The sequence below is a fragment of the Phascolarctos cinereus genome, unplaced genomic scaffold, assembly GCF_003287225.1.
Source record: "Phascolarctos cinereus isolate Bilbo 61053 unplaced genomic scaffold, phaCin_HiC Scaffold_2;HRSCAF=192, whole genome shotgun sequence".
Classification (NCBI taxonomy): domain Eukaryota; kingdom Metazoa; phylum Chordata; class Mammalia; order Diprotodontia; family Phascolarctidae; genus Phascolarctos; species Phascolarctos cinereus.
The window spans coordinates 81,978,802-82,122,980 of record NW_027555625.1 but is presented as its reverse complement, the minus strand read 5'-3'; the positions used below and the strand labels follow the sequence as shown (position 1 = coordinate 82,122,980).

At 39.9% G+C, this 144,179-nt stretch overlaps 2 long non-coding RNA genes across 3 annotated transcripts; both read right to left on the bottom strand.

Annotated features, from left to right (window-relative positions):
• Positions 1–44,472: 44,472 nt before the first annotated feature.
• Positions 44,473–51,206, bottom strand: LOC144455785 (uncharacterized). The gene is made up of 2 exons (XR_013484550.1): positions 50,955–51,206; positions 44,473–47,879 (listed from the first exon to the last, which is right to left on the bottom strand). It is a non-coding gene; the product is annotated as an uncharacterized LOC144455785 (long non-coding RNA).
• A 22,623-nt stretch (positions 51,207–73,829) lies between these two features.
• LOC144455784 (uncharacterized) lies at positions 73,830–134,041 on the bottom strand. Of its 2 annotated transcripts, XR_013484548.1 has the most exons (4): positions 133,585–134,041; positions 122,089–122,191; positions 78,251–78,366; positions 73,830–74,065 (listed from the first exon to the last, which is right to left on the bottom strand). It is a non-coding gene; the product is annotated as an uncharacterized LOC144455784 (long non-coding RNA). The 2 variants fall into 2 exon arrangements; XR_013484549.1 differs by lacking the exon at positions 122,089–122,191 and having other exon boundaries at positions 73,832–74,065.
• Between the last annotated feature and the right edge of the window lie 10,138 nt (positions 134,042–144,179).

The following is a 144,179-nucleotide window of genomic DNA, read 5'->3' as shown; positions in this document are numbered from 1 at the left end:
AATGCATAGTGTGTGCGACATAAAGTTAATTATTATTACCGTTACTCCTAGTACAACACTTGACACATAGTGCATGCTATATAATAAACATTAGCTATTATTTTTGTTTGTTCGCTTTTTTGGTTAGGCAATGGGGTTAAGTGATTTGCCCAGGGTCACACAGCTAGTTAAGTGTCAAGTGTCTGGTCTGAAACATTAGCTATTATTAAAAGGAAAGAAACACAAAAGAGGCAGGATAGCCACAGACCCTGTGTGTTGGCTAGTCTGGTTAAGATCCTCTGGGAACTCACTGGCTAGTTCCTAGGAACAACCCTATCCTTTTGTGATCCCTCACCGGTGTCCCATCTTGCTGTCTGGAGAGTCATAGCCAGGAAGAGGTCAGTTGGAAACCACCTTTTCTTTTAAAAGATCCCCTGAGTCCTCAGTTTTCCCATCTGCAGCCAATCAGAAGACTCTCAGAGATGGGACTTACATGGCCAGAAACCTGTCCCCAGATTTCCGTGGTTGTTGAACAAAAAGTAGAGATTATCTGTGCATGTTCTAATCTAAGGAATGGTGACTAACCATGCAAAGATTAGGGGAAAGGTTCCCATTCACTTAGGACAGCTCTGCTGGGTAGAGCATGCAAGGATTATTATCCCTATTTTACTAAGGAGAAAACTGAGGATCAGATACTCCAAGTGTCTAGGATGGAACTTGAACCTATGTCTTTTCTCCCCGCTCCCACCCCCCATACTACTTTTCTACCATACCATAAAATGCTATGTAAATGTCAGTTATTGTTGAACTTTCTGTGAGTAGATGAATATTTTTCCTAATTTGACTGCAAGCTGATGTAAGGCAGGAACCCTTTCTTTTACCTTTCTGCATCTTCCATGGTACCTAGCACAGTAATATCTGCTTTCTATATCCAAAGTGGGCTAGGGATAGACATTAGATTTGTGATTTCATCCATATTGGGAACTCCCAATGAGGAAATTCCCTCTATCCATGTAGACCGGAAAGTTCTAGAACATTGCCTAGAGTACTCAGCGGTTAAGAGATTTGCCCAGAATCACAAAGCCACTCTGTCAGAGACAGAACTTGAACCCAGGTCTTTCTGGTCTTAAGGCCAGCTCTCTATCTGCTCTGGAGGTGTCCAACACTCCACAACACTTCACAACACTCCGCAACACTCCTGAGTGTGGCCAGAACCAGATTAAAATATAATTGGGAAATATTTAAGAAAATAAAAAATACAAGAAAATGTAGATAATATTACATTTTAAAACTAAGTTACCGTGCAGTCTATAGGGATCCTTATGTATGGATTAGTTGCCCCCATTTTTGGGGATTTGACTCTGTACAACATCATGTTGCCTCTCCTATGCTGTGGACCCTTAATAAACATATTCTAAATGACTTAATGTCCTCAATACAAAACAAACCTGATTAAAATACACCAAGTCAATTTCATTGTCATTTGTGTGACAATTAAAAAAAAACCATATCCCTGTATTTCTCAGCATTGGAGTATAGTAATGTTTTTTGCCCTTTTCTTCAGAAAATGGGATACTTTCCAAAGTTAACTGGTTCTACAGGAGTCTAGGCTTTTAGCTTATGAATTTGTACTACAAAATATGACACTGAATCCCAAAATTTCTGTATATCCAAAGCAATACAAATGGACTTTTAAATGAGATATTGATAAATGCACATGTGATCAGAAAGGATTCCTTACAGATTCAAAAAAATAAAGTATCCATACAGCCCATTGGGAGGTTTTCAGTGCAGCCTCCTGAGGTCTGGGGTGTGTGTGGAAGAGAACAGAGTCTGAAGGCATAGTTGAAAATATTTGTAATTGGACCATATTTCTAGTTTTGAATTTCAGTGAAAGGGCAATGAAGTCTGTTGTTTTCTTCCTATTCCACTGGGGCAGCTAAAGCACTATAACCCCCCCCAAAAAAAAACCCCCCAAAAAACCAACCCAGGGTTGTATCTAGTTACAAGAAATGAGGAAAACAGAAGAGATTGTATTTCAGAAAGAAATGAAGGGAAAAGTTGAAGGGGACCTGAGAGTGAGATGCAAGGAAGGGCCCCTGTCTATATTACTCTGTTCAGTTAGCTCTCCCTTCCTCTCCCCCAGAAAAAACAAGCCATTTTTTTAAGTCAGGCAAATGAGACTTGCTAGGGTGAGTAGTGGGGGCTGACCCTTCTCTGCAAGACAGCACAAGAACTGTTGAGTTTAGTTCTGTATGGAATTTTCTTCTAAATTAGATAAAATTTGCATTTGTATCTTATGTTTTTATATCACTTTTACCTCCATTGTAACCTTTCTTCTCTCCTTTACTTCACAAACCATGTTTCTGTCACAAAGAATTTTTTTGAAAGAGGGAAAAAAAATCAACTCAGCTAAATCAATCAACATATCAGCAGAGTCTAACAGTGTATGCTATGTGGTATTACATACCTATTGTCCTCCACCTCCTCAAAGAAGGGAGGGGGAGCAGAGGGTGTTTTCTCAACTCTTATCTAGGACCAGGTTTCTTGGTCATTATATTTACACAGTGCTCTGAAGGTAACTTTGTTTTAAAACTTTTTTTTTTCACATTTCTCCTTTATTATAGTCAATACAACACAACACAACAAATTAAATATAATTATATATAAGTATAGTTATGCTAAAACTGATAACGGGATCCAGGTAGCTAGGATATAATGAGAAAAGGAAATGGCACACAGTGAGACACATTTTGATATGATCTAGTGGCATTTATTTCCCTGCTACAAAACAGAATAGGGACTCTAAAATGCACAGTAGGATATATTCCCCAGCCCCTTTGAAATCAAGGAACTCTCTGTCCCCTCTCTGGTTGGCTTAGGATCTCTGAGGATTACTGTCTTGTTGTTATTCTGTTGTTTCAGACCTATTTGACTCTTCATGATTCCATGTGGGGTTTTCTTGGCAAAGGTACTGGAGTGGTTTGCCATTTCCTTTTTTTTCCTTCTTTTTTTTCCCCCCTTTTTGCTAGGCAGTGGAGTTAAGTGACTTGCCCAGGGTCACACAGCTAGTAAGTGTCAAGTGTCTGAGGCCGAATTTCAACTCAGGTTCTCCCAACTCCAAGGCTCTATCCACTGTACCACCTAGCTTCCCCTCCCCCTTTTAAAAAGTTTGACCATTTCCATCTCATTTTACAGATGAGGAAACTGAGGCAAACAGGGCTAGGTGACTTGCCCAGGGTCACATAGCTTACAAGTGTCTGAGGTCAGATTTGAACTTAGGAAGATGAGTCTTCCTGACTCTAGGCCTAGCTCTCTACCCACTATGCCACTACCTAGCTGCCCCACCTGGCACATAAATGCTTTATATCTCTATTATGCAACTATTACGTGTAACCTTGGGCTTAAAGGGTCATTTTCATAAAAGTCTCCTCACTGGTGGAGATGCTCTGGGGCTAAGTGCTATAGTTGGAGCTTGAGAGAAGAGAGATCCTGATCTTCTGGCTTCTAACTTGTAGAGAGAAATCACACCATTCCAGACCTGGTCTCTGAAAGGAAAGAAAGACTGAGAAGAAGCTGATCCATGGAGGAGCTAGCATGTCCCTATCTCCAGCTTATGACTCTCAAAACTTTGGGGAATTTCCTCTTGGATGAGATAGGAAACTCTCTTGGTTAAGCTGAGCTATATCATTCCCAATGGGAGAGCACATTTACTCTGTATTGTCTGGCACACACACACACGCACACACACACACACACACACACACATGCATGCACACATACACTTCACATGTATATTTTCTTTTGATTTCTGTTTGCTATCTATTTGGATAAATGGGTTTATTTGCTGTTACTATGTGGGGTCATTGTGGAATTGGTATCAGGTGGGAGTGGAGTCAAGCCTTTGACATATAGGTTAGGGCCCTCCGTCCCCATTAAAGGATACCTAGTAGGAGTGTAGTTTGAAACTAAAAAAGGGAATAGATAGATATATCTATACATAATTATTTAAGACAGTAGATAGATTTCATTCTAGCCTAGCACATTCTTTTTCCCTGAGGAGAGCAAAGTGGGCAACTTCTGTCTGCAACCTCCTGCTTGGCTTCCATGGAGAAGTGGCAGTGTTGGCGTGGGGGGATATAATTATTCTTGCTTTCTTAAAAGCCACATCTAGACAAACCCATCTACATGGGCAAAATAACACAGTCCCACCCCCACCACATACGTATGTATGGAGAGCACTATGCTGGGTGAGACGGGAAATACAAAGTCAAGATAAGATATGGTCCCTGCCCTTTCATTAATGTACAAAACCCAGAAGAACTCAAGGCAAAAATTCCATGTCAGGTCATCATAGGATATTAGATTTATAGGTGGAGGGGACCTTATGCGCCAAGCACTATGCTAGGCACTAGACATACAGACACAAAAATGAAACAACCCTGTGAAGTAGGAGCCATAAGTATTATTAATCTCATTTTACAGACGATGAAATTGAGATGTAGTGACTTGCCTATAGTCACATAACTAGTAAGCATCAGAAGCAAGCTTCAGACTCAGGTCTTTCCTGCTTCTCAGTCCAGAACACTTCCATCACAACACATTGCATCTTGTAGCAAAGTCTCTACCTTCTTTCCTTTATCATCCATGTAATCGAGGGGAAGAGATGATAGGGGAAAGCATCGTGAGTGATGGAATTATTCCCATTCATGACCACACTGCCCGAGTTCACTTGGTAATTGCCAGTCCCCATGAGGCCCTCTTGAGCAGGAAAGGTGCTGACCAAACTACATATATTCCCATTTTTCTTCCTCCTCCTCCTCCTCCTCCTCTTCCTTCCTCCCTCCCTGTCCGAGCATTCTGAAGAACTGTCCAGTCCAGGCATGCAAACTGTCTCTTGGGATGGAGCAGGGGGGAGGGGAGAAAGGAGGGAGATGGGAGTGTGTGTAAAAATCTCAGATTCAGTACTTTCTCTGATCTGAAGCCAGCAGACTACCTCATGCCAGCAGTGGTTTGTATAAACATTTGCTGTGCCAACATCTCTATGTGAACACATCCAGGCCCAGGTATTGCAGGTTTCTGAGAAAACCTGAGGTTTCCTGAGTTGGGATAATGGGGGGAGAGGAACGGGGGAAACAAGCATCCGTTAAAGCACCTAATATATATCAGGCACTGTGCTATGTGCTTTACAAATATCATCTCATTTAATCCTCACAGTAACCCTGGGAGGTAGGCTTCAGACATGGATAGACAAGTACCTTTCTTTGGTTAGAATTATGTCTCTCCATCCAAACCAGGTCACATTAGGCCAGGGATCATGATTCACACCAGCACCACTTAACAAGCTAGAGGAACTGACCTTTGTGATATTCTGAGAGGGTCTGGGCTGGCTTGGGTCAGTTGTATTACTGGAACCTGTTGGCCTCTGGGTCATTCTAGTCATGTCTGCATCTTTAGGGGGTAGCACCTTTCTTATTCCCAGTCTGACTAAGGTGCTTTCCACCCACAACAGGAGTGACAGATTGCCAAATGTAGTTACTGTCATTTTAGTCAATTCAGTCAGGACTGTATAAAAATTTGTTTTCATATGTTTTCTAGATATGAGTATAGGATTCTTCTGCTTTGAACTCCCAAGAATTCAAATGCAGAGCTTTAAAGGCTTTCTGTTAGGAGGCTTCGTCTTGTCCTTATCGGAAGCCCTTGTATTACAGCTGTTTGTGTGCATGTCTCATCTGGACTACCTAGCTTCTTCATATTAATCTTTGTTTTCCCCAAAGGTCCTAGCCCACTCACTGCCTTCCACATTAAAAAAGAATCTGGACCTATTACAGAGGTCTTCCTATTGTAGACGACTCCTTGTAAGGACATTTTTCCCACCAGTGAAGGTCAGTAACTTTTTTTGTTTTTTTGGTAATTTATAATCTTATAAATTGGCAGTGAGTTGGTTATGTGTCAGAGGCAAGCCTTGAATCCGGGTCTTCCAGACTCCTAGGCCTTCTCTGTTTCCACACACAAGGAGAATGGAAAAGTTTTCTGTTCTATATGTGCCACATATACTGGGCTGTATGGTACACTGATGGACGCAATATAGTAATAATTGTAACATCCTGGTGGGAAATACAGAAACACTTCCTAAGCCATCTGAGTGGCTGCAAATTGGAATGTGTTTTGCAGATTTAGCAATGAAATGTTCTCTGGAAGCATCAGGCTAATAGCTCTTTTCCTGGAATGGATTAGGTAGTTGGTCCAGGAGAGAGGAAGAGGGACTGGAAGATAATTTAATTAAATCTGAGATTAACTCTCATCCTCCTAAGTCCTGCATGCCGGATCCATGTGCAATGAGATTCTGCCCAACAGCAGATTCCTATGAAATTAGGATTGAAATGTGGGATTATTTGGGATCAGTAACTTGGCAGGGCAGGTATGAGAATCTGAGCCACAATTTAGTGGGAACTAAAAATCAGAATTAGCAAAAGCCACAGACTTTTGCAAAGCCCATAAGCCAGTCCTCCCATACCCAGAAGAAAAACAGAGTGAAGAACATAGCCTGCATGTATCCCCAAAATATAGGGAATCAATAACCCTGGTGGTCTAGAACCTCAAATTGAGGTGTGTGTGGGCGAGGGGGGATGTCACACATGTTAAGCGAAGCTGGGAAATAGACATAGAACTCCTGCTCAGGGTCAGATTTAAGTGCCTCAGTTAAAAATGAGTATCTCATTCTTTTTCACTTTGGTCCTTTCCTTCCTTACCAGGGCTATTGTGTAATACCCTATGCCTTCTGACTTGCCTCCAGTCAATTAAAATATTTCCCTCTGCTATGAGCTCTGTAAGTTAGAAAGAATATTGACATAGCTGTGGTGACCAATGACCCAACATCCCTACTGCCTTGTTTTGCATTTTTGCCTTTTCTACATCCTGGGTGACTTGATCACGGCATCAGCAAGACCATGCCCATAACTACCACTGCAGCAGAACCAGGGCGGAGCCTACTGTTACAGAAGGCTTGTAACAAAACTAAGTGAAGTAAGTATGTTGCCAGGCAGAGCCAAGCCCACAAATTACTCTGAGGGAAGGAAGCATTTCTCCACTGGGGGCGGGAGGAAGGGTCTGTTCTTGGTAGCTGGATGGCTGATATCTTGGCTTATCATAGGAATGGACCTCCCAGGCATAGGACATGTCATTACAAAAGCACCTAACTGTTCCCCCTCATTAGTATTATTGATCTGTCAGCCTTGTGCTTTTGGGGAACTGTGGCTCTCAGGAAAATCAGGGTTTGCAGAAGCACGGGCTTTGAGAGTTGGAAGGGACTTCTGAATCCATTTAATCCTAACTGCACATGAAAGAAACCTCCACATACCACCAAAAGTGGTCATCCAGGCTGTGTTTGAAGACTTCCACGAATGGGTTGGAGAACTAATTGACATCCTAAGATCTATAATTCGAGGGACACGCCTTCTCTCTTGTTCTTGATGGTGATTGCTTGACTATATTGTTCTTTGAGCTGGAAGATGGAATTGAGTCATAATGGGGTATCCTTCCAGGGACACACACAGTCTGCGAGATATGGGATGAGGGGACAAAGAGGAGCAGCAGTGGTAGGGAGACAGCTTTTCCAGCCTCATTTAAGACGTGTTGAGCTAGAGAGCACCAGTGGGACAGGAGCAATAGAAGTAAGGGGAAAGTGAAAGAGGGGCTGAGCTGAAGCAAAGACGGGAGAAATTAGGAGATCGGCCCCTACCATTGGCCCTTTATAGCTATCTCAGCACAGAAGACTTGAGCTTAAGTTGATGAGTTGTTTCAGTAGTGTCCAACTCTCTATGACCCCATTTTGGGGTTTTCTTGGCAAAGAATGTGGAGTGGTTTGCCATTCCCTTCTCCAGGTCATTTTACAGACGAGGCAAATGGGGTTAAGTGACTTGCGCAGGGCCACACAGCTAGTAAGTGTCTGAGTCTAGATTAGAACTCAGGTCTTCCTGACTCCAGGCCCCAGGAGTGCTATTTTACTGTGGCATCTAGCTGCTCTTACCACTTTTAAAACCATCCTCCTCAAGGACTAAGGTCCAACTTCTTCTCTCAATGCCTGTCTAATATGATATGCTCTGTTCACTTCTTTTGCCTAAACATTTTCTATATTTCCTAGGTACTGCAGTGGATAGAGTGCTGGGTCTATAGTTACAAAGATCTGAGTTCATATCCAGTCTCAGATTGTTACTAGCCATGTGACTTAAGCAAATCATTTAACCTCTGTCTGTATCAGTTTCCTCAACTGTAAAATGGGAATGATAATAGCACCCACCTCCCAGTGTTGTTGCGAGGATCTAATGAGGTAGTTTTTGTTAAACCCTTACCACAGTGCCTGAAAGATAGTAGGTGCTCAATAAACACCTGTTCCCTTCTCCTTCCCTATATCCTGATTTTTGCCTGAAACATAAATCTAAATAAAGGTAGAGAATCAAACCTCTTTCAAAATGTTAGGAATTTTACTAACTGAGATTTTTTAGTTACTGGGATTTTGTTTAATATAAACTACATAAAAACAGTAGGAATGGTGACGACATGAACGTGAGGGGCTAATATATTGCCCCAGGTTAAAAAGTGAGTTGATTGCTGTAACATGGCTTGATCAACTGATTAAATCTCAGAGAGAATGAAGGTAGGCAGGAAAGAGTGATGACTGGAGTGAAGATTATACACTAAACCACATAACCTCAACCCCGAGACAGGAAAGACCTGGGAGGGATTTGAGTCTGCCCTCATCCAGTAAGGATGAGGAAGCAGAAAGAATTTAGTGCCAAATGGCCAGCTCTATTTTTCATAGTGACATCCATACCCACAAGCATTATATTTCTATACAGAAAAACAATGTTTTTTTTTTAAGACCCGTAAATTCTCAGCATCACTGACAGAAAACCAATTCATTGGGGCAGCTAGGTGGTACAGTGGGTAGAATACTGGCCCTGGAGTCAGGAGGACCTGAGTTAAAATTTGGCCTCAGACAGCTGACACTTACTAGCTGTGTGAGCCTGGACAAGTCACTTAACCCCAATTGCCTCACCAAAAATAAATAAAAAAAGAAAATCAATTCATAGCTGAAGTTTTAATACATCATTGCCAGTTCTTCCAGCCTGGCAGTTGGAGATGAGGCTAAAAATTCATCTCTTTCTTAGATGCCAACTTCATCATACCAGGAACTTGAAGGTCTGAGAAGTCCAGGGAAGAACATTATCTGGCACTGGTCTTCATTATAATCAGCTGGAGCTGATACAGGGTCAGCTACACATCTTCTACCTCTAAGGCCCAGAGACAGGAAGAGAACCATTTGATTTTCCAAGATCCCTGCCTGGAGGAGCTAAATAATGATACACCATTACCAGGTAGCCTCTTATGTTGATAGAATGAAAGGGAAAAAAAAAAGACTTCTACTGCTTGTGCAAGCCAAACCACAGATCTTGGCAATAACTTCCCTGAAAGACAACAAAGACACATTCTGAGGACTTGGCCCCTTTCCTGGCACAATGTACCTTGAGTCAAAGAAATAGTCACGCTATGCTGGCTGTCTGGGTGAGCTGTGAAGCACAGTAACAGAACTTATGAGTTCTTCCTTCCTAGGGAGCGACACCTCCCCCAGCTTGAGCCTGCTTCCCATCCCAAGAAATCACTCCACTGATTACCTGGTGAGATTCTCCTCCTCTAAACTGAAGTCCCGAGGAAGTTGCTTGGTTGTGTTTGCTCTTCTGTTTTATTACAGGGGAGGAACCTTTTTTTAATTGCCTGGGACATATTACTGGAACCTCCTTGATAGATTTATATATTTCACAATGAGTTAGCTATTGACTCCAAACTTGTACTGGTGCCATGCGTGAGAAGGGACACTCAAATCACAAATGTTAATGTTTTTATAAAAGAGGAAAACATGTTAATGAGAGCAGGATAAATGGTGCAAACATTGGTCACATGTGTTCTAGCTAGGCACCTGTCCACTTGTTAGGTGAGAAAGATCTGGTGATTTTAGGGATTGTTGCTTGCTTAATGTGAGTCAACAGTGGGAAAATGAAGCCCAAATGCTAATGAGATCTTTAATTGCATTAGGAGAGTCACAGAATCCAGGACAAGGGAGGTGACAGTCCTGCTGTCCTCTGACCTGGTTAGGCCCTATCTAGAATATTGTGTCCAATGACATCTCAGGAAGGAAATTAAGCTGGAGTGCATTCAGAGTGGGGCAAGTGGAATAGAGAAGGTGTGAGACTAGGACATACAAGGATTAGTTGAAGGAGATGGGCATGCAAACATTGCTTCTTAGAGAAGAGACTTAGAGACTCTAACTCTCTAAGAAGAGACTCAGAGACTTAAAGATAGGCATGATAGTTATCTTTAAATATAATGGAGGAGACTGGCCAATGAACCTAGTTCTTATAAGCAGGCTCAGCAAACCTGACTGGTGCAATTCCTCGTATGAGTTTTGGAGCATGGATATCCTATAACTGGTTTTTGGTTCAGATGACCATAGGGTGAAAGAGAGCCTTTTTGGCTGGGTTATGGAGCTGAGATGAGGTTGCTACCAAAAGTCACTAGCCAGTTAAAGCAAGTGTCCTGGTCTGGTTGTCTTTTGGCTTAACTGGCCCTTGAGACAAGAGCACTATAATTACTATAGGCCCCTGGGTTGGGGGAGGGGCCTTGTTCTGGAACAAGGCCAAGAGACATGGCCCTATTGTTAATTCTGTTTCTGTTATGTTTGTTCTTTCCTAATTTTAAGTGAAAAAGATTAAAGGTGGTTATGACCTCATAAGTGTGGTCAGAAGAGTGAGCCTGGAGAAGAATGAGAGTTGGAGTCCATGCAGAGATTTTCCAGAAGCCAGCTGATGGAGAGAAGTGAAATCTGGAGTGATCTGTTTGACCCGGCCCAGCAGTAGCAGAGATGTTAGACTCATCCATCTGTTAACCATGCTGCATTTGAAAGTGAGCGAATGTGGTAGGATCCATGCTAAGTAGAAATGACTTCACATTTGTGCCCATTATTCACAGGGATCAAGGTAATATAGAGGGCAGCATGCCCCCACGTGTTGGGAAAAAATATTTGTACTTCTCTTTTTGTTATATCTTCACAGTAAATACTTTGTAAAAGCTAATTGAGGTTATTGCTGAAATGAAACTGAGGCAACAATCCTTCATTTTTCATGGAAGAACACACTGTAATCAGCTCTTGAGCTGAAAGCAGCAGAGAAAGACAAGGCCAACTCTTCAGGGTACTCTTGGAACCCTGAGAAGGAGATTTAGCTAGCTTTGCTCTGGAACACCGAGTTGAGAGTCTCATGACACACGTATTTGGAAGACTTTCACAAGACAAAGAGAATAGACTTGTTCTTCTTGGCCCCAGAACACAGAACCCACATCAATGAATAGAAAGTGCATGGAGGCAGATTTGGGGTTTGATGTAAAGAACATTTCCTAACAATTAGCATTGTCCCAAAGTGGAATATGTGACTTTGAAAGATAGTAGAATCCTCATCCTTAGAGTTCTCTAAGCAAAGGCTAGATGGGTGCTTGTCAGTTATCAGATGGAAGGGATCCTTCTACAGTAGCTACAGTTATTTCCGACCTAGGCAATCAAACATATACTGGCTACATTATGCCCCTTTCTCTGTCTCAATCTCTTTGGTGAACCAGTTCAACTCTACACTTGAGTCTCTTGTGTCCTTATCCTTTTGTCAATCATGTCATAACAAGCCTCGACCATTCATGGTCTATGGAATAGAATTGTGCTAACAGACTTAGGACAGATCTATGTTACATAATCTTAACTTGGCACTCAGTAAGGCAATTTTCTCACCTACCCCCTACTCGATTCACTGTCCCATATACCACAGCAGCTCTTCCAAAACTTTTCATCCCTCCCCAAACCTCCCATAGCTCCCCTCCCCCTCCACTCTCGCAGCTGAGAACCTTGCCTCATAGTTTACAGGAAAAAAAAATCAAGGCCATTTGCTAAGAATGCCCTCTTTTCCCTTTATCCTCATCTCCCATGCCTCAGATGTCTTCTCCCACTATTGCCTTTACCTCTGTCTCAAATGAAGAGTGGGCGCCGCCTTGGCAAGGCAACCTCTTCTAGCTGCACAAGTGATCCCTTTCCATCCTGTCTTCTCCAGAAGATTGACTCTTTTATTAACCCCACCCTTTCATTAATAGTTAATCTCTCCTCATCCACTGGCTGATTCTCTGCTGCTTACAAACCTGCCGAGGTCTCCTCCCCTCTAAAAAAAACCAACTCTCATTTGATCCATCTGTCTTCATTAGTTATGACTCTCTATCTCTCCTCTCTTTAGTGGCTAAACTCCTTGAGAAAGCTATCTATGAGTGGTTCCTCCACACCCTGTCCTCTCACTCTTCTGAACTCTCTAGAGGCTGGCTCTTGATCTCATTATCTCCAGAGTTACCAGTGATCTCTTCATTGCCAAATCCAGTGGCCTCTTCTCAATACTAATCCTTCTTGACCTCCCTTTGAAGGAAGTTGACAGTGTCAAGCACTGCCTTCTCTTTGATACTCCCCTCCTTCTAGCTTTTAGTGACACTGTTCTTTCCTGCCCATCTGACCACATCTTCTTAGTCTCCTTTTGGATCTTCATCCAGGACTTGTCTGCTAACTGTGGACGTCTTACACAGATCTGTCTTGGGCCCTCTTCTATTCTCCTATACTATTTTGTTTGGTGATTTTATCAACTCTCGTGGATTCACTTATAACATCTATCCAGGTTATTATTCTTAGACCTATTTATCTAGCCCCTACCTCTCTCCCGACTTTCAGTCTCAAATTTCTAACTGCTTATTGGGAATCTCATACTAGATGTCCCACAGACATTAAATTCAATACATCCATGACATTAAATCCAATACAGCCAGGGACATTAAATCCAACACGTCCATTAAATTCTCATTATCTTTCCCCTCAAACCTTGCCCTCTTCTGAAATTTCCTATGATTGTTGAAAGTGCTGACATCTTCCCAGACACCTAGACTTGCAATTTAACTGTCCTCCTCAACTGCTCACTCTTGCTTCCCATATGCAACTGGTTAGCAAGTCTTATCGATTCTGTTTTTGGAACATCTGTTATAAAAGCCCCTTTCTCTCCTCTGACACAACCATTGTCCTGATGCAAGCTCAAATCTCCTCCAACCTGGACTATTACAATAGACAGCTGATTGGTCTCCCTGACATGAGTCTCTTCCCATTCTAGTTCATACTCCACTTAGGAACCAAGGTAGTCTTTATATGACTCCCTACCCAGCCTCGCAACTTAATAAACTCCTTTGCCTGCCTATTATCACCAAGATAAATATGAAAACCCTCTGACTGGCTTTTAATACCCTTCATCATCTGGCCTCTTCTACCTTCACAGTCTTCTTACCCTATATTCTCCTCCATATGCTCTATGATCCAGCAACACTACCCTTCTTGCTGTTTCTCACAGTAGACATGTCATCTTCCTACCCTGTGCCTTTTCCAAGGCTGTTCCATATTTGGGAATTCTCTCCATCCTGTCTCCACATATTGGCTTCCCTGGCTTCCTTGAAAGACTCAATTCAAATCCCATCTTCTTCAAGAAGCCTTTATTGTGGCCCCTTTCAAAGCCAGTGGTTTCCTCCTGAGATTGCCTCTAATTTATCCTGTATGTATCTCTTCTGTTGTTTTTGTGTAACTTTCCCCATTAGACTATGTGCTAAGAGGCAGCTAGGAGGTGTAATGGAAAGACTACTGGGTCTGGAGTCAGAATAAGCTGAGTTCAAATCCATCCTCACATATGTACTAGCTGTGTGACCCTGGGCAAGTCACTTAACTCTTGCCTGACTCAGTTTCCTCAGTTGTAAAATGGGGATAATAACAGTACATACCTCATAGGACTGTTGTGAGGATCAAATGAGATAATGTTTGAAAAGCGCTTACCATAATGTCTGGTATCACAGTGGATGCTTAATAAATGCTGGTTTTCTTCTTCTAATCCCCTCCTTGAGAGTAGGGACTGGTTTTTTTTTTTATCTCCAAGGTGCAGTGCCTGGCATGTAGTAGGCACCAAATAAATGGTTGTTGATGTTAGTTGACTGGTTGACTTGCATGAAGTGGACTCTGCCATCTCTTCTACCTTTGCCCATCTTTAGAAGGACCCCGGTGCCTGGCATTTGTTTCTGAGTTCTTTGCTCTGCTTTGCTTTCTGTAACCACCTCAGAGGCTGGAAGCAGGGAGAAAGGAGAGAAAGGAGTACCTCTTACCACTCTCCAGGGACACCCTGTGGCCAAGGGCAGGCAGCTGCATGAGGCTGTAATTCTAGCTTGTAGAAACTTTCATTTGCGAAGCTCTGAGCAGTTATTCACCTCATCTGGCCAGACGCTTCGGGGACTCGGCCAGAATTTCACAACAGTTCTGACTTGCTGGAATCTATTCCCTGATGCTTTCCACAGCTGGCTGGTGGGTAAAACTGGGTTCAAAACCCAAACCCCAAGTCTCCCAGTCCTGTCCTACATCAGCATCCTTTGTGCTGCCCAGAATGACTATTTCTCAGCCTCCTGAATATTTATGTTACATTTTTGTTTTCTTCAACTGGGCTGCCTTCCTTGATGTTTTCCAGATAGGGTCTATTTGATAGAATTACTGTTGGAGCCAGCTTGCATTAAAAAGGATCATAGGATTTAGAAACAGAAAGATTTTAGAGATCCTGTACTTTGACCCTCCCATTTTATATATGAAGAAACTGAGTCCTAGAAATGCAAAACAGTCTGCTTATAGTGACACAGGTAGTAAATGAGTCAGATCCTCCCTTATCAAATTCAATTTTTACTTCAAAACCAGGACTTTTCATTCGTTCATTCATTCATTCATAAAGCATTAAGAGCCTACTATTTTCCAGGCGCTTTGCTAGGTGCTGGAGATAAAAAGACAAAAAATAATGCAGTCCTTGCCCTCAAGGAGCTTATATTCTACTGGGGGAGGGGACAAACAGAAAGATAAGGGAAAACATACATATACAGAGGCCCTTGCCCCACTTCTACCCCTGTGAAAATTTCCAGGGGAAAAGGAAGCCCTTTCCCATGAGAAGTAGTCCTTTAGCTGAGCCTTGAATGAAGGAAGATAGGGTATTTACGAGGTAGAAGAAAGAAGGAGAGTGTTATAGCAAGACAAGGCAATATAGAAATAGCACAAATAAATGCTTGCGTTTTTCAAGTGCTTTCTATGTGCCAGACACCACTAAGCCCTGGAGGAGCAAAAAGATGGGTCCTGCCTTCAAAGAGCCCCTGTTGAGGGAGGATAGCACATGAAAAGGGGGGTGAAAAGTTGGGGTGAGGTCAGAGAACAAAGGTGCTGGGAGTGAGGGCATGGCCCATTCATGTTCATTGAAGTGCATCGTATTTGGGGCTCCATTCAATTTTATGCCAAATATTCCACTCACCATATATTACTTAATCCATTACAACGTGCAGAGTAATTTGCTCTGGACTCCCGGGACATACAGAAGAATTAAATACAGACCACCTTTAAAGAGCTAATACTCTAGCTAAGGAGACAAGACATATGCAAATGAAATAAATATAATAATGAAACAGAAACCATAAGTGTTTGTTCTGACATCATCATAGAAAGGTGTTGGGAGAGGGAAGAGGTATATTTTAGAAAGAGCAAAGAGCTAAGAAGAGATCCTATACCATCTCTGCTTTTTTATGACTTTGAACGAAACATTTCGCCAATAGAAGGGCTTCAGTTTCCTCATCTGTAATGATCTTTAAAATCTTTTGCAGCTTTAAAGAAAGTTTAGGATTTTATATGCCAGGAAGGAGAGTGGGTAATAATAATTATTTGTAAGATTTATATAGTGCTTTAAAGGTTGATGAAGTGAATTACATCATTTCATTTGAGCCTCATATCAGTCCCATGGAGGTAAGTGCTATTAACGTCATCATTTTACAGGTGAGAAAACTGAGGCTGCGAGAGGTTAAATATTTTACCTGGTGCCACATGGCTAATAAGTGTCTGAGGGAGGATTTGAACCCAAGGCTTTCCTTACTTCAAGTGTGACACTCTATCTATTGTGCCCCTAGCTTGTCAACAAATATCATACAAGTAATATAGTTAGAATTTGAACCCAAATTTCAGCATGTAAAATACCAAAAATATTGGCATTAGATGGTGGATATTTGATAAAGCATCTTAAATACTCATCTGATAAATTTAGATTCCATTCAAAAGATGATAAATTGCTAGTGGTCACTCTTAAACAGAATCACAGACGTTCACAGAAGGCAGGGACCTCAGGGGCTGGTCCAAACCATATCAAAAAGAATTCTTGCTATAATATACCTGACAAGGGGACCTAGTCCGTGCTTGAAGATCCCTAGGAAGGAGAAAGAAGCATGAGAATGGCACGTGAAGGATATTATCCTGTCATTGTAGGTCTGACCTTGTCTCCATCATGAATAATCCTGTCATTCTATATTGTGAAAAATACAGTCGCATGTTACATGTTGCAAAACTTTTTCAAGACTCTAAATAGAGCATTCGTTAAGTGCCAGACACTGTGGTAAGTACTGGGGATACAGAGACAAGCAAACAAAATTGGCTCTACCCTCCAGGAGAAAAAAGGATGACAAGGGTGTGTACTCGGTGTTAATGTTACTGCATACGAGTTGGATTGATACAATGGAAGTGCTTTCCTTCTGCCCCTACAGACTCTTCTTCCAGTTGGCTGGCTCCATCCAGAATCTCCATTTAAAGAAGGTGGTCCAGATCAGTCAGGTGTTCGTTTTCCCTCCAGGCTGCGCTCCTGACTCTCCTGATTTTTTTCTACAATGTGGGGAGGCAACATAAAAATGAGCTGGGAGTGGAAAGGGAGAAAATATTCACATTCAGAGAGTGGTGGTGATAAAGCCCAGAGAGTCAGACTCACAGAATCAGGGACCAGTGCCTCATCTGTTCTCTTCTTTCCTTCTCTAAGATATCTTTTATTTGTTGTCTACCACCATCAGAATGCAAGCTCCTTAAGGGCAGGTGCTATGTTTCTGTTTCTATTTGTATTCCTGGTGCATGATAAGAGCTTAATAAATGCCTTTTGATTTGACTTGACTTGACCTTAGGATGTACACACAATAGAAACAACCTACAAGCAATTCACACTTATTCTTTGGAAGATTTTAGGGAGAGGCTGACATGCCATTTATGCCTCAGTAGAAACTGAAGAAAATGTCCAGTGGGTTGGAAAACTGGATTAAATAATATGTATCAGGCTGAATTTGGATGATTTATGCTTTCACATGTTAATTTGGGTTTGCTTTTGCAAGATATATATTAAATTTTTTAAAAAAGGTTCAAGATTATATTAGCATTGGACTAGGGCAGGGGTAGGGAACCTGTGGCCTCAAGGCCACATGTGGCCCTCTAGGTTCTCAAGTGCAGCCCTTTGACTGAATCGAAACTTCAAAAAATAAATCCCTTAATAAAAGGATTTGCTCTGGAAAGCTTGAACTCAGTCAAAAGGGCATACCCAAGGACCTAGAAGGCCACAGGTTCCCCACCCTTGAACGTGGGCGTAGGAGACCTAGCTTCTGGTCTTAGTTTTGCCACTACCTCTAAATACCCTATACAAAAATTCTTATAGGCTAAGAGGTTCTACTTCTCAGACTTTGGTTTTTTTTGTTTTTTTAAGAGAAGGTTGTATTTTTCCAAGACATGGATGCTATAATTATTCTGGGTGCTTGGATTTCAAATTTAGGCCTAAAAGAGCCTGAATTTTCACTGAATAGGTTTTTGCATTCCTCAATCATGACATTTTAACTAAACCACTTCAGGTTATGGAGCAGACAGTTGCATGGCTGCGCAGCTGCACAATGAAAGAAATATGTTGATTTTTTTCTTAAGAAAATGGAACTAGCCTTCATTATTAATGACATGGTTTGGAAAAGAAATAGATAAAGGCAACATCCAAGGAAAGAAATATTCATAGATTCATATGGCACAGTTCCGGAGACATATCATACATAAGACCCAGTTATTAGTTTGTCTCTCAAAATTAATTTGTATGTACTTTGTATTTAATCATTTGTATACTTGCTGCATCCTATCAGTACTATAAGTTTTTTGAGGGCAGGGTCTATTTTGTTTTTATATTTGTGACTATCCCTAGTGCCTAGCACACTACCTTGAAAATAATATTAGTGAGTAATTAGTGTTCGTTAAATAGAATTAAATTCATAGATTTAAATACTCCTTCTGAGATTGCTCTCCCAACTCAAATTGAACAATCAGGTTAGGTTGTCAGAGACAATGACTATTTTAACCTTCAGGGTTTTAAAGATAATGGAGACCCACTAAGCATTTTCTCATGAGCCCCTATCTGGTATGCTCTTCATTGATAACCAGCCAGCCAGAATTAATTAGCTTTTTAGAAATGGATTTACTAATTTAAGTAAGAACAGTTAGTTCTAAGCATTTCAAACATTTCCCAATGTCCTTGCCCCCTATCCGGTCTGTGACACATCTTCCTGAAAATACACACTAATCCATGGGAAGAGAGGTCTTAAACTTTAGAGTCCAATGGTAGCGAGGTAGCAGACACATGTGAAAAAAGAGTAACTTACCATTCATGGCTACTAGGAGTCTTTCTCTCCCCTTCATGGAGTCCTCATGAAATTTCCCTGAAGTATGTCTCTGTTCTGGGCTCTGAAGATGGTTACCCTTGTAAAGTCCCGAGGCTGTCTTCTTTCTGTGTCTAGTTTGTCCTTTGGTCTTTTGACTTCTGATATGGAGCCTGCCATCAGCCGTGGTTGCAGGGACTCCAGAGGACACTGCTGCCTGCCTACAGTAACATTTTGAAGTTCTCAAGGTGGTCATTTGAGAGTGAGATGGGGAGTGGGGAGGAACATAATAATCCCTCTGGGCTTATCACCCCTTTGCCCATCTTACTGCCCTCTGCTATAGGGACAATGGTTTGTTTCCTCGAGGCTGTCTGAGCCTGGAAACTCTAGATGCTTGACTGATTGACTGCTGGTCTACAAGCTTCTAAATTTGCCTTATGTATAGGACCAAAGGTACATCTAAATCATTTTAGCCAGTTACAAAATTATGTGATATCATCTGCAATCATTTAATGATGAGTATTCTCACCCCTCTCAAATTGTTCTGGACTTGTTCATACCTAGTGTAAACTTTTGATTGAATCAATTGAGAAATTTAAGCCATTGGTGTTTAATTATATTTTGGGAGGTAGACTTTCTCACCGTATTCCAGATTCACAGGATATCATATGTGGAAGGAACTTTAAAGATGATCTAATTCAACTCTCTCATTTTATATTTGAGAAAACTGAAGCCCCCAAGGGGAAATTAATTGACTCCTGGTTACAGGACTCATTCCCTTAGACTAAGAACAATTTAGCTCAGGATGGGTCATTTTAGCTCAGATGCTCTCCTGTTGCCCTAGCACTATGTAATGTGTGTGGAATGCAAACTCCCATGGGGAGAGGTTATACTTTGGCTTTCATTGCCCTGAGAGCAGTCCAAGTGGCCATTTCTTCCAATATCATTCCCAACTCACTCTCATGATCGTGGGTTGAGTTCGGTGAAAAAGGGAGGGAGGGCTGGTTTGTTAGATTTACAACAGAATCATATTCGTTCAGGACTTTTCTCATCTCTGGACTTTCCAAATGGACCCCAGATATGTGCATTGGAGAGCGGCTCCTCTGCTCTCAGCCAGAATCACCCAGAGAACTGCTGATATTGCTCAGTCACAGGCTACGGGCCATGAAAGATGTCACAGCCCCTGCTGAAGGCATCAATGTTTCCCAGCCTTCCCCTCTCTGGGCGGTTCTGACCATAGCGTGACCAAACAGGGCCCTGGCACCACTATACTGTTCCCAATCGCTGTCCTAAATAAATTCCAGGAATTGTAAGGCAAAGGTACTGAAGAAATTGGATGGCTCAGTGATTTTCGTATTAAACCAATCAATCACTTCTCAGTGAAATGCATGGGGTGAGTGGAGATTTCGCTGCAGAAATTAAGAAGTGAAATATTCTCACAGAGTCTCGTGGCTGGTCTTGGCAAAAGGGAGGGAAAGATTTGTGCCCAGGAACTCTCCTCAGTTAATCACCCCTGTATTCTATTAGTGATATCTACTTTCGGGAGCATTGAAGCCACATTCACATATCAACACAGACCTTTCCCCTTCTCCCCAATTCAATCTATAGTCACTTTAAAAGCTGCCTTTGACTTTACCTTATCTAAGGAGCCTTCCTTATATGGGGGGGGGTGGAGGGGGACAGGGAGTAGAACACTGAACTAGGAACCACTGAACTAGGGTTTTAGTCCCAGTTGTGCCATTATACAATAATAGTTCTTGACCTATATGATCTCATTTCATTCCAACAATCATCTCATGAGTTAAGCTAGTAAAGCCTTTGGGACACAATGTATTCTTAAGTATACCCATTTTACAGATGAGGAAACTGAGACTGCAGAGAGATGAAGAGATTTCTCCATGTTCAGATGACTAGTAAATGTCAAAGGCAAGATCCAAATCCATGACCCTGCTAAGCCCTCTGCCTCAGTTTCCTCTACTGTAAAATGGGGATAATACAGCATCTACCTCACAGGAGTAGCAAGTGAGAAAATATTTGTAAAGCATTTAGCACGTGTCTAACACATATAAATGCTAGTGCTATCTAAATGTCAGCTATAATTATTATTATTTCCTCACTATGAGATGGAGGGGTTGGCTCAGATGATCCTATTCAAGTATTTCTTTCATTCTAAACCCTTTTACTGTGCAGCTCTTAAGCACCTGCTGTTTGCAATCTGTGCTGCAAACCTTGTCGTTTTACTGGAGCACAGAAAGATTAACTAGCCCTAGGTTACGCAACTAGTAAGTGGCAGCACTGGGGTCTGGGCACTCGTCATTTTATTTTAAAACCAGCCCTCTTTTCACTCTCTCCCCCTGGGTAAAGGGTGAAGAGCTGACGTTGGGCTCAGAAAGATCAGGGATCAAATCATGCTTCTGACTGTACACCTTGTGGTGCTGCAGGCAACTGTTCAAAATGTACCTTCCAGTTTGCTGATCTGCATCACTAGGTGTTTCCACATCAGATCCGCATAAAAAATATGTAAAGGATATGCAAAGATATTCAGGGCAGCTAGGTGGCACAGTGGACAAAGCACTGAGCCTGGAGTCAGGAAGACTCATTTTTCTGAGTTCAAATCTGGCCTCAGACATTTACTAGCTGTGTGACCCTGGGCATGTCACTTCACCCTGTTTGCCTCAGTTTCCTCATCTGGAAAAAAGAGCTGCAGAAGGAAATGGCAAACCACTTCAACATCTTTGCCAAGAAAACACCAAATGGGGTCATGGAGAGTCAGACATGACTGAAATGACTGAACAACAGGAGTAAGTCTTTGTTCTCTAGGAGTTTGTGAGCTGGTAGAGGCATAAGGCATCATAACTACGATACAGAGCAAAAAAAAATGATTCAATGCATAGAAGACTTTGATAAGCTCAAGAGTGTTCAGAGGATGACAGCTAGCTTCGTGAAGGTCCTTGAGCATGTAATAATTCAGTTTTGAAGGAATTGGGGATGCTTGGTCCGGGGAAGATAAGACTCTGGGTGAACATGATAATTGCCTTCAAGTATCTGAAGGGCTGCCACATGGAAGAAGGATTAGATTTGTCCTGTTTGGGTCCAGGTGGTAGGACCAGGAGCAATAATTGAAACTGGCAAAGAGAGCAATTTAGCCTCCATGTGAAAAAAGCCTACTAAAAGTGAAACCGGCTGCTTAGGAAAGTGCTGGGGCCTCCCTTCCAACTCTCAAATTTGAAATGGTCAAATGAAGTGATGTAATTTGATTATATTATGTAATTGACCCAAGGAGGAAGGAGGGTCCCTTATTTTCTCGGGGGAGGGACCAAGGAAGACATCAGGGAAGAGAACACCTGAGGTGAAGCTGGAAGCAGAGAGATTTTAATGGCGACAGTTTGAGAGCACAATCCAACTATAGGCAATAGTCTACTTATTACAATGATTTATGTAGCTCAATTATCTCTTCTACTAGACTGTAAACTACCCGAGAACAAATTTGAATGTCATTCATTGTATCTCCTAAAGGTCTCCCATGATGCCTTGCATAAAATATTTATTTTAAGAATCAATACATAAATAATTTGGCCCCACCCACCTGAATAGGTTCTCCCTACCCTTATCTCACTTCATCTAGATGCTTTTGCTTTTCACTTTCCTGCTATAACATACAAAGGTTCTCTGAGGTCCATGTGTTTCTCTTGTGCTCTGGGCAAGGCCCTTCCTCGGTCCTGATACCCCTCCTTCCAGTCCTTTTCTGAAATTTCCATGTTGGAAATTGTCTTGCATGATGCCTGCACAGTTTGGGCTCTCCAGCCTGTGACATTAGAGATGGGAAACCAATTAGAAGTGCACTCTTCAGCATCACTGAGAGCCCCAGTTGAATCCCTCCTCTGGTAGACAGTTGTTGGCACTTGGCTCTGGTTTTAGCCTTCCTTTATTCCCTCTATGCCCATGTTCCTTGTCCCCTACCCCTCCACTGGATCTTCCTTTGCATGAATTAAAACGAACCTTACTAAAAGCCTGCTGCATTAAGCATTTACTGGCCTGTTACGAAAGTCCCCAGATATCTGAAACAGATTGAGGCACCTTTTGTTCTCTCACCCCAAATCCAGTGGGTACCACCTCAGTGACTGTGAATCAGATCCAAGGCAATCATTGAGAGAGAACTATCCACTGTTTCTCTACTGAAAGCTGGGTGGAGTCTTAGAATAACAACTGTGGTGGGTACTGAGGCTGAGGTGGTGACTCCTTAAGGCAAAAAAGGACATCTACACCAAAATATTCATTAATATGGGTGGAAATAGTGGGTATTTCTATTTCATTTCAAGGACCAACTCAGGCAGTCTCCCAGAACCTTTTATTTGGGAGGGGGCAAAGCAATGCTCAAAGCCTTTCTAATAAATTGTGAAGTGGTTGTGATTCATTAATGTAATTGGCATTGATGTTTTAGAAGCCAATGCAAGTGCAGTTCATTCGCTGTTATCCTGCGGTTGATCATAGACTTCATACAAAGCACCATGATGCTCATTCTGGAAAGGGCATCCTGTTTTTTTGAAGGCTATGCCATTAAAACAGATGCTCTGGAAGATCCTAATAAGTTGAAGAGGAGTTTTTTAAATTTAAATTTAATTTTACATGTAGATTTTCAGTTTTGTGTGCAATCATCTTTTTATTTCCCTGTTATGGCAATACTTGTTTTGCTTTGCAAATTGAAAATTATTTTTAAAAAAAGAGTTCTTAAAGGTCTTCTAGTACGACTCTCTACCTCATGCAGGATTCCCTTATAAAACATCCCCTGACAAGGGTCCATCCATCCCTGATGCAGGGAGGAGGTTCATCAAAGCTGTCACAGAGGATGAACTACTTAAATAGGAAGAGCCACCTAGTAGACCTTAAAAAGTGACTCCATCCTCTGGTTCTCTCTCCAGATTATGTGGCATGTGACTCTCTGGGCCTTCTTGCATGGATTAGGGAAAGACGGCATCTGGAACCCCACCAGAAACCTCCCATGGTGCATATCTTATCAAATGTATCACTAGAAAGGACCTAGCTCCAAGGATAACACATATGGCACTGGAAGGGACCCAGCCCAGGTAGGGTCACGTGCCATTTGGGCGTGTGGCCTTCCCTAATTACATCTACTACCTGGAGTTGGGTGGTTAACCTGTCGATACATAAATAGTAAGGACAGATGCTGTGAATAGGTAATGAGCTTCATCCAGAATTGCATAGGAGGAGGAAAGCAACTTGGATCGTCTTCGGAAAATTGCAAAGTTCTTTAAATGACCCCAGGCTTTCCCCTGAAACAAAGGCTTGCCTTTTTAAAACCTTATTTTTCAGGTGATGTTCTATGGCTGTGAGTCACATATCCCTGATGTTTCTGTCTCCAAAGGACTGGAGGTGAGTCGCACACAAAGAACAACAGAGAGCTGGACAGTGAGTGTGAGCAGCCTGCAACATATTGTGATTAAGGAATTAGACACAAGGAAGAATGTAAAAGGTGTCATCAAAGAAATGAATGACTAGAAAAAAATACGGACCAGTCATGTAGCGGGAACAGGAGATATGTGATGGAATATGTCATATTCCATCAGTAGGTGGGCATGGATGGGTTGCGATCATTAGAAGGAAGAACCACATTGATGAGCTCAAGGATGCTTTGGAATATTGTTATCTCGTCTATTGGTGCCTAGTGTCTAGTAGTATTGTGCACAAAGTGGGTAATTATATAATCATATTATTATATGTAATTATAATATTATAATAAATTAGCATTATTATAACATATTATATATGTCCATAGGTTTAGGTCTTAGAAGCTATTGAGTCCACCCCCTCCATTTTTTTGGATAGTTCTTATTTATTTTTTTTTTTTTACTTCAGCTATATTTTATTTTTAATTTATGGAATAAAACAAGCATTTCCATAACATAGTATAATAAAAAAAAGATTGCACATGAAACTGCAAATCTTTTATGTACGACTTGATATTCCTTTTAAATATATAATAGTTATCATGTAAATTTCTTTTTTTTTCTCTTTGTCTTTCCTCCCCTATCCCTGCCCTAGAGATGGCTACCATTAGATACAAGTATGTGTGTGTGTGTGTGTGTGTGTGTGTGTGTGTGTATATACACACATACATATATATGTAGTACATGTAAAATGATTCTACAGTAGTATTCCATCACAATCATATACCACAACTTGTTCAGCCATTCCCCAATTGATAAGCATCCCCACAATTTCCAGTTCTGTGCCACCACAAAGAGAGCTCCTATAAATACTATTTTATGTATAAGGAAACTAAGACAGAGAAGGTTAAGTGACTTGTCTAGAGTCCTGGGCCAAGATTTAAACCCAGTTCTGCCTGACTCCAAATCCAGTGCTCTTTCCACTATGCCATGCTATTTTTTAAAAACTGAATTAAAATTAAATTGATAAAAATGTTGAACAGAGCCTCATAGCCGGCCTCTTGAGTCCCCCTGCTATGTCGAGATCACAAACACTTTAGTGCAATCTTAGCAAGTTGTCGCATCATTATGAATCTACCGACCAGGCCATTTTATAATTCTCATCTCGCCATCTTGATCACAAGGAGAGTGAAAGAAAACGTCAAATTCATTGATAAAATCAAGGTACACTATGCCTACGGCATTTCCCTGACTTATCAGCCTAGGAACTGTATCAAAAAAGGAAATGAATTTTGTTTTGCACGACTTGTACTTAATGAATTTATGCTAGAAGTTAACGATTACCACTTGTGCAAGTGCTCATAAACGTGGACTCTACAATTTCAGTGGCTATTATGTTCACTATTTGAGTTGGTTATAAGGAACTTAGAATAGAATAATGAATTCATTTAAAGCACTCAGCTAGATATTTATTTTATTTTTAATTTTTAATAGTATTTTATTTGTTTCCAATTACATGTAAAGAAAGTTTTCAACATTCACTTTTATAAGATTTTGAATTCCAAACTTTTTTCTCCTTCCCTCCTTCCCTTCTCCCCTCCCCAAGAAGGCATGCAAGCTGATATAGGTTATATATGTACAATCATATGAGACATATTTCCACATTAGTCATGCTGTGAAAGAAGAATCAGAACAAAAGGGAAAAACGAAGATAAACAAAATTAAAAAAAGGTGAAAGTAGTATGTTTCTATCTGCATTCAGACTCCATAGTTCTTTCTCCAGATGTGGATAGTATTTTCCGTCATGAGTGTTTCAGAATTGTCTTTCAGTTAGGTATTTGAAGAGTGGAAGCCCTGCAAAGGACACTGGGTTTGGACTCAGAGGTTCTGGGTTTGAATCTTGGCTCGGCCTTTTCTTCCCTGCATGACATTGGGCAAACCACTCACCTCGTTGGTGAATGATGGTTTTCTCATTTCCACAGTGAGGGAATTGGAACAGGTGTAAGTTTCCTTTCAGCTCTAAATCGATGGTCCTCTTCTAGGGAGCTTCAATTATGCAGGTATTCACTGTGAACAGCATCTTTGCCTCTTGGCCTCCCTAGCTTCCTTCATAGCTTAACCTGTGCCAATTCCTACATGAGTCCTTTCCCTTTTCATCCAGCTTCTAGTCCCTGCCCTCTAAATGACCTCGGGTTTATTTGGCACATATTTACTTATCTCTAATTCCGTATGTGTATATTATCTCCCCATTAGACTGGAAGCTCCTTGAGGGAAGGTGCAATTTCATTTAGATTTTCATATTCCCAGTACCCGGCACATAAGAAGCACTAAATAAATGCTTGTTGGTTGATTAAGCAAGTCTTCCAGAAGCAGAACAACTGATAATTTCTAGATTTACTTTTATAATTGCAGACAATTTCATCCTTTAGAAGGTGGTTGAAGAGAAAAGGCAGAACAGCTCGCCCCAAATATAATTCTGACCAATAAGAAAGAGCTGGTGGGGGAAATGGAAACAAGGGACTCTTGAGAAAAAGTTATTATGTTATCAGAATACCTAAGGAAGAAGAACACTGGTTATGGTTAGCCACGCATGGTAGATCAGAAAGGTAGATTTCAGATTCAGCAAAGTGGTGAGAAGAGGTTTTTTTTTTAAAATTATATTCAGGGTTGGGGAACCTGAGGCCTTGAGGCCATATGTGGCCCTCCAGGTCCTCAAGTGCAACCTTTTGACTGAATCCAAACTTCATAGACCAAATCCAATTTTTTACATTTTATCCAAAAGGATTTGTTCTGTGAAGTTTGGATTCAGTCAATGGGCAGCCCTTGAGGATGTAGAGGGCCATATGTGGCCTCAAGGCCACAGGATCCCTACTCCTGAATGAGTTCCATGCATTGGCTATTACTTAAATATCCCATTTCTGTGATAGAATTTTAAAAAATAGATTTTAGAAAATGAAATTTTGTATAATAATTTTTGCATTGTGGTCTTTACAAATTTAATAGCATTCTCTCGTAAATCCATCAGGACCAGGAATTTTTTCCTTTGGTAGCTCCTTTATGGCTAGTTCTATTTTCTTTGCTGAAACTGGATTATTTATAATCTTGATTTGGAATTCTGTTAGTTTAAGTATTCCTTTATTTCTTTTGTGTCTTCAGTTTTGTGAGCACATAACTGTGTATAATCAGACATTTACTACCTGTGTGACCCTGGGCAAGTCATTTAATCCTGTTTGCCTCAGTTTTCTCATCTGCAAAATAAGCTGGAAAAGGAAATGGCAAACCAGAATCCAGTATCTTTGCCAAGAAAACTCAAATAAAGTCACAGTCAGACATGACTGAAAGGACTGAACATTAACAACAACTGTGTTTAATAGATTCTGATTAATCTTTTTTATTTCTTCTAGTTTTGTTGTGATTTCGCTTTGCTCATTTGCTATTTTGTTGGTTTGATTTTCTGCCCTCTCCTTCTTAATCAGATTGGCTAAAAGTTTATTGATTTTACTAGTTTCTTTCAAAGAACCAGCTTTTAGTTTTATCACTTCAATAGTTGGGGTTTTTTTTGTGTTTCCATTTTATTTGTCCTTTAAATTTTAATATTCTCCTCTGTTGTACTTATTTTAGGTTTATTTGTTGGGTTTTCTCCCCAAGTAGATGGGAAACTTTTGGAATTGAGAGGCCACGACTTACACTTTACCGTAACCCCCTTGGAAAGCTAAAAAAATTTGGGGTTCAGCCAGTTCAGCAGTACTTGAAAGCTCTCTTGGCAAGCTGGTCTGTCAAACCCTGGAGATCCCAGTGGTGGCCATAAGATAGTTGAATGAATTCTAGTAAATGTCCCCTGCATAAAGCTCTTTGGAAAACATAGCACACCCCACACAGATGGTTGACTTTAGACACATTTTAACCGAAAACAAACAGGCAAATGGACCGAAATAGCTTCTATGTAAGAAGGAATTATCTTGTAATAGAGACCCTGAAAAATCTAGTCAAACATACATTCCTAGGATATATTAGAGCTGTAAAGGAACTTCAAGTCATCTAAGACCCCCATTTTAACAATAGCAAACATTTTATATAGAACTTCAAGGTTTGTAAAGCATTTTATGTGCATTATCTTATTTGATCCTTGCTACAACCTCTGAAGTAAGTGCTATTACCATCTCCACTTTACAGATAGAAAACTCATCCTATACAGACCTTCTCACTTGAAGTCTGGCAATCTATTTACTTTAGTACTTTGTCTCATTTTATAGGTGAGGGTAAATGTTTTGTAATAATAAAGTTTACAAAGCACTTGATATGTATTATCTCATTTGATACTACTCTGTGAAGACACAAAGAACTTTATATGTATTGTTTTATTTGATATTACTCTACTATTTTACAGATGAGGAAACTGAGCCTCAGAAAGCTTAAATAACTTGTTCAAGATCATACAGTCTAAATGTGTGAGGTAGGATCTGGATTCAGTTCTTCCTGAGTAGACGCCTAGTATTCTATCTACTGTACCATCTGACTTGATAACCAAGGACACAAATCATAGAAGTGGAATTTGAACCCAGGTCCTCTGATAACAAACCCATCAGGCTTTCTACTATACCACAATACCTATCAGAATTAAATTGAATTGCACAGTTTACCTCTCTCTAGATAGGCAGATACCTAATGGTCCTCAGCCTAAAGTGACAACTCTACTAAGTTTGCAGCTTCTTCCTTATCTCCCACCCACTGCAGGGCCCTACCCAGCACTGGAGACCCTTATCTTAGAAGAGGGAGAATAGAAAAAAGGCCTGGAGAAAGTAACCTGGCAAGGCAGTGATTCTGGGTGGAAAATTTACCTTCTGTCTAGTCTGCCTTACCAGAGAAAAGAATACTAGGTTTGTTTTTTTTTTAAATTTTTATTATTTCTTACCTCTAAGGGTCATGATCTAAATGTTACACATGCGTGTTGAAGACCTTTCCTGCTCCATGACCCTCTCCTTCAACTGTGGCAGAGGCTGAGAGGGATCCTGCACCAGCAAAGATGATGTCAAACAGCTGAAATTCCACAAGCGTCTCTTATCTATGGGTGGTCACACTCACAGGCTGATTGGTAAGACTTTGTCGCTCATGTGGCCTTAAAAATATAGGTGCTCAGTCATTGTTTGTGGACTAATTCTGCTCAATACTGCGCAGCCAAAAATTCTAATGAATTGAGATCTGGTTAACCGAAGTTTTAAAGGAGAGAAACAGGGCAGTGTCTGATGACCATTTTGGGATTTGAGTTGATAGACAAGAGATCTAGATTGTAGTGCTACTTCTTCTGCTAGCTGTATAAACTTGGACCATACACTTAATTTTGCCAGTCCTTAGTTTTCTCATCTCCAAAATGTGTGTGTGTTTGGATAATCTCTACCATCTCTTCTATGTTTGGCATATTATCCAAGGATTCTCTTATGCTAGCCTGGTATTTAAAATTTCATTGGTATATTTTCTTTTTAACATCACTTTAATTTCCTAATATATTCATCCCTTTCCCACATCCAGAGAGCCAATCTTTAAAATAAAGGATGAAAAAGAAAAATTTTAAAAAAAGGTTAGAAAAAATATACAAAATATCTACTGGGTCTGATATTTTGTGTGATATTCCACACCCCTAGACCCTACCTCTTCAAGAAAGGGAGGAAACATAAATTCTTATGTGTTTTCTTTGCTAGTTTGGCTTTTTAATAAAAATGCCTATATTCCATGTTTAGGTTTAGATACGTAGATCACTCTGGTGGGCAGTGCTTTAGGATCTGAATACTCTCCTTCGGTCTTTTTTGAAACAAGCCTTAGTTGCAGTAACCAATGGACTGTATTTCCCTTTGTCCTCAGGGATAGCTGTCTGTGTGTGGGATTGCTTCTTTGCCTGTGACCCATCTCAGAAACAGCAATCATACTACCCAGGATGGGAGCTTCAAATTAGGTCAGAATGTGAACATTCATAGCAGGAGCCAAGAACACCAACCAGATGGTTTTGATCGTGAGTTTAAAATTGTCCAGGGTCTCAGGGCAGACTCAGCAAAGCAGCCTGACACTTTGGGGACCTCTACTAACTTGCTTATGGGCCAGAGAGACAGACAGAGAATAGTCTGTTTCATGGAAGAGAAGCATAATCTCCAAGGAAGGACAATATCTTGGCCCACATCTCCCATTACCAACACCAGAATCACAGAGTGAAACTGGTTAGCTGTAGAATCCAAGACTGTTAGGGTCACTGCTTGCTCAATGCCGATTTGGTCTTTAGTAATGGAATTGTTAGCGACAAGAGTAGAAAGGAGGAACCAATGAATTAAGTACTAATTGAACTCTGTCTACCTACATTCAAGGCACTGAGGGAAATAGATAAATAATACAAAGTCCTTGTCCTCAAGGAGCTTATTATCCAACAAGAGAATTAAGATGTGTACAAATAACACAATAGTACAAGAGCACAATAAAATAACAACAACATAAAACATAATAATTAAATGAGTGGTACAAAGTGCCTTGGGCAAGGCCAGGCAAGAGACTTATTAAGCACTTGCTATGTGGCAGGTATTGGGCTAAAATAAAGACTAGGCTACAAATACAAGTGGAAAGAAAAATAGGCCCTTCCCTCAGGGAGCTTACACTCTAATGAGGGAAGACATCACAGGAAAGAGTGGAGGAAGGTTTGGGGTAGCACTGTGAAGTTACTGGAGTAGGGGCTGAGCTCCAAGCTTATCTGTCCTGCTCTTTTCACAGGTAGTCTAGGGGCCTATAAATTTTTGATGCTTCCAAAGTGTTATGATCTGGGGTTTGGACTGGTCACTGCCCTCCTGGTGCTGTGGACCCAACCCCAGCTAGGGCCTTTGCTTCTTCATGACTGCAATCTCTCCTCTCCATGTAGGAGAAGAGGGGAGATGATCAAAGGGAGGATAGATCAAGGGAGACAGTGATTAGAAGCAAAATAGACTTTTGAGGAGGGGGACAGGATAAAAAGAGAGAAGAACCAGAAGAAAATGGGATGAAGGGAAATGCACAATTTGTAATCATGACTGTGAATGTGAATGGGATGAGTTCATCCATAAAATGGAAGCAGATAGCTGAATGGATTAGAAACCAGAATCCAACAATATATTGCTTACAGGAGATACAACAGAGTTAAAAGAAGGGGTTGGAGCAGAATCTATTATGCTTTAGCTGAAGTAAAAAAGTAAAAAAGGCAGGGGTGGCAATTACAACCTCAGACAAAGCAAAAGCAAAAATAGACTTAGTTAAAAGAGAGAATCTGGGAAACAACAACATTTTGCTAAAATGTACCATAGGCAATGACGTAATAGCAAAAAATTTTACAGCAAGTTTCTCTGATAAAGGCAGCCTTTCTCCAATATATACTGAGTATAGAAATGAGTCAAATTTATAAAAATAAGAGCCATTCCCCAAATGATAAATTGCCAAAGGATATAATGGGAAGTTTTCAGAGAAAGAAATCAAAGCTATCTATAGTCATTAAAAAAATACTTTAAATCACTATTGCCTAGAGAAATACAAATAAATGACAAATGCAGGAGGAGAGGAGGGGAAAATAGGTACACTAATGAACTGTTGGTGTAGTGAACTGGTCCAACCATTCTGGAGAACAATTTAAAACTATGGCCAAAGTGCTATAGAACTATGCATAATCTTTGACCTAACAATATAACTTTGCTAGGTCTGTATCACAAAGAGATAAAAGAAAAAGGAAAAGGACACATATGTACAAAAATATTTTACATCAGTTTTTGTGGTGGCAAAGAATTGGAAATTGAGGGGATGCCCATCCATTGGGGAATGATTGAACAAGCTATGTGATTATGACGGAGTGTTGTTGTTTAATCATTTTTGAACCATGTCCAGCTCTTTGTGACTCCTTTTGGGGTTCTCTTGGCAAGTGGTTTGCCATTTCCTACTCCAGCTCATTTTGCAAATAAGGAAACTGAGGTAAATGGGGTTAAATGACTTGCCCAGGGTCAAACAGCTAGTAAGTGTCTGAGGCCAGATTTGAACTCAGGAAGATGAGTCTTCCTGACTCCAGGCCCAGCACTCTATCAGCTAAACCGCCTTGCTGTCCCTGTGATGAAGTACTATTGTGCTATAAGCAATGACGAGGGAGGTGCTTTCATAAAAATGTTGTAAGATCTCTATGAATTGATGCAAAGTGACGTCAGAACAGGGAGATCATTGCGCACAGTAACAGTAATGTTGTAATGATGATCAACTGTGATCTTGGCTATTCTGATCAATACAATGATCCAAGACAATTCCAAAGGACCCATAATGAAGAAATGCCATCCACTTTTGGAGGGAGAAATGATGACCCTGAGTGCAAATGGCAGAATAATTTTGTCACTTTCTTTCTTTATTTTTATTTTTTTGCTTTTAAAAAAAATATGGCTAAGGAAATATTTTGCGTGATTTCATCTGCATAATTGATATCATATTGCTTGCCTTGTCAGTGGGTGTGGGAGGGGGTGGGAGGGAAGAAGAGAATTTGGAACTCAAAATTTAAAAAGAAAAAATTTAAAAAATAAATCAATAAATTACAAAAAATAAAAATACATGCATGACATACTTTTAAGTTTAATTTGCATTATTAACACTTTCTCCATTACTTTTTTAAGTCTAGAAATGAACAAAATAATAAATCAGGCCTTGATCTGTAGGGTTTTCCAATTTCCAAAATGTAAATTCTCACATTGAAAATTTTATAATCCTTGGAGCAGCACGTCTCAAGCTGGCTCCAGCACATCCTTGGCTGGAAGGGATTTTTGAGGTCATCTAGTCCAACCCGCTTGTTTCACAGATGACGAAACTTGCCAGGGAGATGACATGATTTTATTGGGATTTCAGCCTGGGTCCTTGTGACTCCAAGTTCAGCACTTTTTCCATTGTCCCACTATGAACTCAAAATCATTCAGCACCATAGAAACCACAGACCCAAGCACCTGGTAAGTAAGAGTCCTTAGTTCAAGTAGGAAGCTCCCAGGTGATGGACCAGTGTAAGCTTCTCCCTTGCACAGCCTGTTTCCTCCCAATCTCTGTCTCCCCTGACGTGACCCCTCTTGCCAGTGTCCTGGTTTCTCTATCTCCACACCCCCCTCAACTAAAGATAAACTTAGTGCTCTCCCTTCTCCCCCATTATGGTTTATAGGGCTTGTCTCAGGTGGAAAAATTCCTAGTATGTGTCTCTGGTGACCAGTCCTAGGACTGTTTTTTTTGTTTAGTTATTTCAGTCATGTCCAACTTATTGTGACCCCTTTTGGAGTATTCTTAGCAAAGATACTGAAGTGGTTTACCACTTCCTTTCTCCAGCTCATTTTACAGAGGAGAAAACAGAGGCAAATAGGGTTAATTAAGTGACTTACCCAGGGTCACATAGCTAGTAAGCATCTAAGGCCAGATTTGAACTCACAAAATTGAATCTTGCTGATTCCAAAACCAATGCTCTATCCACTGAGCCACCTAGCTGCCCCAGCACTGGTTTTAGGGAGTTGTAAACTGTCATATGAGTCAGCAGTATGATGTGGCTGCCAAAAAAGCTAATGCAATTTTGGGTTTCATTAAGAGAATCATAGCTTACTGGAATGGGAAGATAATGACCCATTGTATTATGTTCTGGTCTTGGGCCATTGTTTTCAGTTCTGGGGCATGATGGTTTAAGACAGACATTGATAAACTGCAGGGTATCCAGGGAAATACAACCAGGCTGTTGAAGGGCCTTAAGGCTGTGTCACATGAGGACTGCTCAAACACATCGGGAATGTTTAACTTGGAGAAGAGAAGAGTCAAGAGGAATGGAAGAGCAATTTTCAAATATTTGAAGGGAGATCATGTGGAGGAGAGGTGAGGCCTTTTCGGTTTGACCCCAGAGAGCAGAACCAAGAGCATTGAGTAGAAGCTGTCAAGGCAAATTTCGGGTAGGCAACAGGAAAAGCTGTCCAGAAGTGAAATAGGTGACCTCAAGAGGGCAGGGGTGGTAGTCCCCACTCCTTGGAAGTCTTTGAGTAAAGGCCAGAGAGCTACTTCTCGGGTAGGTTATACTGGGGATTCCTCTTATGTATGATTTAGACGGGAGGTAGCCATCGAGGACCCTTCTTACTTTACAATTCTATGGTGCTGTGATTCCTCTGGGAGGGGCATCCACGAGCATGAGTGGTGTCTGTGCTCCTTGGCTTGTCTGGGTGGCTCTGTGACTGTGTATTTGTTTGGCCCCAGAGTCCGGACACAGCCTTCATCATTGGGAGAGCTGGTAACTAGGACCTGTGTCTCAGGGCCAGCTCTGAGCTACATGTAGGACTGTATTACTGAGCCTGCCACTTCTGGAGGCACCAGGACCTAACATCAGAGGGGTTTTTCTTTATCATTTCGGGGTTTGCTGTTGTTTCTGGGGTTGAAGATTCAAGGCATCCATTCATCGGATAACTGAGGCATCAGTGAACCCCAATCTTACCAGTGGAACTGTTCATTATCTCTACTACTACTGCTACATTATGACAACATCAACAATAACAATATATTGTGAACTTCTTGAAGACTCATTTATATGAGGCAGCTGGTTAGTATAGTGGATAAAGTACCAGACCTGAAATTATGAAGACTCATCTTCCTGAGTTCAAGGCTGGCCTCAGACACTAGCTGTGTGACCCTGGGCAAATCACTTAACCCTGTTTGCTTCAGATTCCTCATCTGTCAAATGAACTGGAGAAGAAAATGGTAAACCATTCCTGTATCTTTGCCAAGAAAACCCCAAATGGGGTCACAGAGTCTAACATGACTGAAACAACTGAACAATAACTTTTATACAAAACTTTTAAGGTTTAAAAGTACTTCACAAATATTATCTATTTTATCCCCACAATAAGCCTGAGAAATAAGTACTCTTTTAACTTCACCTTGCAGATGAGGAAACTGAAAAAGAATGAGGTTAAGAGTCCATTAGATTTTAAGCTTCTTGAGGACTGGGACAGGCTTTTGCTTCTTTTTATATCCCCAGCATTTTGCACAGTGCCTGGAACATAGTAGGTACTTAATAAATGTTTATCGATTGATTGTCGGAGGCCAATTTTGAGACGGTTTTGAACTCAGATCTTTCTGACTCCAAGCCATCTAGCTGCCTCACGTGGTGAATAACAATGAATTGGCTCTAAATGAGTTAGATCTGGGTTTATTGCATGTCAGCTGCTACAGGGAAGTTAGTTTAACCTTAGTAGTAGTTTTCTAGCTCATGGAAAAGCCCTGAATTGTGCTTTGAGATCGGTTTTTAGCTCTGACAGAAATTTATGCATGTAGCACATTTTTTTGGTAATTGTTATCATTAAATTTTTGGAGTCAAGATTTTAAAGAAGCATGTTAAAATGCAGAACCATCATTCTGGTAAGAAGCTGAGGCCTTTGCCCCATACAGTACAGAAGGAGTCCTGGGTAAAGCTGAGATGCCTTTTCTGGTTTGACTGAATTGCTTTGGTGGAGTCTGTGTTGCTGGCGTGCCTATGACTACCCATGAATCACATGAGTGACCTTGCCAAGCACAGAGGCAGGAACCACGATGTACAGTCTGTGCTGGCCTGAGTTCAGGGAAAGGGTAGCTGTTCTCCTTACCCCTCTTTAAAAGTATAAAAACCAGGAGAAGCCAGAATTTCACAACCTGCCCTTTTGTGGCCCAGGGATGTCTAGTCTATAATTTGGCTCGACACAATATGAGCTTTACTTTGGGAAACATCCAATGTACAGACTGGGTTTTGGGGTCATCATGCATCCCCTTACTGATGACTGATTCCTTTCCAGGCTCAGAGAAGGTCTATACTGAGTGTTTTATCCTTTTTGGGGATATAGAGGAAAACAATGAAACTAACAACCTTTGAACTTTCGGAGAATCAAAGGGCTCATCCGGAGTGGTGGCAGCTTGTCAGTCTTGACTGCCCTGACTCACCTCTACCAGCAGGCCTTTCCAAACTGGAATTGGATGAGCAGAAAAAGGGATTATGTATAGGCATGTACACATAAGTTTGAGTAGAGACCGTGCTATCGAATCTGGCCCTACCCAGGGGAGGAGCAGGCCGAAGATTCCATTGGTGCGATTTGAAGGCATCAAAACATCTCCCTACCACCTGCATATTCCTGATTCTGTGCCTTTGCTCATGCTGTGTCCTGCGCCTGGAGTGCCTTCTCATCTTTACAATGCTCTCTTTTCTATAAAAACCTTCCCTTGAATGCAAATGATCTCTTCTCTAATGGCACATAAAATAATAAATCACATTCAGATAGTGCTTTCAGGTTAGCAAGGCATTTTCCTCATGGTAACTCTGTGAGGTTGGTCACATAAGTATTGTTCTCATTTTACAGATGAGAAGGCTGAAGCTCAGAGAAGTTCAGTGAATTGTACATGGTAACACAGCTAGTCTAGCTATAGGGAGTATGGTAGAATGGAAAAGTCACTGGTGCTGAGAGATTGGGTTCAAATCCTGCCTCAGACACTTTGGGCTACGTTACTAAAGGTAATTCAGAAGCTCAATTTCCTCATCTGTAAAATGAGATCATAATACTTCCACTGCCAACCTTACAGGATTGTTGTGAGGAAAGTGGTGCTTTACAACCTTGAATAATATATTCAGAGATAATAAATGGTGTTAGTAATAAGTGTCAGAGCCAGGATTTAAACTCAAATCTCTAGATTTCAGGTCTAGAACTCTCTCTACTATAGCACACTGTCTCAAGCTAATTATTTTATCTTATCTGTGCTTTTAGACTGTAAGCCCCTTGAGGGCAGGGACTTTGTCTTTTGAGACTTCATGTCCCCTTCAGTACAGGGCACAGGGTCTTGCACAAAGTCAATGTTTAATCAATATGTTTTTGACCAAATGAGTAGATCAATTAAGGGAGTTAATAACTAAATTCCACAGTTGCTTGTCCTGTCTGCAATATATAGTACCAGCCCATGCCAGCTAATAGAAAACAATTGCTCCCCACTTTGCAAATGTAGTAGAACATGCTTCCAGTACATGTGGACTGGTGTTCTGCATTTTGGCAAAATGTGCCTTCACTTACCACCATATGCTTTCTATGGAGGGACCTTCTGTTACAATTGCTAGCAGGCAAACATCTCTCCCCAACACCAGATAAGCAAGGGCGGGTGCCCCCCAAATAACAGTAGCGTGAGAGCAGAGTTTATGATCACATGTAATTCAGTGTGAACAATACTGCATGTGGATTCAAACCACGGAGCCAGTCAGCAATAATAAATTCCCTCAGGAAATGTGGCAGCTGCGTGTGAGGCCTGTCTTGGGCTTCAGGGTAGCGCATGGAACATTGGAATGGCAGTCCAGATTGCAGATGTGTCCCCAGCCAAAAATCACGGAAGCCTCTCAGGAAGTGTGTGTGTGGAGTCATATGGGACCGGCAAAACTTTGACTTATCTTTATGCTCCCCTGCCTTCTCCCTTCTTTCCTTCCCACTCTTGTCTTCTTTCAAAGCCATTCCCTTACTCTGATACCCTTCCCTATCAAACCCCAGGCATTAGATGCCACATTCTCCTCCTGTTCAGAATCAATGGTCTTGGGAATCAGAAAGAAAGCCCTGGGTTTGGAACCTGTCTCCTACCCTTAATGTGCCCAGGCAATACACTACACTGCCTCACTTTCCTCATCTGTAAAATGAACGTAATAATGACTGTAGTAATTACCTGGCAAGGTTGTTGTGGCAGTCGAAAGAGATGATGCCTACAAAAGCACTTCACCAACCTTAAAGTTCCATATCAATCAATCAACCAATTTGTATCATATATACGATTATATATTATATATACCATTGGTATTTGTGAAGCTCTTATTCTGTTCCAGGCTCTGGTCAAGATTCTGAGAATATGAAAATAAAGAATGAAATCATCCTTACTCTCAAAGGAGTAAGACAAATAGAGGAGGACAACAAATAAACATATATACGTATATATAGAATAAATATAAAGAAGATACAAATAAATACAAGGTAATAACAACAACAACAGCTAATATTTATGTAAGATTTGCAAAGTGCTTTACAAATATCTCATTTGAACCTCATAACAACTCTGGGAAGTAAGTGCTGTTATTACCCCCATTTTACAGATGAGGAAACTGAGACAAACAGAAGCTAAGTGAGTTGCCTAGGTAGGTTGTTTGTCTTTCATTCTTGGTTGTTTTTTTTTTTGACTAGGCAATGGGGTTAAGTGACTTGCCCAGGGTCACACAGCTAGTAAGTGCCAAGTGTCTGAGGTCATATTTGAACTTAGGTCCTCCTGACTCTGGGGCTGGTGCTCTATCCACTGCACCACCTAGCTGCCCCTGTCCTTCATTCTAGAAGAGGACCATGACATCAGGAAGGTGATGTCATGACTTGGCAGTGAATTGGATTCAAAGGAGGGAGGGCTATACAAAATCACCAGCCTCACCCTCTCCTCCGGAGCCATCTGAGTTCAGTGGCAAGATACAGATTAGGACTACTGGAGATGGCCCCAGATACAGTGGATGTATAGATGTCAGTTATTGTTATTTGATGTCCCATCTAGTACTGTCTTCCCTTTGAAAGCATCCTTTGATGCTAATCTTTCCTGTCCCATCCACTGCCATTAAAATATATCTGTCCTGTGAGTAATTCCTCCTAGTACCTGAGCTAGGTAATAGTCAGCTTGTGTGTGTCTATAAGCTAATGCTTATAAGAGAGTGCTAATGGATCATGCCTTTCAGGCGATGTATGAACATTTAAAGAAGGATTCTTCTGGAGACAATTCCTTAGCCTGAAGGAGTGAGTAATGAAGGTGACTGCAGCCGCCATGTTGGGTCAGTGAGGGAGATGGCTTTGGGCAGGAGATGCTTTGCTGATATGCTTCAGATCACGTTATTTCCCCTGATAGAATATAAGCTCTTTGAGGTTGAGGATTTTTCTTCTTGTGTCCCTAGTGTTTTGCTTGAACACTGTGGGTGCTTAATCAATGCTCGTTGGTTGGTCGAACTCGAGCCGATGCTAGTTTCATCCACGGTCATATAGCTAGTGAGTCAGTCATGTCACTAGGGCTGCAGAATCCCAGCATCTGCTGTTGTATCATAGCTTTGGCTCTGTAAGACAAGCTACATAGAGGCTCTTTCTTTCCTCTTTCATTAAAAAAAAATTTTCAACTAACAAGTATTTAAAACCTTAAAGAATAATATGCTGAATCCAGGAACAGATGAATGCGGAGAGGTTTAAGAGAAAACAACATTATTCTTTATCCTTTTTTATGCAGGAAACTGGCAAAAGGAACCCTGAAGAGCACAGAGCCAGGGATGGAGAGAAATAGGCAGGAGTAGCTGCTAGGGATGAAAATAATAATTGTTTCCACTGATACTTTACCCTAAGTTTTATAAACATTGCTTCAGTTGGTCCTTATAACAACCATGGGAGGTAGGTCATATAAGTATTAGTCTACCCATTTTCTAGATGAGGAAATAGAGTCTAAGTCCAATGAGCTAGTAATTAGCAGAACCAGGATTGAATCCAGATCTTTTTACTCCAATGCACTTTCATACCACCTGAAGTGTTTTTGTGCATGTAGTATGTGTGTGCATGTGTGCATGCATGTGTACGTGCGTGCATGTGTGTGTGTGCGCGCGTGTGTGTGCATGTGTGTGTGCGCGCGCGTGTGTGTGTGTGTGTGTGTGTGTGTGTGTGTGTGTGTGTGTGTCTGTGATTTTGGGAGACAGCAGGTAGCATTTCTTTCCTTCAGGTGGAGTCATTCAATCAACACACACTTATGCCTCAGGCACTGTGCTAAGTGTTGGGAATACAAAGAAAGACCAAAACAGTCCCTGCCCTCAGGGAGCTCACATTCTGATGGAGGAGGAAACATGCCCAAAATTGAGCATATGAGGTATGTATGGTGTAAAGCAGAAGGCAATCTCAGAGGGAAGGTAGAGAGTCAGGGACTTTCCATTGCTTCATGGGGTTGTTCTGTCCAGTTTAGGGGTTTTGATTCAGCCAAATGTCTGAAGTAGCCAAATTGAATTTCTTTCCACTGGAGGTATTACAGCAGAGATAATATCAAGGATATTATGGAGAGGATTTAATACTTCAAGTAGAGGCTGTACTACATGAAGCTCGAGATCTCGTCCATCTCTTTTTAGACTCAATATTAAAGTGAGAAGTCTTTACGTAGAATTTCAAGATTTCTCTTTAAGTCACCCTATTGAAGAGCTCTTTGGATGCCTCATTATGTCATGAATATGACCAAGTGTCCAACAGCAGAGTATGACTTGACAGGTCCTATTGGTCTGAGAAGGGTTTTGTCCCAGGCCCAGTGAGGGGATCCATGTTTGCTAACCAGGAGTCAGCCTAGCAAAGCCTGGACTGGCTCCTGTCATCAAGGTATTTACAGGGTGCTGAATGAGGTCAATCCTAGTGTCTTTCCAAGGTTGCTGTTTAGTTGTTTCTGACTCTTTGTGACCCCTTTTGGGGTTTTCTTGGCAAAGATACTGGAGTGGCTTTCTATTTCCTTCTCCAGCTCCAGGAAACTGAGGCAAAAAAGGTTAAATGACTTGCCTAAGGTCACACAGTTTGTAAGTGTCTGAAACCGGATTTGAATTCAGGAAGAGGAGTCTTTCTGACTCCAGGCCCTACACTCTATCCACTCTGCCACCTAGCCGCCCCTATGCTTTCCAATACTATACTAAATGAGTTAACATGCATAAAGTACTTTGGAAACTATAATGCACTAAGTAAATGCTCTGTATTATTATTATAAAGGGGTTGCCTTCTTAAATGTCATTCTATCTCTTGTTTCCATGTATTTGCACAGGCCACCTTCTGCACAAGGCCTTATGATCTCCTCAGCTGCTAGGGCTTCACCTTCAAAATCATCTTGTATCTATTTTGTATACAGTATACCTATATACATATATATATATGTGTGTGTGTGTGTATAAATATATATATATATATATATATGTGTGTGTGTGTGTGTGTATAAATATATATATATATATACTCACACACAACAATACATACATATATATATAGATAGATAGATAGATAGATAGATAGATAGATAGATAGATAGATAGATAGATATATGTATGTGTTGTCTCTTCCAACTAGACTATATGGTTTTTGAGGGTACAATGCCTCCTGGATTGCAGAGGCTTGAGAAAATTGTTAATTTATTGTATTGGTTGGTGCAGAGAATACCTTTCTTGATAAAATCACTGGTACTTGAAGTATCTGGGTTAAAGGTTCTTAACTTGGGGTCTGTAGAATAGTCTCTGGACAGATTTCAGAGGCCTGTGAGCTTGGATATAAAAAAGAAAATGCACTTTATTTTCATGAACTTTTAACTTCCTTTGTAATTCTAGGTATTTTATTTTTATATATTTTAAGACATTATGCTGAGAATGAGTCTGAAGGCTTCACTGCCCATGAAATCTATGATATAAAAAACGTTAGAAACTCTTAATCTGGGTACTCTTAAGAACAAGTTCTGACCATATACGATTAGTTTTCTGCTGACAGAAACTTTTTAAAAAATAAAGTTTGCCCTATTCTCCTTTTGAACCTTTTAACTATATTTAAACAGAATGGATCAGGTTTGAAATAGCCTTAGAATGTTTTCCTCAGAAGTGGTAAGAAAAAAAAATAGCTATGAACGGGATGTTTTTTTTTCTTTTAACTTGACAAGCCTAGAATATATTTTCTGTTCCATTTTATCTTTTTCCACCAAAATGAGGTAAAAGGGTTTAGATTTTTACCTTATTTTGGTCTTGATGCATTGCTGTTATTTATATAATTTGTATACATATATAATTTACATAATTTGTTAAAAGAAGGTCAGAGAGGTCAGAGAGGTAAAGATTGCTGAGAGGATTCTTATTATATAAAATTAATAACAATAACAACACAACAACAACAATAATACTTATATACTCATCATAAAATCATAGATGTAGAGCTGGAAGGGACTTTTAGGTTATTGAGTCAACTCCTTTATTTTATAGATGAAGAAACTGAAGCCCAGAGAGGTTAAATGGATTTCAACTCTGGTCTTCCTGACTCCAAGTCTGGTACTTTTTTCATTATACCACACTGCCTTTGCCAGTCCTTTCGCTGGTGCAGATCACCACCCCTGGATACCTTCTCATCTCATGTGATTCTTTTCTGTGTTTTTCCAGAGAGCAGCCACCTAACATGATAGGGGCTCTCCTTTGGCTCTCTTAATCTATGAGATATATGAGGCTCTCTTAATCCATAATAATATATTATGGAAACTCCAAAAAAAAGTCCTCCTCTAACGTCTCATCTTGGCATGAAGATGTTCCTATGTTTTCAAAAGCTCTACTGGTAGAACCCAAGCCCTCGGAGGACCTACTGAGTTAGAAGGATTTCTAGGGTGGGCCAATGACAGATGGGATCTCTTATTTAATGACCAGCTTAGATAAGTACTAAAGAAGCTCATCACCAGAAAGTTGGCCACTACATAATGAATACTTTGGTCATGGAGATGCAAGAAACATAAAAATGTAAAACAGCCTTTAGTTCTGTGTGGCTCTTCTTCCACTTTCATACTGGCAAAGGAGTAGAGAAGAATGCAGAGAACACAAAAAAATCCCACAGTTCTTAGACTGTCTACACATATTAAATATTGATTTTTCTTCATGTGTGATCTTTGTCCAAAAAGCAACAAATAATTAATATACCCCTGGAGGCAATGGAATATAGCCATTCTAACATTTTTGCTTTAAATGAAACCAGAAAACATACAGAACTTACAATTGGCTCACAGGCTCTCCTCTAAGAGGCAAAGAAAAGACTTGGTGGACTGGCTTTTGTCATGTGCCCAAAGGCAACAGAAAATATAATTTCATTGGATATTTGGAAATCTTTTGTAGTGCTCATTATGAGTTCAAACAAAAATGTTACCATGAAGCTTAGGTGTTAAATGTCTGTTGCAAAGGATGAAGAAATGGAGAAAGTCTACAAAGAACTTGACAGATTCTTCCAAATTGAATCAGCACATAGTTTGATACTTAGTGACTTAAATACCAAGGGGAGGATGATCAAATACAGTGTCCCCAATATCTTAGCTGTAATCCCTTAAAACTGCACTGTCTTCTGAGATGACCTGTATATGTTGGAAAATAGAGTTGGAGATCAAGAAATGAAAGTAGCCAAGGACATGGAGACTACTCAGAAGCTTGATGCCTGTTTTTCACAAATGTTTTCTTTGGGAAGTGGAAGCTGTTGGGTATGGTAAGCACTGAATAGCATCACTAAGAATAAAATTAACTATATGACTAATTTCCAAGAAGGGAGTCATTTCAGAATCGATGTCTATGTGCAGTCAAAGCATCCATTGACTTGTTAGAACCAATGTCAAAATCAACAATTTAGAAGAAAAGATAATGATTAGAAGTCATTTTCTGCAATCTCTTTGCTAACCTGTTAAAACAAGATATCAACTCTGAAAATAGGAAATGGAAAAAAAGTGAAGACATAGATTCTACCATCACATTTTGGAGAGGTTTTTTTTTTTTAAGCAATATGAAACAATCATCACAATGAGGTGGCTGAAAGAACCCAGAAATTTCCTCACTCAGGACACATGAGAAAAAGGGTGGAGTAGAAAAAGCAACTCAGCTGTGCTCTTCCAACATTCACCTCCAAATGACTTTAAAATAACACCTCAAACTGAATTCTGGAGTGGCAGAGCCACCAAAAGATCAGAGTGAGGCATTCTTCTAGGCCAAGATAACTTAGAAGTTTGGAGAGATCTGTACCATGCGGGTAGAGGCTGTCCCAGAGCCCATGAGGATGAAACTCCATTGGTGGGACTAGGTGGTAGTAACAGAAGCAGCAACAGTTTTGGGAGCTCTTAAACCAGAGAAGCATAAAAAGGTAAACATGAAGGGGAAATCATAAGGAACTTGTAAGGCTAAAATCTTTACCTTTCTGTATGAAAAGATGATACATGTAACTTCTAAGAACTCTATCACTATTAGGTAGGGCAGTTAGAAGGATTCTATATGGAAAGAGGGTATGGAAGTGAATCGATTATATTGGGATGATGTACAAAAAAAAAAAGGATAGGTGAGAAAGAGTGACCCCTGGGAAAAGAGAGAAGGGAGAGGAAGAGTGGGAAAAATATCTCACATAAAAGAGGTATACAAGGAGGAGATTTTACAATGTAGGAGAAAATGGTGGGGTTTGGGGAAGCAATGTTTGAACCTCACTCACATCTAAATTGGTTCTAAAAAGGAAATATACACATATATATTATATATATGCATATATGTGTGTGCACAAATTCTTTCCCTCCTGCTCCACCTCCTTAAGAAGGCAAGCAATTTGATATCAATTACACATGTGAAGTCATGCAAAACATATTTCTGGATTAGCCATATTGCGAAAGAAAATAGACAAAAAACTCAAGAAAAATAAAGAAAGCAAAAAAAATATGATTCAATTTGCATTTAGAGTTTATTAGTTCTCTCTCTGGTGCTGGATAGCATTTTTCTTCGTGAGTCTTTTGGAATTGTCTTGGATCATTGTCTTGCTCAGAATAGCTCAGTCTTTTTTTTTTGAATAGTTGATTAGCTTTCTAATATTGATATTACTGTGTACAGCGTTCCCCTGGTTCTACTCACTTCATTTTGCATGAGTTCCTGTAAGTTTTCCCAAGTTTTTCTGAAACCATCCTGCTTGTTATTTCTTATAGCACAATAGTATTCCATCACAATCTCAACTATTGGTTATATGTTTTAAGCTACTGACACCTACTGTGCACCTCTCCATTACATATGAGTACTCTACAATTCTGATTCTTCTGAGATCAGGAACTTCCACTATTTGCATGAGAATCTGGGAATCAAGGGGAGGGGAAACAGAAAAGTGCTTTGAGGACTCTTTGTAGAAGGTACAATTAAATACAAGAACTTTGAACCAAGGATTTTTTTTTTTTAAAACAAAATTATTTCCCCCTCCCTCAATTACCTGTAAAAACAATTTTTTTAATGTTTGTTGTCATTTTCTTTCAAAATTTTGAGTTTCATATTCTATCCCTCCTCCCTTCTTCCTTCCCTGAGACAGGAAGCCATGTGATATAGGTTATACAATTGCAATCATGTGAAACATTTCCATAATAGCAATTTTGTGCAAGAAGAAACGAATAAAAAAAAAAGAAAGTGAACAATATAGCATACTTTAGTCTGTATTCAGACACATCAGTTCTTTGTCTGGAGGTGGATATCATTTTTCATCATGAGTCCTATGGAATTGTCTTGGAGCATTGAATTGCTGAGAATAGCTAAGTGATTCACAATTCTTCATTGTACAGTATTGTTATTACTGGGTACTATGTTCTCTTGGTTCTGCACACTTCACTTTGTATCAGTTCATGAAAGCCTTTCCAGTGAACCAAGGTTCTTAAAAGATGAAGCAAGGATCTGAATTTGAATATTTCCTCTTCTGCTTACTACCTATGTGATCTTAAGCATATTGCTTCTCCCCTCTGGGCTTTGGTTTCCTCATTTAAAAAAATGAGAGAGTTGGAGCAGATGATCTCCAAGAGCCTTTACAGCTTTAAATATATGATTCTGTGAAACATATTTGTATTATGCCTCAAACTGATCAAAATACTTCTATGGACATTTATCTCCCTCAATCATCTCTACAGAATAGAGCAGCTACGTACATAATAAGACCCTGGACTTAACTCTCCCAACCCACATGGGTACTAGCAGGTTGGACTCCAGGGCTATTTCCTTCCACTCCCTTCAGGGTTTTGGAGGTATTCCTGACCCCTCAGGGGTATCTTTCTCTAAAGCTGTCATCTTGAGCTGCCACTGTAGTGTGTTCTCCCCTGCGTCAATCAATCACGATGGGTGGTTCCACTTAACCAATTAACATCAATTAGCTTTTATAAAGGGGCATATGAAAATTCCTAAAGAGGGAGGAGTGGAGAGAGGTCACTTTCTCCCATCTATCACCCCAAGTCTCTGGGAAGAGCAGGCTCACTCTTAATTTGTTATAAAGCATGTACCCTGCCAATTTCACTTCCAAATTTGATAGCTGATATATGGATAAGTCTACATCTCTTACTGCTTGGCTGAGTCTGCTGGTCACTCTTCAAGACCTTTGTGGCTTCCTCATCAATGCTCAGCCTGGCATTCACTCTAGCTCACCAAATTCTGGCATTCACTCTCCCTACCTTTGGAAGCTCACAAGACTATAGTTGTCTCTAATACTCTTTTACCTAAAACCAGGAAGAAGAGCTAGGTGACACAGTGGATAAAGTACAGGCACTGAAATCAGGAAGACTCATCTTCCTGAGTTCAAATTTAGCCACAGATACTTACTACTTCTGTGATCTTGGGCAAGTAAGTCACTTACCCTTGTTTGTCTCAGTTTCCTCATCTGCAAAACGAGCTGGAGAAGGAAAAGGCAAACCATTTCAGTATCTTTGCCAAGAAAACCCCAAATGGGGTCACAAAGAGTCAAAAGTGACTGAAATGACTGAACAACAACAACAATGGAAGAATAGATGTAACAAAGATGGAGGTGACAGCAGAACCTATATTGCTCACAGGATACATGCTGGGAGCCCGTCAATAGCTTATTGCTGTCTTTGCCTCTTCTTTTGAACATAGCTTAACAGGAAAGAATCAGAGGTTCACTTATGCAAGCTAGTGCCTTCTGAATAGACCTCCATTCTGACTCCTCAGCCAGTGAAAAATCTGACTCTTTATCATGTGGCTAAATGGCTAAAATCAGTTGCAGAATGTCTACACATACTCCAAATTGGGGAGCTGGGTCCCTCCATTATATGTTATCAAGCCTTTTTTGGAAGTAGGTTCCCCAGCCTTTGTCATTTTGCTCATGCTCTAAAAATCCATCTCCATTGCTCAGATAATGTTATCTAGATTATAGCTTTGTTCAACAAATGAGGAAACTGAGGCACCAAGTGTTTATGTGAAAAGCCGAAGGTTGAACACCGTTTTAAGTAGCACAGCCAGGACTCCATTTCACCTCAAGTCTTTTGACTCCCAGCTGAGACCTGACCTCCTTCTACTAGAGGACATTTGCAAAAACTATGAAGACAGTGCTGGTGTGTGTGTGTGTGTGTGTGTGTGTGTGTGTGTGTGTGTGTGTGTTTAAAGCATTAAAAATGAGAAATTCTTCTATGTGAAAATGAGAAAATTTATCCAGATAAAAATATGTCATGAGGGTTTTAGGAGGCTTGTTGTCTGGGGCTGAGCCTTTGCTGAGACTGGTACTGGTTCCTGGTTTGGGATTTTGTTTACAACACTAATCACCAGTGAGCAAGTGAGAGAAATTGCTTTTGGCCAAAATACACCCAGTTGCTAGAAAACAATGTCCCAACAGCAAAAGTATTTATGAAATTCTCAGACAACTTTTGTCCCTGAAACCCTACAGAAGGTCAATATTAGACAAGATGTCTTCCTCCTTAAAATACTCTCTGAGCTAGTCCTCCCCAAACAATCTCAGAAACAATGTGGATTTCTCAGGAAATTCTGTGGTGCCTCTCATTTGGTCCTGACATGAAGTGACATAAGTTTATTAGACAAAGACATTCTTTTATGTTCCCTCTGTTTAATCAGGATGGACAGAACAGCAGCAAATGTTCTAAGTGGCTGTTTCCTGGCTGTCTTTGGAGGTGCCCATTTGTTCAGGGACATGGTTGGCTGATTCCTTGTGTGTCTTCCAGGAGCCAGGTCATGGAGGAGCTGCTCAGAGCCTGCCTGTCATCATTAAGCTGCCCGAGAAACAAAAGCTGGGGAAACAGTCTAGCAGGAGCTTCGCCTGTGTTCCTGGGAAACATGACCCTGGTCTTCATTCGGGGTGACTGCTAGAGAAAGAAGAAAAGTCAAGCTCCAATAACTTCTAATGACAGATCTTGTTAGGGTTAAAACAACAGCTCTGGCATCCCGCTGGGATTTCATCAGAAAAGGACCCCAGAGGCCCAGCTCTGGCAGGCGAGGTCACAGTGAGGAGTCTCATTAGGTTTCTCAAGTCATCATTCAGAGCCTTCGGCCACTGAGGCTTGCTATTGCTTCTATCATTACTTCTGGAGAGGGCATGACCATCTACTTCTCATTCATCACCCCTGCCACTCTTCAGACCAAAACTTCCTTCTTTGACACACCCTATGTGTACTGTCTCCCCTCTCCCTTAGAATCTAAACTCGCTGAAGGCATCTCACTTCTGTATTAACATCCTTAGTGCCTGGAACAATTCTTGGCATTTAGAGCCCCAGTAAATGATTTTTCATCATATTTAATCATTCAGGCAAGTGTGACTTCATTTGCTCATTCATTCATTCATTCATTCATTCATTCATTCATTCATTCATATGCCAGTTTCAGCCACCAACCTCTCTGACCACAAGGGTGCCTAAGTTTGGTGATTCCTTACCATTCTTCCAGACCTCTTCTGTCTCATCACTCAACACTTAGCATTCTTTTAACATTGCTAGATTCTATTCCCTACACTAGAGCTTTGGGATCTTACTCTCATTCTTAGAAATCCCAGAAAGGAAGAATTATTCAGAGTTCACCCTTTGACTCTTACAGCTGTTAGGGTAACATAGATGTACAAGTGGCATCTTGTAAATAATCTTGACTGTAAATGAATCTGTCTTCCTACTGTCTAGGCTAGTGAAATGATTCATATGTTTATATTTTCCTTTCTTTCATCATTAGCACTAAAATGAAAACAAAAACATTCTAAATAAGGTAGAAACCACAAAGGAGCTGTTGAAATTTCAAAGAAACTATTAATGAGTGTGTGCTGAAAAGCATGAGTCACTTCCTAGGAGACAGATCTCTGACAGTTCATAGAAAAATCAAAAGTATTGGGGAAATGTGGCAAATTTGGTTTAGAAATAGCATACTTGAAGAAAGAAGTAAAAAGGGCTGTAAGGCTCTTTTCAAATATTAAGATGGAAGCAGAGTCATAGATTTAGCCCTCAAAGAAAACTTGGAGGTCACTGAGCCTAAGCCTCCTCCTTTTACAGATGAGGAAACGGAGGCCCAGAAGAGACAAGTAGTATAACAACAATAATAATTCCTATTTACCTAGTGGTTTTACAATTTACAGAGTATTTCCTTCCTCAACAGTGCTATGAGTGCTAATAAATATTATGCTTATCTTCACCTTCGTAGCAGAGGAAAATGATTCAGAGTTTAAGTGACCTGTGCAGGGCCGCATAGCTAGCATTAGAATGTTTCTGGACTACAGACCAGACTTCTTTCTACTATTCCAAGATGGCTTTCATTGATAAGTTACATAATTTGCGTATCAACAATTTAGAAGCTTAACCAAAGTTTCCTTGGAGATGAAGGAAATGTAAGCTTTTCATAAGCAAAGCATCTGTGGAAGTAGAGGGGGTAGGGAAAGGGAGCAAGCATTTATATAACACCTACTATGTGCAAGGCGTTGTGCTAAGTGCTGTTTACAAATATTATTTTGTTGGATCCTCACAATAACCCTTGGGGGGGGAGGTGCTATTATCCCCATTTTGCAGTTGAGGAAACTAAGGCAAACAGAAGTTAAGTGACTTGTTCACTATCACACAGCTAGTAAGTGTCTGAGGCTAGATTTGAACTCAGATCTCCCTGATTCCAGGCTCAGTGCTCTATTCCAGTGTGGTATAAACAGTCCCAATTCGAAAAACAAATGAAGGGAGGCAGCGTGGTACAGGAGAAAGAGCATTGGATCTGGAGTCAGGGTCCTGGGTTATCTCTGATGCTTACCTGTGTGGCCTTGGGTAAACCATTTAATCTCCCTTGGTCTCAGTTTCCCCATCTGTAAAATAAGGGGGTTGGACTAGGTAGTTTCTGACGTTCCTTCTAGCTCTTGGTCTACAACTCTATGGATTGGTCTGTTAGAATAAGGAAACTTTAGCCTGACAACTCCATCGATGTGCTGGAAAATTTCCTATTGTCTCAAATACTTGTTATTGCTACAGAGACCCTCTATAATAGAGGTGAACTCCTGGGCATATTTATTTCCTCCTCTTGGCCACATGTATACTACACAGAGAACCAAAGTAGACTAAATTTGTTTTCTGAGGCATTTGCATTTTCTTTATGGCTGTATCCATGTGACAGAGCCATTACTGAACAATGATACTTGTGACATTTGATTCAACCAATCAGGATCTAGTACCATCATGGTTTGACTGGTAGAATCCCAGAAGACTGTACTCTAGAGACTTCATTCACTTAGCCCATTGGCAGACTAAACTGACCGCTTTGACCGAAGCTAGGGTTTCGGTAATTCTTAAGATTATCCATCAAGATTTGACCTGTAACAAACGCCTTTGGAAACAGTTGTCTAAGTTTACACTGTTGTACACAGAAACATCAATTCATATTGATGAAGCCATAATGTGACACGTTTTCATTTCTAGCCTGGCCTTTTATTTGTGTTTGCCATAGAGTCTTATGTTTTATTCTACCAAGCAATCTTGCTGACCAGCAGCTTTAGCGCCCTTTGAAGTCAAGTGATAAAGTCTACTTCCTTTTAATGCATGAAAAATCTTCAAGTGGTGGGTGTCACATCTTCATCACACACCATCTGGAGACTGTTAAAACACTTGGCATACAGAGGAGTTCAGAAATGGAAAAAGGACAGAGGGCTTTTTAAAAAAATTCAATTAAAGTGAACTATTAGTGCCTCTGTGGGATTAGATTTAGACTCTTACAGGTTATTGTTGTTATCTTCAAAAACTTAGGTGGAAAATGATCAGAACTGTTACTAACTAAAATTGTACCTGGAGTTAATGCAGATCAGGAAAGGTAGGGGAGGAGGGAGTGAGCCCCACCCTCTGAAGAGGAGGCATGTGTTGTGCTTGTCAGCGCCCTGAGGCAGAGCTCCATTCACCTTGTGCTAGGTGCAGGTCTAGAAACAACTCACTCACAAGTGTCATCTGATAGCTTGCTTGCAGTGCTCTTAAGTTCCTTCTGCTCTGGTCTGAGATGACTTTAAAGTCGATCCCATGGATGTCAGACAGCTGCTTTGAAAGTCCCATTATACTCAGTAGACTGACCTGAAATGCTACTGATAAAAGCAAAACCATGAGATTAGCAAGACCTTTCCAGGAAGCAGCAAGTCTGAAGACTTTCTCAATCATTGGCAACTTTAAGCCCATGATATCATCTAGCACATTCATCAGCCCGTGAAATGCATGATATTCTTTTCTTTTCCAGTAAGCTGGAAATTTGGGGGCAGCAAGGGAGTGTTGCTGAGGCTGCTGTTGTATTTGGCATGGGCTTCTAGAAACACCTAATGTCATCCACAATATTAAATTGGTTTTTGACTCTAGACGTTTCTTTTACAAGAAAATACATCAACGAATGAAGAGGAGCACCAGTGGATGTAGCCGACAGGGTCTTCCCAGAAATGAGGGAAGCCAAATTCCCAGCCCTTAGTACTCAATCAGCCTTATGGTCAAGAAGTTTTTTTCTTCCTAAAAATGGAACTCGAAGGAGGCTTCAAGGTATTTGTCTTGTACATTCTCAACACTAATCTGATTTCATCTCTCAGAGCAGTGGAAATATTTTCCCCATCCCCCAAACCCATGGAGGTATACACTATGTCTCAGGCCAAGACTCAGAAGAAAATCTGGCTCCTTAAAAAGAAACTGGGCTGGATCCCTAAAAGAACTAAAATTCCCTCTGATATTCCCTCTTCTTCCAAAGTGTTGGCTTTTATGGGAGTCTTTTTTTTTTTTTTAAAGAGGCAAAGGTCATGTGATTTAGAGCTGGAAGGACCTTAGAGATAGTCCAATCCAATATCCTCATCTTAAAGATGAATAAACTGAGGGAGAGAGAGAGAGAGAGAAAGAGAGAGAGAGAGAGAGAGAGAGAGAGAGAGAGAGAGAGAGAGAGAGAGAGAGTGAGAGAGAGAGAGAGGGAGAGAGAGAGAGAGCGAGTGAGCACAAAGCCTTGCCCAGAATCATGCAGTACCACAGCTGGGATTTGAATACTAGGTCTCTGACTCTAAATCTAGCCTTCTTCCACTGTTCTGCAAATCTAAGGTGTCTACTGACGTGGGCAATAGGGACAAGGAAGTGCCCTCCCAGCTGGGAGGATTTTAATTAAAAAAAAATAATAAAAAGAGAAATGTTTGTTGATATCCATCTATATTACTCAGTGTAACCTTCTTGTCTGCTCCTCCCTTCCTCAGCGAACCATCCCTTACAACAAAGAATTTTTTAAAAGAGGAGAAAAATAGTTCCACAAAACTGACTAGTACATTGAAAACCTCTGAACTTCTCCTTAGTATTCCGCACCCATAATCCTCCATCTTTGCAAAGTAGGGAGGGAGATGCTTTCTTCTATCTCTTTTTGGGAGCCAGGCTTGCTTGGTATGCTCTTACAGCATTTGGTCTTTGTTGGCTTGAGTTTGAATTCTGTCTCTAGACACTTGCATTAATGAATAAATAATTTATTAGGCATTCATTATATTCAAAGCACCATGATAAGCACTGAAGATAGAAAGAGAAGAAGTAAGACAGTCCTTGTTCTCAAGGGGTAAGGAGAACAATGTGTAGGAAAGGTTTCTGTCACAAATCAAATGGAAAAGTCCCATGGTCCTTAGGGTGCAGTGATAAAGTAGCTGCCAATCCCTCATCTTTAATGCCATTTCCCTTGTTACAGTCGTAGCAGTTTTTGATGTTGAACCATGTGACAATGCCAAGGTCTTTGGTGGCAAGAACTTTCCATAGCTATGGCAGTAACGGAGGTGGGAGCTGCTGGCAGGTTGCATTTGCACAGAGATAGCTTCCTCAGATGACAGCTGAGGGCACTGTGCTGGAAGCTTTGCTATCCTCTGAGAACTGGGGTTCGGGCTCCTAGACTGTCTCTACCAGGATCTGAGGGGAAGATGGTGATCTAGGTAGTAGTTTGACTGACTTATGGTGAGTCCTGGCCAGTGCTTCCTCCTGTTTCTCTCTCTAGATGCCTTGTTGCTTCAGCTAAGCTGCCTTACCTACCAGTTCATGGCAGTTGATTTTCATTTGGTGGAATCGGCTGGCCCCTTCCCCACGGAGGTTGCTTCCCAGGCTGTGAGGGCTGGGACGGAAATAGGATCTGGGGGGCACTGCCACTCCTGGGACATCTGACAATTTATGGCAGTTGGTCAGCCGTTGTTGCTTGTGGTGATGAGGAAGGTGACCCCCCCTCTCCACAATGATTTCTTCCATTAATGAGGGCTGTTGTGCCTGGGATGGAAGCAAGTCTGGTGGTTTGGGCAGGCACCGCTATTCCCGAGGCTCCTGGCTATCCCCTTTAGGGACTAAGGGGAAGGTGGTTTGATTTGACTGGTACATGCTGCCTTCTGTCTGGCCTTCAAGGTGCCTTGTAGCTTCAGCTAGACTGGGTGGCCCGCCCTGTGTGTGGTATTTAACTTTCTGTGTGACCCTAAACAAGTCATTTAACCTCTGTGTGCCCCACTTTCCTCATCTATAAAATAAGTATAATAATAATACCCACTTCCCAGGATTGTTGTGAGGATCAAATGAAATGATATTTGTAAACCTTAAAGCACTAAATGCTATTATTATTGTTATTATTAATGTTCTTTATGTTTACATTGTTGTAGTTATGGTTCACATTGTTCTTCTAGTCAACTTACTTCCCTTGGCATCATTTCACATATCTTCTCATGCTTCACTGTATTTATAATATTCATTTTTGGTTACAACAGAGTAATATTCCATCACATTAATTTACCGTAACTTGCTTAGCCATTCCCCCAATTGATGGACATCTGCTTTGTTTCCAATTCTCTGCTACAACAAAAATTTGGTGTTAGACATATTGTGATGTTATGAGATGTTTCTTTTTGCTATTGACCTCCTTAGGATATAAGCTTAGCAGTAGGCTTTCTGAGCCAAAGGATAGGGACATCTGAGTCACTTTCTTCCCATAATTCCAAATTGCTTTCCAGAATGGTTGGACCAATTCATACCAACAGTATAAATATGCACAACAGTGTGAACAGCATAATAACCTGCACATAGTAAGCACTTAATAAATGCGTGTTGATTGACTCACTGCATTATTATGCTGATATTTTCCCAACCTCTCCTGTGCTTACTGTTGTCCTCTCTTGTTGTCTTTGCCAATTGATTTGGTATGGGGTGAATACTCAAGAGTTGTTTTGATTCAGAATTCTTTTGTTATTAGTGACTTGGAGCATTCTTTCACATGGTTGTTAATTCTTCTTTTGAGAATTATTTCTTCGTATCCTATGACCATTTGCCTACTGAGAAATGTGGGAGGATTTTTAGATGGTGGAGACAAGGGGAGTGATAAGTGCTGTTGGAAGGGTAGGGCTATATGCCGATATTGGGTTCTGATCGTATTTTGGCAGACCTAGCAAGTCTTAAAAAGGTGCTACAGGGCAGGATGACTTCCTGCTCCTGGGATCATTCAGATTTAAGCCTGAGAAAATGAGCACTTGCCCACAGTTTGTCAAACTTAATAACATTCCCCTTGAGTACATTGCAAGTATGGAACATCCTCACTTTACAGGTTAGGTGGGGAAATCTCCCTACCCAAGCAAAATCAAGGGTAAGATAATAATAAAATATGTTCAGGTAAGAATGTTTGTTCTGATAATAATAATTATTAGCATTTTCACAGCACTTTATTGTTTTCAAGGTGCTTCATGAATATTATTTCATTTGATCCCTACAAGAACCCCGGGAGGTAGGTGCTAATATTGCCTCCACTTTACAGATTAAGAAATTGAGGTACATGAAGGTCATATGACTTGTCCAGGGTCACACAGTTAATGAGTGTCTGAGACTGGAGAAAGAAAGGAAGGAAGAAAGGAAGGAAGGGAAGGAAGAAAGAAATGGAAGAAGGAAGGAAGGAAGGAAAAAAGAAAGAAAGGGAGGTAGGGAGGAAGGAAGGAAAGAAACAAAGAAGGGAAGGAAAGAAGAAAGGAAGGAAGGGAAGGAAGAAAGAAGTAGAGGAAGGAAGGAAGGAAAAAAGAAAGAAAGGGAAGTAGGGAGGAAGGAAGGAAAGAAACAAAGAAAGGAAGGAAAGAAGAAAGGAAGGAAGGAAAGAAGAAAGGAAAGAAGAAAGGAGGGAAGGAAGGAAAAAAGAAAGAAAGGGAGGTAGGGAGGAAGGAAGGAAAGAAACAAAAGAAAGGAAAGGAAGGAAAAGAAAGGAAGAAAGGAAGAAAGGAAGGGAAGAAAGGAAAAGGAAGGAAGAAAGATATGGGATAGGACAAAAGGAAGGAAAGGAAAAAAGAAATGGAAGAAAGGGAGAGAGGGAGAAAGGAAGGAAAGAAAGGAAGGAAAGGAAGAAAGAAAGGGAGGAAGGAAATTATTCTGTAGCTGGCTCTACCTTTACCAGGATAGCTGCTAGCCCTGTGTTTCCATTGGTATAGGGGCCTCTGAGGTGAGACTATTCCTGCTAATGCAGGTTGGCACCCTTTCTTCAATTTATAATCTTTGAGAATGGCAATTGGGGTTTAAATGACTTGCCCCTGGTCACTTGGCCAGTATGTGATGTGTAAGAGACGAGATTTGAATCCAGATCTTTCTGCGTTCGAGACCAGCTCTCTGTTGCTTCCTTCCTCCAGATCTGACTTGCTTCTACATAAACCAGTCTGGTCCAAGCCTCAAGGGATCTGGCCTAGTTGGGGCCTGTTCCAGCCACTCATCCTATTGGCTTTCTGAAGTTTATTCATTAAACAATGAATTGTTGGCTGAAGAATTAATAGGATCTCAGGCTACTGAATCCAAGCTAAGAGATTTTCCCCCTCCACAGGAGTGGTTCTTCTGGCACAAACTGTCTCAGTGTTTACCTCTGGATCACTCTGTCAGCTTCCTCTTCACATTTTAAGGCATAGTTGTTAGGAAGATTTTCATGCAAGTAAATTTGTTTTTGCTATTAGCAGGAACACTGGAAAAGTAACCGAGCCAGATTTTAGAGTTCTTATAAACCTAGGTTATTTATTAATCGATTCCCAAATGAAACATGATATATTTCAGTCTCATGTAAGAACAGAGTAGAGAGATGGTTTCGTGGAATTAAAAGATTTCCTGAATTTAGTTGGCTCAGGGAATAAACAACTTTTATTTCTCAGAATTATGATGCAAATTGCTTTTTAATAAATAAAAAGAGCCCAAAGGATGCTGTCTTTGTACTGCTCCATCCTCCCCCTTCCCTGCCCCCAAACATCCTGCTAACTCTCCTGATGCTGCATCTCCCTCCCCACCTAGAACAATACCCTCTGGATAAGACATAGGAACCATGATTCATTCTTTGGAAGTTAATATGCTCATTTTGGGAATTTGGAACTGGGGCTGAGCTGTGCTGATTGGTGAGGGAATCAACATACATTTACTTACCTCACTCTGGCTATCTGGCCCCATAAAATATTTTCCATACATACACCCTCCCAGGACATCTTGTCATTTACCATCAACACCTCTCTCTTCCTCTCAACCCCACCTTCCATCCCTTACTGTGGGAACGGTAATTGAATCAGTGCTATCATTGTGTCTGGAAAGCATGTGCCAATCAATTTTCCTATAGCTCCACTCACCATTTCTTTGACTTCCCAAACTGAAATTTTCTTCCTTAATCATGCCTATATGTACCATTTCCCTTTATTAGAATGTAGGGACTGTCTCAATTTTTGTATTTGTATCTACCTCCAAGCACAGTGACTGGTACAGATTAGATAATAAATGCTTTTTCATTCATTCATTCATTTGTTTATTTCTCTATTCATTCATTCATTCATTCATTCATTCGTGGCTTTTCCTTGTTTAAGATAATTTTAATTCAATTCCACAAAAAGTCATATATAAGGCACTATGCTAGGTACAAGGGTTATACAAAGAAAAAAATGAAACAGTCCTTGCTCTGAAGAAGTTTATGTTCTACTAGGGGCAGGATACCATATGTAGAGAAATAAGTAAGTACAATTAATACAAGAAAATTTCAATACTGAGATAATAGAAACAATGTGGGGAGTGTGGGGATTCAGAAAATTATTATATAGGAAGTGGCATCTGAGCTATGCTTTATAGGAAGCTATGGATTCTCTATGTTGGGTGGCAGGAGGGGTAGGCATTTTGGGCAAGGGTTGAACTATTTGTGAAAAGGTACAGAGATGAGAGACGAAATGCTATGAAAGGGGAATATCTAGAAGGCCAATTTGACTAGACCAGAAAACATAGGGAGGGAAATAAGATTGGAAAGGTTGATGAGAGTCTAATTATGGAGAGCTTGAAATGCAAGGCTGAAAAAAGAAAACTATATTTATCTTGGATAGTTAATACTGATATGTGATACCAAGAGGAGTGAAGGGAAAAGTCAATAAAACTTGGATTTTGTATGGATCATGAACTGGGAGAGACAGAACTCCCTTTGGATGCTTGAAGGCTGGGCTAGAGAATGATTTGGTGTAGGGGTCATCAGCCACTCTAGCCCTGAGTGCCACCAATAAGGCACATTCTCCCCCCCGCCCCGGCCCCACACACCACTAGAGTTATCTAAAAAAGGCATTATCTGCCCTGAGAGGAAATGAGTGCTTTCTCATTGGAGTTTTTCAGGCAAAGGCTAGATGACTACTTGTCTGGGATTTTGTAGAGAAATTCTTTTCCAAGCATGAGTTGTATCAAATGTCCACTGAGGTCCCTTCCATCTCTAAAACTGTGATTCTGTGATTCAGACAACTGGTCACTCTTATCAGAGGCTGGGAAAGGGAGAAAGGGAACAAAAAAATTGGAGAAGAAGAAGATGAGGGAAAAGATAGAAATGCAAAAAAAAAAGTCTAGATGGAAGGCAATGGCACAGTACCATCATAGCTGGCCTCAGCTATTTATTTTTAGTGGCACCCATGCTGTGGACTTGGTGCTACTGTAATTTACGTGACGTCCCCCATACCCATATCAACCTCTCCTGTTTACTTTACTTTTAGGAAGTCTTTTACCAAACCATCCCAGACAGATATTTCCATTTTTAGGAAAGGAGATTCTACAACCTGGAGGAAGAATGTCTGTGGGATACTAACTGATATTCCCAAGGAAAGATACCAGCAATGGGATCTCTCCCAAGTTCTGACATTTGGCCCTGAAGCTACTTGTGACATTAGTTTTGGTATTCTGATGGAAAGGAGACAACACAAAAGGAGTATGGGGATAATGGATTGCTTCTGGATCCAATGAGTTTTCATTCTTTGTTACCAAGTAAGCATGACTCTGTACTTGCTTAGTAACAAAGAATGATAACCCATTGGATCCAGATATATATGTATATATGTGTGTGTATACATGCACAATACATATGTATATATACACACATATATACAGAGAGATAGATAAATAGACAGGAATTGGTATCAAGAAGAAGCTGGAAATAGGAGCCACATATACTGAACCATATGTCTTCTGACTTATGGGTAAACAGCGCTACAAGATTCAAAGGATTAAAATAATTTGCATTTTGCCATCATAATACCTGAAGCAGGACTGGCAGTTGTAAGTATGAAGGCTGGTTCCTACTCACAGAGAGCCTGAGTGGTTGAGAGTAGAATTAAAAAGCACTGCTTTGTTCCCTGGAGAATGCTCACAATATGCCAGTAGCTCCCAAAACTCATAGCTCTTTAACCTAGAAATCAAGGTCGTCCACAGTCAGGACCCAACCTACTTTTCCAGTCACATTTTCCACTATTTCTGTATACCAACTTTTGATTCTCCCCAAATAAGTCTGCTAGCTTTTCTTACTTTGCCTGAGCTCATTACAACTTCGGCGGCTTTGCTCATGTTATTCCCCCATTTGTAATGTCCTTCGCCTTTCCAAATACTGCCCATCCTTCCAGGTATAGCTCGAATCCCACTTCTTACATGAAGCCTTTCTGAATACTCCAAACAAGAGTCCTCTCCATCTTTCAAACTCTGATAACATTTATTGTCTATATCATTGGCACTTACTAGTCTCAGGATCTCTGTCACTTTCTCAGTTGTCTGTAGGCCGCCTTCTAGGCGTTAACATTTGTGACTGAAAGCCTACTCATACCTAGTATACAGGCATAAAGCAGAACAGGGTCAGAGTCAGTCGACCTTAATCACTAGTGCTGCTCTTACTAGAGTACTGGATCTCTCAGTGTTGGGATGCTGCTGCCTTGGAAGGACCGAGTACAGGATTTTAGGAAAATTGAACAGGAGTTCTGGCAGAACTAGACAGAAAGAGCTGGTGATAGGAAGATAGCCTGTAATCCTTGTAGATATCTGGCCTGTCTGGGTGAATGAACTTCTTTTATAAATGAAAAAAAAACTTTCATAATTTTTATTATAGCCAAGACTGGGATAATTTAACAAGAATACTCATAGGAACACACAAAAAAATTAAAAAAACAACAACAAAGAACAAACAAAAAAACCAAAAACCAAAGGAATTCTCACAGGCATCATTTTGTTATCCATAGACGCCTTTCAAAAGTAAATGCAAAGCAGATTTCATCTTCATGTCATCAGTTTTTTTTTTGTAGATTGTTTGGCTTTTAAAGCCCTTCCTACCTTTCAAGTCTTCTTATACCTTACTTTCATCTGCATGCTCTGTGATCCAGTGACAGTGGTCTCCTTGTTATTTGTCATACATGACGTTCAGTCTCCCACCTGAGCATTTCTATGGACTATCCTCTATGCCTGGGACAATCTCCCTTTTCATCTTTATTTCTTGGCTTTCCTGGTTTTCTTCCGGTCTCACTCAAAGATGATCTTCTACAAGAAGCCTTTCCTAGTCTTGCTTAAGCTTAGTGCCTCACCTCTGACGCTACCCCTAATTTATCCTGCGTATAGTTTGTGTGACTTAGAGTCACTTCACCTTGTTTGCCTCAGTTTCCTCCTCTGTAAAATGAGCTGGACAAGGAAATGGCAAACCACTCCAGTATCTTTACCAAGAAAACCCCAAATGGGGTCATGAAGAGTCAGACAGGACTGAAACGACTGAACAACAGCAATAAATATTGACTGCCTGAACAATAGTAATTCATAATAATATAGTAATAATCATGGCTTATTCTTCACTCTGCATTATTTCATTTGATCCTTTCAGCATCCCTTAGAGGTAGACAGTGTAGAAATTCCCATTTGACAAACAAAAAAAAATGTGGCTTGGAGTGATTACAAGACTTTTCCAACATGGATAGTTGACAGATTATCCAAAATGGCAGATTGGGGACCAAAAAGATAGTTCTTTATTACTCAGAACATTGGAGGTGTCACATATACTTGCTTAGGGTTCATATAAGTAATTGGTTTCTTTAAAGGATTATCTCAGTATTTGTTACAATAGCATTGGTGATTCTATGGCTCCCACATTCAGTATATTCTGTATGTGCTTAAATAAATTGACTGTAGTTGTCTTAATACTTTAACATTTCTTCAGTTCCATTGAGGCCCCCCAAAATGAACATAAGCATTCATAGCATCATAGATTTTGAGCTTTGATAGATCAGAGGTCATCTAGTACAACTCCTTCATTTTGTACAAGAGAGAACTGAAAGCTTAGACAGATGAGATAAAATGCCTCAGGTCACACAGCTATTGTAAGTAGCAGAACCAAAATTTTAATGTAGAGTCTCTGACTATAAATCCAGCCATCTTATTTCCACTCTTAGGAGGAAAGAGTGAAATTGAGCATCAATAAGACCACCATAGAAAAGAGATGAGAGAGAGAGTGAACAAACTAGGTTTGTGTATTTGTCTGGAAGAGGATAGATTTATACATAGACAATTACAGCTTTACAAATGGCTGGTATTCTTGAAGACTCCACAGAATGATTTAGAAGCACCCATTTGGAATGGAAATAAAATTATCATCTAGGTAGACGTCTGTGGGCAATTACTTCGCATAAACTGGGACAATTGATTCCAATGACAAGAGCCCTAGTTAAGTAGAAAGGAAGAAAACTATAATATATGGGCTAAGGAGTTCACATAGTTTTGGTAGCTATCAAAAGGAAATCAAAGATATGCAGATAAGTTATGTTCTTTTCTTTTTCTTTGGGATCATTTGTGAAAAAATAGTCAGAATTTCATTTTAAAATAATTTCCCACTCTTCATGAAACCTTTTTAAGGTCTCTTAACCATGCAAGAATTCCCATTTTTCTATCTTCTTTCCCCAAATATGGTTCTTGTCTCCAAATTTCTTTTCCCCCACTATTATAAACTCCAAAATGATGTGGCTACTTTAATCTCGGGTTTCTATCACTTTGACACTACCAATTAGCTCTTCCTTTTTGGACAGAATTAATTCCAAATAGCTGTTTCCCACTACTTTCCAAGAGATGAAATCATCAACAAGGCAAGTCAAGACTTTAACAACTCAGTTTCAGCAGATGTCAGGGTAGCTAAACTCCTTCAGCCTCACCATGTTGGGTTTCTATACCAGTTTTGCAATCTTTATTAGGAAAACCAACATTCTCATGGTGATGTGAAATGGCTATAAATTATGGAATGCCGTGATCTCAGGAGAGTCAAAATTGCAACTGTACCAAAGGACGATGAAAAGAGATAAAATGTAGGTGTATAGATTGCAACATGTTACTAATGATAACATATGCAAGGAGTAGCATGAAAGATATTGCCAACACACATGAGATCAGAAGAGGAGGAGGGCTAAGTCATGCAGAGGAAATAGGGAATAGACAGATGGATAGCGTGAGAGTTTCACTGGATCTATGCCACATATGAAAGAACTAGAATAAGAATTTCAGAATTTGGGGTAGATTCTTCATGGAGGATTTATGGAAGGACTGGACAAGAATCACACAGGATCAGTAGTTGTGGATGGGTAGCAAACTGTATCAGCAGTCAATGTCAATGAAATCATGGATCCTTTAAAATATCAAAGTATAAGGAGAAAAATCATCCATATTCTCTATCTGTCTTGTAGTCTGTGGTATATCCTTTCATTGATATCATCTCTGTTTCTCTTTTCTTTCATACTCATTCTGATATTTCTAATTTTCTAAGTTGGTGGATTTTGGTAAAGGTGAAAACTTCTATTGTCTACAGTACTATTCTTCTCCCTAACCACAAAATGTTTCTTTGGAATGATGTACACTCTTTTTTTTTCTCAGAATCTTTGTCTTGTTCGCAGAATAGTTTACCCACATCTTTTCCTGGGTTCCTGATCCTTTACTTCCCACATTTCTTGCCTTGGTTCTTGCTTCCTATCACCCATAACATCTCCCTGGATTTCTAAATTGATTGTATACTCTTGCCTTCAACATTGAAAGGACTGTTTCCCTTGCATAGATAGATAAAGCATTTATTAAGTAATTACTCTATGTTAGACACTATGATAATGAGGCATGATATTTTGGCAATGAGAGATGAAGCTTCAGATTTATTCAAGCATATACTAATTTGTCAAAACTTGGGCCCAGATCACATTATTATAGAATATTAGATTTAAATTTGAAAGGGACAGAAGTCATCCAGTCCAACCTACATCATTTTAACAGGTGAGAGACTGATCTCATCACGGGCTGATTCTCATTGTGTCCTGAAAAAGGTGCATCACATCCCCAGTTAGTTCCCACTGCTCACAGAAAACTTCTAGGAAGAGCCCCGTGACAAAGGATCCTTGCTCTCCTGGCTAAAACCAGCCCCCTAGGTTCCAAAACCATGATTTCAGAACACCCAGGAACAAGCAGAGATGAAGATCCAAGACCATCATAAGTGCAGGAAACCTCCAGTTCCAATATATCATCTTTTCGTTATGTAAATAATTCATTTCAATAGTGTCGCATACTTGTGATTTCTTCCAAAACAAGATCACCATCACAGCTTTCAAACGATGGTCTTAAGAAGGAAATTAGAACAGTTCTTCCTTGTAACTAAATGGGCTATAATTAATCCTGCCCACTAGCATTTCCCCTATTAACTTTTTCCACCCCCTTCATCAATTATTGTATATTCATATGATATATATATATTCAAGATGTATATATATATATATATTCAAGATGTATATATATATGTATATATATATCTATATATATCTTTTGGTTAATGATGCAGATTTATCTTGTAATAGTTTTTTAATTGATCAATTAGGAGAATAATAATTAACAAAATTTTCTAAAATTACATTTTAGTAGTGTCTTTTTGTATTTTTAAGGATAAAACAACTTTATTTGTGAGTCCCAGCACTTGATGGCATTTTCCCTTTATGAAGCATGAGATAGAAGGGCTAGCATCCCAGAATTCACTGAAAAAAAAATGTCTAAGCAGAACCCTCTGCTGAGTGTAGTGAAATTGTCATTCAGTTGTTAGCTTGGAACTTTGGCTTAATATGCCTGCCTTTTGACTCTCTGGATTGTCTGAATACTTCATTCTGATCCTGTCCTCTTAGTTCTGATTTCTGAGTTTAACTGCATGTGTGCTCCCTAATTTCTGTTTTTGCTATGTGTTGTTGGTATGGATTCTCTGTTCTCACTCTCCAACCTGAACCTTGACCTGGACTCTTACCTTGACTTTGCTTCTCTCTGCTTCCTGTTTTGTCTTCATTGACCATTGTAATCATGTCATTCAACATACAGTTATTTCCTATCCACTGGAGTCTCAGCAGTTTACCCAATGACAATTGATTGGTTGTGACATCTTATGTTCATTCAGTGCCATTGTACAAGTGTATCAGGATACTTTTATAAGACTTAAGTGACTGACAATTCTCAACTCTTCCTACAGAGTAAATGAGCAGATACCTCATCTTAAAAAACAAATAAACAAACTTTTATTGGAATTGGGAATATCCAGTGAGGAAACATCCTCTATTGATGCTAATGGGAGCCTGCTTTTCAGTTAATACATCTGGGTAGTTGCCTAAGACAGTGAGAAATTAAGTGACTTTACTAGGGTCACATGGCCATTATATTTCAGAGGCAGGACCTGAACCCAGATCTACCTGACTCCCAAATCCTCTCTTTATCCACTACATCAGGCTATTTCTCATCAATGAAGAGACTGTCCAGTAAAGAGATGGGATAGATAGAGGCAGAGCCAAGAATATGCTAGTGATTTCTATCCTGAGTCTCAGTCTATAGTGAACTAGGAGGCATTTGAAGGCTGTCTTCTTTGAGTATTCTGTTTTAGAGAACTTAGGACCATAGAATTAGAAGATTCTGAGCTTGAAGAGAACTATTTGGAAGCAAGTATGAGCTCAATTCTTATTTTTTTTCCTTTTGTTCGGTGCACCTATACAAATAGATATGGAGGAAAATTTCTCCTCTGTGTCTCAGAACTCTATTACATGCATTTCAGAACTTTTGTGAAGCTTTAGTTTAATTATACTTGAAGACTTCATGGAAACTTTACTGATGGAACAGAGTGGGGTTTTGTGTGTCAAGTTCAAGACCTAAATTTGCTTTTGGCTTCAACCCAGCGCAGCCATGCAATTAGTCACGTAGGTGACCGCAAAACGCCATTGCCATGAAGTAATCATAACTGACTGCCTCACTTTGCGGCATGCCCCAAAATATGTCCACAAACAGAAACTGAATGTGAATGTTGGTTCAATTTTTGTTGTTATTATTATTAATCCCAAATATGTCAGAGAGGATGGTGACACCTTCACGGACTGTTGGCTATGTCTCGGCAAAGCTTCGCAACAGGCTGTCAGACAAGAAAGGAGTCTGGTGAGGCTACCTTAATCAGCATCCCCATCTGTGAGGTCATTGGGATATTTCAAACAACCTTCAACTCTCATTAGCTGAGGCTGTTCCACAAGCATAGCCTTATCTTTTGTAACTTTTACAGACACATCCTGGGAAAGTCTTTGAGCAGGATGACACTTTTCCCCATGGGTCAGTCCGCAGTAATGAGCCACCAATTGTTGCATCTTCTGCATGTTCCAAGTAGTGTATGTTGGTATTAACCTTTCCTGTTGTGGAATTTCTTCTTTTATCTTTGGTTTCTATCATGTATGTCTCATTATTCCTAATAAGCTGTGACAATTAGGGCCTTTGGGATTCTGGTCACAGCCATTTGTAGAAGTAAAGAGGCACTCTCCAAGAACAGGCACTTTTTCTTTAAATAAACAATGCAGCACATAGCTGAAGCTGCATCTGAAAATACTAAGCCTGGTAGATCTTGGGCTCATGGATGGGAAGCACTTCCCAGACTTCTTTCATTTTCTTCTACTCATACTGGATCCATAACTATTTTTATTTTTTTCACTGCATGAAATACTTTTTTCAAGCATTTAAACATGTTAGATGTAATCTAATGTATCTATTATTTGAAATTATTTGGTGGAGATATGTGGGAATTTCAAAAGATACACAACTTGTGAAAAAGCCTTCATTAAGAATATATTATGTGCCAAACGCTATGCTAATCATTGGGAATATAATTTTTTACAAATCGAGATGGTCCCTGCCCTCGAGGAACTTGTATTCTAATAGATGGGCTATATAAGACAGTTCAGCTATAGAGCTCATAGTAAGCCCAGGGGCTTGAAGGTTGTGGTATCAGGTTTGGATCATAAGGCTTTAGAAGGCTTAATGGCACAGAGGATGTTAAGACTTGAGGATAGCCATCATAATCTCTTTTCTTTTGCCATGGCTGAAACAACAGAAGGCAGAAATCATTAATCTCCCATTTGAGCTGAATCCACAATTGAGAAACTGCTGCACTGTGGACATTTTATGACCTCAGTACCTTTAGCTATTGATGGTAACAATTTTTATCATAATAATGAATGTTTGCTGAAGTCTCACCACTTTAATTTCATAATTTCTGTGTCTTATCTACAACAAACCACTATTATAATGAGGTAGAAAATGCAGAACATAAATACTTTATTCCAGAACTTTATCTAAATATCCCTACTCTGACCACCAAGAGTGCAACTAATACCAAAAAGTACTATTTCACCATCATGTGAGAATTTACACATAGAATGATATAAACAACTGAGCACAATTTCTGTGGTATGCTGTTTAGTTAAGTTTGGAGAAGTTATCACTACCCTGGAATGACGCATATTTTTAGCTGTGTCACCTCTAAAAATCTCTACCAAGCCATCGAAGATTTGTAGTCTCTTTTGGCAGGGAGAGCACTGGTAAATTCACAAATTCTTAAGGTATTAAAGTATGGACAACTTGTTATCTCAGATAGCCCCATAGAAGATAAGCTCTTTAAGAACAGTGATTGTAATTTTTTTTATCTTTTTATCCTCAGCACCTCATTCAATGCCTTGCTTATATCATAGATTTTAAACAAATCTATTTATGAAACTAACACATACCAACAAACATGACCATTTTCATATACTAATTATAGAAAAAGAAAATTGCATAAGAAACTATGAACCTCTATTATACATAGCCTGTTGTTAAAAAGTATATATACAATTTAATGTGATACCACCAACACTGACCTGCTTGTCCATGTCCCCTTCTTTTCCATCTGCTATCTTCTGTGAATTATTTTTAATATTCCATTGATGCTCTTTTTTTCTTTTGTTTTTGATTGGTCGCTATCCACCCACCCAAAAGAAAGCCCTCCCTGGTAAAAATAAGTATAGTCAAACAAAACGAATTCACACATTGATCATTTCTATAAATGTAAGAGTCATTCTATCACTGCTCTACTGAAAAATTAGGAATCAGGCTTTATCAGCAGTCTTCTGGAGTCTTGATTGGTAATGGCATTAATAAGAATTCTGAAGTCTTTCTCTTGCATCATCTTAGGCATTTTATAAATCGTTTTCCTGGTTCTGCTAACTTTATTATGCATCAGTTCATATAAGTCTTCCCAGGTTTCTATGACTCTCTTTTGTCATTTCTTATGGAAAAATAACACTTCACTACAGTTATATGCAATAATTTGTTAAGCCACTTCCCAACTGATGGGCACCCACTTTGCTTCCAGATCTTTGCTTATAGCCAAAATTTTTTCTATATATACTATGTTATATGTTATATTTACATATGTGAACATATAAAAATCACTATCTCTATCTAAAATTAGTGTGGCTAGAATATTTTTGTAGCATTTTTGGATATGATTGTCAATATTCATTTGCATTTCTTTTATAGCTAGGTCATGTATCCATTTGGAGCTTGTTGTGACATGTGATATGAGATATCATTCTAATCCTAATTTCTGTTTGTCTGCCTTCCATTTCTCCAAATTCTTTAAAATTTTCAATTTTTTGTTCTTTTATCCTATCTTATATATATTTTACAAATATTTATCCATATCATTTATTAGTTCTATTAACATATGGTTGGGCAATGTATTTTCTAATAATCTTTATTTTTCAGTTTTCAGTTATATTTATCAATTTTTTTATTTTCAAAATTTCTATTATTGTGCTTGGTTGAAATTTTTTGATTTGTTGGTTTCATATACACACACATAAATGTGTGTAAGTAGTTTGAAAATTTGCACATCTTATTAATTATCTGCTCTTCTCACATTTGTTGATGAAAGTAGTTAGACATTTAAAATTTTCCTTAATGATTGTTTTATCTGCATTCCAAACATTTTGGTATATTTCCTCACTTTGGTCTTGTCTTTGATGAAATTATCTATTGTTTCTATGACATTCTTTGACCCACATTTTCTTTAGGGTTGTATAATTTAATTATCATTTAAAATGGAATCCTTTCTTCAAATGTCTTTTATGGATGATACTTTTTATTGGTCAGTAAAAAATGTGCTTAATATTTCTGTTTTTTTTCTGGATTTGTTTATGAGATTTTTAGTGCCTTAGCACATAATTAATTTTATAAGTTGCCAAACACACCTAAATATATGAATATTTCTTTCTATTCACATTCAATAATTGCCAGAAATTTATAATATTTAACTTTTTAAAAGTTCTATTCAGGTCTTTTCTTTAACTTCTTACCTATTTATGTTTCATTAAATTTGCATATCTGAAAGTTATGCATTGAGGTTCTCAACTATTCTACAGATGCTATTTCTCTCTGTAATTTAATTAAAATTTCCTTTAAGTAATCAGATGCTATACCATTCAGTGAAAATATATTCAGTACTGATATTTCATTTGCTAAGGCGTCCTCAAGGATAATGCAGTTTTTCTGCTTATATTTTTTACTATGTCTATTTTTCCTGTCACCTTGTCTGGGATCATGTTTGTCACCCTTGCTTTTCTGAATTTTCCTGAAGCATAACAAATTCTGTTTCAACTCCTCATTTTGATTCTGTATGAATACTTAGGTTATTTTTTAAATAAAGCAACAACACAACTCCCATATTGTTGGGCTGTGCTTTCAAGTCCCTTATATTACTTTCTTCAATTTCATCAGTGAATTCATCCCATTTACATTCATGCTTATTATTGTTAATTGCTTTCACATCCCTCTTATCCCCTTACTTTTTCCTCATTGATCCATATTACAAAGAAGAAGGTGGAGAAAGAAAAGGAATGTGATTGACATAGTAGTCTGTGATTGAAGTGGTCTGATCCTATATCTCTGCCCCTCTTCCCTTTGCCCACCCAATCCATGATTACTAGTCTTTACATTTTTTCTTTTTATTTAATCACCACTTTATGATAGATCCTTCAGAGATGAAGTTTGTTTTGCTGGTGACTATTCTCTTTTTAAATCTACTTTCTCTCTTGAATATCCATCTTTCCCTCTCCTTGTCCCCACCTATTTCCACATTGAATTTAATGCATTTTCTATGCCAAATTCTCTCTCTCTCTCTCTCTCTCTCTCTCTCTCTCTCTCTCTCTCTCTCTCTCTCTCTCTCCCTCTCTCTCTCATTCCTTTGCACCATTTAGATAAATGAAGCTGATAAGATGTCAGGTCTTCCTACTTCTTTACCTTATTTGTATACTATTTTTCTAGTGTGTCCAGTTATGAGAAATAATTAATCTATGCCTTTTCCTCATTTCTTCCCAAATTTATTATTTTTCATCTCCCCTTACTTTCTCTTTTTTCTCAACAGTAGCAAAATGGAACAATACTCCTCTTCCCCCACCCCACCTTGGTCTTGCATTTGTTTTTCTTTATACTATTTGTGACCTTTGAAGACAATAAGAGTCTGAAGAGATACTTGTTTCTTTCACCTCTATCCAAATATAAACATTTATTTTGATCTAACACTTTCTAATTGCTTGAATATGTTTACTTCTCTAGACTTCTCTTCCCCCCCCCATATTTGCACTTTAAATATTCTACCTCATAGTGGTCTTTTCATCAAGAACAATTAAAAGTCATTCCATTAAAATCCATTTTTTTCCTCTATAGGATTATATTCAGTTTCATAGGATAAGTTATTTTTTGTTGCATGTCTTTTTCTTTTGTCTTTTGTAATATGGTATCCCAAGATTTCCTCTTCCTTAAAGTAATTGCAAGATAGTCTTAGGTAATTCTAGTTGATGGTTCATTGGTACTTGAACTTTTTCTTTCTGTTGATTATTGTATTTTTTCTTGCATCATGAAGCCCTGGATTTTGGTCATGTCATTTCTGTGTGTTTTTAATTTGGTATTCCTTTTTGGAGATGACCAAAGGATTCGCTCTATTTTAACTTTTCCCTCTGATTCCAATATCTAGATAGTTTTCCTTTATTATTTTTTGAAAAATGATATCTGGGTTTTTTTGTTTGGTTGTGATTTTCAGAGTATCTAAGGATTTTTACATTATTTGTCCTCAGCCTTTTTATCTGAGATAGTTGTTTCTGATATTAGATCTTTCAAATATTCTTCTAGTTTCTCAGTCTTTTGATTTTGTTCTTGCTGTCTTATGGAATCATTGAGTTCTAATTTTTTTCAGGAAGTCTATTAAGGTAAAGTTTAGGGCTTCCTATTTTCAGTTATTTATTTTCCTTCTGATTTTTCTTCAAGAACTTTAATTTCCTTTCTAATTTTCTTTTTTATCTTGTTTTATTTCTTCCAGCCACTCTTGGAATCCTTATGTCCAGGACGTTCTTTTCTCTGAGGTTGTACTTGTAATTATTATGGCGTTATTCTAGTCTTTTAAGTTTACTTCTTGGACTTCTCTTAATCCATCATATTTCTTCATTGTATTCAGAGCTTTCTTCTATCAGTTTATAGCAACAGGTCTTGATTTGGGACTGTGTGCCAATACTTCCTCCCTCCTTCTTGAATGGATTGGGTAGGTCTGACTTGGTTCTGTCCCCTCTGTAGTCTGCCACTGCACTGCCACTTTGTATGTGGTAACTGGGTCCAGGACCCATCCACTGCCATAATCCTTGGCACCTGTCTCCTTCTCCTTGTGGTTCAGTGTGGCTGACAATCCTGGCCACATCTTTTGGTTTTTTTTCCTTGCACAGTTCCCAACTGGGGATTGATTATCTTCTACTATGGCACTGACAGGACACTTTAGACTATCATTTCAAGGGACACAATAGTTTGAGACCTCCTGAAATGTCTCTCTGTTGTGTGTACTGCATAGGTACTTGTGATGACCCTATTACTTACTTTTTAATAAGGGGACCATTCATATGTCTCTTGAAGGACCTCTGGTGTAGGAGTTACCCAGGTGTTGTATTGACCTTCTTTCTTGCTTGGAGTGCTAGCTTCAGGCCTGATGGCATATTCTAGTCCTGGTCTCCTTGTGTACCAACCTATTGGGGACAACTTTATCCCTTGCTTCTTCTCTGACAGGCCAGGGCCAGATCCCATTGACTTTGGGCTCCATTTATCAGACCCATGACTGACTGCGACTTCTTCAAGAGTATCCTTTCTGTTAGTCCTTTTGCGTAGTCTTAGACTGGATGGATAACCTTATGGTGTTTTTTTTTTCCCCTTTGGTTTTCTTGGTCATTGTGCCATCTAGTGCCTTTTTTGATCTTTACTTCTTTGATCTTTGAGTATTTGTGCCAGAGCTGGACCCCTCTAAGACCTTGCATGTCATCATTTTATTGAAGATATAATAGGTTTTTGATAAATGCTTTGATTATATTCAATTAATTTATGCATAATTATCTAAGATGGCAAGGAGGTAGTCTAGATCAGAGGTTTCAAATGCATGGCCTCTGGGTTGCATTGTAGCCCTCAATACTCCAGAATACATCCCCAAATAGATTAAAATATTGAATAGTAAATATTTAGCAAAATAAATAAAAATACTATAGAACATAGATAGTCAACATGTGGTTTTCTAAGTCAATATGCAGCTTGCAGGGATCCTTATATATGGTTGAGTGGCCTCCATTTTTATTTGAACTTGTTACCACTGGACCAGATGATCTCATAACCATCATTCTTCCTTTGTGATAGCAGTAAAAATCATTCTCTTATAGGTAGAGCTCAGCTCTATGGCTAATGTCTACACTATTTGAACATAATCTTTCTTATTGTATGGCTTCAAGTAAATATCAAACCAAGAAGCCTTAACTTCCATCTTTGATTGCACACTGTTGGAGTCTCAATAGTCTCCCAAGAGAAAATGGTGGGTATTTATTAATGAAAAACTGTGAAGCTTAGGAAATGGACTGCTTACAACTGTGAGTAGCCGAAAATAAAAGATTCTACATTATATTCTTCTCTAATCCTGCTAACTGAAATTATTCCAATGCTATTGTTAATATATTTTCTACAATACCATTAACAATGGACCAATAGTTTGTGTCTTTTTAAAAACACTTGGTGGGCATTCTTCCTCCAGAGCAGATGGGATGTTAAAAATGGAACATTAACCTGGGGAAGGGTTATCACATAATAAAATGACCTTTATTTTGTTCTCAGAGAGAAATTCTTGAATGTTGGGTTTTTTCCTCATAAATAGATGAGGAAAAAGTCCCCATATTAATCTGACTGTTTATAAATCAAATACTTGGGAAATCCCCTCAGATGAATGCCCTGTAAATTAAATAAGTTCATTGTTGGGGAACTCAGCTTGCTGATGTTGGAATGATTACCCTTGGCAATGTGAAAAGACCTCTTCCAGTCTAACACTGTGCTCCAAAAAGGCCCAATGCTGGATCTCATCTTCCCATGAAATAGTCTTCTCTTTCTATGTCCTAAAAGCATTCCCCATACCTATGTTCTACCTAAGCACCACCTCTCCCTCCCCCCCCCCCCGCCCCGGCCATTTCTTGCAGTCTAAGCACAGACTGACATTCCAGAATCTTTTTGTGAATACTGACTCAGCTCATAGGATGAGAAAGTTGACAAAATTTCCATGGGCCCCTTTAAAAGTAAGCCAACCATAGAGAGGAGATGGACTCAGGGTATAGATTGAGACATATTTTTTAGACATGGATAATGTAGATAACATTTTACTTGACTATGTATAGTTGTTACAAGGTTTTTTGCTTTCCTCGTTCTCCGAGTGTGTGTGTGTGTGTGTGTGTATGTGTGTGTGTGTGTGTGTGTGTATGTGTATTGGGGGGAGGGTCATGTAGGAGAGAGAGAAAATAGATTCTTGTTGAGAAAATAACTTTATATTTAAAAAAGATATTAAGTATGATAAAAATAAAAAATAAGCCAAACTAGAAGACAACAGGGCAGCTTGTAGTCCATCCTCCCCTCTCCAAATCTGTTTCCTTATTTCTAAAATGAAAAGTTGGGACTAGACGACCTCTAACGGCCCTTAACCCTCCCACCCCACAATCATTCCAACACCCAGCCTCTGCTCTCAGTGGGTCTATAACCAATAAAGGAGGCCTTTAAGTCAGACAAAATCACTGAAAGTCTATTCACTGAATGTGTTTGTTCTTTCTATTCAAGTTGCGCTCAACGGTCTAAACAAAGCATGTGGTGGACACAAAAAGCGGGTAGGGTTTTGACATCAGCTCTTGTTTCCAAAAACATCTAAAGCTGTATCTGCCATCAGATCTCCGATGCAGAATGGAGCCTTTTGCTTATGTTCTAGTTACAAGTCCCAGAAGAGATCTTAGCTGACTCCAACCATGTGCAAACACAGTCACTGAAAAGGCCTGCTGCCTGGCTAGCTCATTCTGCTAGTCTCACCTCTTCCAGTTGCTGAAGATTATCTGGGCTGCTAGTCTAATTCCTCCTGGAATGTTCCCTCTCAGTCAATTCAAGTCATTCGATATTTATTTAGCCGTTACAATGTGTGCTAAGCACTGGGGATGCAAAGGCAAAAACAAAACTAGTCCTTTCTTCAAAGAGCTTATATTACACTGTTGCAACAATGCAAGCTGTATAGATACTTTTACATTACCTCTGTCACAGGGTTGGGGTTTGTCTCTTTTTACAGGGGTATGTGGGAACTAAAAGAATATTATGTGAGACACATGTATATACATACATACATACATATGTAAACATTCATGTGTGTGTATGTGTGTGTGTGTGTGTGTGTAGTTTTGACCTTTGATGTAAGTTTGTGAACTTCCAGTGTGGAAATTCCCTCTACCCATCCTGATCTGCAAACTGTCTATAACTTCCCATCTTAGAAAGTTGTCTGGGGATACTGAAATGTTAAATGATTTACCCAAGGTAACACAACCACAGTATGATATAAGTAGAACTTGAACTGAGGTTTTCCTGATTCCTAGGAGCCTTCTAGTCACTATATCATATTGCCTGTCTTTATGGTATATACACAAATTAGTAAAATTGGAAAGGCCTAATTTTACTTGGAAATAGAGTAGGCCAGGGGTGGGGAACCTGCAGCCTCAAGGCCATATGTGGATTTCTAGGTCCTTGGGTGTGGCCTTTTGACTGAGTCCAAGTTTTACAGAACAAATCCTTTTTGTTAAGGATTTAATAAAATTTAATGAAGTGTAGGCACTTTACTATGTGCTAGGCATTGTGCTAAGGAGGGAGGATACAAATGCAAACAAAAAGAAAAAAACCAGTCCCTGCCCTCAAGGAGCTTGCATTTTAACAGGGGAAGACAACACATAAAAGGAAGCTATAAAGGGGATGGTGAAGAATAGCTACCTGAGAAGGGGTATGGTGGAGTCTTGGCAGGAACTCACCAATAGGATGAGGGGTCAGCCTGGTGGAGGGATGTTCCAGGGTGAGAAGGCAGTTAAATTATGGGGTGCAGTCCAGAGAGTCAGAAGCACAATCTAAATGAAAGAAAGAAAAAGAAAGAAAGAAGAAAAGAAAGAAGAAAAGAAAGAAGGGAAGAAAGCAAACAGGCATCTATTGACTTGTGGTGATCCTTGGGGGCTTTACAGAATGAATAAAATGCATATCCTATCATCTAGCATCCTACAATCCAGTAAGGGAGAAGGGCATACACAAATAAATACCATGTAAGACAAGATGTGAAAAGTGCCCAAAGAGTGAGTGATATCACCCCCAAAATCTTGCATGAGTTTTGAGCAGGGAAAGGCTACTTTGGGTTTGTGCCTATTTTCTGGTTCTTCTAGAGCTGTGAATGTCATAAGCTGTCACCTCTCCATGTCTATGATAAATCAATGTCTAGAAGAGTTAATAGATTCCTTTGCTGAACCCTGACTCAGGATCCTGTAAGTGACCTCTAAATGCAAGGAGAGAGGTAGATGGTATGGGGAAAGCTTAAGTTACAGAACTGGATCTGGAAAGAATTCATATGGGCGCCTAAACTGTTCGCACTGCTGAGGACTATAATTTAAGCAGAATTTTAACAGCCAACATCCCTAATTTATGGGAAGGAAAATTTAAGGTTTTGTCAAGTGCTTTTCCCATAAATGGACAGATTATATGGGACCTTTTCCTTTGGTCTGTTTATAGTTGGCTTGTGCCAATATACAATGTTCAAGTACTTCTTTCAGAAAATAAAATTAAGTGTGTTATGGTAAACTACTGTTTAGAAATAAACTGAGCTGCAAATGATCTCTTCCAGGCCACCAAGGTACCATGTAGGGCAGTGGTGAGTTAATGATTCATCTGACCTTAGAAGGAAGAGCAAAGTCACCTCAGTTACTTGCTTTGTAACTGTTTTTACACCCAGACACATGGCAGAAATTCAATTCAATTCAATTCAATTCAACAAATATTTATAAAACTCTTATTGTGTTTGGGTTAGGGGCTGGGTTTTGAAGATGAACAATAATGATCTACCTTTCCAGCCCTTTCTACTCCTAAACATAGTAGCCAAAGCTGCAACATGACCTGGAACAATCTGATTGTTGATTAACAATTGACCTTTGCTTTTTTACTGTTCTTTCCACCTGGAATACCCTCTCCCCATCTCCACCCCCATCTCCACCCCCATCCCCAATAGTTACTGGTATGTTTGGCTAAAATGTGAGGAGGGAGGAAAAAACTTCAGCTGAGGTCAAGTCATGAGGGAAAGATTTATGGGGAAAGTGGTATCTGAGCCAAGCCTAGAAAGAACAGAAGGATTTCAATAGGCAGAGATAAGGAGAGAATGCGTGTCTGACACTGGAGATGGCCCGTGCCAATTCAGAGAGCTGAGACCTCAGAGGCCAACTACTTCAGTCCGCTCATTTTACAGATGAAGAAACTGAGGCTGGAAGAAATGAAATAACTTGCTTGAGGTCACAGAGGTATTACTTATAACAGAGATAGGATTCAAACTCACATCTCCAAATGTAGTACACTTTCCATTGGACTGCAATGCCTTTAAGGCAGGGGTTCTCAGCCTTTTTAATGTCATGGATCCCTTTGATAATCTACTAAAACCTATGGACCCCTTCTCAGAATAATGGTATTAAATGCATAAAATAAAATACATTGGATTACTGAGGAAACAAATTATATTGAAATACTATACTCAAAAAACTTTTAAAAACAAGTTTGTAGATCGCAGGTCAAGGACCCCTGCTCTGTGACAATACCAGATCAGGGAATAGTTAGTAGTCTGAAAGAAGAGTGATATGAACTAAGGCCAGAAAAGTAAGGTGATATCAAATAATTTTTAAGAGACTGTGAAGTCTTTCCCTGTTGTTATCAAGTGTATTTGGTGTTCCTTGTTTTGACAATTAATAAAACTTCACATAACCTTCCAATATGACTTTACAGTTTCTTCTGCTGAATATTAGTTTCCCTAAAAAGAAGACTACATGCTTAAATTGGGACCTCTTTTAAAAACAAATAATTCATGTGGTAAGTTGAAAAAAACCTCAGCACTTGTTATAGGCTTCACTTATGATTCCTAAAAGCCATATTTCTGGGGAAAATATTGTCTACATTTGGATCAGTGTGTTATTTGATGCACAGGGTATACCAAGGAAGAACATCCTATAGATTCATGGCAGTGCATATTTGGAGGGTCATGCTATGATCCATCCTTGTTTTGCTCTGGATTAGGTTACTCTGTGAGTCAAGTATTTCCTCCTGCATAGGAGCATCTGTAATGCAGAAAACCACAAATCTGCTAGAGCCAGCTCAAACTGGTTCACAAGAATTTATTGTTAAATTTTCAGTGCAAACATTTACACTTCAGAAATCAGAAATGCTACAAATCAGGCCTTTAAACTGTTTTGTTGGTTAGATAGACTTAAGAAAGAGATGGAGAAAATGTTAATAATGTGATTAAACCTTAAAATGTGTTGTACATGCATTCTTCCCCTTCCCCCAGAGAGCTGGTAGTTAAACATTTACCAGCACACTCTTGAGGGTAGCTCACAATTCATCAACAACTCTATTGAATTTCTACTCTGTGTAAGGTGCCTTGGGAGAATACAAAGAAGTAAAAGATACAGGTCAGTTCTGCATAGGATTACAATCTAGAACTCACAAAACCCAACACAGTGTTAAAGGGGAAAGGACCCTCAGTCTACTACTCATTGCCCCAGTGGATATTCCTGGTATAAACTTGCCTTCTCAAATCCTAGGAAGAAGTATGAAAATATGTGCAATTTTCTTTGTCTATATGTTAGCTTCGAGCTCCCAGGTCAGACCATTCTTGGGGAAAAAAAATCTTGATGTTAGATCAATCTTTATCTTTTTTGCTAAGGATGTTTCTCCCTTCAGTTGCTTCACCCCAGAATTCCCAATAATTACTACCTTGAGTAGCGATTATAGTTGATTACCATTACTTATAAAGACAAAATGAACCTTTAAAACTTCAACTTCCCTCCTCTTCCTTGTCCCAAACCATGTTCAGAAGAAAAAGCTTCAACCTCATAAAGGGGTTCAAGCAGGTAAAGGAGATACAAAATTACTTTCTTGGGGTCTTTAGTCCAGGAGGGTTTCAGCCACACCCCTTTTGCCCTGACATATCCTGTGCCCAATTGGCCCAAGCATCCTTGTTCCCAGAGTCCTAGCCACCATCTCTGTGGTGCGTCCTCTTCCTGATGCTTCAGCTCTCTCACCTCTCCCTGGTTTCCTAAAATTTCCTTTTCCCCAGCTCCTGACTTCCTGTGGTTTCCTTTCTCCAGCTTCGTGTTGCTTTTCCTCTTCCTATCTAGGCTCCTCTGCAAGTTTCACTCCTGGACTCGGTGAATTGACTGTTAGAGGTCACTCTGAACAACAACCTATCATTCACAAAGTCTTACTGCAGTTTGAAGGTTTAGTAACTCAGTGATATTTAGGTTTTAAACCTTCCCCAAGCAAGGACTGTGCTTTCCATATATTCTATTCAGTACCTCTTGAGGCACCTCAAAAAATGTGAAATAGTCAAATGAATATGCACTGAAGAAAATGGAGTCTACTCAATTTTTTGGATATTTTCCCACTAAGGATGCTGAGGATTCATGAGCATATTTCTGAAAGTATTTTTACTTCCTTGCTTGGCAAACAAAGTGCCCAACAAATAGAGACCATGGCATTCTTCTCTTGGTTTTGACAAAAAATGAGATGGAAGAACATGAAACTGTTTTTTCTATACAGATTAGTGTATAGTGGATACCACCCAACACCAAAGGGTGCTGTGAAGATCAGCCAACCTATCTGAACATATCAGATGCCCCTTAGGTTGCCCTAGGATGGTGCCTTTCTTCCATGTGTGTCTAGAGGTGTGCCTGAATCATTCACCTTGCAACTCTAACCTTTCTAACCACTCCCACTCAACTATTTGAACTGTGCCTTATTGAATCTGTTCTACCAAATTTACTTTATAAAAACATTGAATAAAAGTGATAGCATGAGAATAAGCATGTCAATAGTAAAGCAATACACATCACTTGTTGAGACTTTGATTCAATCCCTATTCTAACTCCCTGCAGGAAAACAAAAAACAAACCCCTCAAAACCCATCTAGATTAGCATTTATATCTCATGGTTGTGGGATGGTAAGGGCTCAGTATTTAGAATAAATGTTCTAGTTCAGCCCAAGGAAGGAGAAAACTCCAGTCACTCACATATAGCACAGCCTGGAAGCTTGGCTGCTTGTTCCTTAGGGCTTCAATTTTTCTTCTCCCCTTCCTTAGGTCTTCTGGCTTCTCTGGTAGTGGAATGAGGAATTTTCTTTGTTAACCTGTCAACAAACATTTATGAAGTACCTAGATGTGCCGGGCACTGTGCTAATTACTAAGGATATGAAGAAAGGTAAAATACAGTCCCCACTTGCAAGAACTTTAAAATCTGATGGAAGAGATGACATGCAAACAATATGTACAAACATGCTATATACAGGTTAAACTGGAGATAATCAGAAGAGGGAAGGCATTAAAACCTGACTCAGGATAGTCTGTTGGTAATTTAGGTTCAGTTTAGAACAAAATAAGACAGTGAAAAAAAAAGGCATTCAACATAGAGAGGCTCTGTGGACACCAAAACAGAATAGTAAAACTCCCTTGCCTGAATTACCCATTGTGATTCACCTGCCAAGCGTCAGAGGGACTTGTGGCTGTTTAATATTCTGGTGAAGAGTTTTATGTCAAGAGTCTGGGCCTATAGTCCATGGTGACAAGTAAGTCTTGAGGATGAACTCAATACCTTTTAAAGAAAAACCACCCTAACTTACATGGGGACAGGGGTTAGGATGTTGTACCTAATGCAATTCAGTGTTAGCAGGTGGGCTGATGGAAAGTATGTTTTTTTTTCCCAGCTAGAAAAAGCACCATGAGAGTCAGCAGTCTTGTAAGTTGAGAGATGCCTAGAAACATTGGAGCTCTGAAGATAAGGAAATGGGGGTTGAGGGGTTGAGGGGTTGGGAGTTTGGACTTGTGCTCACAGTGAGCTGATGTCGTATGAAGGGTGTGTCTCTGAATGTGATCAAGAGCCCTGAGAGCCTCTCTTATTTGGCTCATTGATTTGCTTAAGGAGTGAGATGCATGGGCAAAACCTGCTGTTTCCCTGGATACACCTGCTTTTCACTGGGATCTGGTGCATCTATCCACAATCTCTACCTCTTCTCCCATCAAAGTTGAGCAGTCAAGGGGGCCGCTAGATGGCACAATGGATAGAGCACCGCCCCTGAAGTCAGGAGGACCTGAGTTCAGATCCAGCCTCGGACCAAACACTTGACACTTACTAGCTATATGACTCCGTGCAAGTCACTTAACCCTAATTGCCTAAAAAAAAAAAAAGTTGAACAGTTGAGGGGCAAATTCTACTCCTCTTCTCTTTTCCTTCCATATGTTTATTTGGACCTGAAATTTGCCCTATTTCCCCCCATAGTGGTTGAAGAGTCTGATTTCTTTCTTTCATAAATGAGTTTGTTTTGGTGGCCTACCATGACTTGAGATCAGAGTGTGAGGGGTGAGTGAGGGTTGTTTGTTTGTTTTGGCTTTTCATAGGCTAGCCATGCCAGGATCCTGCAGTTCTGGCTTGAGAGTGCAAAAGACTTCCCTTGGGGCTATCGAGTAATGGTTTAGTTTTATATATGATACCATAACTCTTCCGAGCAGAACCCTAGTACTTGAACTTGTGGCTCTTCTGGATTTCCCCTAGAAGATGGAGCCAATTGAAGCCATAGTGCTGTGGACAGTGTGAGAGCTGGCCCCAGAAGCTCAGCTCCAGCCTTTTTCTCTTTTCCTTCCTTCCTTCCTTCCTTCCTTCCTTCCTTCCTTCCTTCCTTCCTTCCTTCCTTCCTTCCTTCCTTCCTTCCTCTCCTTCCTCTCCTCTCCTCTCCTCTCCTCTCCTCTCCTCTCTCTCCTCTCCTCTCCTCTCCTCTCCTCTCCTCTCCTCTCCTCTCCTCTCCTCTCCCTCTCCTCTCCTCTCCTCTCCTCTCCTCTCCTCTCCTCTCCTCTCCTCTCCTCTCTTTCTTTCTTTCTTTCTTTCTTTCTTTCTTTCTTTCTTTCTTTCTTTCTTTCTTTCTTTCTTTCTTTCTTTCTTTCTTTCTTTCTTTCTTTCTTTTTCTTTCTTTCTTTCTTTCCTAGTTAATTTCCTCTCCCCTCTTAGAGCATTTCATGAAAGAACACTAGAGAAACGTCTTTTATTTTATTTTATTTTTTTCTAAACTAAGAGAAGAATGAAGCCATCTCCCTTTGTTGGATACCATTTTTGATAACTGAGGAGGTAAAGATACTATCCATTACAAACCAACATTTTGAGCATGGGCTTAAAACTCTTGGTGAGATGTTTCTGCCTTATCTCAAGGACCTCATCTTTTACCTTCTCTTGTTGGGATAATTTTTTATTTTGTTTTTATAAAGTTGAGAAGACAACAAATGTTTTCTAGCTTGAAGACCTGGGCTCTGAAAATAAAATTGGATTTAGGGAGCTTTTTAACCAAGCAAAATTTTCAGCATCTGTTTTTGCATATCTCCCACAATCTGCTTACTAGAAAACTTGTTTGTCTGTAAGCAAGATTATTAAATCCATATTTGTGACAGCCTTATGAGGAAATCAGAGCTCTGGAGTGCATTTCCATTTTTTTCCTTCTTGGTATTGTGCTAGCCAGGGCTAAGAATGAATTGTAAAAGCATTTTTTTAAGTCTGTGTAGTGACCATTCATTTTCCTTGTATCCATAACCCTTAAGATCTTTTCTGCTATAAGGGCTCAGTCTTTGGTGGATTCAGATCATTGAGAGAGGAAGAATGAATTGAAAGGAACAAACTCATAGCAAAGCGTGATCTTTGAGAGAGAGGGGAGGAGGCAGTGCTGGTGGGTCCTCTGGGATGAGGCCACAACATGCAGTCAGCAGGCACATGGACCCCCATCCCCCCACTTCCATGGTTCCTGTTTAAGGTACATAACACTGTATTGAGATGCAACAGGAAACAGTAGAGAGAGGGAGAGAGCTGACCCCAGAGTGAGGGAGATTTGCATCAAGTTCCACTGCTGACCCATGTTGGCTGGGTCAGACCAAAACAAATCATTTAACTTCTCATTGCCCCAGGAAACTCTCTAAGATTGTGATCATAATTTGTATTTTTTATGAGACAAAAGACATACTAGAAGGCACAAAGGACTCACCACAGTCATTGACAGAATGACTTAAAACAGGAGACCACAACTTAACTTAAAGCTACTGTCACAATCTGCTGCTGTTCCAATTATGTCAGACTCTTTGTTCCCCAATTTGGGTTTGCTTGGCAAGATACTGGAGTGGGGTTTGCCATTTTTTTCCTTCAGCCTATTTTACAGATGAGGAAACTGAAACAAACAGGGTTGAATGACTTGCCCAGGGTCACACAGCTAGTGTCTGAGGCCAGTTTTGAACTCAGAAGTATGAGTCTTCCTGACTTCAGGCCTGGTACTCTATCCACTGTGCCATTTAGTAGCCCCAGTGTTGGGAGGCTGTTGCTTAACTGTCATCTCAACATAAAGCACTTTAAAGGCTACTGATTAGGCATTTTATATTACACTTCTGCTCTGTAGTGTCCATGTGTTTTGGTAAAACAGGCCAGGCTTGAGCTAATCCTCTTACTGGTGATTGTCTTCTCTTAAAGCCCTGGCATAATTGTTAGGGTTGCCTTGCCAATGGTTGGCTTTGATCAAAAAGAGGAAGGCACTCAGAACCTCTTGAACTTACAAATTACTTCTAAACTTATACATTTTTATCTTAGGATAGATATTTGTGTGTTTTTTAAATTAAATTTTATTTTTTGAAAATTAATGAAAATCTGCCTTCTCTGCCTCCTACTATCTGCCCCCAACTCCTCATTGAGAAAGAAATAAAAATAAAACAGTTGTTACAAACATGAATAGTCAAGGAAAGCAAATTTCTGCATTGTCCATGACCCCCCCTCCCCCAAAAGTCTCAATCTGCATTCTGATTTCATCACTTTTCTATCAGGAGGTAAGTAACATGTTTTATCCCAAGTTAGCTTTAATAGCGGCTGGTCATCGTATTTATCAGAGTTCTTAAGTCTGTCAAAATTGTTTGTCTTTACAATGTTGTTACTTTATAAACTGTTTTCTGGTTCTACTCATTTTATTCTGTGTTAGTTCACACAAGTCTTCCCAGATTTCTCTGAAACCACTCCTATCATAATTTCTTAAAACAAAATAGTATTTCATCACATTCAAGTACCATAACTTGGTCAGTCATTCCCCAGTGGATGGGTACTCCTTCAGATTTCCATTCTTTGCCACTGCAAAAAAGGCTGCTATAAATATTTTTGTACATCCTTAGTTAAAGTTTGTTTTGCTTAGGACTAATGCCTCCCTTGATCTATGCTCTTCTCCTTTCTCCTTTTCTCTTGTTTCTCTGTTAAGTGAAATGATGTATTTCTGCACTCAATTCTCTCTCTCTCTCTCTCTCTCTCTCTCTCTCTCCTCTCTCTCTCTCTCTCTCTCTTTCTCTCTCTCTCCCCCCTTCCTCCCTTTCTCTTTGTCTCTTTCTGTCTCTCTTCTCTGTCTCTGTTTCTGTCTCTCTCTCTCTTTCTCTTCCCTTCTTTGATTAATTCAGATGAGAGTAAGGTTCAAATTTTGCTCATTCCTACCCCTTCCTTCTTGTTTGTATGGACTTCTATTGGCAGACTGATTATGTGAGATAATTTCTCTCCCCACTTCCTCTCCCTCTTCTCCTCTAGCATATTGCTTTTCCCTTCCTTTTTCATTCTTCTTTTAAGATAAACAAAGCACAACAGAACCACTCCCAGATCTTCTATTTGATTAGCCTCCCTCTCTGACTCCTGATGATGACAGGTTTCTGAGGGGACACATGCATCATCTCCCTATATTAGAATGTAAGCACAGTTTATTCCTTTTGAGTCCCTTATTTGACCATATCTATCCATGTTTCTCTTGCCTTCTGTCATTTTACTTCAAGCTTCTACATGGCTCTGGTCTTTTCAAAAGGATTACTCAAAAGTCCTCTATTTTATCAAATATCAATTTTCCCCTGTAGGATTATACTCAGTTTTGCTCAATAAATAATTCTTGGTTGTAAGCCTTTATTTTTGTGTGTGTGTGTTCTAGAATATTATATTTTGAATTCTCTACTACTTTACAACGGCAGCTGATGAATTGTGTGTTATCCTGATTGCGGTTTCTCATACTTGAATTCTTTCTTTCTAGCTGCTTACAATATTTTTAATTTGGCCTGGAAGCTCTGGATTTTGGCTACAATGTTTCTGGAAGTTTTCATTTTGGGGCTTCTTTCAGGAGGTGACTGGTGGATTCTTTCTATTTCCTACTTTGCCCTCTGGTTCAATTAGATCTGGGCAGTTTTACAATTCCTTTAAAGAAAATGTCTAGGCTTTCTTTTTTTTTTTCGGTCATAGCTCCCAGGTAGACTAATGGTCCTTAAATGATCTCTCCTTGCTATGTCTTCCAGATTGGTTGTTTTTACTATGAGACAGTTTTCTCCCTAAATGGGAGTTCCCTAAACTGATGAAATCATAGATTTGAACAAGAAAAACAAAACAAAATAAAACACTGTACTATTGAAGAAAGAGCCTTTATTGGATTTTCCTCATTTTCACTGCTTGGCTTGAAAAACTAACACCTTGACAGACTAAACACAAAAATTTTGCTCAAGAGAGAGGTAGGTATTTAATAGAGACTGTCAAGTACATCAGTTATTAGGGGCAATTTTAAGTGCAATTCAATTCTGCAATTCTACTCAAAATGATTGCAATATAATGATAATAGAGTTTTTATTCTTAATAATTATAATAAAAATTTGATATACAATTACTTTTGAAAAGCAAGTGGCAATTTATACCTCTCCTGGGCCCAGTTGGACTTAAAAGGGGCCACATGGACTTCCCAGTTCCTAATAATGAGGGAGAGAGAAAGAGAGAACAGAGGGAAAGGGAGAGAGGAAGTGGGGGGAGAGGAGTAGGGGGAGAGAGAGAGACAGAGAGAGACAGACACAGAGAGAGACACAGAGAGAGAGTCTGATGATGCTGATTGCTTCCCTTTTCAGCAGAACATCAGTCTTCTAGCTATTGTTACTTGCCTAAGGAGAATAGCCATGATATTCCCTAATGCTCTACTTTCCAAGAAAAGAGAGGCCAAAATTTCTGTTCTCACGTCTACCAGGTGAAAAAGAGAAGAATGAGAAAATCCCTTCACAGCAGAGCCCGGACTTAAACTAGAACCTTTAATTCTAAGTCCTGACCTCTATCTTGTTGTGCCAGGTTTAGCTCATAAGCTCCTTCTGTCCAGTGGACTGGGAGTGATATGTGGTGGAAAGGCTAATAAGTGGGAGTTCAACAGCCCAAAGGGGAAGCCCCAAGTTTGCTTTCCTTCTCTGCCAAATTTTCTCCATTCTTCTGGGGGATGCATTAATATTCCATTATTAAAATTTATTAATGTGTCTTCATTCCTTTGAAACATTAGTTTAGATTAAAAAAAAAAAAAGAAATGGAGTCTCTGATAAATTCGATGTATTATTGCCCTTACCAAGCCTTCCCAGCTTGGTGATATTTACCAGAGCTTATATTCTCTTGGCATAGCTTCTGAGAAGGCAGAGTTTTCAAGTCATGATGAAGAAGGATTGGAGTAGGTCTTTGGTGGAAGAGAATAAATTTAGAAATAATTAAATTCATTTTAGATTAGAAAGAAAAAGGCTCTCATTTGTATGTAGTGTTCTTTTTCTGTAAATCTTGTTTCTAATTATATTTTCTCTGAGTATTAATATATAAATGTAGAAAATTAGTATTTAATCAGAATTTATTTGCTTCTCTTATTTGAAAGTTACATTTTATAGAAAAAAACAAGTAATTGAGCTAAATGTTATGCTTTAATTTTACCTCTAATTTATCCACCTTCAGGGATGGTTGAATTGTGGAGGCTACATTTGCATCTCTAAATAGTGTTACCATCAACCTGGTGTCAGCCAGTGAAATTACAAGTATAGAATTTAGAAGAAATTAATTCACCTCTGAAGGGTAAGATTGGTAAAGCCAAAGTTATTTCTTAAATGCAAAAATATTAGAGTCTCAAATAGGAAAGCATCTTTGGAGTCAAAGGCATGAAAACAGGTGGTAGCCAAAAGGCACTGTTTGGTAAATTTAGTCTGAGCCACTGTCAACCTTGAAAGTGGCATCAGAGCACCACATCATGAAAACAGGTCACTGAGTAAACTTCCCCTTTTACAGATAAGCAGACTCAGAACCAGAGAGTTTTAATGACTTACTCAAGGTATACAGGTAGTAAGTGACAAAAAATTGAGCACAAGTCCCTGGACTTCAAATCCAATACCTTTTCCACTGGGTGTGTGATTTTTTAAAATCTTAGGTAGGTTGGTGGTTCATAATGAAAGTATACTGAACACATTTCATGCCTGTATCTAGTTTGTACCCCTTAGAGTCTTCACAGTGTTGTAAGATTTAATGGCATGCAAACCCAACTCTCCATATGTGTGTGGCTACCAGAGATATCACTGACTGTGGAGAAGAGGTCAATGCCCAAGGATTAGCCCCAGTGAGCTTATTATGAAAAAGCTCTTCCTCTTTCCTGTCCCCTAGCAACGTTAGTGAAGAGGTATTTGGCCTACATTCAGAATGTAATGATGATATTTTAATCCCTGTTACATTGCATCACAGTTTTCCTGAGACCAGATAAGATAAGCAAAGGGTATGGAGAAGACTAGGGAAGAAGTGATAAGAAGTATGACTGGAGGAATATTTATCTGGGGCAGAGGTTGTTAACCTGCAATCATTTTCAGTCATGTCCAACTCTTCATGACCCTATTTGGGGTTTTCTTGGCAGAGATACTGAAGTGGTTTGCCATTTCCTTCTCCAGCTCATTTTACAGATGAGGAAATTGAGGAAAACAGAATTAAGTGACTTGTCCAAGGTCACACAGCTAATACGTGTATGAGGCTGCATTTGAACTCAGGACAATGAGACTCCCTGACTCTAGGCTCAGCATTCTAACCGCCACACTACCTAACTGCCCTGTTAACCATAATGGCTCCTTTATAAGACTGGTGAAACCTATGGACCCCTTCTCAGAACAGTGCTTTTAAATAATTGAAGGAAATACTAAATTTCAGTTAGAAGTTAATGAAAATAAATATGTAATTGTTTTCCAATCCAAGTTCCCTGAAATCTATCCACCATCCCTTTGGTGGTTTGTGGACTCCAGGTTAAGAACTCTTGTTCTAGGGTTTAGGATTACTGCTGAATTGTCCCTGATCAGTATGAAAGTGTATTTGTTTCAAGAAGAGGGAAATATATTGCTGGTGATTGAAGTATTTACTACTGTCTCAGGAGGGAAACAATTTTGTACACACACACACACATGCACTCCTGAACATGAATTGGGCTTTTTCCAAATAGACAATCACAGGACATTTAAAAAAAGAAATGTCTCTGGTCTTCATTGACTCAATCAATCATATACTGGGACTCTTCTTTTCCTTTGAAAAGCATCATGTTCACCAGAGAATGCCAAGAAATCTCTCATGCTAGCTTCTACAGCCTTTTCTCCTCTACATGTCTGGTATCATTCAGTGAAACATGCGGTGGTCTCTCTGGCTACATGTGTGTTCAGAGCATGTCACACACCCTTCTTTCAGCTCTGCCTCTTGGGTGTGTTTCCTCACTCTGAGATGCTATGAAGTGGCTGAGCCACCACTCGTCACCACCCCAACACAAGCACCCCCCCTACAAATATGCACACACTTGAGATCAACCTCAAAGACAGGTCCCTTGAGGGAGGGCAACTTGAAAAAGATCCCAGATTATCAAGAATGCCATAGGATTTAGTGAAGGCCTGTGCCAAAATCAAGTTGGCAGGCGGAGCACCCTTCCAGGTGCAGAATGAAAATAAAAGAATGAGAATAAACCACAAAATCCGCTACTCATGCGCTGCACAGTGCTTCAGTGGCTGCTGAATGCTATCTCTGGGATTAATTTCATCCAGGGCGGTTCTCCCAAAACCCCAACCAGAGGGGCGGAGAGAGACAGAGACAGGCAGCAGATAGACAGACAGACACATGCACACAGACAGAGACAGAGACAAACAGAGACAGAGACCAAGAGAGACAGAGGCAGAGAGACAGAGACAGAGAGAGAAACAGAGTCAGAGGGGGAGGAAACAGAGAGAGAGAGAGAGACAGACAGACATGGACACAGACAGACAAAGACATAGACAGAAACAGAGAGACAGAGAGAAAAAAAAACATTTCCTAAACCTTAAAACACTATGTTCTGTGTGTGAGTTATTATCTTTGTTCTTGTGTTAAATGATGCTAGAGTTTAATGGGAGACAGAATGGCATATTGGATAGATTAGTGGTTCTGATGACCGCAGATGTGTTCCGTGGCTTCCCTGTTGTTGTTTAGTCATTCAGTCATGTCCAACTCTTTGAGACTCCTATTTGGGGTTTTCTTGGCAAAGATACTGTAATGGCTTGCTATTTCCTTCTCCAGCTCATTTTACAGATGAGGAAACTGAGGTAAACAGGGTTAAGAGACTTTTCCATGGTCACACGGCTAGTGTTTGAGGCCAAATTTGAACTCGGATCATCCCATCTCCAGGCCTGATACTCTTTTCACTGTACCACCCAGCTGCCCTGTGTCTTCCCTGAGCATTAGGTAACTTGATCAGACTCATCTTAAGGTAAAGATGAGTTGGTGGAGTGAGTTCCCATGATAACGCAATTAGAGATACTTGATTCCCTTACTCTATAGAGTCTAATGACCACCCAAATATTTCCTTTTTTCCCATTGCCTGTCATGGCTTTTTTCTTTTTCCCTGTTTGTTATTCCTGCTTCCCTGGTTGTCCCTTCTTCTGTAGTCTACCTTTCTCCTTGACCTTCTTTCCTTTCTCTCCTTCCTTCCTCTGTCCTTCCCTTCCTCCTTTCCTCTCTTCCTCTCTCCCTTTCTTCCTCCCTTCTTTCCTCTCTTCCTTCCTCCATCCCTCCCTCTTCTCTTTTCCTTCCTTTCTTCCTTTCCTTCTCTTTCCCTTCTTTCTTCTTTCCTTCCTCCCTTCCCTCTTCCCTTTTTCCTTCCTTTCATCTTTGTGAGGCATCCCAGCTTGGTGGAATTAAACACCGGACTTGGGTTCAGGAAAGACCTGAATTTTAAATCTACCTCTGATAGCAGCTGTGTGGCCATGGGTGAGTCATTTAACTAGCCTCAGTTTCCTCACCAAAAAAAAAAAATAAGAATAATTATTTGCATTACCTAAAATACAAGATTTTTGTGAAGAAAGTGCTTTGTAAACCTTAAAGCTCTATACAAATGGGGATTGGTATACTACTCCCATCATACTCCTTTATTGGGCTCCTAAAGGGTAGGACTAGAGGGGTGAAAGCACTTTGACCACCAGTGGCCTTTTGCCCTCAGAGTAGCGGTGGTAGCTTGTTTCCTAGAGAGCATCAAGAGGATAGTTATGGGGCCCTGTTAGATTCTGTCCTTTCCCCCTCTTGTCATCTCCATGGCCTGGGTGCTGGTTGTCCTCTTTGGCTTTGGGATAGATGGATGGACTTCTCAGATTATGTGTGGCTCGCTTCCAAGCGATCTCACTCAATCTGGGTTTTCCTTTGCTACTGGAGTAGCCTCATTCACTTCCCCTTCCCAAGATGAGGTCATCTGGTCTGCCTAACTAATTAGCACAGTGAAAGATGAACTAATATTGCTGTTCTTTGCCCAGCAAGGTCTTGTAAATATCTCACAACTATTTTCTTCATTCTCATCATAGACGCTTAGATTTAATGGGACTGTTTTTCATGTTACCATGAGACTACTATCTAGAATTCCAAAATTAAATCCATTCAAAATTAGGATTGATGGCATAGGAGTATTCTTTTCCTCCTAAATAGTAATATGTTTTAAATCTAAGAAGCTATGTGGCCCAGTGGTGCTCAGAAGAACGTACCAGTGGTTTTCTAAAGACTTCCTTATGTAGGCCTGAAGAAAACATTCCAAACTTGACACTTTGCTGGAAAGAATCATTTTGAAGAACTTGCCTAAGAAAATATGAATCTTTTCATGAATGATGAACAATGGCAAGGGGGGGGGGCGTGGTGACAGGAAGCCCTATACTGCATGTCACTTGAGTTAGAGTTGGGGGAGGGCCATACCAGGCTTTGATTCTAGGCAGGATGTGGAGACTATAAATATAATGGACATTCCAGAGCATTAGACTAATAGCTCTTCACCTGGACATTGAGTTTGTCTTTTAAAAAATTTTTAAAATAATTACATATAAAAACAATTTTTAACATTTGTTTTAAAAAATTTTGAGTCCCAAATTCTCTGCCTCCCTCTCTCCCTTCCCCCCTCCCCATTGATAAAGGAAGCAATTCATATAGATTATACCTGTGCAGTCATGCTAAACATTTTTCCATATTAGTCATGTTGTGAAAGAAAACAAAGACCAAAAGCAACAACCTCCCTAACAAACAAAGTAAAAAAAAAAAAGCATGTGTCAGTTTTCATTCAGACACCATCAGTTCTTTCTCTAGACGTGGACAGCATTTTTTATCACAAACTCTTCAAAATTGTCTTGGATATTTGTATTGCTGAGAATAGCTAAGTCATTCACAATTGATCATACATCCATACATATCTTTTTTCTATTTGGCCAATTCTGCATTTTAAGGAGTTTTCTTCAATGGATTTTTGTGCCTCTTTTACTATTTGGCTTATTTTTTTTAAGGTGCTATTTTCTTCAGCATTTTTTTGTGTGTGTGCCTCCTTTATCAAGCTATTGACTTTTTTCATGATTTTCTTGCATTGCTTTCATTTATTTCCCCAATTTTTCCCTTACCTCTCTTATTCTACTTTTAAAATCCTTTTTGAGCTCTTCCAGGAATTCTTTTTTTTGGGAGGGGAAGGGTGGGGCGCTGAGATCAACTCATATTTTTCTTTGAGGCTTTGACATTATTGTCTCTTTCTGAATTTGCGTTTTGATCTTCCCTTTCCCTTTCAACTTCCTATGATCAGGTTCTTTTTGTTGATGTTGTTGTTGGCTCATTTTTTTCAGTGCATTTCTTGACTTTCAGCTTTATGTTAAAATTGAGTTCTGCTCCCAGGGTGGAGTGGGCATTATTCCAAGCTTCAGATTTTTCATGCCTCTGTTTTCAGAGCTAGTTCTGTGGATCTGTAAGTTTTCAGTGCTTCCAAGGTGGTATGATCTAAGGAGAGGTGGGGCTGCTGTTCTCCTGGCCTGTGCTCTGGGCTATGAGCAACCACAAGCACTTTTTTCTGCCCTAGAACTGTGGCTGAGGTCCCCACTCTGGCTAGTGCTCCTCCTTGGCCTGAGACTGTGACCTGCAATTGTATATGGGTAAAGCAACAGAGTTCTATCAGCAAAGGGTACCCTGTAATCTCCTTCTGAGCAGTGGTTTGACTCCCTTTCCATCTGAGGGCAGAGAGCCCAGGAAGCCCATGCCACTGATTCAGTCACCCCCAAGATATGCTGCTGGCTTGCCCTGACCCTGCCTGCGCTGGCTTGGCCTGCCATGGACTGTGCTCCACTCTTTCTCCAGTGAGACAGACCTTTTTTGCCGATCTTATGAGTTGTCTTGGGCTGGAAACTTGTTTTACCCCATCCTTTTGTTGGTTCTGACACTTCAGAAATCATTCTGAGGAGTTATTTTAATGTTGTTTGGAGGGGAGTTTGGGAGAGCTCAGTGAAGTCCCTGCCTTTACTTCACCATCTTGGCTCTGCCTGTCCTTACTCAATAAAAGTAGCTGACATTTATTTAGCCTGTGAAGATTTGCAAACACTTTTCATATATCTCTGTTCCATTCATTTGATGTCTACTCATACTACCATGTATAGTTATTTGACTTTTATTTATGTGTATATACACATGTATGTACACATGTATATATATATATGTGTATATACACATGTATGTACACATGTATATATATATATATATATATATGGTATCCATATACACATATAATATACAGACATACTTATCTACACACACATATATATAATCCACATGATATGTCTCTGTCCATCCATCTATCTATCAATCAATCTACCAACCTACCTACCTAGCTTTTATAGAGGGTTCAGAACTTTCCAAGTAATTCATCTTTTTCCATACTTGGTTTTGATTCCATGAACTCCATCCTGCTTCAGAATTAGGTACACCCTAATGGCCCACCCCACCCACCTTCAGCTTCTCTTTGTATATTGTCTTCCCAATTAGACTGCTAGCTCCTTGAGGGCAGGGACTGTATTTCCCTCCTCTTATTTGTGTCTTCAGTGCTTAGCACAATGCCTGGCACATATTAGATGCTTAATATGATTTTTTTATTATTATTATTGACCACTGACTATCTATCTTGACTTCCCAGTTATATTGAAAACTCTGTGGGCACAGACTGTGTCTTTTATGCTTTCTGTGTGCCCTATAGCACATAGTACAGATTGGACACAAAGTAGGTGATCAGTTAATAGTCACTTCATTGAATTAAGGTGTGGAAGGTTCTTTGAAAGCCACTTAGTGCAACCTCCTCATTTTACAGATGAGGAAACAGAGGCTTGAATAAAAAGAAATGACTCTCCAAAAGTCACAAGGGTAATGCAAAGCAGTGCTAGACTTTGAACATGGAAACCCTGCAAATTCAGAACTCTCTCCATCACAGTATGATACTCTAGCGGCACTTTTTAAACTGTGGGTCGGGACCCCATACGAAATCTCGAAAAATTTGGCAGGAGTGAAAGGTTTCTGAATGTGCAATGACCAAAAATTAATTACAACTCAAAGGTGTAATAAATACAAGGTGTTTCTGCCAGCACTTGCCAGTCTTGCATCACACAACTGCATGGTAGCCTTGGTTCTGAACACAAAGCATGTGCACTTTGCACTGCATGTGCCCTCAGGCCATGCAATGGCCAACAAATGCTAAGGGACCCCTTTCCTTCTTTCTGCTCCTTCTAGTGCCAGAACAATGGTAACCTGAGACTGGGGAAAGGGCAGCTTGCTATTTCCTTGTTGGAAATTTTTTGTGGAATGTAGGATGAGAACAGGGCAAGGGGAAGAATAGTGTGTACCAGAGGACAGTGGTGAGATAGAGTCAGAATCATGAAATAAACAAATGCTTCCAACAACACAGCATAGTACCAGGCACATAATTGCACTTAATAAATGTTTGTTAAATGGTTGACGATAATTTATATTTACTTTAGGTGAAAGGGCATTTTTTCATTCCATCCAAGGTATAATGCTTAGAATAGATGAAGTACTAGACTGTAGGCCTGGGGAGAAGCATAAATAGACAGCACTATCTACATTTCTAGAGTGGCTCTGTCCTTAGCAAGATACTTTACATTCATGATGTCCTTTGATCCTTGCAACAAACCCGGAAAGTGGGTACTATTATTATCATCACCCCCTCCTTTATAGATCTTCAACTTAAAGACGATTTAGTTCACTCCCACCCATTTTACAGATGAGGAAGCTGAGGCTCATATGATCACACAGCTAGGAAATGGGATTCAGATCCAGGTCTTCCTGTTTTTGAGTCCATCAATATATCTGCTATGCCATCTCTAATATCTGTGACAACTGTAACTCTACTATGGATTGAAATCTTTGGCCTGAAGGTTAGCTTCTTGACTCTCATGCCCTTTATCCTTTAGAAAACCAATAAATAAATAACATGCAATATCAACTCTGGCTTCTGATTTCCTACAGACTTAGAGTTGGAATTGTATTGAGAATAGTCCATTCTTCATTCTCAGCTTTGAGGTTTTAACAAAAGAATAAGCATAGCAAGTCTTCCTGGTCTGTGTATGGGGGTGGGGGGGGGGGGAGGAGGTGCAAGGGTGACCACGCTATGTTGACCTTCTCTTTCTGCTGCTTCCCATGGCAGATTTCTCCTCCCCACCAGACCCTGCCAAGTCATCATGGGAACTGACTCAATGTATCTAGGCTATGAGCTCATCCTTTTTTTTTTTTTAGTGAAGGGAGGGTGAGGGTAAGGGTGGATTTAAACAAAAGCTTGTTATGCAAATGGACTGTAGGACATCTCCAGGCCAACTTTCAGCTCAAATTTCCTAAAGTTTGGAGAAACGAATTCCCCCTCTGGACTGAAGTGAGGCCCTTAGCTCCCTTCTGTAGACTAAACAAAATGAATAAGGATTCAGTCAAAGGAGATATGTAGATAGTGTATCAAAAACTCAGATACCTTATGTGCCTGAAGAGGCACTGAAGAGCTGTGGGAGTACTTATGTAATATATGCATGTGTCTGTGAGACTGATGTTTGTGGGGGGGGCTGGATAAGAAATGAATACCCATTTTTATGGGTGGCAGAGACAGCTAGGTGTCACAGTGGGTAGCTGGAATCGGAAAGACCTGAAATCAAATCTGGGCACGGACATTTATTAGCTGTGTGACCCTGGGAAAGTCACTTGACCCGGTTTGCCTTAGTTTCCTCATCTAGAAAATGAGCTGGAGAAAGAAATGACAAACCACTCCAGCATCTTTGCCAAGAAAACCCCGAGTGGGGTCATGATAGTCCAACGTAACTGAAAAATGAAGCTAATTAGGCTACATTGGAAATGGAAAGTCAGAAGAGAGAAAGCCTGAAAAAGGCAGGAATGACTCATAGGTGTGAAAAGAAGGGAAGGACCAAAGGACCAAATGGGTCAACATCTTAACTGTATGATTGTGGTACCCACATCTGCAATCCCTCAATACTCTTCTCTTCTCCCTTGGGGAGGGAACCACAATTTGCCTAGAGATTGAGTCAGTTGGAAGGTTATCTCATGTTTGACATTGATATCTGGGTTTGATTGCTTGAAATTCCTCTTACTCAAATTCCTCAGCTAATGATTGAGGTCAACTGCACCTCAAAGTAATTTATAATCTAGGAAAAGGAGGGAGGAATGGGTAGTGGAGATCAGAGGAGTTGATTTTACCCAGAATTGTACAAGCCAGTCTACAAGCGTCCATATCAAAGACTGCAGAACCTTTGGGGAAAACTATTTATTGGAGATTGCAATCTCCTGTAAATAACTTTGCTTGATTATTAGGGTCATATGCACATTGGATGGCATGCACATTTTTCCTGGGAAAACAGAATTAGAAACAGAATCAGAGTCAGAAAGGGGCTAAAAATAGGTGTGGGCAATGCAAGAGGGAGAAAATACAGGCAGAATTTCCCTGGAGGAGACTTTTTATTTGAATTCTTCAGACTGTCTTCATGTTAGAGAAGAAATCACAGGCAAACAGGGAGAGCACTAGTCTTGCTAAATGGAGAAGCAAGAGAAGGGCAGTAAGTATGTGGTAGAGTTGGAGTAAGGAAGATCGGGATTCAAAATCTGAATCTGACACTCACTGAGAGACTCTGGGCAAGTCACTGTCTCTACAGGACTCATTTTTTTTAAAATTTGTAACATAGACATAATAATAGTATCTTCCTTGCAGGGTTGTTGTGAACTCAAATGAAATCATCTAATAAAGCACTTTGCAAACTTTAAAGAGTTAAAATAAATATCAGTTATTATTGTACACAACATCATGGTTGGTTGTGAACTTTTTGTTGTTCGGTTGTTTCGGTTGTATCTGACTCTTTGTGACCCCATTTGGGGTTTTCTTGGTAAAGATACTGGAGTGGTTTGCCATTTCCTTCTCCAGCTCATTTTACAGATGAGGAAACTGAGGCAGAGTTAAGTTACTTGACCAGGGTCATACAGTTACTAAGTATCTGAGGACAGATTTGAATTTAGATCTTCCTGACTCTAGGCCCAGCACTCTATCCATCCACTTAACTGCCATTTTGACCTCCAGGAAACAAGAATTCCTCCACAAGCTGTGCTAATAAGTTAGAGGCTTCCAAATTAATCTCTCTTGTTTGGAACTCACCCCTCCTTCTCTCACCCCCCTCCAATCTGTCCTACATGCTGGTGCCCAACTCACTGTCCCACCCCACCCCCACCTCCCCATCAAAAGCAAAAAATCAAATCCCTTACTTTCTTCATGTTGTTGCATCTTTGGTAATTGCACCTTTCCAGTAAAGCAGAATTTAAATTATTTAGCTTGTCATCTGAAGCTTCCACAGTGACCTCAATTGACCTTTTCTCCCACTACTCTTCAATTGGAACCTTTCACTCCAAACAGGCTTGTTCTGCTCATGGACTCCTAAACATATGTGGCTCATTCTCATGGGTTCCTTGCTTGACTGTCCCCATCCCCTCAAATCCTTTACATCCTTCCAGGCCTTGTTCTAAGGCTATTTTCTCCTTGAAGCCTTCCTTGGACACCTTCCTTGAATACCCACTCTGATCTCATGGTGTATTTGTGAAAGTTAGGAGAGCCAGGTTTCTATTTTAAAATATTGTTTCAATTATCGAGTATTTACTTTCTCTTTCTCACCTTCCTTACCTAAAGAAAAACAAAACCCTGAAAACAAATATGCATAGTCAAACAGAACACATTCCCACATTGGCTGTGTCCAAAAGTGTATGTCTTATTCTCTACCTTGAGCCTGCTTCATCTCTGGCAGGAGGTCAGTTACATTCTTCATCAGCACTCCTCTGGAATTATGGTTGGTTGTTACATTGATCAGTGGCTCTTAATATCTGAATAAGGCTCTGAACCCTTAGAAGGAAAAGACTATGTCTTTGGGATCTGGACCCCAAAAAGGAAAAGCCTCTGGACTTTCCCACACAGCCTAGATTCCTGGTGATCGCCTGGGGTTTCTGGCCCACACCAGCCCAGGTTGATTACTTAATTAGCTTACTTGCCACTCTTTAATTCCATCCAGATCTTCCCACAATTTCTCTGTATAAAAGTGTTCATCTTTCCCCCATTAAATTGCTCAGATTCTCAAAATCTAGCCCACTTGTATTGGTGTCACAACTAGCACAGACTCACTAGTAATCTCACCCACCCGAACCAATGTTTTAATAAACTCACTACTTGGACTGAAAGGAGGCTGGAGTGGTTTAATTCTTTCAAGGCAGACTCTCTCCCTTCACCCTTGCATTTTGGGGTTCCCAAGATTCCTAGACTGCAACATTTCCATGATATCCTACAAGTTTCTTGCTGCCAGACTCAGTGAGTGGAACTTGAGGATTAAAATTTAGATGGGCACATGGGATTTAGAGGAGCCTGAGGCTTAATGAAGATAAAAATGCAAAGGGCCTCAGGAATAAAAGGAATTTGATGTCCAGGAGTTTCAGCAGGACTCTGGGCTTAGCATCACCATTTGTTCTAAAGCCCAGCTACCTTCTGAATTTATGTATTTTTTAGTAGACCTATCCACCATTTCTAGCACCATGTCGATGTGAACATGGATTACAAGAGGTCAACAGGCCAACAATGGACTTAGAAGTAAACTCTTTGAATAAGACCCTCATGTAAATTGGAGGCTTTCAAGAAGAGAAGAGTCATTTGAACAATGGAAAAAGAACTGGTTCTTGAATCAAAGGACCTGTCTTCAAATCTCGCCATTGATGTTTACTCTTGGTGTGACCTTGAGGATGTTACTTAACCGTCGTTGGCCTCAGTCAAGTATTGATTAGGTAGCTTTTTCATTGGGAGGCCATGAGCGGTCTTTAGTGTTACCAAATTTGTGAAACATCAAGAAACATAACAGTCTTTCATCATATTATAGAGACAGTTTCCCAGTTATGGGAAGAAATGCTTTTATTCTCCTGGGCTGTGAAGGTAGAAAGTTGTCAGTTTAACCCCCAAATGACTGATATTTTAGTCTGACAAGTCCCACAGCAAACTCTTACCTAATTTCCTACCTTGAAGCATCACAGAAACACTTTTGGCAATGAGAATTTGTCTGTCTAGGTTTTTCCATTGGTATCTGGGCTTTTTTGATTTTTTTCCAAATGCATTAGTGGCATTCTTACAAACCAAATCTCATTTCATTACTTCCTTCCCTTATTTCTAAACTCTTTTTGTCCTTTGGTATTAATTCTCAGCTCTCTTGGGGGGATTGTACTCCATTTCAGTTTAATTTCTTCCACAAATCTCTGCTGTAGGCTATTAACTCTGACATCCGCATCGTCAATCAATTTATTACACTCTGGCTCAATTCTGACTGCTCTGATTACCCAGTGAGTAATGCATAGGCTTTTCTAGAAACAGTGAAAAACTGTTCCTGATTTCTAATCTTTACAATTGGAATAATCAGAGCAATGTGCTTAGCCTACCAGGCTCTGCGATGCCCCCATCCATAGTTCATTTCTACTCCATATATGCATATTTTCATCCCTTTGGATTAGTCTCACCTTATAAGCATTTGGGAAAGACAACCAATTGAAAAATGAATAACAACTTCAATTAATATAGTACTACTCCCTCTGCTTACTTCTTTTACCTAAACAGTTTCTGTATTTTTCTAGGCTGGAGTCATGAAGACCTGAGTCCAAACATGGCCTCAGACACTTACCAGCTTCATGATGCTGGGCAGGACATTTAACCTCTGTTTGCCCCAGTTTCCTCCACTGTAAAATGGAGATAATTACAGCACCTATTTCACAGGGTCCTTGTAAGGATAAAATGAAATACTATGTAAAGTGTTTACTTAACACAGTACCTGGCAAACAATAGGTATCATATAAATGCTTACTCCTTTCACTTTCCCTTCATAGATTTAGAGATGGAAAGGACTTTATAGCTCATCAAGCCTGGCCCCTGTACATATATATGTATATAACATATACATATAAGAAAAATGAGGCCTGTCAAGGTCATTAAACTCATCATATTATATAGCTAAGAAAACAGACCTATGAAGGAAGAACTGACTTTACTTTGGTAGGTTATTGAGGCTGAAGGGAGATTAGTTTGGCCAAGGGCTGCTGAATATTTGAGAAATTTTGAGAAATTTGAGATTTTTGAGAAAACTCACTTTCTATAAGATCATTTCTTTCTCCTTTTATATATCAAATATGCATATATATCCATATTTGTATGCATACATGTGGATATGTATATATGTATGTATGTATGCAAACACAGACACACACACACAAGGTATCCCACAAGTCTTACTGCAGTTTTAGGCTTTAATAGCATATATACTTTGGAGAACAATTTGGAACTGTGCCTAAAGGGCTATAAACTGTGTATATCTTTTGATCCAGCAATACCACTGCTAGGTCTATATTCCAAAGACATCCAAAAAAGGGAAAAGGACCCTTTATAGCAGCTCTTTTTGTGGTGGCAAAGAATTGGAAATCTAAGGGATGACCATCAAATGGAAAATGGCTAAACAAGCTGTGGTATGTGATTGTAATGGAATATTATTGTGATACAAGAAATGACATGCAGGATGATTTCAGAAAAACCTGGAATGACTTATATTAACTGATGCATAGTGAAGTGAACAGAACCAGGGGAACACTGTATACAGTAACAGAAATATTGTTTGATGAAGAACTGTGAATGACTTAGCTATTCTTAGCAATACAATGATCTAAGACAATTCCAAAGAACTAATGATGAGGCATGCTATCTTCCTCTAGAGAAGGAACTGATATTGATTGAATACAGACTAAAGTATATTATTTTTCACTTTCTTTCTTTTTTTTTCTTTTATTCGAGTCTTTTTGTACAAAGTGACTAATATGGAAATGTCTTGAATAACTGCACATGTATAACCTTTATCTGATTGCTTACCTATCCTAGGGTGGGGGAGGGAAGAAAGGAAGGGAGGGATAGAATTTGGAACTCAAAACTTTGAATAAAATTTTTTAAAAATAGCATATATTTGTGTATACACACACTTGTGTACATATATCTATATCTATATACATATATATGTATTTGTGTGTGTGTGGAGGAGGGCTTAGCCTTTTATATATTTTCCTTTGAGTGTTGAGGATACCATGAGCCCTTCACCACACACAAGGTTTTCTTTCATTTGGAGACAAGAAGCACAAGATAGTGGCTGCTTTTGGTGTGTCTCTGGTTTCATGTACACAATGAATAAATACAACAAATAACTCTATCTTCTCCCCCAAGAGAAGTATGGGGGAAAGGTCATGGGCTTGTGGCTTGTGGGCAGTTGCAAAAAAGGCCAATCCCAAACTTGCTCAAATGACACTTGTCTGAGAGCCAGAAGGTGACTGGAATAATCCTAACAGTAAATAGTGGTATTAGAGTACACTGAGTTTTACAGTTTGCAAAGAGCTTCCTTCATAGCAGCCCTATGAAGTAGGCAATAAAAATATTACTAAGCCAAGTTTATAGATGAGGATTAATAAAATAACATTTGCGTGAGTGTCAGCTAGTGAGCAGCAGAGACAAGACTTCAAACATCTGGTTCCAACTTCTGGGCTTTTCACACTATATTACACTGCCAGGATTGTTGATGGCATTACAGAACGAGATAATTTTGGAGTTGGAAGAGACCAGAGTCCATCATGTACAATTCATATTCCAGAAGAGTTTATCTCTTCTACAACATACCTGACAAGCAGTCAGTCATCCAGGCTTGGTTAGAGGGCCTTCAATGACAAAGCCACTACCTCCCAAGGAAGCCCATTCACTCATTGTTAGGAAGATTTTCCTCTTTGCGACTTCCACTTTGTCATAAGAGAACTACTCAGTATAGCTAGAAGGAACCTGTCCCACATGCTAATTTTTCCCTAAAAAGATAAGGAAATCATTAAAAAGACTTTATTGGTCTAGGGCAGGAGTGTCAAATTCAAATAGATGCAGGGCCATTAATCAATAGTAAAGATCTCTGTGGGCTACCTATTGACTTAGTTTTAAAATGCAACATTTATCCACGTATTATTGCATTTTTATTTACTTTGTTAAGTATTTCCCAATTACATTTTAATCTGGTTTGAGCTGGACTCTGAGTGTTGTGGGCACACGTTTGATGCCTCTGGTCTAGGAGACTAAGGCATTAGCCACTGATGTAATTTCTCAGTTCCCTAGGACATAAGGAGCCCAATACATGAGTAACTGTGCTGGGGTCTTCTGGCTTGAAGGATGTCCTCCTGTCTTGCAACTTTCTGGATGGACCACCCTGGCAAATGTGGAGGTGAGGGGAGCCCAGCTAGAGAAATGTAGTATCTTTCCCTGCTACTGTCAATTAAGTTTCTTTTGTTAAACTCATTAGATGATCCATGAAGGTCTCATTTCATTCCAATGTTGAGTCTGAAACACTAGATAGGCCTTCTTTGGAGGGGCTGGCCCAGAACACACCCGTGTTCCTAGTTCTTTCCTCTAGGGTCAAATGGGACAAATCTAATCTAAATTCCACGTAAGAACCATGACTCCTATGAGTCTTCTGATGTTGGCACCATACATTCCTAGATTCTCCAACTGATCTTCATATGGTATGACTTCATACGGTCCTTCCCTGCCTGGCTACCTTTCTCTATATCCTCCAGCTAATCAATGTCTTTGCTGAAATGAGATACTCAGAATTCAGCACAGTACTCCAGGAGTGATCTGAAAAGGGCAGAGCACAGAGGAACTCTCAGCTCTGCCTCTTCTTAAACTGACTTCATGACTTCATCATGCAGTATCAAACAAAGGATGGGTGATCACCAGATGGATATTTTGGAGAGGGAATTCTTCTTCAGGTAGGGCTTGGATTGGATGGCCTTTGAGGTCCATTTGAACTCTGAGATTTAATGATTCTTGACTCCCAAAGCCCAGACCTCTCCTCAACTCTGTGCCCAACACTCCATCTCCGAACCTCATGGAAAATATGCAGTAAATATTGTATAAGGGCCAGTCTTCTGCATGGACAGACAGGGAATAGAGGTAACAACCACAATAGAGATGCAACAGGACGCCTCACTATGGGCTAAAGCCAACTCGATTGCTCACTCATCACTATGATTGACTAGGAAAAAGCCACTTATTCCACAATTAGAGCTCAGAATCAACATGCAAAGATCTCTGGAAAAAAAGGAAAAAAGAAAACCGTGGCTCCCAATCCTTTCCCTAAGTCAGGTTTTACAAGGTTTGGAGGTGGGTGGGGTTACCAAGTTCCTGATGTTAGTTTGGGATATTACAGAGGGAGTACCACTGGGGGAGGGGAGGCAAGAAGTAAGGATGCAAGAAAAGGAGATGCAAGGAATGAACTTTTCTGATATCATACTTTTGCTTGGTCATAGTGTTGTTTCTCCCGTTGGTAAGTCTCCCCAGGCTTCATTGGGAAGCCAAAGTTCAGGAATTTCACTGACACTAATACTTCAATGCAATTCAGAAAAGAGGGAAAGGCCAGTTAGGACACAACTAAGATTGTAAGACCTCCAAACAGCAAGTGGGACAGACTTCTATGATGTCTGGTCCCGAGGAGGGTTTTCCAGGGGCCATTGCCTCTCCTTACTTTTCATCCAGGAAAATACAATTAAATTCAACATTTATTAAGATCCTACATGGTCCAAGCACTGTATTAGATACTGGGGATTTTTTTTAAATTGGACCTGAGTTATCATTGCTATAGGCAACACCCAAGGAGGAACCTTCTTTACCCATGCAGATGAGCCCCTTTTCTGCAACTTATATTCTTAAATTTGTGTGTGTGGGTGTGGTGGAGGGATAACACTAGGAGCTTAAATGACTTGTCCAGAGTCACACAGCTAGTATATGGAAGGACTTGAACCTAGGTCTTCTCAACTTTGTGGTCAGCTGTCTATGCCCTTCATGTTATTGATTAGTAATAAGGGTGAGGAACCTCTTCACCTAGATATTATCTTATCTCTAGGTTTTCATAAATTGCTCTGTCCTGATTCACCTCTTATCTATCTTATCTACTCCTTTTCAGTTTCCTTAGCTGGATCTTCTCCACAGGTCACATTCACTAAAGGTTCTGTCCCAAGCACGCTTCTCTTTTTCTATACTATTTCACTTGGTGATCTCATCAGCTCCCATGAGTTCAATTATCATCTCAATGCAGATGATTTTCACATCTGTTTATCCAGACCTAATCTTTCCCCCAGGTCCAGTCTCACATCTCCAATTGCTTAGGGGTACAAAGACAAATATGGACCAGTCCCTGCTTTCAAGGAGCTTACAATCGACCAGGCAAAACAAAATGAACATATGTGAGTAGATCAAAATAAAAAGTAATTTCAGAGCTGGGTAGGCAATAGCTTTTGAGGGGGAGATCAGAAGAGCTTTCACATAAGAGTTGGCACTTCAGCTGAGTTTTGAAGGAAAACAGGAATTCTAAAAGGCAGAGGTTAAGAGGCAATGTGCTTCAGGCATAGAGGACATCCTATGCAAAGGAACGGAGAAGGGACATGGGATTTCATGTGTGAGGGATGGGAAGTGGGCTGGACCTTACAGCATTTGAGATCTAGAAAGATACAATAGAGCTGAGTTGTAAAGGGCTTTAAATATCAAACAGGAGAGGGTTTTTTATTTTTATTTTCTATCCTAGATGTGATAGTAAGGTGCTGGAGCTTTGGGAAAATCGCTTTGGTAGCTGAGTGGAGGATGAATTGGGAGAGGGGCAAGATTTGAAACTGAAATATGAATTATTGGGCCATTGAAATAGTTGAGGCAGGATTTGATGACTCCCTGAGCAAGGATCATAACTGTGTAGGTAGAGAGAAGGGGACAAATGTGAGAGATATTATAGCAGTGACATCAACAAGATTTGCTTGGCAACTACGTGGCAGGGCAGAGAAAGGAATATGGTGTTGAGGAGAGTGAAGAGTGGAAGATGATTCCAAGATTGAGAACCTAGAAAAAAAGGAAGGACGATGGTGCCTGTGACAGAAATAAGGTAATTAAGGAGAGGGTGATCAACGACTAGTGTGAAATGCCACAGAAAGCTCAAGAAGGGTGAGAACTGAGAAAAGACCACTGATTTATCAATTCAGAAATCATTGGCAATTTCCTTGAAGTACCAACTAAAATGTCATCAATTCAGCTAGGTGGCACAGTGGATAGAGCTCAGGAATTGGAGTCAAGAAGACTTGAGTTCAAATTTGACCTCAGATACTTACTAGCTATATGACTCTGGGCAAGTCACTTAGCCCTGTTTACCTCAGTTTCCTTATCTGTAAAATGAGCTGGAGAAGGAAATGGCAAGCTACTCCAGTATCTTTGCCAAGAAAACCTCAAATGGGGTCATGAAGAGTCAGACAAGCCTAAAAAAAGACTGAACAACAACAACCTTACCCAACCTTTCTTAATTCTGCTGTCTTCCTCCTGTTAATTATTTCCTATTTCTCCTGTTTATAGCTTGCTTTGTATATATTTGTTTGCATGTTGTCTTACATATTAGACTGTAAGCTCCTTGAAGGCAGGGATTTTTACCTCCTTTTGTGTCTCCAGAATTTAGTACAGTGCCTGGCACATAGTAAGTGCTCTATTTGTTGATTGATCTAGAGCAGTTTCAGTTAGTTGATGAGGTTGGGAGCCAGACTGTATGGAGTTGAGTAGTGAGTGGGAGGAGAAGTAGAACAGCAGAAATGGGGATGCAAAAGGAAACAAACTTTTTGCTATTTCATCAAGGGTCTCACCATGTTTGTTATATGGAGTTTATCTCTTAACTTAGATTTAAATTAATCTGGAAGCATAAGGCAGTTCCCTTACTGCCAAAATATCACGGTTGTTTTCTACCCATTTTGACAACTTCACTCACATATCCTCTCCCCCTGTTAATATAGTAAATTATACAGGGAAAATATGAAGTGGGAACAAGCTCATCTTGCCCTGAGTAAACTAGAAGCTAACCTCACTCTTCCTGACTGTATTTTGCTGATGTGTTCACTCCAATGATATGTAATAACTACTTTTTCATTCTTTATTTTTCACTGTTGCTTATTCATTAATTTCTCCTTTTCCAAAAATAGCTGAAGGACACCTGCCATATTTAGGCAGGTTTTGCCTTGCAAGGAGGCAGGATAGGTGGCCATCAATAGCTTCCCCATTGGGCTCTCATTTTCCCATCTGTAGAATGAGTGTTTTGGACTAGATGACCTCTAAGGTCCCTTCTAGCGCTAAACTTAGGATTCTATGATCTCTCAGGTTCTATGACAGCCTGATACAGTGGGAGGCATCACAGTAAAATGGAAAGGGAATTGGCTTTGAAGTCAAAGGAACTGGTTTCCAATTCTGCCTCTGACACTACCTGTGTGACAGTGGGCAAATTGCTTAACCTCACTGGGCCTCAGTTTCCTCATCCATAAAATGAGAGGATTGGATAAAGATGGCCTCTGAGGTCCTTTCTGGCTCTGACTATAGCCAGGTAGCAAGCATATTAACCAAAGCATAAGCACCATTTGGTGATGAAAAATGATAGCTACAAGCTTGGACTTAACCAGGGTTGTTTGGTGGGTGAAATGATTCTTTTCTTGACATTGCAAACCTTTAATAATTAATTAATATAATATATATAATTTTGTAACTGTAATGAGTAGATTTGGTTATCTGGCAAGTTTTGGAGGATTAGAGTGGAATGTGAAAATTTCCAGCTCTTCTTTCCTTCCTACCATTGGAATTTCATCCCCCAGGGGAGAGTGCCACTCTTTCAAGACCCACTCTTTTCTCCTCCCACTAAAGGGCACCCAGTGGGCATGACTTAGTCTCTTACTGAGGGCATGACTCGGTCCATTCCTCTACTCTATCCCTCACTTTGGAGGGTGGAGGTTTACTGAGATGCCAATGCTCTAAGTCACTTGAATGTTGTTTACCAATGACTTCATTAGCTTCAAAGTGCGTGATCCTAAGTTAAGTAGTTCGTCTATCTTTGCTATTTAGGATCTTGTAAGAGTTATTGATAACTAGTTAGAAGACACAATGGTTAGAATGCTAGACCTGGAGCTAGAAAGGCCTGGGTTAAAAGTTGGCCTTAGACACTTATTAATTTTTGTTCCTGGGCAAGTCACTTAATCTCTTCCTATCTCCGTTTTCTCTTCTGTAAAATGATAATAATAGTACCTCCTTTCAGGGTAGTTGTGAGAATCAAGTGAGAAAATATTTGCAAAGCACTTTGAAAATCTTAAAGTCTATATAAATGCTAGTTGCTTTATTAAAAATAAGACCACAAGATTCTTACTTCAATCAGCTAAGCCCCCAGCTAGAGAAAGACAGAAATTTAAACCTCTGACCTAGTTATGTGTATACCAAGCTAGTCACTGATATTCTCCCCTTCCATGCAAAAGTAAAAACATGAATAATAGGTTACTTATGACCAGTCATTGCTTCTAGGTGTCAAAAATCAGGAAGTAGGAAGAGCTTTTAAAAATACAGAAAATCATGTGGAACATGAACCAAAGAAAGGAGGCAAATGTTTACTTTTCTACATGACAATGCTACCGAAGTTAATCTACAGTTTTAATGCTAGGCCAATCAAATCATCAAAGAGATAACAAAAAAGTTTGAGGAAGGGAACTCAATAAACTAATTGCAAAATTCATTTGGAAAAATAAAAGATCTAGGATATTAAGGGAAAGAAGAAAACAGATAAGTACAAAGGAGGAATAGCACTTCTGAAACTCAAACTATATTATAAAGCAAGGCCATCTGGTACTGTCTAAAAAAAAAGAGGTTGATCAATAGAATAGACTAGATAAGAGAGAATCAGAAACAATAGAACCAAATAACCTAATGCTCTAGAAATCAGAAAATATAAATTCCTTTGGAAAGAATGTCGTATTTAATAAAAACTGCTGTGAAAACAGAAAAGCAGTCTGGCAGAAATTAGGCTTAGACCAACCCCTTACAGCCTACTTCATTATACATTCATTATGGATATGTGACTTCAATATTGAAAATCATAATACAAAACATTTAAAAGAGAATTAGGTCATATGCCTTTCAAGGCTGAAGGTAGGAAATGTATTCTTAATTAAACAAGGGATGAAGAAAATCATAAAAGATAAAATAGGTAACTTTCATTACATGAAACAGAAAAGTTTCTGCACAGACATAATTAATGCATCTAGCATAAGAAGGGAAAGGGTCAAATGGGAAAATAATTCTTTGTATTAAACTTATCTGACAAGGATTTGGCATATATGTATATATAAGTAATTAATGGCTATAAATATAAATTTACATATATACATGCATACGCATATGTGTGTATATGAAAATACCATTCCCTAATGGATAAGTTGTCAAGGATATAAATAGTTTTCCAAAGAAAAATTGCAAACTATGAAAGAGTGTTCCAAATCACTAATAAGAGAAATGTAAATCAAAACAACCCTGAGGTTTCACTTCACACTCTGTAAATTGATAAAGATGACAAAAGATGGGCATAGTCAGTGGTGGAGTAGTTGTGGGAAGATACCTATATTAGCACATTCTTGGTGGAGCTGTGAATTACTACAGTCATTTAGGAAAGCAATTTAGAATTATGCAATCAAAGTGACTAAAATGTCCAGACCTTTTGACCCAGAGATTCCAACAACAATCCTAAGAAGAAAGTTCCCACATATGCCAAAATTTTTATAGCAGAACTTTTTGTGATAGCAAAGAATTGGAAACAAAGTAATGTCCATCACCTGGGGAATGGCTAGAAAAATTTTGGTTTGCAAATATAATAGGATATTTCTGTGCTGTAAGAAATTATGTATGTGATGAACACAGAGAAGCATGGAAAGATTTACATGAACTGATGCAGAGCAAAGTAAGCAGAGCCAGGAAAACAATGTACATAATGACTACAAACATTGAATGTAAACAACGTGAGCAAAAAGAACAATTATAAAAATATAAAATGAATGTAACAAAATTATAGAAGGCAAGCCTTGAAAGAAGAAAAACATGAGAAATTACTCCCACCACACTCCTTTGCAGAGATGGGAGGCCCACAACCATCATACATTGTACATATTTTCAAACTTTTTAATGTTTTGAATCAGTTGTGCTGATTTCTTCTTCTTCTTCTTCTTTTCTTCTTCTTCTTCTTCTTCTTCTTCTTCTTCTCTTCTTCTTCTTCTTCTTCCTCTTCTCCTCCTCCTCCTCTACCTCTTCCTTCTTTTTGTCTTTATATTATTTGATTAAATTTTTTTTCTGTCCTTTTGTTGAGTCTAAGGAGCAACCACCTCCAGCAATATCAGTCCATTCCAGCTACCTCCATCAGAGTTCTTTGTTCTAGAGAGCAGAGGTCTGACTCCTGGAGCCAAACCTGTAATGCTTAGACTATATTCTTTCACCATGCACCACAAAATGCGCACAGAGGCTTCTCTCTCTCCAGCTGCCATGAAACGGACACTGCAATATCTGCTGCACCTGCAAATCTAACTTCCTGCCTTAGTATGATGCCATAGCCATCTCTTCATAAGAAAGCCAAATCTCAAGCCTAGCCACCTTGGCACATTGTACTCCTCACCGTTCTACCCAAAAGAACTTCCACTCTCATCAGGCATTTTTCCATGTACCAGAATTGTTAAATAAAAGTTTGTTGAAGTGAATCATTCAATATCCACTGTATAGAGAGCAACGTGCTAGGTGATAAGGGAGACATAAAATTTAGATAAGATAGCCCCTGGCCTCCTGGACCTTACAATTTAGTAATGGAGTTTACAGGCTAGCAAACAAATGTTCTGTAAAAAATCATTGATATCTATGCCCTCTGATTTCAAGATTTTAAGGACTGACCATTAAGGAAGCTAAGTGGTGAAGCTGATAGTGCTGGATTTAGTGTCATGACAGACTTGCTTTTGAATCCTATCTCAAACACTTAGTAGCTGTTTGACCTTGGGCTACTCATTTCACTTCTCTGTCCCTTCCCTGTGCCTCCCTTCCTGCTGCCCTTTGGAAGAAGGTAAGGAGAAAAGGTGAATAAGCCCTCAAGAGCTGAGAGTCCAATTTGAAAAATACCTTTGTGAGTTAGTTTATTTATATTTCAGTATCACGTTGCTTGGGGAATTAAAAATCCCCTCCTTTACATAGGAAGTTGATTCTTAGGAATCTTTTCCTCGAGCTAGAATGCTGTTCCTGGGTTGGGGTGAAGGAAATTCCCTCCCTTACTGCTGCACTTTGGAAGAAGGAAAGAGCAAGGAAAAAAATCTGAGTAAGCTGTCCAGAGATGAGTGCAATTTGCAAATATTTCCATAGACTACCTCAGTAAGACAGGAACCAAACAGGGTTTAACAGTGAAAACAGTCAAATGGTGCTTTGTCTACCAAAGCTCTCCTGAGAGATGATTTATTTACTAAATGGTAATCTTCACTGTTTGAATGATTCTAGTGATCTTTTTATTTAATTTACTGTTGTCATTTTTTTTAATTAACTGATTGAATCCCCAGGTTACTTTGATTTTATAGCATGCCATGCTACACATAAAAAAAAAATCGCTGAGCTCTCACCTTACGCAAAGCACTGAATCAGACAATACGTGTCCTCATACAGTTTACAATCCAATAAAGGAGTGCGGTCACAGCCACTGATCATTGTCACGCAGGAGGTACAAAGCACAACAGGAGTTTAGAGGAGGGAGAGATTGCTTTCAGCTGGAGGAAATGAGGATTGTTTACGAACACTGGCTTATTAATGAGACCATTCAGATTGCCCAAGAACAACAACTATGGGGAAAGGCGAGCTCCATAACCTCAAAAACTGTTCTGCTCTTGTGCAATCGAGAACTGAAAACATTCTCACTTCAGCCTAAACGCCCCAGGAGCATTCATCTCACTGACCCCCAAATGGAATCCCACCCCACCAATCTGTATAGCAACTTAATGGACCCTAAAAGAACACAGTATAATTCCAGAAAGTTTTGTATTTAAGCCAATAGCTCAGAGGTTTATCTGCACGGAATGTTTATCTTTAATAATTTGGTTGCACTGTTGAAATTGGATAAGTGGACGCTGTTTTGCCAAAAATTTCATGAAGAAGAAACTGTTCTTGTCCACAAAAGGCTATGCTGAGAGATCTCATTTCTGTGGGACAACATACAACCTATGGGTACTTTCCCATGAAATAGAAGCCATCTTAAGGCCAGGCAGAAACAGACACGCATTCATTTAATTTGGCTTTAAGTCCAAGACGGCCACTTGGGAGATCATGGGCAATGCCTCACCTGGTGAGGCTTCAAGGTCATCGCCCGTCACAACAGGCTCTCTGCTTAGATTTTCCAGCTTTCCTAAAAGAGTGAGGGCAAAGTTAGCCATGAGTTTTACTGTCTGCTCCAACCTTGCAGACTTAGCTGTTGAGTCAGTTAGTCGTGTCTGACTCTTTGTGACCCAATTTGGAGTTTTCTTAAGCTTTATAGAAAGGAAAAGTAACTCTTCCTCACAGAAAGGACCCTTGCTCTGAATACTTTGAAGTGAAATTAAATTCCCTTTATTCTGATTGGCCCCCCTTTTCTAGCCTGTCAGCCAACGAGCAGTCAGTCTGCAAGCATTTTATGAAGGGATTGCAACACCATGTGCCGGGCACTGTGATAAGATTGGTCTCCCTGTCTCAAGCATCTCTCCACTTCAGTCCATCCTCCACTCAATTGACAAACTGATTTTCCTAAAGCACAAGTCTGACCATGTCACCTCCTCTAGTCAATAAACTCCAGTGGTTCTCATCACTTCTTCTTGGCCCTCAAACTTCTCACCTTCTCAGTCTGCTCTCCTCCACATACCCTACGATCTAGTGACACTCATCCCCTTGCTGTTCCTTGCACAGAACATTTATTTCTTGACTCTGGGCATTTTCACTGGCTGTCCCTCCCTGCCTAGAATGCTCTCCCTCCTGATGTCCAGCTCCTGGCTTCTCTAACCTTCTACAAGAAGCCTTTCCCAATCCTTCTTTCATCCTAGTGCCTTCCCTCTGAGACAACTCCCAATTTATCCTGCATAGAGCTTGTTTATACAGAGTTCACCTGTTATTTCCCTGATGAGATTGTGAGCTCCTTGAGAGCACAGACTTTTTTTTAACCTTTCTCTGTATCTCCAGTATTTAGCGCAGTGTCTGGCAAATTGTTCGTATTTATATTTAATAGTATATTAAATAATAGTAGGTATTTATATTTCATAAATGCTTATTGAATGATTGCTAAGCACTAGGGATACGATGAAATGCAAAAACATGGTCCTTTCACAGAGCTCATATTTTAATGAGGGAGCCATGATATACATAGCTATGTACATACAAGATATAAAGATACAGATGATAGATAGATGTGTGTGTATGTGTGTAAGAGGAAAGCAGTCTCAGAGGGAAAATAATTAGAGGGAACACATAGGCTAGGGTATTCAGGGGAGGTGAAGAGAAGAGGGGAAGGAGGCATACAAAAGATGGGATGTAAGCTGAGTTTTGAAGGAAGCTAGGGAAGCCAGAAGAGTCAGATCTGTTCTTTAGGAAAATCACTTTGGCAGGTAGGTGGAGGATGGATTGAAGTAGGGAAAGACTTGGGGCAGGAAGATCAACTAGAAAGTTACTGAAATGGACCAGGCAAGGGGTGATGAGGGCCTGTTCCAGGATGGGAGCTGTGTGAGTGGAGAGAAGGGGTAGAATACGGGAGATACTCTGAGAAGTCATAGAAACCTCAGGAGTTGACAATAGATTGGATACATGGGCAACTGCAGAGTCACAGATGACACTGTGGTTGTGGACCTGGGTACTTGAGTGCCTACGAGGATGGTAACAATCTCTACTAATAGGAAAGTTAGGAAAAGGGTAAACTTTTTGTGGGGGAGGGGAGAAGATAATGAGCATAATTAGCATGGGGTGTCATAACCTATCTCTGGCTTCCAACAATATCACTTTTTTTTTTAGATCCTATGATTTCTCTTGCTTTAAAAAAGAGGGGACTAGAATTCTCTCCTCAATGACTGCCTACAAGACATTATCCTGTCTCTGAGACCTGGGTCAGCCAGAATCACACACTGAAGTGCTTACCCCAAAAGCATTTCTTTTTACTTACTGGTGCAATTTAACATTCTATTGACCTTAGCACCATATAGTTATATTTACGGAAGCACAAACCTAAATGTTGTAAAGGTGTAGTGTTTATTATGGTGCCCAGCTACTAGTCAATGGTAGAATCCAGTGACAGATGACGTCCATTTTTAAGAGCAACTTAATGACGTTTAGTGTTGGGGGGAACCCTATGAATATAGTCTACTGTAATACATAAAATAGTTGACATGTACATAGCACTTTAAGGTTTGCAAAATGCTTTACAAACATAATCTATGTATATTATTATGCATATATGTATATGTGTATGTATATCCATATATTTCTATCTGTATTTTTCTATCTGTCTGTTTTTCCATATCTATCTTTTTATTTTTCTATATCTGTCTATCTATCTATCCACTCATCCACACACAGCTAGGTAGCATAGTAGATAGAAAGCTGGACCTGAAGTCATGAAAACCTGGAGTTCAAATCTAAACTTATAAGATACTCAGTAACTGTGACCCTTGGTAAGTGACTTATTTATTCTCTGTCTGTCATAGAGCAACTGCCTCCTAGGGTTACTTAATGTTAGTAAAGCCCTTTATAAACCTTAAAGTGTCATATAAGTACTAGCTAATAAATCATTCAATAAATATTTATTAAGCACCCCTATGTGCAAAGCATTGTGATGAATGCTGAGGATACAAAAACAGGCAAAAGAAAGTCCTTAGCTATTATTATTATTATTATTATTATCAACCTCATTTGAGTCTCATAGCAATCCTATGAAACAGGTACCACAGACCTTCATTTTATAGATGAGGAAATTAAAGCTGCAAGAAAGTAAGCGATTTGCTCAAGGTCTATCTGATGCAGGATTCAAACCCAGGTCTCCCTGTCCCCAAATCTACCAGTCATCTGCTATACTACACTAACCAACTAATGTGGTCCAAAATGGTCTAATGACTATATAAAGAACCTTGACACCAACAGAATTTTTAAAGCAAGAAGCTTTCAAAGCAAGAAAATCTGGGTGCTTTAGGGATCCTGTATAGGTAGGGTATCATGACCAAGTTTATTTTCTGGACATAACAGCTATTTCTTCATGACTGTCAAAATCCATGGAAAATAATTCAGTCCAGAAAACATTTAGTCCCTAGAATTGCCAGGCACTGTGGCTACTAGATGCTAGAGAAGATTCCAAGTTTAGAAGACCTGCCCTTACGGAATTTACATCCTTGAGGGTTTGCCATCTACATGTTTCAGCCAGTGGAATCAGGCAGATTGTAAGTGAAAAATCTGATTGGATAGTGAAGGCAGGGGGATGGGTCAATGGGACTAACTTAGGCAGAATTGAACATTTTATTTAAAAACAATTATGGGAAAATTTCAACTGAAACCACGATCCTATTTACAGAATTCTTTGCTTTTAGTCACTTTTCCAGTGGGAAAGCTCAGTCATCCTTTAAGGGTCCTCTGCTGCGCATATGTATTTTCCCTGCCAAATGTGGCCCTTCTACTGCATTGTCCTCTGTCTCTCCTCTCCTCTGTGATTTCATGGCCCAAGCCTTAATCCAGGGCATAGTCAGCTCAACAGTTATAGCCTAGTCTTTACTAACTTTCCACCTCCTCTGTCAGTCATAGGAGGTAAGAATTTTTTGTTGTTGTTGTTCATTTAATTAATTATTATTATTAGTTTTCAACATTTACATTTATAAAATTTTGAGTTCCAAATTTTTTTCTCCCTCTCTTTCTTCCCTCTTTCCTTCCCAAGACAGCAAGCAATCTGATATGGGCTATACATGTACAATCATATTAAACACTTCTATATTAGTCATGTTGTGAAAGAAGAATCAGAACAAAAGGAAAAAATGATGAGAAAGAAAAAAAACAACAACAAAAAAAGAAAAAATAGCATGCACTGATCTGCATTCAGACTCCATAGTTCTTTCTCTAGATGTGGATAGCATTTTCCATCATGACTCTTTTGGAATTGTCTTAGATCACTGTATTGCTGAGAAGAGCTGAATCTGTGAAAGTGAGTCATTAAACAATGTTGCTGTTACTGTGTACAACATTCTCTTCATTCTGAGGAGCTAAGGATTTCAAGAGGGAAGGGAACCTTTAGTGTTCATCTGCTCCAAGCTTCCTTTTCTCCCACCCCTTTCATTTTACAGATGGATAATAAAACCATAGAGGTTAAGTGAATTGCCCAGGGTTATATAAACAGGGAGTGTGGGGCCAGGATTCAAACTCAGGTACTCTGATGCCACACCCACAGCTCTTTCCATTATGCTACACTACCTCCACTATGGTCAGTTCTGCTTCATTCAAGAACTGTTTTGAACATATCAACTGATCAGCCACTCAAAAAATAATTGGCTACATTTCCCTGATTCTTTGCTCTTACTCATCTCCCCCATCCAACCAGTTCACAAACCTTTGATATTTCAACTTCCATGACATCTCTTGCATCATCAGACCATTTTTCACATGGCCATTACTCAAATTCAGACCCACTTACCTAGACTATTGCAATAACCTCCTCGGTGGTCTTTGCCTTAGGTTTCTCCCCATTCCAATCTATCCTCGTGGAAGCCAGGTGGTATAATAGATAAAATGCTGGACTTGGAGTCAGGATGACTGGTTGTGTGATCCTGGGTAAGTCAATTAACCTTTGTCTACCTCAGTCTGCTAAGCTGCAAAATGGGCACAATGATAGCATCTACCTCCCAGGGTTGTTGTGAGGATAAAATGAGATAATAGTCGAAAAATTCATTGAACACAGTGCCTGGTACATAGTAGATGCTATATAAATGCTTATTCCTTCTGTTTCTTCTTTAAAGCTCTTCACAATCTGACCTCCTATTTTCACAGACTTATTACATGTTGCATCCTTTCCTGCATGCTGTGGTCTTACCAGACTGACTTTCTTAATTTTCCTTGAATGGAGTTCATTTTCTGTCTCTATGTGTTTGTACTGAGTGTCCTCCAGCCCAAGAATATATTTTCTCTTCATCTCTGACTCTTAGAACCCCTTGTTTTCTCCAAGACTCGACTCCAGCGCCATCATCTACAGGAAACCTTTCTTGGTACCTCCAGCTGCTAGCGACTTACCTCCCCTCCTCCCCATTACCTTATTTTTATTTTGTATCTACTTATGTATATACATGGGCAGCTAAATGGCACATCAGGGAGACTCATCTTCACGAATTCAAATCCTGCCTCAGACATTTACTAGCTGTGTGACCCTAGACAAGTCACTTAATCTTGTTTGCCTCAGGTCCTCATCTGTAAAACGAGCTGGAGAAGGAAATGGCAAACTCCTTTAATATCTTTGCCAGCAAAATCTCAAATGGTGTCACAAAGAGTCAGACACAACTGAAACAACTCAACAACTATCTATCTATCTATCTATCTATCTATCTATCTATCTATCTATCTATCTATCTGTCTATCTATCTATCTAATATACACACACACACATAAATATGTATATATGAATATGAATATGTGTATGTACACACACATTGATCTACCCCCCTAAAGAATGTAAACTCCTTGAAGCCAGGAATGATTTCACTTTTGTCTTTGTGAATGCCTAGCACAGTGCCTACTATATGTCAGGTATTTATTAAATGCTTCTTTATTGATCGACTGATTGATTGGTTGCATCCTTGTGCAAGGCCCTGCACTAGGTATTGTAAAGGATACAAAATGTTCAGCTTGAATATACAGTCCCTGCTCTCAAAGAGCTTATAGTCTAGTATATGAGATAAAACAAAGACACATAAAAAGAAAATTAACAATATAAGAGCAATTTTTATCCTACAAATGAGTTGTGCCAAAACCTCATTTATAATCAATTGTTTGGAATATGGAATTTTCCCCATAGAAACAACAAAATAAATGGTGGCTAGGTTCCCAGGCCAGTTAAGAAAAGCCTATTTTTACCCAAAATGTCGCTGAAATACTGCACTTTGGAATAAAAACAGTGGGAAATTATCATGGGTGGAATCACTTTTTATGTCAAGCATCAGAAAACACATTTAAACATAAAAAAATATATAGCCTAGCAAAGATATGGAGTATTTTCTAACACCCTTGCAGTACTACTTGTTAAACAAAACTATTAACTCATAAAATTGAATGAGAGTTATTGTTTTTTAAAATCTTGAATGCTGACCTTTGAGGAGAAACAGATTTAATTAGAAGAAGTCAAGGAGACATCTGTGACTCACTCTGAAGAGGACCTACCTTCGGTCACTGTCATGGGCTTTAGAAGTGAATAGTATGATTTCATTATCAGTTCTTCAGAACTGAGGACTTTCTTTTCCTTGAAACATCTGTGGGGCCTAGTAGGGCCACCCTTTCTTTGGCTTGGGTCTTTGGGTAGACCTTAGTATTCCTTAGAAGGAATACAAATAACTTTTGTTTTAACTAGAAATCCCCCACCTCCACCCTACCCCAAATCTCTGCTTTCCAGATGGATTCTTTCTTTCTCAGTCTCACCATCTCAACCAGCCTCTCTCATTCTTTCTTTCTCTGACTCAGGGCTCAGTCTTGTGGTCTTACTGTCTATGGGCTGTGGGTTGAGGTTTTAACCAGATGAGTAGTCATTGCTCAGACACAGATCTTGACCCCATCTTAACCTCTGGACTCCTGTACATGACAGGACCTCATGACGGACACTTTCAGACTCTTGAGTGCCCATGCAGATCAAGGTCATGTGTGAGGGCTAAAGGTCACAGGGCCAGCCAGGTGATCTGGAGTACCTTGTATGTGACCCCCCAGACTTAGGAATTAGGACTAATACCCAACTAATCCTTCTAACACACAGCTATATTCCACTGGATCATGGGAAGTAGCTAGGGAAGGAATATAATAATAAAATCATAATTATTATTAATAAAATATATAAATATATTTTAATATATTGTCTATGTATAAAATAATATGTAATATAATTATAAATATAAAATAATAACAAAATAAAAGTAATAAAAATAATTTTCTAATATTTATGTAGAGCTTACTACGTGCCAGATGCTGTGTTAAGAGCTTTACAAATATTATCTCTTTCAATCTTCATAACAACCCTGAGAAATAGGAATTATGATCATCCCCATTTTATAAATGAGGAAACTGAAGCAAACAAGGTGAGTGACTTGCCCAGGGTCACACAGTGTCTGAGGCCAGATATGAACTCAGGTACTATAAACTACAGACCTGGCACTCTATCTACAATGCCACCTAACTTTCCCCAGTAGAGATAAGGGAAGGGAATAAGCATTTATACAGTGCCTAATATGTGCTAGGTAATGTGATAAAAACTTTACAAATATTATTTCATTTGATCCTCACAGCTCTGGGAAGGGCAGGTGCTGTTATTATACCCATTTTACTCTTGAGGAAACTGAGCCAGACAAAGGTTAACTGACTTGCTCAGTGCCACACAGCCAGTACATGTCTAAGGCAGGAACTCAGGTCTTCCAAATTCCAGATCTAGCTCTCTAAGTACCTACCTGTCTAGGTATAGGTGCACATATTGTCCAGGTAGGTTATGTGTGTGTGTCCCCATATAATTCTCTATATGAGGCTGGCAGGAAGATGTGAATTATATTTGGAATCTTGCCACCCCTCTCTCAGGGAGGTTTTTCTTCCTGCTTGGAGGGGAGCAGGAAGCTGGGGCCATGGAGCTGGCTCACTCTTCTATCCTTAGAGAAGAGATACTGAATTAGAATTATGTGATTGTTGGGTTCAAGCCACTCTTCTCTTAATAGGGAAGGAATGCCCTAAGACATATCTAAAAGCTTGTCTACCTTCCCACCAAAAGCTAGTACACAAAGACCAAAATATATAATGAATAAACTCATTTATCCAAGGTAATAGCAAATTAAAATCAGAGAAATTATACAGGTCAGAATTCGCCAGAGAGTAATACACAGAATGAATGAACTCTCTGACTGGCAGCAAGATATCTCAGCTCAACTGAAAGAGAGAGTCCCCATCTCACCCAAGGGGAAATTCCCAAAAGCTTCTAGTGTGGCAAGCTGGAAACTGGTGACATGTCAAGCCATGACCTTCTCTATATGTTGGCTTCTTTCCAAAGCTCTTCTCTCCCTTCAGGAGCCTCTCATTAAAGAAAGCCTAGAACCATGTATGTGTCCTCTCTCAAAGCTGGAAGCCGGGAGAAAAATTCTCCTCCTCTGGCCTCAAGCAGGCACCGAGTCTTATGCAAGTACCCAGACATGAACCTAAGGTTACACAAGGAAAACTGTCCAGTACCTTTGACTCATCTGACACGTTAAGTAGTGGCTGCACCCACAGTTCGCCACCTTTGCACTGGGAAAAACCGAACTGAAACTGGTCATTGAATTTTGATGTCTTATTGCGCCCTTTTCATTTGCATTATTCTTGGCATTGTTCATACTGTCAAACTGGCTCTTCTTTCTTCACGCTGTGTCACACTGATGCTCTGAGAAGAAGCAGGGGGAAGATTCTACTTCCACCAAAGGTGGGCACAGAGCTCTAGACCAGGGCATCTTAAACTGTAGGTTAAAACCCCATATGGGTCTAGTCTGGACCCACATAGACTTATCTTTTAAGTCAAGGGAATAAATTTCACAAGGTTTTGAGATGGGGAAGACTTGGCGAGACCCAAGAAAAAGAGGAAAAACAAAGAAAGGAAGAAGTGGTTCACCATTTCTGGGGCAGTGTTGGTAGCTATAGCAATGAAGCAGAGGAAATGTGCCTGAGAGCAGTTTTTAACAATAGTGGTGCTAAGGGGTAGGAACCAAGAAACACTTTTCCCTCTCAGGCCCATCAAGAGGAGCGAAGGTTAAGGAACTGCAGTCTCATACCTTGCCATTTGCTATGTTCCTCTCTATTTCTCATATTTGCCATTTCTTGCAATAGTAAAGCAATGTTTCCTTCCACTCCGTTGTTGTGGTTCAGTCGTATCTGACTTTTCATGACTCCACTGGCCATACTATCTATGGGGTTTTCATGGCAAAGATACTAGAGTGGTTTGCCATTTCCTTCTCCGGTGGATTATGACAAACAGAGGTTAAGTGACTTAACCAAGGTCACCCAGCTACTAAGTGTTTGAGGCTGGATTTGAACTCAGGTTGTCCTGACTCAAGGCCCAATACTCTACCCACTGAGCCACCTAGCTACTTCCTACTTTGTCTAATGAAACTTGCCCACCCATCAATTCACTCCCCTACAAGATACCCTCATACAGAGTGTTTCAATAGTCTGAGTGCCATGTTAAGCTTTAGTAGCTAAACTACTAATAGCTTAAACTTTAAATGCTTAAACTATTAAACCTTAAAATTTTACTAAGACTTTTGGGATACCCTATATAGCAAATTATATGTAATGTAAATGCATACTAAAATGGTGCAATGGAAAGAGTGTTAAATTTGGAGTTAGGAAATGTGTTCAAATCCCATATCTAAAGCTTATTAGCTGTGTGATCATAGGCAAGTCTCTTATAGGGTTGTTGTGAGTACGGGAGTCTAGAACTAAGATTTTATTAGGGAGGGATCTTTTGTTGTAGAGACTCCTTCCCTCCATGCAGACATTCAATTCTTTTGTAATTTATAGTCTTAGAGAATTGTCTGGGGGCATTGAAAGATTAAATGTCCATCATCACACAGGTGGTATTCATCAAAAGTAGAATTTGAATTCAGATTTTTCTGACACCAAAGTCAATTGTTTATCTACTATGTCACCAATTTGTAAAACTTAAAATTATATCCAAATGTGATTTTAAAATGTTAATACAGCTGTTTCATTAGGAATTTTTATGCTTTTATGTTAATTTTTTTTAAAAGATGAGAAGATTGTTCTCATAGCTATATTCCAAATTCAGTCGTGCTTGTTACTGATTCTCTTTTGGACCTACACCCTAGAAATATTAGAAGTGGCAGCCTCTTTTGTTTTTTTTTTTCAGGAGAAAAAAAAAAGAGTGTCCATGGATAGGTCAGAAAGACAAGCAGGGGCAGAGTGGTGGAAATTAGGATCTTCATGGCCCAACCAAGGACCAGAGGTAGCAAGAGAGAGGAGCAGAAGGGACCGATATCCTAAGAGCTATAGGGTATGACCTGAATTAGAAGAGTGAATAAAATAAGGTTCTGGGTGGGGTTGAATTTGTGGGTCATCTCCAAAAACTGGTCCTTAGAGTTTGAACCAAGAAGTTGATTAACAAGAATGTTGTAACTGTTTTCAACATAACCCCAACAACTTTGAAACAAGAAGAAATACATAATTACAGTAATTAAAATGGCAATGACAACCTTGGGGGGCTGAACAAGAAAAAATGGGCCATGAAGTAACCTTAGTTCTACTTTACACAGAACAGAGACCTACACATGTCCCCATATCCATGCATTTGACAAGGCTAAGGTTATACCAGGTTAGAGGTCTGTACAGGAAAAAATGGGCCATGGCAGTAAAAGGAGAAGGGACCAAATAGTGAGGATAGGAGCCTGATACAAACCAGTAGGAAAAGAAGAAAAAGATTAGAAGTAAAAACGCCAAGAAAAAGAGACTAAATATAAGTTTAGCTCCTAAGTAGATTTAAAAAAACACAGTAAAACTTGTAGTGAAAGAAAGATAAATGAGCAAACATTCTAGATGAGTCCAAAATACAATGAATATTTATTATGCTTTGGAAAAAAAACCCACAATGAAAAAGAAAGACAAATTTTGCAAGTTCCCCAGAAATGATGGAATATAAAAAAAAAATTAAAGGGGCTCAAAAGAGCAATAAAACTTTTAAAAGAAAAAAAAATTAGAATTAAAATTATGTTAGAAATTAGAACTCTCAAAGAAGAAACTTTTAAAAATACCAAGTAACAGATTAGATAACTTAGAACACAAGATAGAATATTTCCAAAATAGAGAATCTGAAAAAAAAGAAGTTAAAGAAAATTTTTCAGAAGAAAAGCAAAAGGCAACTTTGTTTTCTTAAACAATCTCTGTCTTATTCTTTTTTTATACTGAAATGTTGGTTTGGTAATAGTTAGCAAGTTCACATGAAAAAGAATTAAAAAATTAAAAGAATGCATGAATTCTATACAAGTCAAAGTAACTGACCGTGAAGACAGAATGCAAAGAAATGATTTAAAGATCACAAGTCTTTCAGAAAAACACAGTTCACAAAGCTAATAATAATAATAGCTGGTATTTAAATGAGTGCTTACATATATTAACTCATTTGGATAAGCATTTATTAAGCGCCTACTACATCAAGCACTGTGGTGAGCATTTTTACAAATTATCATTTCATTTGATCCTTACAACAACTGTGTGAGATAGGTGCTATTAATATTCCCAGTTTACCGAATGCGAGAGGTTAAGTGACTTGCCTAGGGTCACACAGCCTATAAGTGTCTGAGGCAGGATTTGAATTGAACTCAGATCATTTGACTCCAAGTCTAACACTCTATCCATGTCACTGGGAAGTTTCTTCTTGCTGCTAGTTAATATCATAGCTGGGACAAAAGCCCGCATCTCCTGACTTCGAGTCCAGTGTTGTTTTCATCAGAATATACTACAGCTCTTGTGTATTTTAACCTGAAATAGGAAATAATCTTCCTAACTTCTCTGTTGTAGTCAGAGACTGACTTCAGCCCTGAGTAGATAGAGAGCCATGCATGGTGACTGTGGCTGCTTTTGTAAGGTGGTGCCTTCTAGGTGTCAAGCACTGGCCTCTCTACTGGGAGAAACATACAGATTCTAGAAAACTTGCACCCTGACCCTCAGGCTTCCCTTTAGAAGAGACACCACTGAGATTCAAATTACTTTTTATTAAATGTTTGTAAAGTAGGAGAGAAGGGGAGCACCTTGGAATGTTTCTCTTCTTCTAATCCTGGCCCTTTGATCCACATTCTACCTCAAGCTAGAAGATAGGAAAGGCAGAGGCATAAACGGTAGAGAGAGTGAAAGTGGAAGGAGAAAGGGGTCCTACTCAGAACTGAGGCAGTGTGATATAGTTTGAAATAATAATAATAATAATAGTCATCTAGTACTTACAAAGTACCTTCTCATTTCAGCCTGACAACAACTCTGTGAGGTAGATTTTATTATCCCATTTTACAAATGAGGAAACTGAGGCTCAGAGAGGTCAAGGGATTTGTCCTTGATTATACAAGTAGCAAGTATTGGAGGCAATTTGCAAAGCCCAGTCTTCCTTACTTCAAATCCATCACTCTAATCTGTTATGTCACACTAGAAAGAGTGATAGACCTTGATACTAGTCTAGATCTGCCACTAACTAGCTACCTAACTAGTTAATTAGACTAACTAGTGCACTTGTATAAATCACTGCCCCTCTTCAGATGTCAGGCACCTAGGTGGCACAGTGGATAGAGCAGCAGGACAGGAGTCAGGAAGACCTGAGTTCAAATCTGGTCTCGGACACTTACTAGCTGTGTGACCCTGGGCACCTCTTTTTACCTCAGTTTCCTAATCTGTGAAATGAGTTGGAGGAGGCAGTGGCAAACCACTCCAATTTCTCTGCCAAGAAAACCCCAAATGGGGTCATGAAGTCAGACACAACTGAAAAGTGACTCAACACCAACAAACTTCAGACCTCAGTTTCTTGATCTGTCAAATTAATGGGTTGAGCTAGATGACATCCAAGACCCTTTCTAGCTCTAATGCTCTAAGACCCTTTGCTATCAAAAGCACAGGATCATTGTTTCCTTTCACATCCTTAGCAAGTCCGTTCATCCCAAGGACAAGCTACTGATGGTTCAAACCCTATTGCAATTTTCTCCTAAGTAGTCTTCTTTCTTCCTGTTCATTCCTTCCCCAGTTCATCCTCTATACAACAGTCCTAACAATCTTCCTAATGTATCGCTATTACTGCATCAGTTCCATACCTTTCCATTACCTACAAAATAGATGAGAAACTTCAGACCCTAGGATTCAAGATCCTCCACGAGCTGGCTCTAACCTTCCTGCTCAGCCTTGTCTCATACTATTTATCTCCCTTCTCCATTCCTGCTGACTTGGATTATTCTCCATCCCTGTTGTCCTGTCCTCTCATATTTATGTCTTTGATGATGTCCCCTGTGCATGGATTGGACTCTCCTTTCGATCTTTTCCATTTGTTGAAGTTCCTACCTTTGTTCAAGGCATAATTCAGTTGCCACCTCTCCCGTGAAGTCTTCTTTGACATCTCCTCCCCTGGAAGTCACTGAAACTACTGGAGCCTTACTTTCCTCATCTGTAAAATGGCAATAAGAATATCCACTTTACCTACCTCACAGAATGGTTGTGAAGATTAAATGGGATAAAAGACATGAAAGCACTTTAAAAACTATGAAACCCTATGTAGTAAGTTATTACTGTTTTTTTTTATTATTGCTGTTATCTTCTCTTCAATGGAGTTTACTTAGAAACTATTTCTATTATTATTTTCATTCTCCTCTTCTTTTTCCATCTCTTTCTTCTCCTCCTCCTCCTTCTTCAGAGATGCCCAATATTTGTCTCCTAAAGCTAACAAAGGGGAAAAAAAACAGACTAAGGAGCCTTATTTTGAGGCTGTCATTTGAGGTGAGGTTGACAGTACTGTCATATCCCCAGCTGTCCATTTAGGAAAGCTGCCTTCCTAATGCAGGTACCGACCAGTCACCCCCTAACAATAGAAATATATTGTAGGAGTGGGAAAAGCCAATTTGTCAGATGAGAACAATTTACTCTGGAGGTGAGAAGGGAAATTTCCCATAAATGACAGAATGTATCATATATGTTTTTATCCACAATCCTTAATTTAATACAATGTCTTTCACAAAGCAGGTGTTTATTTGTTCTTTGAAAAATTAAATAGATGACTGAGAAAAGTCCCAGCTAATTAAAATTGTTCCTATTTGTTAGGACAGGAGGTTAGTAACATATATTGGAGTTTGGCTAGAAATTTATTTTGGGCAAATCTAGTCTATTGGAGGCACAGAAAGGAATTATTTCGTCAAATTAGCTCGAAGACAGTGGGAAATCCTCCAGGTCAGAGCTTCAGCTGAAAGGTAAGGACTTGTTTGTGTTTACGTAGCACCAACACGACTAGCATTAAAAGTGAAAAATTCACTCCTGCCCTGTGTCCAAGATCTCATTTCTACGGAAGAATGGGCATGAGAAGAAAGAGGTTGTAAGTTGATGGAAGGAAAAAATGTAAATGGTGATTGGAAAACTTTGGAATTGTAAAGGATAAAGATTGAATTTGGTGAGGGAAAGTACAGGAAGTCTCAAGGAGGAGTTGAAAGAGGAGAATGGAAAAGACTCAAACTAAAGGAGGAGAATGAAGGGAAAGGAAAGGGCTAAAGGAAAAGGGTAAGAGAGAAGGACAAACTAAGTTCAAGGAAATGGATGATAAGAAGGATGCAAACAGCAGTTCTGGAAGAGAAGAAGGAAGAAGAGGAGAAAGAGAACATGAAGGAGAAGGACAAGATAGTTGGTGAGAAGGATAAGGTAAGACGAGGTAAAAGGTTAGTGAGAAAAGAGAAAGGAAATTGGGTAAGACTATCAAGACTGGAAGGTGATAATAAGGTGAGGCAAGAACAAGTCCGGAGTTTACAATAGGATTGTAGATTTAGAGCAGAAAAGTGCCTTGGAGGAAATGGCATCCATTTTATAGGTGAGGAAACTGAGGCCCAGAGGCCTGAAGTGACAAAGTCACTCAGGAAGTGGGTATCAAAGGCAGAATTTGAACTTGGGTCTTTCCATTTCAGAACTCTTCCCATGATGCCCATAAGCAACTTGCCACTGCATTTCTCAGGGGAATTGCTAGCAAGGCGAGGACTGAGGACCTCATGTCCAGTGAGAAAGGAATGTAGGAAGAATTTTGCAGGTCCCTGTATAAAGTACATGATTTTTAAAGTGCCATGTCCAAGTGACTGCTAATAATGGGACACGTTCAGGCTGATCCTGCTTCCTAGAAGAGAAGGTCAAGGGGTCTGAGGCATATCTGCTTACTTTCCAGATTCTGCCTTGTCCAACTTTTCCTTCCCTAGGACAGCAACCCACTAACCCTCTGAATGAGGAACTCGAGAAACCAAGTCCTGTCCCTTTCCCCTCAGGGAAGTTAATCCATTCCAGTTTGTCACTGTGCCCTGGATAGGAGCCGTTCTGATTGGGGAAGAGAGGAGTAGAGAGAATGAAAATTCACTGAACACACTCCATAGGTAGGGGGCTGAAGCTGATGCTTTATATCCCATCCAGCCATCACCTAGGAGACCTGGGCCTCTGTAGCACGATAAACTTACCCTGCTGCCATGTTGTCTTCTTCCAACCCTCCTCCTTCTTGCTCTTGTTCTGCAAACAACCAGTAGATCAACAATACCATTGCTACTGGAAAAGATTTGACAAGTGGCTGCTCATTGGTTTCACTTACATTCTCTGTAGCTCCCCAAACTAACTTTCTTTCCTGGCCCTCATTGCTCTGAATGTACTGTATCCTCACCTCCTCCCAGCACATAGTAGGCACTTAATTATTGTATGTCCATTCATTTATCCATTGATTCAAGTCATCAGAGAGTCATCATATATTCTTTTTTTTTAATGAAAAGAGGATTTTAATGTGAAAATAAAGAAAAAAAATAAAAGAGAGGAAGCTTGGTATGATAGATAGAATACTTGACTTAGATCCAGAAAGACCTAGGTTCAAATCCCACCTCAGCCACCTTAGATGTGTGACCCTAAGAAAGTTACTTAACCTCTATATCCTTTGGTTTCTTTATCTGCAAAATAAGGGGGCTGGACACGATGTTTTTTTAAGGTTCCTTTTGGCTCTAACTTTATGGTCCTGTGAAAAAAGAGGCAGAGAAGAATTCTGACTTGTATTGGGCATTTGAAGGGAGGAAGGATGTCACACAGAGAAGGAGGATGATAGCAGAATCATTGGAGCTAAGACATTGTTATAAGACTCCTCCCAAAGAGGAGGAAGTTCTGCACTCTGAAGCAGCTACTCGTCCACTAAGGAGCCACTTCTCATTGGTGTAAGATGAGAGACCATCCAATAGGGGTCAGAGGAAGAAGAGACTCCATTGTGCCTCATTGCCTTCTTATGTGCAAGATCACTCTGACCCTGTGGCCTCTTTCTCTTATGAACCTAGAGGTGCCCAGGCTGGCCATTCTCACTCCTCAGCTCTGCTCCTGACTTTCTGGACTTCTCTACCATGCCCCTATGTGGGTGTCTTATTTCCTTCCCCCCCAATTTCTCAGCTCCCTTTCAGGTATCATCTCCTTCTCCTCTTATAATATAGGCTCTTGGGGGGCAGTCTTTCTTTTTGCTTATATTTCTATCCTCAGTACTTAGCACAGTGCCCGGCACATAGTAGGTGCTTGCTGACTTGACTAGTAGTGGCAGTTGGTAGATCCCTGCTGAAGGCTAATAACACACCTGTTTGTTTGTTAATCTAATAAACAACAGAGAGATCTGTCTCCTTACCTGAGGCGTGTTGCCAAGATGTGACATTGAGAATGTCTCAATACTTGACAAATAAGATGACTACTACACATAGCTGGCGATTCAGATGTATATAAATGATATTGTCCGAAAGCACTTGGAAAACATTGCTAAAAATTACATTGTCTTGGGCAAGAAACCTAGAACCACGTATGCTTTTCTCATAGATATTGCCCATAGAAGGCAAGGGATTCAGAAGAGAAAGGCAAACATCCTGGAAAAAATTGCAGGAATTCACTGGGAGCTCCCCTTTCTTCCTCACTCCTTTTCTCACACCACTCAGATAACTTTCTTCTCTATATGCTTCTTCATTCCTCTTTCTCATGAAGAGAAAGCCCTTTTTTGCCAAGGCCAACCATTTCCCATTCACCCTTGATTCCATCCCTTCCTGTCTTCTCTAGCAGTCTACCTCTGTTATCATTCCTACTGTCTCTCTTATCTTCATTCTCTTCCTTTCTATTGGCTCTTTCTCTGCTGCCTACCAACATGCCCATATTTCCCTATCCTTAAAAACCCTTATTTAGTTTAACCATCCCTGTGAACTACTGTCTTAAGTATATATATATTCTCCCCTTCCTACCTACACTCTTTGAGAAAGTCATGTACATTGGGTGCCTCAACATCCTCTACTCTTCCTTTCTCTAAATGCTCTGCAATCTGGTTTCTGATCTCATTCAACTGAAATTGTTCTCTCCAAAATTACCAGTGATCTCTTAACTGCTAAATCTGATGTTTTATTGATTCTTATCCTTCTTGATATCACTGAGCACTTGACCCTACTGGTACTTTTTCCTAGATTCTCTTTTCTAGATTTTCAAGACACTGGTTTCTCCTGGTTCTTCTAACGGTCTGACTCCTTCCCTGTATCCTTTGCTGAGTCTTCATCCATGGCAAACTCGCTAACCATGCTCTGATCCTTCTTCTCTTTTTGCTCTATATCATATTGCTTGATGATCCCTTCAGCTCCCATGGGTTTAATTATCATCTCTATGTGGATGATTCCCAGATCTATAGATCTCAACCTCATCTCTTTCCTGAGCTCTAATTCTATATCACCAACTGCCTTTTTGGACATCTCAAACTGGTTGTCCCATGGGCATCTCAAACTAAATCCAACATCTTCAAAGCAAAACTCTTGAAATCCAAATTTCATTCTCAAACATCATCTTCTTAGCCAGATGTTTACTTCCCAAATCAGTCGAGTCAATCAACCAGCATTTATTAAGTAATTATTATCTTTCTTCCCAAACTCTCCTCTCTTCTAAACTTCACTATTATCATCAAGGGCATTAACATCCTTCCAAGCTTGACACCTCTGGCTCATCCTTGAGTCATCATTTTCACTCCACATATCCAATCTGTTGTTAAATCTTCTTGTTTCAACCTTCAAAACATCTCCTTGGTGCTTGCCCTTCTCTCCTCTCACAAAGCCCATATTAGTTCAGACCCACATCTCCTCATTCTTGGACTGCTGAACAACTCTTTCCCCATCCCATTCCATGGTTTACCCAGCTGTTAATGTGATTTTCTTAAAGCACAGATATAGCCATGTCACCTCCTTGATTGAGGAGCCCTAGTGCCTCTCTGTCACCTCCAGGATAAGATATAAACTCATCTGGTTTGACACTTAAAGCTCTTCTCAACCTGTCCCCTTCCTACATTTCTAGTCTTATACTTTACTCTCCTCCATGCACTCTACAATTCTGTTACACTGCCCTGCTTGCTGCTTCTGTTCTGCCACACTCTACCTTCTGTCTCCATGGCTTTGCACTGGTTATTCTCAATGCCCCAAATGCTCTCCCTCTTGCCTTCACCTCTTAGCTTCTTTCAAGATTTAGCTCAAATACACCTTCTGTAATAGATATTTTCTAGCTATTCAAGCTGCTAATGCCTTCCCCTTTCAAATTACCTTCGTATATTATGTACAAAGTTCATATGTACCTCGTTATCTACATTTTGTCTCTCTCATTAGAATGTGAGCTTCTTGAAGGCAGGAACTATTTATTCCTGCTTTTTTGGATACTCTCGATGCTTAGAACAATTTCTGGCACATATTAAGTACTTAATAAATGCTGGTTGGTTGATTTACTGGGTTGGGAAGTAAACATGTGGCTAAGAAGATGGAGTCTGAGAATGAGATTTGGATTTCAAGTCTATGACTGAAAACAGAAATTATATGTAACTAACCAAGGATGGAATATTACTAACTAGGGTTGCTATTACTGTATTTGCCTGGAGACTTGAAAATCCAGTCAAAAAAGCTTTACCCTGAAAAGGAAGAAGAAGAAAAATACCTAAATATATACATAAAGAGAGATAGCATAGAAAATAGCCATGATGTAGGCAGATGAATTGTTGTTGTTGCTGAGCTGTTCTTCAGTCATGTCCAACTCTTTATGACCCCGTTTGGGGTTTTCTTGGCAAAAATAAATGGAGTGGTTTGCCATTTTCTTCTCCAGCTCATTTTACAGATAAAAAATTGAGGCAAAAAGGTTTGTGACTTGCCCAGGGTCACACAGATAATAAATGTCTGAGGCCAGATTTGAACTCAGGATGATGTATCTTCCTGACTCTGAGCCCCCAGCACTCCATCCACTGTGTTACCTAGAGAATAGCAAAATCTTTTCCTAGGTAAAAAAAAAAAAGAAAGAAAAAGGAAAAAAAACGGAAAGAGAATGGAATGTGCAAATTATAAGCCAGCGAACTTGAATTTGATTCTTGGCAAAAGTCTAGGCTATACTACCAAGGAATGGTTGGTGAACAAATTGAAAATCAAATAGTGATCACAAAAAAAAATCACTATGACTTCATTAAGAACAGGTTATGGAAGACTAAACTAATTTCATTTTTTGAATATGGTTACTAAACTGTTAGGTCAGGGTAATTGTGTAGCTAGAATTTACCAAAACCACACCATTCTCCTCAAGAAGCTTTACTGGCTCCCCATTGCCTCTTAGAATAAAATAAAAACTTCTCTTTGGGGCATTAAAAGCCCCTTATAGTATGGTTCCAGCCTACCTTCCTGAGCTTAATATACAAAATGCCCCTTCATGCATTGTACATTCCAGTCAAACTGGCATGCTTGCCATTCCTAGTTCATAACATTCCAACTTCTGCCTCTGACTATACAGACTGTCTCCCATGCCTAGAGTGCTGTCCCTCATTGCTCTTTGCTATGAGACCATAACTCTTCTGGAAGGCTTAACTGAAAGCTCTGACAAGAAACTTTGCTTGATTCCCCCCACCTATTAGTGTCTCTCAATTGCTTTGTATTTATCTTGTCTTTACTTATCTATGTACATTTGTATGCCTCCAGTAGAATGTTTACTGCTTGAAGAGTTGGCTCTCTTGTCATTGTCTTTATAACCATAATGCCTAGAAAGATGTTTGGTATACAGTAAGCACGCAATACACACTTCTTAAATTCAATTGGATTGCATCAGTCTCTCAAATTTATCCTATGGAAAAGTCAGAGATATGTGGGCTAGATGAAAATACAGTTAGGTATAGTTTTCTTTTTCTTTTTCTTTTTTTTTTGTGAGGCAATAGGGGTTAAGTGACTCGCCCAAGGTCACACAGCAAGTAAGTGTCAAATGTCTGAGGTCAGATTTGAACTCAGGTCCCCCTGACTCTAAGGCTAGAGCTTTATCCACTGTGCCATGTAGCTGTCCCCGCAATTAGGTAGCGTTGAAACAGGTTGAATCACTGGACTCAAAGTAATCTGCATGTTTCCATGTTAACTTGGAAGTAAGTCTCTAGTGTAATACCCTGGAGATCTGTGATTGGACCTTGGCCATTTAATATTTGTATCAATGATTTAGATAAAGGTGTAGGTGGCATTTTATATGAAATTTTTAGATGGTCCAAAGCCAGAAGAAGTAGCTAACTCAGCAGAGAGAATTCAGAAAGGTCTTGAGGGGCTAGAACATTGGATTGAATAGGGATATATGTGAAGTCTTATGCTCAGGTTCAAGAAAAGAACTTGACAAATATAAGATGGGGGTGGTGGGCTTCTACAGAAGTTCATCTGAAAAATAAATGGGGATTTCAGTGAATTGCAAGCTCAACATGAGTCAGAAGTATAGGATGGTAGCAAAGAATGCTGATGGAAATTTCATAGAATCAAGAAAAGCAGAATGTCTAGGACTAGGGAGGTCATAATCCTGCTGTATTCTACACTGGTTAGACCACATCTGGAGTGTTATGTTCACTTTTGGGAACTATAATTTTGGAAAGGAATTCTTCAGCTAGAGTGCATCCAACAGAGGACGAACAGGATGCTGAAGGACATTAAGTTCTTGCCATATGAGGGCTGAGTAAAGGAACTGGGGATGTTTGGCTCCCTAAGGGGAGGCTCTGTCTTTTGCCTGGATCCCCACACTTAGCACAGTGCTTGGCTGGTATCAGAATGAAAAAATATCCTATTTCACTCTAAGAAATGGCGGCTGTGAGGAATTCAGTGAAACATGGGGAGACTTGTATGAATTGGTGAAAAAGAGGAGAATAGAGACTCAGGAGAATAAACATGTAATAACTTACAAAATATGCAAAGGAAAACAATAGTAAAAGCTGCTGAACTTGGAATAACTGTAAAAACCAATCTTGGTCCCAGACAACTAATGGTGAAACATGCGTGCCTCCTCTCGCTAGACAGATGGGAGACAGTTTTTGATAGTACAGGCTGCCCGCATTCAGCTATCTCTGGATGGGTTGTCTTTGCTTAACTGTTTTTCCTCTGTCACAAGGGAGGGTTCCATGAGGGTTTATAAAAAAAAAAATTTGTGGCATAAAATCAAATTTTTGTTAACATTGTTCAGTTATTTTTAGTTATGTCCTGCTCTTTGTGACTCCATTTGGGGTTTTCTTGGCAGAGATACTATAGTGGTTTGTCATTTCCTTCTCCAGCTCATTTTACAGGTGAGGAAACTGAGGCAAATGGGGTTAAGTTGCCCAGGGTTACACAGTTACTAAGTGTCTGAGGCCAGATTCGAACTAGAGTCTTCCCGACTTCAGGCCCAGTGCTCTATCTATTGCACCAATTAGCTGACCCCAAACCAAATCAATATCTATAAAATTAAATTATTTTCTTAAAAAAAAAAGTAAATATATTTCAGCCTCAAAATGAGTACCTGGCTTATTGTTAACTTCAGGATCAAATATAAAATCTATTTGGCTTTTAAAGCCCTTCATAGTGTGGCCTCTTCCTACCTTCCTGGTGGTCTTCTACTTTTAGTCCCTTCCTCATCCTTGGAGATCTGTGACGCTGGCCTCTTTTGTCTTCCTCTCGTACAACACCCCATCTCCTCACTTATATTCTCTGTTCCCCATGCTTGGAACTCCATCTTACCTCATTTCCCCGTTCTGGCTTCCCCTGGTTTCCTTCTAGTCTCAGACAAAGTCCATTTACACAAAGCCTTTCCAAATCCTTAATCTTAGTGACTTCCTTTGGAAACTATCCCATTTATACGTAGTTGTTTGCATGTTGTCTCTCCCATTCAACTCCGGGTGAGCTCCTTGAGAGCAGGGACTGTTTTATTTTGTTTTTTTTTCTTCTTCCCTCTTTCTATTACCAGCACTCAGCACAGTGCCTGGCACATAGTAGGTGCTTAATAAATTTATATTGATTGACTGACTTTATCAATCACAAAATCTCAGATGACTGAGAGTAGGCCAGTCTGGCCAACTGGGTTTCAAATGAAACATCAGCTTTGAAGATGCAGAATTTCCTGTCCCTTCTGAGTATGCTGAGGTGATTCTTACACGAGCTTTACCTTCTCCCTGACCAATGTGACCAGGGACAAATAACACCAGAGAGCCAGAGAGACACATACTCACTTCAGGGGGTTGCCAGAATTGGAGAGGATGCTCTGTAGGAAGTCTAGAAGAAGACTTCTCTATTGATGGTGAAGTTCTCCTATGTTTCTGTTTGTAGATGACCCTGTACTGATTATAGAGAATGCTGGAATACCACAAAGGATGAGGTTGTCAGGGCCTCTTGGCCCATTTTGGTCTGAAATGGAAACCCAGAAGCAAACTCAGCTGCTCAGGATTCAGAGATATTGTGCTCGATGAGACCAGCCCTCCCAGCCTCTCAGCATTGCTTCTGGGCTTGGGCTTGTCCTGATAGGAGAGCATCGCTAAGGACAGGCCAGTCATGGCCTTATTTCCATGTTCACACTTTTCCCAAACAGGAGAAGGAAATTGAGGCTAAGCTTCATGGCATCCAGGCACTCCCTATTCTCAAGTTTACCTGTCAGGCCATTCCTGAATGCAGCATTCAAGGTCTCAAGTCTTCAGCATTCGCACTTGCCCATATGGATGGTCTCAGGTCACTTCCCAGAAATACTGCCATAGCATGGGTGGTCTGGCCTTTATCTATCTTCTGTCCATACCGCACCTCCTTAGACTTGTTCCCATGCTGCCAACAGCTCAAACCCTCAAACTACAGGTAGGAGGAAGCAGCATGTCATAACACATATAGCATTTGACCTGGAGTCAGGAGGAGCTGGGTTCAAATCCTGTCTATATTGGACTACTTGCTGTGCCTCACACCCAGCATGGCATCTCCCATCTCTGTGACTTTGTGTACCTGGGATGCTGTCCCTCAGAACCTCCACTCACTTCCTTTAAAACTCAGTTCAAATGTCACCTGCTCCAGAAGGGGGTCCTCCTCCCCTCCCCTGCCCTGTTCTGCATTGCCATCCTTTCCAAGGTTACCTTCCATCACCTCTATACTTGGATTCTGATTTACATGTTGAGACTACCACAAAACACATACCTATACATAATGCTGTCTATGTAATTATATGTATTAACATCAATATTCTCTCAATAATCCTATATGTCTGCAAATCATGGAACACTGTGATCTCAGAAGAATCATCAATATTGTAAGTGATTCAAAGGGCAATGACAAAGATATGTGGTGTGTACAATTTGATTACAGTTTAATGGCAGTATTGACTTGCACGGAAGGAGAAAAGGGACGAAAGATATCACCTATGATATCTATTTTTGGAAAAAGATGTGGCCCAGTTGGATAGCAAGGGTGAGGAATAGCGGATGAATGATCCAGTCTGTTGTTCTTGTGGAAAGGTTGGAAAGATATGGGCTAGATGAAAATATAAGTACGTAAGTAATATAAAATAAAATAAATAATATAAAATAAAATAAATAATATAAAAATATATAAAATATATAAAATATAATTTAACATAGTAATATAATTAAATGTGATCTAATATATATTTCCTTAGTGAACTCAGAATGTCATTAATGTTTTCCTAGCACTGTTACCTCTGAAATAGAATATAGTCAATAAACATTTATTAAGTGCTTATCATGGCCCAAGCAGTTAGGTGGCACAGTGGATAGAGTGCTGGGCCTGGAGTCAGGAAGACTCATCTTCCTGAGTTCAAATCTAGCCTCTGATATTCACTAGCTGTGTGACCTTGAGCAAGTCACTTAACTCTGTTTGCTTTAGTTTCCTCATCTGGAAAATGAGCTAGAGAAGGAAATGGCAAACCACTGCAGTATCTTTACCCCAAAAAGGTTCATAAAGAAAGAGTCAGACATGACTGAAAAATGACTAAATAACAAATGTCCCAAGTGCTGTGCTAAGTACTGGGGATAAAAATAAGAAAACAACAGTCCCTGTCCTCAAGAAGCTTATAATCTAATGGAGGAAGATACTATAGAGATGAAAAATAGGAGGGAGGGACATCATTGGGTACCCAGTGGATGTTTTTGGAGTTGAAACCAAGCAGAGGGCTGATGACAAATGAAGTTAGCTTGACAGTTCTGAGCCTTCTATCAAGGCAACCCGTGGTGAGAATGATACGAGATGAGAAGGGTACACGAGTCCCTTTTTCTCTGCCTCCCTGGAAGAGATACCCCTATCAATGACAGCACAGATCCAATGAAGCGTTTATCCTTTCTAAGCTCCATCCAAATCTATGGAAACTCCCTTTTTTCTGAATGATTTGAGGTCGTTCCACATTCCACACACAGACCACTTTGGGAGCAAAAAGCTCTGCATTCAGACAAAATACAGTTGCTTAAAACAAAGCAGAAACCCATCAGGTCAAATTCAGTTCAAACAAGTTAAAACACACTCTCAAAGACACAAACACACGGGCCCGCACGCACACACAACCTACCTTTTGGGAATACATTCAACAATGCTTTTCCAGACCAGTTGTCTTGTACATGTTATCCTCTGTCTCCATAGACCAAGACTGCATGATTTTAAGCAGAACGTGTTGTGTCTTCAGCCTTTTGTTTGGAGAGATCACCCCTCTAACGCTAATGGCCCACAGCTGAGCAACCGGAGGCAGGAGCTTTGGGCCCAATCAGATCAGGAAGCCAGAATGTCAGCTTGGCTGAGAGGAGGATTAGAGCGTTTCTGAAGGCAGTGTGCTGCCTGGAGGCTTGGGAGGGGGAGAGAGAGGCAGAAAAAGGAAAGCAAGAGGGGAGAGAGAGTGAGAGAAAGAGAGACAGATAGTCAGAGACAGAGAGAAAGACAAAGACAGAGACAGAAAAATAGAGGGGTCCTACTGCCCTTAGAAACGTCCTTGCAGCCTAACACAGGACACAGGAGATTGTCTGCTTTATGAAAGTCAGCACAAATGAGTGCTCAAGCTGGAAGAACCTTAGAGATCATCCTCATTTTATACATGAGGAAACGGAGACCTCGAAATGATGAATCGACTTGGCCAGTTAGTGATACAGCAGGAACCCAAACCTGGATCTTCTTAGTCAGTGTGACAGCGTAGTATTATTTCCTAAAACTTGTCAGGCCAATTTAGGCACTAGGAGCCAGAAATTCATATGTTTGCACACATATGTGTGCATGAATCAGTGTATGTATAAGTGCACATATACACATATGCTCATGTGTCTATACATATGTATATATAAACATATACACATATCTGCGTATATTTATGTATATACATGTATATGTGCATGAGCCTATGTACATATGTCTGTGTAGACTTACATATGTATGTGTATGCATGTGTGCGTATGTATATACATACACATGTACATATAGATTCATATACATGCGCGTGTACATGTATATCATACATACACACATACATACACATACATAATCTGAAAGGGACCTCAGAGGCCATCTAGCCTAGCCTCTTTTCAGTTTTACAAGTGAGGAAACTGAGGCCCAAAGAAATTAAGTGATTTGCTCAGGGTCGTACAGGTAGTAGTCAGTCAATCAACAAACATTTAACAAGTCATTAGTATGTACCAGGATGCTTTGTAAAACACTGAGGATACAAAGAAAGGTAAAAACAGTGTCTTTGCTCTCAAAGGGGTCCTATTCTAAAGGGGAAGTTAATGTTCAAACAACTGTATACTTCCACAATACATTCAGAGCAAATGAAGCATCGTCTTGGAGTGAAGGCACTCTTGGGGGGGTGGAGGAAGAAAGGCCTCCTGCACAAGGTGGGATTTGGACCGAGTCTTGAAGGAGGCCCGGGGCCCGGATGAGGAGGGAGAGTGTTCCAGTCATGGAGGATGGGCAATGTAATTGCAGGGAGGTGGGGAGCGTTCTAGGAACAGCAAGTGAGAGACGTAGAATTTGAATCTGGGTCTTCTGGCTCCAAGTCCTTTGTTCTTTTCCATTATTATCACTTTACATTTCCAGGGCATGCAGGTTACTATTGCTCCTTCTGTCTTATGTTAAAACATTAGGTTTCCTCATTTGTACGGTATAGTCCGGTGGAAAGATTGCTGGCTCTGACATCAGAGGATTCATATACCACCTTTAATGACAGCTACCTGTGTGATCTGAGACAAGTCATTGGGCCTCGTTTTCCTCATCTATAAAATGGGTGAGTTGAACTGGATGTCCTTTGAAGTCTCTGCCAGATCTAGGTTTATGACTCCGTTATCCTATGATCCAATCCAACTCCTGAGAAGCACATCACAGTTCAAATTGGAATTACTGGGGAGTGGGTCAAGGAGATTAAGGAAAAAGGTGTAGAGACTGAAAGGGTATTATGGCAGAGGGGAAGGGCACTGAACTTAGGGCCAAAAGACCTAGGCTTGAATCCAGGCTCAGGAGGAATGCTTTTAGATGGAATCGATCAGAACAAGAGTGCTGACAGGGCCTGTACACCTCCTTGGATCAATCAAATCCGTTGTGTGAGGGACTGGGTCACACTCCAAGCAATCTGTATAAGAGGAAGAAGCCATCTTAGAACCAGGAGGAGAGATTACAAGCATCTGGATTTGAGAATCTGGAACAAACATGGAGCGCAAACATGGAGATATGGTGGAGAAGGGAGATGGAGAAGAGAGTTGTTGGCTCTGTCGGTATCCAAGGGAAGTCCCAAGATTAGGATAGTTGTCTCCCCAATTGTCCCTCTAGATTCCTGTCTATCCACAGATACTGTACAATATAATCTGCTGTTTCTTTTTCCAGATGTTTCTAGTGAGCTGAATTTTGCCTTGGTCACAAGGAGTCCATAAGTTAACTAGAGAGAGATATAAATGTACAATTAGAAAGCCCAACCTCTGCCTAGGCATTAAGACTTTTCCTAGGTGGGCCCTCAGGGCAATTATGAATGAACTTAGAACTTTCCCTCTAAAATAAACTTCCTAAAGCCAATGAGGAAGGAACCAAGAGGAATTCAGGGACCATTCTATTGCCCCCTAGGCTTAAAATGAACTAATTGTTCACACAGGTACTAATTCGTAAATTACGTGGAGTAATTTTTCTTAATTGATTAATTGTCAATTTATGGAAGTTGATATCATAAGAAGCTACTTCTACACTACTTCTAGACAGTATTCTCCAGGCCAAGGGTATTTTCCTTACCACTGCCTAGATGTCCGTGGGAGGCAAGCTTCCACAACTCAAATATCAATACGGCTTTGTAGTTATCCACGCCGGAAGAAGCCTAGACACAGGCTTTATTTAAACTTTATTAGAGGATTCCCCCAGAGTAAAATTCCAAGGTAGGCAAGAGCCAAAAAGAGAAAATGAAGGCTTTGGGTAAGGCTCCCAGGATTGAACCTAGAGTACTTTTTGAGGGTGGGGAAGGCCACAGGTGATAGGATGTTTGTTTATTTACTCAATAGAGTTGATTACCCATCAAACCCCTAATGCTATTTCTCCCACAGCTGGTTGAGAACACATATTTGCTAGCCCATAGGGAACTTTCCTAATGGCCACCCCAGCAAGATTGCAATTCACTGGGGATTTCATTAAGCAAAATTCCCCAGGAAATTTCAACAGAGGTGCTCCTGGAGCCAAAACCTTAGTGGCTCTTTGGCCCAAATTGAAAGCCCAGCCACTGCATGACTTCCCACACAGCTCACTCTATGTGTTTCTAATCTCACATGATTCAATGAACACATTGTTCTCTCTGGTGACAAACCATCCTTAAAATCAGGGGATTGCAGGAGACTCTCACGAATGTGCGAATTGGATAGGATTATCCCCTCAAACCTTGCCCAACACACAATGTGAGAAAGTTTCTGTGATTCTGATTTCATAGGATTATGAATTTTGAACAGAAAAAGGACCTCAAAAACCACTTAGTCCAACCCTGTCTGTCACTTTATAGATAAAGCAACTGAGCTTGTAGAAGTTAAATGATTTGCCCAGGGTTGCACAGACTTTAAGTATCAGAAAGAGGGTTGGACCTCAGGTCCTCTGACTTGAGAAGCAATTCTCTTCCCTGAATTACTGAACTTACTAAACATTGGGAAACCAGCCTATCATTATTTTGTTCTAGAAAACTCAGCTTCATTGATCACTAGTAAACAAAACAAAACAAAACAAAACTGAATTTGCTTTTACTATTTTTTTGTTTCATCTTTATAAAGGAGTGTCCCTAAACAATGACCAGCCAGGCCATCATGACAGACATCGGCAGCTGACTATTTTCCCCATTTCACTATACTATATCAGGCCTTATTTTTTAAGGTTTTATGATCAGTTGTCATAGTATAAAATTAACTTTTCCTTTCTCACCTTAGTCCTTCCGAAAAGAATCATAGGATCAGAGATTTAGAGCTATAAGGGACCTTGGAGGTCATGAATCAATCAATCACAAGCATTTATTAGGCTGGTTACTACATGCTAGGCGCTACTAGGTTCTAGCGATCTACAAACAACAAAGTTCTTGCCTTCAAGGAGCTCATATTCTAATAAATAAATGATTTGATTTCCAAAAATTCATTTGGGGTCTTTTAACCTAGCCTTTGTTTTATGGTTTTCTGCTAGTACACTGAGGGGGTCATTTCTATTTAATACCATAATATCTTGGAGAGGCAGCATAGTAAATAGACCTGAACTTGGAATCAGGAAGAAACTAGTTTTGAATCCTATCTCTGATTCTTACTAGTTGTGTAACCATGGGCAAGTCACTTAAAATCTCTGAGCCTCATCTATAAAATGGGAGATAATGATATCTATGATACCTATTTCACAGTATTTTTGAAAGAATCAAAGAATTATTTGAAGTGCCATAAAAATACCAGCTTTTATTCTTCGTTTTTCAAATGAAAGGAGCTCTCTGAATTAACTCTCACTTGAAATCAGAATAACCAAATATACAAATCCCAACCCATGACTGTCTGCCCATCACTTGTATTAATTTTGTCCTTGGCTTCAAGTAAGTCTCTACAAGGGACTCACTCAACATGTTGGAGAGGGAGGGGGAAACTTAGTTGTTTTTCTCCTGTCATTTTTCTTGAGCTATTATAAAATATTTCCTTGTATTTAGTTGTACAAATTTGCACTTTGGTCAAGAGATAAATGTCTCTTTTTAAGTGTAACTTTAAAGAGATACAAAGAAATGTTTAGAACTAGTTGGAAGGTTTCTTCTTCTTCTTCTACTTCTTCTACTTCTACTTCTTCTACTTCTACTTCTACTTCTTCTACTTCTTCTACTTCCTCTTCTACTTCTCCTTCTTCTTCTTCTTCTTCTATTTCTTCTTCTTCTTCTTCTTCTTCTTCTTCTTCTTCTTCTTCTTCTTCTTCTTCTTCTATTTCTTCTTCTCTTCCTTCTCCTTCTTCCTTCCTTACTTTCTCTCTCCCTCTCTCCCTTCCTTTCTTTCTCCTTCCTTCCTGTCTTCCTTTTTTTCTTCATTGCTAGCATTTATGTAGGTATTTAAGGTTTAAAATGAACTTTACACATATTACCTCATTTGATCCTCAAAATAACTCTATGAGGTATATGTTATTGTTATCCTCATTTTACAGATGAGGAGCCTGAGATTTATAAAGGTTAAGCAAATTGGCCAACATTATGCAGCTGGTAAGTGTCTGAGATAGAATTTGACCTCAGGTCTTCTAGACTTTAGTTCTACCACACATTATTCACTATGCTACCTAGATGACCCTTGTAGAAATAAGGACAACTCTATACAAAACTGGGAAGTTTGTCTTCAGTGACCTTAGAGAAATACAGATTTACTTAATTCTGCAAATGGAGGGGACGTTGAAGCTCATTTACTACCGGATGGTGAGAGAGCATTGTGTAGTGGAGAGAATGCTGGGTATGGAATGGGCAAGAGCTGGAGTTGAATCCTGTTTCTGGCATTTAATAATTTAGTTTCCCTGAGTCCCTCAGTTTCCTCATCTTTAAAATGGGTATGACAATACTTGTGGTGAGGATCAAACAAGACAGTGTTTCTAGAAGGATTTGCCAGCCTTAAAAGTGCTATATAAAAACGAACAGTTACTATTGTTATTATAAGATTCAGGTGGAAATAGAATTCCCTTTAAGCAAGAAGCGATTTATACCTTAAAGGAAAAAAAAAGACTACAACAGCTCTCCATTTACAGAACTCGAAGTACTTTATTAACAGCGGTCTCATTAATTCTGCCCTAACCTCTTCTTCCCTTCTTCCTCTCTCTCCAAGGAAGCCCAGGCCCAAGCCCTTACAGTTCAAGCAGGCCTTGAAAGCCCGAGGATCTCAGTGTCTATAGGACCTGGCCACTGAGGCATGACTAAAGGGGCAATTGCCAACCTCCTGGGGCATCCTACTCAGCATCACTGATTGAACAGAGCCGATGCTCCAGCCTAAGTTCCCAAAGTGGGTGATATTGCCCCTGGGGGCCACAGGAATGATCCAGGGGTGGTGGTAATAGCCTCAGGTACAGTTGGGGTGTGTGGAATAAAAATAAGGGGGCGGTAGAAACATGAGGAATGAAGAGAAGATAAGAAAAATTTGAAAAACCACTCGTACATATTTCATCTGTTGTGTAACAGAGTTACAGTTGTAGTGATTACGTTATTTTCCAAATAAACACAAAATGCAAGTTATAAACCATGAGTGGTCAAGTCCGCCAATGAGTCTTAATAAGCAAGTGTAGGCAGGTGAGCCTGTCTCACACTGTCAGGAGGTCCAGCATGTATTGGCAGGAATATATGCATGTTCACAATATGATATTGCATGGTTACATGATGCAATATTGCATCATCAAAATTTTAATGCAGGAAAACCCCCCTAATTTACAATAAATTATTAAATTTAAGGTGCGTCATTTTAAAAATATATATTTATATGTGTTTGTATATTTGCCTTAAATATATTCTATATTGTGTGTGTGTATATGTATATATAGTGTGTGTATATATGTGTATATATATATATATGTATATATAGTGTGTGTATATATGTGTGTATATATATATATATATATACACACACACACACACACAATTTTTAAAAAACCATTAAAGAGTTAAAGAAAGTAGATTTCCACGGGGACTCTGACTAATTTTAAAAAAAATTTGGCGATAGGCCAAATAAGTTTGGGGCTAGTCAGAACAAAGTGGAAGAAATCTACCAGCTACCACCTCCTCCTGCTCCTCCTTTTCCTTCTTCTCCTCTTCCTCCTTTTTCTTTTGAAGCAGGTTGTAATATGGCCTTCTGCTGTTCTCATTCTAGGATACTGAGATTCAATATTTAAATGAGAGAGTTGGCTGGAGATCCGTTTACTTTAACAATTAACAGATGCAGTGGAGGGGAAAGCGCTTTTTCTGAAATTTCTACTAGGGTCCCAAATTTCTATATAGTGGTGATAGGTCTACTTAATGCATGCTCCATAAAGCTCAGACATTTTGTGCCAAGACAAGTCACAGGACAGCGCTGAAATCTAAGCAGAGACTGCAACACCCTGGACTCTGGGCCAGTGAATTCCCCAGTGCTCATTAAGTTTCTCAAACCCTCCCACTCTTTAATTTATAAGCGGAGTACTGCCCATAGAGGAATCAAAGTTCCCCAGGGTAACTAAACCAATTTACCCCTGACTATCCAACTCTGTTGTTCTCCTCCTATCAACAACTCAGGCTCTATCTTCTCTTGCTTGAAAGATGGGCTTGATCTACGATTTCTAATCCATCACAAGCCAAACGTCAGGACTCTCACGCTATGGCATTTAGCAATGCTGGAGTTAGGACTTTTATGGGTCGTTAACTATGGTGCTGACATATTCACAATGGCTTATCACTTATGAAAACAGCCCTGAAGATGGTTTGCAGTAATTAAGGATCACCATGAAATGCTGGCACAGGGAACCGCACGAGCTTTTTCAGCTGGGGTGATTTCTTCTGCTAATTAGAGGTGAAGAGTTTCCAATTTTCCATTGCTTCTTTGACCCATGCATGCTACACCAATGAAATGTTGGAAAATATTAAAAGCTGTAACCCCTGTCCTGGAGCATGAGTTGGAAACCTTTAGAGGAGGAGTAGCAACAAAAAAAAAAATAAGCATGGAATTGACTTAAATTTGCCTCAGTATCTTTTTTGGGGGTGGGGTGGGGGGAGATGTATGTCAAGGCAGGGCAGCTAGGTGATTCAGTGGATAGAGCACTGGCCCTGGAGTCAGGAGGATCTGAGTTGACCTGACACTTACTAGCTGTATGACCCTGGACAAGTCACTTAACCCTGTTTGCCTCAGTTTTCTCATCTGGAAAATGAGCTGGAGAAGGAAATGGTAACCCATTCCAGTATCTCTGCCAAGAAAACCCCGAATGGGGTCAAAAAGAGTCAGACAGGACTGAAAAATGACTGAACAACAGCAAATATCGAGACAAAACTGGGCCTTCTGTTTCCATTTCTATCCCAGCATAAAATAGGCACTTTTGATAAGAGACTTGTTGACATGTATTGAATTATACCTTCAGAATATTGGTGCTCAGTTATTTTATTAAGGGCTTGAGGGTAGAGAAAGAACCAGCACAATTCTGCCTCTCTTCCCATCAAATATAGGTAATCACTTTTTAAACATTATAGAATCTTGGGTTTTTAGTTAGAAAAACTCTAAGTCCTACCCTTGACAATGAATAACTTTGTGATCTTGGGTAAGTCATATAACTTCTATATGACATGGGCAGCTCCCTACTCTCTACTAAATCATAGACAAGTCCCAACCTTCATGAGACTGTTTCATTTTTTTTTTTTTGTGCTTGTATCTCCAGCAACTAGCTTGGCACCTGGCATGTTGTAGGAGCTTAATAGATACTTGGTGGTGGGTTGCATGGGCAGAAGAAGTAATTAGAGAGTTCTCTCCTTGCATATACACATGAATGTGTGCCCATACACTAGAAAGCATGCATGCACACAGATAACACATAGAGAATAACTCTACTAAGTTATTTCTTATTTCTACTAACTGAGATTCTCCTCCACCATGCATGTAGCCCCTATCTCCCTGATTTTTCTACTGCTTGCACTGGGAATAGAAATCACATAGATATTAATATAGCTACTAGAAAGGTATGTTGACTCACCATGCCTGTGACTACTCCAACAAAACTTCTTCCCTAACCACCAGTCAGTCAGTCAATAAACATTTATTAAGCACCCACTATGTTCCATGCTAAGTGCTGGGGATATGAAATGAGGCAAAAGATAGTTCCTGCACTCAGGAAGCTCACAATTCAATAGAAATAGAAATATCACCTCATTTTATCCTTACAACAGTCCTGGGGGGCAGGTGATATCATAATTCCCCTTTTAAAGAAGAAGAAACTGAGGCATACAGAATTTCAGTGACTTACTCAGAGTCACGCAGATAGTAAGAATCTGAGGCTAAATTTGAACTCAGGTCTTCCAATTTCCAGGTGCAGCCCTCTATGCATTTTACCACCACCTGCCTCTAGCATAACCTCTTTGTATTATCTAGCCCTATTGAGGTATAAATTCTTGGAGGACAGAACTTTCACCTTTTTATTTTTATCTCTACCACTTAATACAGTGCTTGGAACATAGTAGGCACTTTTATAAATGTTCCCCTTCCCCTACTGGTATATGCTTCAGGAATTATACCAGCAGAGCATAAGCCACCACTGTTAGCATCTTCCTTCTTAAATTACCTCTCATTTACCTTGTGTACATCATTTGTCTATGTACATAGTTGTCCAAGTGTCTCCTCCACTAGAATGTTATCTCTTCATGGGCAAAGACTGTATTTTTGCTTTAGCACAGTGCTTGGCACAAAGCAAGTGCCTAATAAATGATTGTTGACTAACAAGAAAGGATTCTATGGACTTGGTGATAAACTGCCCATCTGTTGTTCTGAAGACCAGTCTAACTCTGTACCAAGAGGCTCCCGGCATGTGGGATCAGCAGGTGAGGCACTCTGGACCACAGCTGTGGCTTTACCCCAGAGTGCTGTCAAGGGAAAAGATTGCTTCCTCCTCAAGAGGAGAGACCCCTCCTATTAGCAAGTACCTAGGTAACTAGGCTGTAGTCACCCTCACTTCTGGGTCCCATGGCTTTCCACTCCAATACTTCTTTGCAAGGTTGAGGATTGGACTTTCTTCTTCCTTAATGTTACTTGACACAGTCAGACTGTACACTGTGCCACCACCCACTGCCTGCTGCTGCTCCCTGGGGGTGAAAAAACTTCTAGTCATATGATTCTGTGCCCAGCTCCCTATGGTGATGGTGGTGGTGAAAGAAGATAGATAATGATTCTGAGAAGAGGTGTTGAAGAGTGAATGTTTTCTAGGCATGGGAGAGGACTTGTGCAAATACAAGGAGGTGTATAAAACATAGAAAGGATTCAAAGTAGCCAGAAAAAAAAGTCAGCGCAATTCTCCCTCTTGATGGAATCTCACCTTCCTTCCAGACTCCATAATACCATCTTGTAGCTCGAAATCCATTCAGAAGTGAAATGACATGTGGGGTTGCTAGCTCCCAACATTACAGCAAATTCTCTTGTCAGCCTGTGGATCTATGTTGGCCACAAACCTTATGATACTCCTAAAGAATTGAACTTTTTGATGAGAAAAATGAACTTGGGGCTTCTGGAGAGGAAACCCTTTTCCCATCATACTTGCATTTTCCAAATAACTCACGATAGTAACAGAAGGGCAAAGTCTAGGTTTTTTACTTTTCCCCCAGATCAGGTGATGTTAACCATCTTCTCTCTAAAAGGCTGGTGCTGCCCTGGAGCTCCCCTTTTCTCTTACTGCAAACTGGACTCCATGGTCCTCTTCTCTCTAAGGCATTCTCCCTTCTCTCTAGAGAAAGCTGGGTCTCAAAATTGGGTTTGTTAGAGAGGTGAACTTGAGGCAGCACTCCCAAGGAACTTTCCAGGTTCTCTAGAAGGCTGGGCTCCTGAATTCTTCAGGATCTTGACATCATTCAATAAATCTCTCCTCCCCTATCTGGGAGACTGGGGCTCAGAACCTTCTGCCATTTGACCATGCAGTCTCCTTTTCTTGGGACAAGGGGGTTAAGGGTATGTGTGACTTCAGTGCATC